General features: G+C 43.9%; 1 protein-coding gene and 2 long non-coding RNA genes across 9 annotated transcripts; 1 reads left to right on the top strand and 2 right to left on the bottom strand.

Annotated features, from left to right (window-relative positions):
- Positions 1–26564: 26564 nt before the first annotated feature.
- On the bottom strand, positions 26565–69572 carry LOC106044732 (uncharacterized). Of its 4 annotated transcripts, none has more exons than XR_010830064.1 (6): positions 69305–69572; positions 68940–69083; positions 59634–59719; positions 52527–53603; positions 50344–50483; positions 26565–28174 (listed from the first exon to the last, which is right to left on the bottom strand). It is a non-coding gene; the product is annotated as an uncharacterized lncRNA (long non-coding RNA). The 4 variants fall into 4 exon arrangements; XR_007169029.2 differs by lacking the exon at positions 26565–28174 and adding an exon at positions 49399–50197; XR_007169028.2 differs by lacking the exon at positions 26565–28174 and having other exon boundaries at positions 49399–50483; positions 52527–52662; positions 52748–53603.
- A 218-nt stretch (positions 69573–69790) lies between these two features.
- On the top strand, positions 69791–140756 carry SYNDIG1 (synapse differentiation inducing 1). Of its 4 annotated transcripts, XR_010830063.1 has the most exons (5): positions 69793–69980; positions 83036–83605; positions 95378–95515; positions 138874–139829; positions 140292–140402. XR_010830063.1 is itself a non-coding variant. In XM_066993531.1 (4 exons), the coding sequence occupies exons 2-4, from the start codon at positions 83126–83128 to the stop codon at positions 96295–96297; spliced, it is 711 nt and encodes a 236-aa protein (XP_066849632.1). In that variant the 5' UTR covers positions 69791–69980; positions 83036–83125; the 3' UTR covers positions 96298–130691. The 4 variants fall into 4 exon arrangements, 3 of the variants coding, with proteins under 3 accessions (XP_066849632.1, XP_066849631.1, XP_066849630.1); XM_066993531.1 differs by lacking the exons at positions 138874–139829; positions 140292–140402 and adding an exon at positions 96205–130691 and having other exon boundaries at positions 69791–69980; XM_066993530.1 differs by lacking the exons at positions 138874–139829; positions 140292–140402 and adding an exon at positions 96097–130691 and having other exon boundaries at positions 69791–69980.
- LOC136790335 (uncharacterized) lies at positions 131119–132919 on the bottom strand. The gene is made up of 3 exons (XR_010830065.1): positions 132559–132919; positions 131777–131877; positions 131119–131482 (listed from the first exon to the last, which is right to left on the bottom strand). It is a non-coding gene; the product is annotated as an uncharacterized lncRNA (long non-coding RNA).
- Positions 140757–144179: the final 3423 nt, after the last annotated feature.

The raw sequence follows: 144179 nt of genomic DNA, 5'->3' as shown, positions 1-144179 counted from the left end.
AGAAATGTGGTGTTGGACAGTCCTCAAACAGGAACTTAGAAGAGACTGGTCTGATGCTCAAGACACTTTTGTATCCTCATTACAGCTTTTTAAGCAAACATGAAGTTGCTGCTGATAATGTTTGCCTTGTTGTCAGCAGTGATGGAAAGGTAAAGGATGAAAAAGTCAGGGAAGGAATCTATGACAATCTGACTGAGATAAAGAAGGCATATTTGTAATGCACAGAAATATTATTTCTCCAGTGAAAAGTGACTTACGCCTTGCCATCAGAGGAGCTTCTGTCCTGGAAAGCCATGAGCCAGTTGAGGACGTGGTGTCAGAGTGGATCAGCAGCTGAAGAACTCACGGGACCAGGTTATGGTCTGTGAATTTTGTATATCTTAAATGCATGCAATTTCTGCTTTATTTTCTTTACATCGGTCTCTTAGAAGTTGTTTTTCCCCCGAAGCAGCCAATATCAGCCTTCGTCAGAGGCACTGGTGGTGTCAGCCAGCTGATGTTTCCATCACTTCAGGTAATTACAGTGAAGGAACAGCAAAATCAAGAGAGGTTTATTTTCTGCAGAAGTGCCTTCTCTAATGGGGACAGGGTTGCCTGTTAAAGGTTGAACTGATCTTTGCAGCAGTAGATTTTCTGCCTCCTACCCACCTGTACATTCTCATGGTATTTGAAGGAATTGAGCATTTTTGTGTCTTTCATATCATGCCTGCTTTGGACACAGCACTGGAAGAGTTTAAAGAGGAAAATGAAGGTGGCTGTTGACAGACACACAGATGTTTCCTTAAGAAAACATTAAAAATCAGCCCGTGTGTGTTATAAGGTTATGTTTTTGATATATACAGTAAAATATGAGACGGCTTTTGGTCTGATTGATTTTTTTTAGCCATGTTAATGAGATCTAGGCAGTAGTATGTGAAGCGATTAAAAATAATTAAGGTAATTATAAACCATGTAATTTGACAAGATTGCAACACTAGCATTTAAATGCTTGCCTGTTTATACTAGGATTTTAAAGTGGGGACAAGATTTACGTACAGGAAGCAGGGAGAGAGCATCATACAGGTGTCCTGGGAGGGATTAGAAGATAGATGGTCAAGGAGGCAGACATCCATGACACCATGGCAGGTCTATAGAGTATATCCCAGGGTGTACCTGGGAAGTATCTTTTGCCCAGATATCGATCGTAGAAGTAGATGTAGTTGAGCATCTGCTCATCGCCTGCCTCTGACATAGATGCCTTTGCAGATTTGTCTCTCATTATGGCTGGGAATTGTTCAAATGAAAACCACAAAGGCATTCTTATGCTGCCTGCAGCAGGCAAATGTTTTATGGCTTTACTTAGAGCTTTCAGAAAGTCACAGCCTGAAACACTGCTGGGGAGGCAGGGAGGGGCTGATGAAAAAAAATCAGCTTCCATCCAAGGTGATTTGTCTTGGTGCCAGTGGTTGTCCATACACTTCCCAAGGTACGGAGTCACAGCCATTGTCCTTTGGTCAAGCAGATCTCTGGGGAGCATTGGAAGTTTCCGTACTTGTTCTTCTGCTTTCTAAGGAATGGAAACACTCTGAGAAAAAGAGGGACCTTTAAAGAAAAAATATGGAAAATCAACCCCCCTGCTTCTCTGCTTGCCCAACCGTGGCATCTGAACAGTGGTAGAAATCTTGTGTTTTATGCTTCTTCCTGCCATCTCCTTGCTCTCCCCATGAGATGCTAGGAAGTGCAGAGTATTTCCCCTGCCTGTCCAACTCCTGGGGGTTTGCTTGTGGCTTACCCCAAGCTGCTGAGTTACAGTATGCCAGTGGCTGGTCTATGCACTGGCCCAAATCTCAGGGTAGGGCTGCATGTCTCAGGCAATTGCTTACATTCATCACTACACTCTACACCATCACATTTTCTCTATCTGAAAACAGCTAGCAATAAATCCTCAGGTCTACTGTTCCAGTTAATTTGTGCCTCTTTTTACTCCTCTGACATGTTTTCAAATGGAGGGGAATGGGACTGAGGTGGTGAGAAGACACGCAGGGATGCTGCCCTATAGATAAGTCCTTTGGCTGTAGCACGCTTTGACACCTCTTACTCTGCTATGGAAAACGGGAGAAAACAGCTCAGAAATTATGAACATCCACCACAGGGGTGGACAGCTGCCTGTGCAGAGCCTGTTTCCGTATTGAAGCTAGCCTTCTTCTCCTGATTAACCACACTGTGTTTTAGCCCTACCTGCAATCCACCTGCAGATACTTCCTCTGTGGCATCACCACAAAGTGGTGGGATAGAAATCCTCTCCATCAACACAGCTGTCAAAACGTTATTCATGAGGTTGTAAAGTGCAGCATTGTCTCCAACTCCATCCTAAGAAGAGGAAGCAAAATCTTTGTAGCTCCTCTTTCCATGGGTCTGGAGGCACAAGGAGGCTGTTGAGTCTGTCTTCGTTGCAGCTGTATTGGATGTCTGCGTCTAACGATGGTAGATGTGTCAGCCCTAGAGCAGTGGCAGGCCCTAAAAGAGAGAATATGGGCACCAGCCCATAGTCAGTGTGCTGGGGATTAACCAGGAAATGCATCAATGTTTTATTCTCATCACAAGCACCGATGATGCAGACGGCACAGCCCACTTGCTAAGAAAAAGACATGGAAAACTCCGGGCAGGTCTGAGCTCAGCAGCAACCTCTTTCCATTCAGCCCCAAATCCTATTACCTGGGTGCAGACTCTATGCAGGAGACAGCTGTGCAGAAGTTGTGGAGCACCCTGTGCTCCTTAAAAGGGTCAACAGCTCATTCTTATTGTCAAACTGCACGTGAGGGTAGACGTGCAAGTTGCAGACTGGGCTCACCGCCCCAGGATGCTCAGTGGTGTGCAGGCAGAATGAAACCTCACAAAGAAGCGGAGGAAGAGCCTGAGTAAAGAATATAAAACCAGAGCTGGCACGAGGCTTCAACCTTTCAGCTTTGAGCCCAACTAAGTCATCTTTGCCTGAAAGTCATCTCAGCAGCTGTTTCTACCAGCGGGCTAGCTGTGAAGGGCACTGCTTGTCAGCTGCCACCGCCATTTCCCCATTCTCTTTGCCTTAAGTGAGATCTGAATGTGGCAGGCAGCGTGGGGAAGGAAAAAAGAGCCTGGGTTATTTATTCCACACTTGCCAGTCCCATGGCTGAAGGCCCTCTCTGAGTAACAAGATTAGCAGTTTCAGGTCACTGCCACCGTCACGAGCATCTGCTCTGACTAATAGCGTAATGCTGCGGCCCTTTTAGCTCGGGGTTTGCTCGGGGCTGCAACACTTTTTGCATTCAGTCTGTTACGAGTCATATCGTTTGCAGCATCTGTCAGAAGAAATGATGCTGAGACATGCACCTAACCAGCCCGTGGGTCGGAGCACGTGAGATCTGCCACTGCCTCTCAGAGTCCCTTATGCACCCCTCCAGCAGCATGGGTGCTGGCATGCACCCAGGGGTGGACAGGCCAGGACGGCAGGGACACAAAAGGAAATGTGAATCTTGCTATTGGCTTTTGCCTGCCCTGCTTACTATTCCTCGCTCTGCTGGTATATCTCAGCCCAGCTCTGCACATTCCCTAGGGCTCCCTGGTCCCATGTACTGGGTGGGAGACCTCCACCGGGGCATTTCACACCCAGATTCCCAGAGAGTGCACCAGCAGTGAGCACTTGTTGGAAAGCTGTGTGTCTCTGCATTTCTTCCAGTCCTGTGTCACATTCTTTACTCTGGTAAGGTCAGGAACTGAACAGGCCTGACAGTGACAGGCTTAACGCTGACACATGACAGCGTTCGTGTCCTGCATGGCACACTGGTGACTGCACAAGCCATAAACAACTCCTACAAAAATCTGTTTATCTGAAGAATCAGGCTTGGTTACTGAGAGAGGCACCAGCTTTCCGAAATCTTGTGGGGGAGCTGGATTCCTCAGCTGGGATCACCTTTGCTGTCAGCTCTTTCCCCCACTCTCTCCCAGCCTCTAGGGAATGGTTGTGGCAGATGAAAGCTGGGCATCACACTTGAAAACAGAGTTCCTCAGGGTGAGGGCACCAGAGAGAAGAGGCAAGCAGAGATCATCGCTTCTTTCTCAGGTTATTTGTACAAATTCTTCTTGCAATAGCAAGCTGAAGGCCAAGCCAAGCCCATTTCTTGCTGTGTTTGCATCTCAAAGCAGATTGTTTCTGTATGGACTTTTGTCTTCATGTTGAAGATGTGAACTTCAAGCAATGTTTTTCCTGTGGCTGAGGAATACATAAGGCACCTCTCCCACTTGCCTTCTTTCCCAGATGGGCTTGTTAGCATCTAGCTACGGTTTCAGTGCTGCTGCAGCCTCTCAGGGACCTTGCTCTGGGTGATTTCCTACTTGCCTGGGTGTGATAACTTCAGGGACATCTACTGCTCCGTCACATGGTGTGTAAGCTGGTGGGGGATAGAGGCTCAGCTAAATGATGGCAATGCTCACAGCAACTAAATAATCTTATTTCATCAGGAAAGTATGTTTATCAGGCACCCAACTGAGATTTCCTGAAGAAGCCTGACATAAGAGAAGAGCTGAAAGCCCACTACCTGAAAATCAGGCCTTTGAAGTACCTCACATGCAAATCCCTAGACCACTATCTGCATTATAAAACATGCTGGAAAATCTTAGCCAAGAGCCTACTCCATAGGACCTCCTGCAGGAGCTAGGGCAGCCTTTGGCATCCTACAAAGAGCTAAAGAGTAGAAAGAGGATAACTTCAAACACCAGAGCTCCTGCCTGGTTGATTTCTCTACTTGTGGCAGTGAGAAATACTTGCTAAATTAATGGACCACGTACTTTCTTGTCCTGTGTGTTCAGTCTACCTTATTAATTATGGTTTCATTCATTTTCTGCATGACTCTTGCTGGTCACTAGATGTCACTAATAACGAATGGGAAAGAGGAGGATAAGTGGAACTTGGTGGGAAGGAAAATTGTTCCTGAAGATAGTCTCTGGGAGTGCCTTGGTCCAACCCTCTGTCAGCAACAGAGCGAGTGGCACTCAAGCACACACATAGCTTAAAGCAAAGCTTTAACTGGAGTTCAGAAGGTGTCTTGGTATGTGGTGGCATCAAATTATTCAGGTGTTTCAGTGAAGTGAGAGTCCTGGCCAGGATGCACTTCTAAAGGAGAGGTGTCATTGTTTGTCCATTTCTGTATACAGGAGTGTTATTGTCAAGAACAGAGAGCAGTGCAGGCCTTAGCTCTGATGTTTCAGTCTTTGTTGCCTGCCCTAAGCGCACACACACAAAACTGATCTGGAACCCAGGAACTCTTTGCAGCATTAAGAACAAGGCATCTGTGACCATGCTTTCCTGTCTTGCAGGCCACCAAACTAGACAGTTTGGCGTAATTGTCATTGCAAGAGCCTTCCCAAAGTGACAGGTTGTCGTATATCATATATCCATTTTTTTCCAGTGCATGGAAAAGTTTTTACTTATTTCCAGCCACTATAGGGAACATTAGACTTGCCCAGGTCAACATATAATGCTTATCAGCAGTTGCCAAGCCATTCCCTCAAAGTCTGCTCAGGAGTTCCTGCTGGCATGGGGACAGCATTCTGCCTGTGCTCCCAAGGAGACCAGCACAGTGCTACATCTCGTGAGGTCTCCTGAGGAGCAGGGAGTCATCGTGTGTGTGATTTTGGCACTGATTTACTCAGGCATGAGTCAGTATTGATTAGACGGACACTTTACAATGTACATGGTGCCCATGGCTTCTGGAGGAGCAGTCAGCAGACATCACATACTTCAAGGACTTTGGGGAACTTGCTACTTAGCATAAGTCTGTGCCTCCATGCCGATTTAATCCAATAAACACAGCTACCACCATGCCATTAGTCTGATGAACAGATACAGCCAAAGCTTTATATGCATTTAGCTCAGGAGTTGCTCCATTAAGAGGTGAAGGACATCCAGCTCTCCTCATACTTATGTCAACTACATTCAGCTCCATTGTATAGGATACTTCCTTTCAGCCCTAAGATGTTTCTTCACCAGGAATGGAGGTGGGTTGTTCCAGATAGTTAAAACGGAAGATAAATTTTTGGGGATGTAGTTAGCCAAGAATAACCTCAGGTTCACATTCCATGGTTAGATATTTACAGATTTTCATGAGCATATCCTCAGGTCTGCTCAGTTCCAGCCTGTTAGCTCAGTCCATTTGTTCTGGCTGTTTATGGGGACCTACGGACAGGCTGGACAAAACCATCCTTCACCCCAACCTGCCCAGCAACGTTCAAAATGTGTGAGAGCTTTCGAGCAAGAAGGAAGAAAAAGAAACTCTCCCACTCCCCCTCTCTCAGGGCAGCAAGAGGAACTCAAGCAATGCTATATGCACGAGGAAGAGGCAACAACTTCCTCTGATAAAAAAAAATAAAAAATAAATAAAGACAATATGAAGGGTTGAAAGATGAACCAGGGACTTTTAATTTGTAGACATGAGTACACTGCTTTTCTGCCAATCTTTCTTGCATTAGCTCTGCTACATCTAAAGTCTGGTAATCTAACCTCCACAGCCTTAGACAAGAAAATTTGTCTCTTTGTTCCTTTTTCATTTTTTCACCTAGTTTTCTTGGCTTCTCTGTTTCTTGGTAAAAATATTTGCCAGATATCAGAATTTTCAGCCTGTGATAAAATCCCAATATTTAAGAAGTCATTTTTATTTTAAATCAAATTTCAACATAAAATGCTCTTCTCTCTCCCTCCTCCAGAAATGTCTAATCTGAATAATCAAATTGGCTGGTCTTGACTACATCAAATCATTTTGTTTCAACAATACCTAAACACTCCATTTCCCTAAGGTACACACATTTTACTTATATAATAGCAAAGCATTATACCAGCAAATATTAAAGACATCACTGAAATATAATATTAAAATTAATATTTGATATTATCCTAAAAGTTCACGTGAAATTAATGAAAATGGATGAGTTGAAAGAGGAATTTATTTACTTTACCTTACTAGGGTGAGATGATTTAGTACTATGAAGAGAAACTTAGCAAGAGTTTTTTTCCAGTACTTTCTTTGTTTTAGTCATTTTATCAGGCCTTTCACATTTTTGACAAAATCAAACGCAAATGCTCTGAAGAAAAACTGTTACGCTGGAAAAGCTCCAAGCAATCTTCTTTTTAAAACCTTCCTCAAAGCTACCTCTTCTCCTGCCCTGAGGCATCTCCACTCTCTGCTACAGATGTTATTTGTACCACATCCAATGCCTGGTGTTAATCGAGGGCTACAGTGGGCCTTTGACCTCCCGGCTTTCCCGGGCCTCTGAATATTCCTAGGAGACATCATCCTACTTTGCCTTTCATCCACAGGCCAGAAGTAAACTCTCCTTCTTGACTGTTGCTGTCTTAGAGCAGAGGCCATGGACCGGGTTTCTGCTGGGTGACCATTGTGAGGAAGGCAGCAGCCATCAAGGGATGATGGTTTCCACCACCACCAGCCTCCCACCAGCTAAGGGTCTTGAAGACGTGGTGTTAGAGTGTCATGCTGTTCAGGACACCTATACCCACCCGACAGTGCAGGGACAGTCTGGAATTTCTTTTATCTCCAGACCACATCCTATTCTGGTCCACATGCCAGACCTTTGCAAACCAGGATACATTCACTCTGTATGAGAATTCCCATAACCTCCAGTGAGAAGAGGGATATTGAACTTCAGTAATTATGAAGCTACTTAACCAAAAAGCCACGACTCCAAAACATGCAAAGATACTCGCTAGGCTTCTCAATAATCCACGGGCTGGTAAGGGGCTGACAAGCAATGCATCATTTTTCCTACCCGGGATGAATTGATTCTGTCACCAGCAAACTAAATGCAATCAGGGTCTTGACTTGAATCATAAATCGTACTTAAGTCACAGTTAGCAGTAAAGTGAAATGAAGCAGACAAAAAAAAAAAGAAAAAAAAAAGAAAAAAAAGAAAAAAAATCTGGGGTAAGGATGGAACAGCAAATAATCTTTAATAAAAAGGGGAAATTTAAATATTTCATTTTAATATGTGGAATGCTTTCTAACTTTCAGAGCTCCATGCGGTTGGAAAGCAGAGAGCTGTAGCATGTTAATATGATATATCCTGTCATCCTGTATTTTTCCAATATAACCAGAGTCCCTGACCAAGTGATTATCAGGGTGTCTAAGTCCTGAGGGATCTCTTAGTCTGGCCTGATGAGAAAAACTCTTTCTTTCTTGGTAGACCAATATTCTGGGTAGAAAGTCATTGATACAAATGTCCTTACAAAAGAACTCCACATGGGAAGGAATCCACAGAGCGAGGAAACTACTGCATGGGGAGAGACGAACTGCACTGAGGCAGCAGTTCACCTTACAGGGGTCTTCTCCTGAAAACTGTGTCTAAAAAGAAGTGACCAGGGAGCTCATCCTGGAAATCTGTGCAGAGAAGGCGTAGAGCGTGGTAAAGATTCTCTTCCAAACTGGCAGCGATGTAGTCCTGCGGCAGGAGCTAGGCCTGTCTACACGCGACATGGAAATAATGAAGATGGTCTTTGCAAAGGATCAAAGGATGAGAAACACTAAAGGACAGGAGAACATGTTGGTAGAGAGAGAAGCACTCACCCAGGTGCACTGAAAAACTGTGTCAAGACCTTCTGAGCTAGGAACTGGAGCAGAAGTCATGGCGAGATGAGTTGGTTTGTTTTGAAATGAAAGCAGCCTTTATCTGAGATTCATCCTAGGGACAAAGGACCTATAGCATGAAACCATCCTCTGGCTAGAATTAACCAGAGGGAAAGCAAGAATGAAAAGTCCCACTTCAAGGCGGATTGGTTTTCATACATTTCTAGCTCCCAGAGCAGCCAGCAGAGCCAGCCCAGCAATCCAGCCCTCCTTCAGGGAGGTGGCACTGGTCTCGAGGCCATAGCACATCCTCTGCCAGGGACTAACTTCCACGCTGTGAACTCCTCTGTGAACATTTCAAATGGCTGGATTATAAACCCAATTTCTTAGGTGCTGAAGCAGCTCTGAATGGTTATGCTGACACTGAACTTGCACTTTATCCCATGGCAGAGACAGCACTGGTGCAGGCCTTCCTTGTGATTTGCAGCCCACTGAGCTCTTCCTGCACCAGCTGAGCTGGTGGTAGGAAGAGGGCACCTGGTAAGCAAGGACGTGCTGGGAAATCTCTGATAACAGGAGATGCCTGAAGTCAGGGGACTCAACCATGGTCCCTCCTGATTATATTCAGACGGGGCAATCTGGCGGCAGGCAAACACTTCAGCTGCCTGAAGACCTGATCGCTCCCCGAGAGATCACTTGCATGAGAAGGTGGCTGATAAACATAAGGAAGTTATGTCAATTAACAGAAGATGAGTGTTTGACCTAAAGGCTTTCATTTAATAAGATTTTTTTTTTAAGTTAAACATCTTATACCCAGACCTTGGAAGGAGACAAGACAGCTGAGATTTTCTGCAGGTGGTCAGGCATTCAGATTTTATCATCAGCTATCGAAAGGCTCTTGACTCACTTGATTTGTGCCAAGTTCAAACATTTTCCAGTTTAACTCTGCTCTCAGCAAAGACAATGTTTGGTTCTACCCCTGGTCTATTAGCATTCCTGTGGTGAGTATTTTAAGATTCGTAGAGACCAAACTCTTTCACTGCCAGAGAACAGCACCTCAAAAACATACCACACATCATGAGTGAAGGAAATGTGAGCAATCTTCTTCATCTAAGCTTTACAGAACAAAACAAAGAATGAAAAATATTGGTTTATTCCTCAAATGAGTTAGGAATAGAACTGATGATAAAGTTTGTGGCAGAACACATTTCTGTCAGAAAATCCTATTTCATTGAAATAGGCTACTTCTGAATGCATTAATTTCAAAAGAAGATTGTTTTTCAAACAAGGCTGGAACAAAAAATTTCTTTCTAAACCTTTTATCTCTGAGCCCTCCTGGAGCATGGCTGCAGGCCCATAGCTCTGGAGATGGTGCTTGTTCTGAAAGGAAGGAGGTAGAGTCTCATAAACCTGACAGTCTAGCTACAATGCCTGGAATGACATTGTCATGCACTCATTCCTTATACAACAGGTCCTTAATGAAGACTAATTGGAGGGGTAAAGGCAGTCAACTTGCATTCATCAAAACCACACCATGCCAGAACAAAGTGATGACGCTTCTTTGCCTGGGTAACCCACTTGAAGGGGAAGGAGGGAGCACTAGCAATGGCTTACTCTAATAAATAGGTTTATGAATTAGAGGAATGACTAAGAGACATGGCCCAGAGGAAGTTATAGAGACAAGGGGTGTCCTGTCCCACTGAGGGGGCAGAATTTGGTCAGGCTGGCCTCACTGAATCAGGGTCTGAGGTTCCCCAGGAAACATTCCTACAGATCCACTGTGTATGATGTACAGGGCAGGAGAGAATTCAGCAGCCAAAAAAATGAGAATATGGATATGACACTGAGAAACAGAAACACCGTGTGTTAGGATACCGAGGACAGACCGCTGGGTGTGGCGGATGCTCTGGCAAAAAGGGCAGAGCTGATTCAAACAGGTACTATCAGGAGTGCAGCCTGTAAGACATTACTGTTGGTCTGGTCACATTGGGTCTGGAAAGGGATTAAGTGTTGTGTCTCATTTTGAAGCTATGCTTCAAGAGTTATGCTCACCTGCTGGAAAACAAACAAACAAACTAACAAACAAACAAAACCACAGAGCAACAGAGCAGAAGAGCAAGAAGGAGGGGACTTCTATAACACCTGTGAGGAAAAATCTGATTATCCCAGGAAAGAAGAGACTGCGCAGAGACTTTCAGATTTTTATTAGATAAAAAGTGGTAGTAGAGAACAGACGCTGGTTAGTGCAAGGAGGAGAGAAACAGAAAATTCAGCTGAAACTTCTCATTTTTGCAAGCGCTTCTTGTGCTTTCTAGCAGTGTAACCAATCAATCTCAAAGAAGAGTTTCGATTCCACCAAAGCAAGCTATCACTTCCCACAGCGATGTACTTCTGGTTTTGTTCTAGTTCAGGTTTCTGATAGGAAGGTGTCAGAAATGCGTGATTTTCAGAGAGTCAGATTTCCTTGGCTCTGGGAGACTACGAGTTTGCCCTGGTCTGCCAGAAGTCACCAGGGCTCTGTAATGGACCACCCCACTCATGAATTAGGGTGGTGCTCTGACATACAAGGGTGGTCAGGATGCCTTGGAGGTCTCAGTTTCTGTGGAACTGTATGTTTATTGCATGAAGTAGTAAAATGCCCTTGAAGAGAAAGCTCACAGAGTGGCCAGTCTTTTCTCAAAGTCAGATGCAAACACATCTCACTGCAAAACACCGGTTTGAACTGTAATATGTCCGTGATGTTAGAGAAAGTAAACTATCTGAATTAACACAGTCTTGTTCTGCATTTCTCAATGTAATACTAATTAATTTTTATTTAAAAGATTTATTGGAAATTTCATGGCATGCTTTGGTGGAAAGAGGGCTTTGATATTCAGTTCCTAATATGTCTATGCCAAATCTCTTGTGTGAGCCTCAGAGCTACCATGACCTGGACCATCTGACAATTTCCCACAGTCAAAGGCAAATTTCCCCAAATACGTAACTGTGAGGGATAATTTTTCCACAGTGATGTTATATCAATTCCAGGTATTCAGAAGCATATCAGATTCTTGTTTCTGGCCCAATTTCCTTAAAATGTGCATCTAATGAATTGTCCACAGCTTCAATCTTCCCCAAAATTACTTTCTTCTGGGGGAGCCCAGAGCAGGGACTCAGCCTGCACTGGGACAGCTGCTTCATGATTTCGTTCTAGAACTTCTTCCATAGCAATTTCTTCCTCTGTTTTCCCAACTCAAGAGGTAGTAATACCCTAGTGAAGGGACCTTATGACCAATTCAGGGACACAAGTCGGAGTCCATTGATTTTTTTGAACTAGACCATTCTTATGTTGATCCACAACCCTGGGTCAAACCCAGGACAGGACTTTTCTTTCAGCCTCATATTTTCAGGAATTTACCTGTTCTGAGCTCAGTGTCCCTGCCATGTCTTGACTGGTGTGTTAGAACATGTTAGCTGGAAAAGACCAAGATGTTTAATGATCCAAAACCAGGGCTTGGCCAATTCTGGGTTTGATAACAAGTATAAGGAGAGCTCTTTAACAGATTTTAATTGGTTCAGCAGCATCCAACCCATTACACCAGATGCGATGGAATCCAGACTGCTGGGTTTCTTTCTGAAATGTGGTGATTTTATTTTGTGTGTGTGATTGAAAACATACTCCTCCTCAGAAATTGTAACGATGTAATTACTTTAAAGTTAGCAGTTAGAATATTTATCTTTGGATTCTAAGCCATATTGCTGGAAAAAAAAAAAAAAAAGCTGTGGTGGGCATATTAGCCTCTGTTTCTTTTCAGCTAAAATTAGTATTTCCCTCCAAGTTAAAACGCTTTATTTTCTGCCAGACATTATGTGTGATACATAGCCATGTAAATGAATAAAGAGCTACCTCCCTCCAACTTAGCTTTCCCCGCTGAGCCTGATAGTGAAATTTATTCTTCTTTGATATCCTCAATTAAAGTAAGTTAAGAACTGAGAGTATGACTTTAATTATTCTTTGGGCTGCGTGTATTTTCTTTGTGCTACAGCAGTGGCAAAGTACATGACAGTGTTTCATCTTGATCTCCAGAACCATGCCAGTGTACCAGGAACAGGGAAGAGGAATGAATCAAGGCTTGCTGGAACCAGCAAGGACATTCCCATGGGTGTCAGAAAGCTTTCATTCAGCTCCTTTCACAGCAGATTTTCTGAAAGAGCTGAGTTCCCCTTTAGGGTCCAGATTTGCAAAAAAAAAAAAGCTGAGCAGGTGGGAGGCTGCCTGGGAAAATCTGTTGGTAAATGCCAAGCAGAAGCGGCGGGGAGCTGAGCTCTCTGGAGGAGCTGGGAGGAGATTTCCTGAGGCACGCTCTCAGGGATCGGTTCCCACCTGCTCTCCCACCAAGCAGACTGCCAGGCTGTAATGGCCTCTGAGAGCTGCTCTGCTTTGGAGAATGGGTCTAGCAGAGATTTGTCTCCCCTCAGCTCTGCTGAAACGCTCCATTGCCAGCCTCACTTTATTAATCACTCCAGCTCTAAACCACACGAGGTCTGGAGTTACCTCGTGGCTCTACTGATGGCACCAAGAACACTCCTGACAAGCAGAACTTCTTCAGCACTCCCTCCAGCCTTGAGAGGAGCATCCCTGAAGCCAGGATGCGATGAACTCAGCACCATTCTTCAGGACACTGAAGCCAGCTTCAAGCTTTGCAGGGACCTGCTCATTTTTCTGGGGCTTGTGACTTACCTGTGCACCCCACAGCATCCCCTGACATTCAGTGAGGAGTTCCAAGAATGAGGCAGGAGATAACCTGTCCCCTCTGCATCCATACAAAATGGATATCCTGTGGCTCCTGCTCAGCAAAGCATGTGCCCAGTCCAGTCTCGGAGTCTGAGGCAGACACACACAAAGCTGCTTTCTCCCTTCCAGCAGGTCTTTTTTTTTTTTTTTTTTTTTTTTTCCTGTTTGTATGTTTTTCCATCTGCCAGCCATCTCTCGGGACAATGACCTTTATACCTGCCATACAGCTGCTGTTAGAGGTCACCTGCCTCACACAGCTCACCGGTGAGCACTGCTCTCCCAGGAGAAGGAAAAGGAGATTTACCTGGCTCTGTCCCTGCTTGCAGAAACAAGGTCTGAACCCACATTTCCCTGCTGTCAGCTCACGCAACCACTTCGTGGAGAAATACACTTCTGTGCCTGGAAGGCACTGCATTCCTTGACCTCCATCTGTAGGAATGGAAACTATGTGTGTGTAGGAGTCCAGCCCAACTCTGTAATTAGCAAAGCTATTAATAATTAGAGAACTTATTAGGGGCCAGAGGATAGAAAACCATATGTGCTGTTGCCAAAAAAAATCACCCCCTGTGAAAAAAAAAAATGCGATTTGCACAGCATTTTGAGAAAGACATGGCTGATCTGTCATAAATCATAGATTTCTTGGTCTGCAGCACCATCTTGGATCAGTTCAGTGAAAACCACAGCAATAAGACTGAACTGACACTCTCCTGGAAGAAATGCTGGGACTAACCCTACGTGCCAGGAGGAATCCCATACCAGTTACAGTTTAGGTTCTCCTTATTTCCCTTCTAGCTATGAAAACGTCAAGGTAGTCATATGTCTTAGACTTTTCAGACATGATATCTTGGAATATATTAAAAAAAAAAAAAAAAGGAAAAAATCTGGGATTGGCACCTGAATCTCCTGACTCCAGAAAATGATTATATAAGGAAAACAAAAACAATAACAAAACTGAAGAGCTCTGAAGCTGATAATCATAAGACAAGAGCCAGCAATAATATCAACGTTGCTGCCAGAGACAGCAGGCTAGTAGAAACTCAGCAGAGCAGGACTTGCCCTAGTGCCCTTCACTGGTCTTTCTTGCTGGCTCATTAAGTAGGACCCTCAGACACACACAAGAAAAGTCAAAACCAGTTTCCTCTCAGAAAGTCAGTTCAGCAAAATTATCCATCCACAAATAAGTGTCAAAACAAATCTTTCCACCTTGCCCAGCTTGTTCTGATAATGTCAAGTCAGTGCATCTCAATCCTCCTGATGGTTTTCTTTTAGTGACATAAGATGCTGCTTCACAACTTTTTTTGTTTCATTCCATTTTGGCTTTATGGAGAGATATTAGCATTCATTTTCATTTTAATGGACCTTGCCATTTGCAGCATTAATGTTTTGGCTTCAACATTTTTAAAGCCAAATGTGTGCTGACCCCTTCGCAGTAGGTATCTTTGGCAGTACTGGAAGTAAATGTCAACCAACATTATAACAAATGACATGTTTGTCTATCACTAGGTTAAGACTTTGGGAAAGAGGTGGGTTTTTTTTTTGTTTGTTTGTTTGTTTTTCAGTAAAATCTCAACTTTTTTGACTATTTGTTTTATTTTCGAACTAAAGCAGAGTTTGGGAGCACCAGAACCTGCAGCATGGTGTAAGATCTATTTTTTCTTCCCCTTCATTTGCAAATGCAGACAGATGTTAATGGCTTCGCTTTCAAAGGTCTTCATTTAATTAGCATGTTGATACTTGTTTAACAAGGCTTTCTGGCATGCACCTGTTCTGCTGTCCAAGACTTTCCTTTAACACCTTCAGCTTGATCAGTTCCTTGGCTCTCTGCTTGTCCCTGCTGGGCAAATTATTTTCTGCTTTCAGAGCAGAGAGGTAAATAGCACCATCATGGTGAAAAAATCAACGTTGAGGAGTGGCTTTTAGGGTGCTTTTAGGGCTAGGTCAGGACCAGCATGAGCAGGAATGTCCAGAATATGGGACCATGCAAGAAGCCATCTCGCAGCAGAGTGCTGGTCCCAGAGGCATGGTGTCTTCAGATGGGTAGGGTCACTGCCCCCACCAGCTCCCTGGGCCCACCCCTTTTATCTGGTCATCTGGCTCGGTTAATCATTCAGGTGAGAGCATCTTTCCGTCTTCCATTCCTTTTTTATTTCCCTTTATTTCCTTTTCTCAAGTCCTTCCCTCCTGCACAGGGTCACCTGTTAGGCATTGTAAGAAAGGCTCCCCATAAGTGAAGCTTCAGATGCAAAACCCTTCTGAATCACCAGTTAAGGAGATGCCAGCTAGCAAGTCCAGAAGCAAAGCTGCAATTTCACCTTTAGCCTTTTTAAGGCTCTGCATTGGAAAACATCTCCTGTCCTGGTGGACTACTTGAAAGAGACGATTTCAGGCTTTCTTAATTTGCAGCCATTAAAACTCTCCCAGGAGACCTTTGGTCCCATGTACGTATCATTTAAATGCATCTTCTGCTTACCTTTCCCCTGCCCTCATGAAAACCCCGCTCTCACATGGGGGATGCACAACCCTTACTGGGTATCTCTGTAAATAACCTCACTGGAGAAATATTTCTCAAAAAAATGAGGCCTACAGAGACACAGCCAAAAAGGAGAGGTCCATTTTTCAGAAGTGAGGCTCCTGGGAAGCAGAGGAAGTCAATGCCCGTATTTCAGGCAGGCTGAGACATTTGCTTCTGATAAGTACATGTGGGAAATATTAGATATCAATGCAAATTCTCTCCAGCAAGCAGCAATGTGGTCTTAATTAGCAAGATTTAACTCTGTAAAAAATGAAGAAATTTATCTTCCCTGCCCAGTGCTTGCTGCACCACTGGCTGTGATAAGTTGTCTGCTTTTTAAAGACTGTAGCAAATTAACTTCTTTATGTGAGCTCCTCTTGCAAAATGCCTGTTCTGACAGCAGTGAGTTGCTTCTTCCTCATGAGAGCTCTTGCTCTGCTCCTGCCAAGGGATGGGTGCAGAGGTACAAATGGGTAATTTTTTGCACTCTCTACACACTCAGAAAATAGTTTGAAAAGAAGAAGCTCTCAGAAAGCAAAACTGTCCTTTGCCAGACCACATCCCAGAGGAATGTGCTGAAAAGATAGCTTTGAGTGATCTGTGCACTTGGTCAGCCCATCTGTCTTCATCTCCTCCTACCTGTGGCTCCCTCCTGGCTGGTCATGCACAAGGTGGACCATTTCTCTTCCTTCTCTGACCTTTTGTGGTGGTGAGAGGTGCAGATGTAAATTCTGCAGTAGTCAACCAAGGTGCAAGGTATGAGGTGGGGAGAAGAGATACGTGTATCACATCCTTCCAGGAGGTGCAAATTTCCTCCTGTCTCCTTAAAAAGAGGGAAGTAGGGTAAGTAATTTACATTAAAACACGTCCCTGGGACTCTCAGCTTGGTGGGGACAGCTTTGGTGATGAATTGATTCATTATTTACTCCAGGATATAATGTAAATTACGGTGAAAGCTCCAGGGTTTCAAGCTATTGCATGTTCTTCCTTGGTGAGTGCTGTAGAGTTTCTCTCTGGAACAAGTCAGTGTTTGTCTTACACACTTGTTTTCTGCAGAGGTTAATGCAGAGTGCAGCTGACTTGGTAGCGCTGTTTTTGCTCCAGTGCTTTGGTAATACTTTTCTGAAGGTAAAATTTTAGATTAGTGAATATCTGAATATGTAAATTAGGAGATTTTAATTGAGAAACAATTTTCTCTTGTATTCACATAAGTAAATAATTTTTCCCATATGGGTTTGTATTCACGTACCAATATATTTCCCCCTGGAAAAATCCAGTACCGGGTTTATGAGGCATGTCCTTTTGCTAAGCAAGCTAATTTTTCTTAGTATTTAAACTTTTTTTTTTTTTAAATACCTACTTACAGTTTTCAGCCTTCTCTGTATGTTTATTTTAAGAAATCTCAAATGAACAAACTTGTGACATTCTCTACACTCATAACGAAAAGCACACAGTGAACTAAAAGCAAATGAGCTGGCAAAGGGGCTCTTGGTTTGTTTGTTTTTATTTAAAAAAACAAAACAAAACAAAACAACAATAAGATTGCTCAAAAAAGAGTTTTGGAAGAAAATTATTTATGAATTAAATTTAGCAGAAAATGTAGGAAAACTTTTTAAGTTGTGAAAACACATTAGTTCAATGGTATCATTTCAGCTCCATCAAATACTGATTGTCTCTGAATTGTGTTTGTGGCTTAGAGCTGTCAGTTAGGAAAATGAACAGAAAAGGAACAAGCTGGGCTGAAAAGCTGCTAAATAAGCCCCAAACCAGCTGAATCCTTCCATTTGAGATTGAGCAAAATGAATTCAGGATAAGCTTAATTATTTTGTGTATCTTTTATTTCAGTCACTAAGCTGAAGGTCTGTTATTCATCAAGGACAGCTTCTTTGTTTAATTAAGCATAAGAAATAAGTTTGTATACAAGTTAGTGGATTTCTGCCTTCTTGCAGTCTCCCGTTCTCTGCAGCTGGTTGCTGTTGGTATGTGTTGGAGCTGAACATCAGGAGCAAGCCACAGGAATACAGAAATTATAAAAATCAGGTCTGGGTAAAGAGCCTAGTGTCTGCCATTTCCTCCAGGAGGGATGAGCTCTGCCTCATCTGGAAGGACTTCTGCTGACAGTGCCGTGCACTATCACTGCAGGGCTGGCATTGCTGCTCGTGGAAGCACTTGGAGCCTCAAAACCCCCAAATCCAAAGCAGCGGTGTGCTGGATGCCTAGTTAGTGATGCGAAATGATGGGCACTGGCCTCACCATAACGTCTCTGCAACCATCCCCTAGCAATGCACAGGGGACTCAAAAGGGGGAAAAAAATACACCAGGAAGAAGTCATACAATGTGCCAGGCACACCCCGTGGGTTGTAATTTTGGGTGCTTCTCTTTTCTGCTGCCCAGATGCGGCACAGCAGTGCTTGCTGAATCCAGACTGGGGAACCAGAGGGCAGGTCTGCAGTATGCTACATGGCACCGTGCTGGGAGGTTCTGGGGTCACACAGAAAGCTTGGTGCTGGTCCCAGGAGCTGGAGGATGGGGTGACTGAGTCCCTAGTCTGAGCAGGGCTTTCCTTGCACAGATGTAACCCTCAGATACAAAGCCAGTAATCAATTTCTCAGCTTCTGGCCTCTGCTTTTTCTCTTTCAGATCTTTGTTTCAGTTTAATATTTATTCCATGTAAGACGCACGGAGTGGGGGACAGAAGTGACAGAAGGCTGTGCAGAGATTTGGAGATATGAGTCCCATTAACATTAATAACATTAATTACAGTGCAAAATAAATTCCCCTTGAAAATATATCCCATGAGGTCTAAAGCATAAATTTATCTGTTCAGGCCAAATAATTGCTCTCAAAACTACCTGTCAAGGAGAGAATTCTGTGAATGGAAGCTGAGGAAAAATGTATTTATCCTGGCCACGATGGGCACTTACTCCTGTAGAAAAGCTACTTGCCAAGGAGGGGCAAACAGACAGGAACTGCTCAAAACATTAACACCAGTAAAAGTGTTAGAAAGAAACTGGAAACATAAATGAGCTTTGGTTCTGTATAACACACCTGTTGGACCAAATAGGAATCTCAGCATAATGTCAGGCGATTAAGCAGTATGAGTCCCCAGGACATCTGTGACAGCAGCTGGAAATCAGTATAGAGTATGAAATGCTAATAAAAACTGAATTTCTGGACAGTATTGAATAACTGCTTATAACCTTTCTGCTACTGGGAAGGTGTGAGACCCCTTAGGAAATAGCAAGCTGTCCAAAACAAAATGATTTCGACTTCCACCAACTAGCGGCTGCTCTAAAGCTGGGAGAATGTGGATTTCTAATTTTTCCCCAAAGCTTCTATCTAAATCTTCAGTGGTTCAACTCAACACCTTCTCAGCCATAAAAACAGCTAATCTGGGTTGTTTCCTATTACATTCTTGGCATTAGTAACACCTCTCAGTGGCTTGTTTTACAGACTTCTTTGCAGGAGAGGGAATTAACTTTGTAGCTTTTATAAATTTGGGGCTATTCTGCTTTGGCTTTTATTGCCCTGTGACCAAACAGCCTGAAGTCAGGACAGGTTGTCTATGAAAAGTTCTCCTCAAATTCCAGAAAACAACCAGTAGCCAACTTTTCCAGTATCATGGAGCTGTCTCTAGCAAGTGTCAGTCCTACAGGCAGGAGAAGCATCTTTGTGCCAAACACCTGGGACAGGGCACGGTCGCGGGGCCTGGGGAGCAGATGCTCTGTTGCTTGGTAGAGCACTCTGGCACTGTTGCCAATAGCTGAGCCCTCCCTCCTGGCCACATCACTCCTTGGATCGCAGAAATACCACCAAGCTTGGCAGCTTCCAGTCTAGGTGTGAATCTGCCTTTTCTATATGAAGATGTATAGGCTTTTTAAAGGTTTTAAAAAAGAAACGAAAAAGAAAAAACCTTCTTCTCCTGAAAGAAGCTTGGCATCAGATGAAGTTGGTTTCCCTTGGCTCACACACAGAAGACAGCAAAGCTGAAGGTGAGAAATGAACTAGAGCTTGGGTGGAGTGGAGTGGGCAGGGAGAGCTCTTCCAAAGCTATTTTTACTGCTTTGGCACCCACCTTTCCATGGAGTGCCACTGCTGCAAGTGCAGTTTTCCACTCATCTTTCTTAGAGAAGGAGAGCCGCAGCACGAGGATGCTGTGTATTTGCAAAAGGGCTGGAAGAGCTCCTCACTCCAAAAATACTCAGGCAAGGTCCAGCTGAACAAGGGCCAGAGTAGCAAATCCTTTGGCAAGTGAGGCAACGGCTAGGGAAGTGTCACTTGGTAGTGTCATTGTTTTTTAAAGGATATTGTCTATTTTCTGGTCACCTGGTGGGATGGCTGTGGTTGAGGACCCTTACCTATCTCAGAAATGGATTACAACAGATCCTGCTCAATAGCACAGGAGGGTAAGTGGACAGGTGGATGAGCAAAGACATCCTAACCTCAAAGCTAATGCAGGTGTTTTATCCATGGAAACCACTGTCCTAAGCGTACCCCAAAAGCAGAGTGGAAGGGTTGATGGAATATGGATGGATGGAGACCATGAGATAGGGCACGGACAAACTCAATATATTACGTCATCCACAGCTGAGTGTGTTTAGTCCCAGAGAAGTAACTTTAATCTATGAGCCTAGACACCAGGTAACAATATATCTTTGGCTGGGCAGAGCAGAAGATCAGTGATTACCATGCTAGCAGTGAGGGTGATGACAAGTTCATGATGCAGACAGAGGCATGGTCTGTCAATGCCTGGGTTTCATCTTGCTGTTGAAATGGAAAGCAGCTGGATGTCTTCTACCCATCACTGGTTATCAGACCAACCCTTGGCTCTGCCGCATTGCTCTTATGCATGGTCTGGCATGCTGAAAGGTTACCTGGCAGCCTGCAGAAGATGAATGCGAAGGCTACAAGTACTGCTGTAGATCTGGGCTATGATTAAGGGTCGAAGAGACCACAAGTCCTAGAATCTTCACCACACCCTGTATCTCCCTTTACCTGGAACCAGCCATTTGTCACGGACTAGAAACAGACAGGAGGAAACCCAAGACCTTTCATACTGATGGAAATTTGATGTTCAGAATCTGGACCATCTATAAGTTGAGGTTGCTTACACCTCCATACATTGAAAGGGTGTCTGAGACAAGCTTTTTAGGAAGTTGTCAGCTGCTGGAGCACTCAGCGAATGAGATGTAGACATGCATGAGAGTCTTGGCTGAAGTCAAGTGAAAAACAAAAATAATCCAAAGTCTTTATAGAACAAGAATCTTTCATTCAAGTGCACTGTGTCACAAGGAAACCAGAAACATTTTTCTCTGGCTGGGTCTGCAGCCTTTGAATTCATTGGAAAGAGAGTGACTGCTGGCCCTTACATCCAGGTCAGAGTCTGTAATATAGCTGAATGCACACAATTCATTTTATTTCTAAAGGTGTTCACACTGAAGGAAAGCCTGTCTTCTCTCAACTAAAAGCTAATTCTAAAACCTAATTGCCTGTTGGTTTCTGTTGTTGTTGTTTTTGGTGGTGGTGGCGGCTTGTTTGTTTGTTTGTTTTTTTGCCTTAAGGCTAGACAAATTTTGCAAAAACATTGGAAACTTTCCTGTGGGATAAGCTGCTGACAGTTTAGAACTGTGGGAGCATTTAGCAAATTGAGCCTCAGTTTCCCTGCCCTTAAGTGCTTCATGCCTCGTGGGAGGTGCTATGGAATTAAAGTTGCATTGCCCTTTGTGTCAGCAGTTTACTGTGTCCAAGAAAAGATGCAGAGAAGTTCGGCTGTCTAGGAAACCTGAAGTGCTGTGACAAGAATGTACACAAATTAGTTTTTCTGACATAATTCTGAACGTGCGTGCTCTGTACTTTACTCCAGCTTCACCTGCTTAGCAACACTGACTAACAAAAGGTTTGGGTGATCTTTAAAACAAAGCTTTCGTATTGCTGTCCGTGGCACTGAAACCACAGAGATTGATTGCAGATGCAGCAAGCAGCTTTGACAGATGAATGTTCCAAGTGTAAACATTTGGAAAGTCAATAAAGTTAATAAATCTGTGCAGCGTGTGAGAAAAAATAGCTGAATAAAGGATTTTGGGGGTGTTGGGACTGGGCACTGCAGAATCCTGACAATTCTGGAAACAGCTATCATTATTATACATTGCATTTGATTGCTGTATTTCATCACCCAGACCCGTAGGCAAAGCACGATGTGCTGCAGTGTGCATCTAACTCCAACATGGGAAGGATGTGGGGCTTTTTTTTCGTTTATCTGCTGCTTGGTTTATCTAGCAGAGACTGCAAGGTTTTTGAATGGGATACTAGGTATCCAAATCCTGTTTTTAGGAGTGATCTGAAAACAAAGGTTTTGTAAATGTTTAAAGATGGAGGTAGATGTCTACTAATATCTAATGGGATTCCCAGAAGGATCAGATGTGGCAGTTGGTATCTAATCTATGAACTCCTTTTGGACACCTCAGGACAACTTTCCTGCATCTTGTAGTGTTCTCAATGATGCAAAAATCAGTGGTCAAGAACCTTAGTTAATTACTGTGGCAGGGAATATCAGGACTCCAAGTGCATTATAACACAGATACCGTTTCAACCAGGCCAGAGAGATGCTTTATTGACTATGGTCATAGTGAGAGAGCACCTGGGCAGCATCTCCCCCTCTGCTCCCCTGGTCTCTTCCAGGTGGGTGTAGACACCCCATTCACATTCAGTTTCAGGTGAAGAAAGGATGTGAGGAAACTCCTTTTCCTAGGATAAACTTCCTAGCCAGACCTCTCAAATCTCATTTTTTTAATTTATTTTTTTCCCCATCACAAGTCAAAATGGATTTGGCCAATAAAACTCTTTGGACCTGATGAAGAAGTTGCTCTATAAACCAGGTTGTCTACACAAAATGCAGGGAGTCACAAGTGTGCATTTACATTGCCAGGCCCTCACAGCCTTTCTCACGTGCAGAAGTGCTCAGCTTCATAAATATTCCCAACAAAGTCAGGGAAAGTGAAGTACTGTTGCCCTTGGTACCAGACTACATCCTAGAATTTTAATAATATTTATCCTCATGTGCATGTCAGAATGCATAGGATCCAATCTGGTGCTCCCGAAGTCACTGGAGTGAGGACAATTAACACTAAGCAGTCTCTGCAAAGAGCCTCGTAGGTCCAACATCATGTTCATAAAGTCTTCTGTGCCTCAAGGTCTGGGGATGGTGCCTTATAGTCATGGGTGAGACAGCCTTCAGTGAGATATGTACATACTCAGAGAAAAATAACAAAAGGTACAGAATTATCCTACTTTATTAGCTACTTGTACTAGTTTTTGGTTTCCTCGTTTCCCCCCTACCCCGCTGTGAGAAGTACATTAGTTTCCATAGAAACAGGATGTGCGGGATGGGTTCCTCTGTAATCCTCGAGTGGGATTCAGTCAGCAGAAGTTATTTGCTTCTTAGATATATTATTGTAAAAAAAAGTCACCTTCACTATAATCAATGGGCTTTATCTGAGAAAAATAAAAGCAAGCTGCTGCCTTGCTCATGAAAGAGTTTGTGTTTTCTATCACAGCTCAAAGAAGTGTTTACTCTTCCATTAAAACAAGATAGTGTGGCCATACGTGCTCACTAACCTCCTGGAGCAACCAGGAGCCAGTTTGGGCAGCTCTCACAGACAGGACGACTCCGTGAGGCTGAAAAACTCAGCAGAGCTTACGATGAAAGAGTCCCATTTCCCCAGAAGTCAGTGTGGGATGTTGCGGTGCCCAGCATGCCTGCGAGATTTCACCTCCCATCTCTTCCTACGGCTCTTCACTGATGCCTTTCTGAGTAGTTTGAGGCAATGCACTCTTTTTTCTTTTTATTAAATTACAAAACCACAACTGTACTGGAGTAAGCATCTTAAGAAAACAAACAAACAAAAAACACTATAACGTTCTAAGTCTTTGTGGTACATTTTCTGAAAAGAATTTTAAAATATGATCTTTGTCATATGCGGATGACCCTTGTCGAGAAAGGAGCTTTATATTTAATCTCTACATGGCCAAAGGACTGGGGCCAACAGCTAGTCTCCTAAATTCTTTGCAGACTCTTTTCAAAGCCATAAGGGACTATATAGTGAGTTAAAATAACAGTCTTGGTCAGTTTCTGCTGCAGTTTATGGAAAAGGGATATTCTAAGTAACTCACACTTCCTTTTCTTCCACCTCTAATTGCATTTTCTTAGATAATTGCCTTTAAAAATCATCAGCTAATTGCAGCGCACTGTGACATTCGCATGTGCAGACTTGAAGGCACCATTTCACACATTGCAATACCTATAAAGCACAAAGGATTGCACTAAACAAAGTTAATCATGTCATTCTGCCAATTATAGCCCACTTCAAAGGTAGGGACTCCAGCTTTCTGAGCAATGTCAAAAATACTTGCAGTGGTTAGATTCTTCACCAGTTATCAGTTACAACTATTTTCATATTTTTTGCTTGGAGCAGAAGTAAGCCTGGACTCTTAGCAGAAGGTCCACGTGTATGATAATAGGAAAGGAGAGGGGGGAAAAAATTAAAAATTAAGATTAATTCTGGTTTGTGACTCTACTCTACCTGGAGATCATGAGCTTGCCAACAGCCACCCAATAGCACTGCAAAAATATAAGCAGTTCTTGAGATGCAGTCTCTCCAGCTTTTGATTTTATTTTCTGAATTCCAATGTATCCATTCCCAACTTACAGTCAACCTCTTGGGGAATGACCCTGTTATATCAGGAAAGCTGCAGGCATAAGGAATTCCAGAAGGCAGCCAAATTATCCACTGGAGCTTGATGGTTTCTCTGCAAAAAGATGACTAGCTCTCACACGGGTCTGCATTCCCCACTGTCCCTCTGCTGCTGCCTCACATACAAGGACAGTCTCTAGCTACCTCCAGATTTCTGTCTAGCACCCACCCAGACTCAATAAACTAATCCAGCTATAAAAACTTCATGGTGTACTGCAGCCGTCCTACAACTGTCTTCAGCCATGGCTCCACAATGGCAGCAGCTCCCCCTCCATTAAGGGAATAAAGATCAAGCGTTGCCATCTGTGTTACTCAGAGTCCTGGCATGGGTGCCTCTCAGTGGTTTTTCTGTTTCTCCCCAGTGCTATGTCCAGATGCAAACTACTGCTCCTCTCTTAGGCAACCCACTATTTGGAAGTCTTAATTTCAGAATTTGCTTGTGTTTAAAACCTGCAGAGCATTTCTCTGTACATGAAGGTTGTAACATTGAGATGCTGGTGCTTTGATCTGCAGTGACTGCTGTCTGTTTAACTAGAAAGCAGCTGCAGATTGGAGACCTGTTCTGCACTTCCACCATCTCTGGACCTTGTTATGCATCTGCCAGGCTCCCTTGTTTGTCTGACAAACAGTTAGTCATGGCTCCAAGATGTGCAGATCACTCCTGCTGGTCACAGATCACCCTCCTGCCTGCAGGTTTACTCCATGACCCTTCAACCATCGTGCCTGGCTTTCCACAATGATTTCACTTGTAAAAGTTTTCTCTCTTGAATATCTACTCTAATTTCAAATCTAATCTGCTGCAAATTTGCCAGGACAGCGTATCCCCTTATAATATCATGACTTGGTAGAGCTCTGACAGGCATATTTATCCAGAAGGAGCATCTGATTCCCCGCCAAGTTAATGAGCACTTCCACTTTTGCCACAGCAGCATAATGAAAAGTACATATCCCACTGTTAAATGGTGTGAGATAGCACTATCCTGATAAGCAAATGCTACAGTGGTGTTTGGCTTTCCTCTGTAATACCATAGCTAATGACCCAGTTCTTTATGTGGCCAGACCGATATGGGAACATTTGTGACATCACCATTTTTATTTATCTGAAACTGGACTTAACACTGCACTTTGCCAAGGGATGTGCATTCCAGTGGCAGCTTTAAGATCAAGCACACCTTTTATTTTCTAAGACTGTTCCTGTTGGCTTGTGAATATCATGATTAAAGACCATGAATACCTTGTTCCAGTGTTTTATGAAAATCTTAACCTTCTATTTTACTGAGAAAACACTGTGCCAAGTTTCTCTTTCCAACTAAGTTATCTACTCTCATTTCCTGTTTAAGTGCAAGAGAAAAAAAAAAGACAAAAAAAAAAAAAGACAGTGTTTGCAGAGCTCTTAGATTTGCCTTTACTTTGTCTGTGCTGGAAGGACTTCAGTTATTCAGACCAGTTTCTTCACTGCAGAGCATCACCAGCAGTGCTGCTCCTTGGTGTAACAGGTCAGAGCATGATCACAAATGGCACTATCGTTAGACCTCACAGAAATTTTACACTCTGTTCACTGAGGTTGCCCCATTCATACCATTACCACTGCTTTTGTTGCCTCATGGTCAGTGTTTTTAACATGCCAGGTTGTGATTTTGCACATTTAATTGAACCAGTGCTGGTTTGCCTTTAGTTCCCATGTCATCTCCTTGAATATATTTCCCTTAAGGATGATCTTTCCTTTGTGAGGAATAATTAGAGGAATAATTTTCTTTTGAAGCAAATACCGCTTTCTGGCCCAGATCAAGAACTTTGAGCAGGAAATTGATGCTTGTGTTCTTCTGGAGAACTGATGACAGCTTTGGGCCATGTGTCTGGAAAAAAAAAAAAAAAGAAAGAAAAAAAAAGAAGATATATCTTAGTGTCAACAAATTCATGCCAGTTTTCCTCTTAAAGTAATGCCCAAGGTTCAATCTGAGAGACACTACTTGTATTACAGCTTGCATAAAGCTTGCTGTAGTTTGAACCAAGCTGTCTAACCTGCTCAGCTGGCAGGGTCTCCCTGCCCTGTCAGTTTTAAAGCACTATCAAAACCATTCTGCTTTCCAAGCTAGCACAACAGCTTGTTCACAGCACTTTGGTTTTTAATTTCAATCAAGATTTCTTGAAACTAATTAAAGCAAATGTAATTATCCGTGCTGCTCTTTGGATTGTCACTACTGATATTTTATTCTTTCTTGGTGAGCAATGAAACATAGCCTGAACTTTTCACTCCAGCAGTCTAGGCAATCCCCATTCTTATCTATTTGATCTACACAATTAATAACATTTCTTGTAATTTGATTAAAACAGAGGAGATTTGGGTGGTGTTTTGTCTTCTGTTGTGAGCATTGAAATCTGTTGCAGAAACATAGTGGCAGAAAGGTACTTTTTTCTGTATTAAAAAAAAAAATCGTTATTATGGCATAAAAGTTCCCCCAAATCCAGGTGAAAATTCCTAACTGTCTACCAGCAGTGTTTCTTGCACACAATTAAATCTTCTTTAGCTAATATACTTCAGGGCTTTTAAAGGTTAGATATAAAAAGATCTTCTGTCATTCTCTTCTAAACTGATTGCATTTCCTCAGTCAGGTAACAGAGAATTTGCTTTTTTTTTTTTTTTACTAAATCCCTATTTACTTTCATTACTTTCTGGCAGCTTTCCTGGAACAGTCAGCTGTAGCATCTACAGTAAGTTAATTTCTTGGATAGGTTAAATCACAGCAGCTCAGCCCTTTCTCCCACTAGTCTATTACATTCTGGGTACATTTTACTGTTAAATTCTTGCTATGGTCTAACAACCACAAAAGGCTTGTCTTAAACCAGTGTTGGCATGTCTTCCAGGAACAATATGTATTACAAAGTACATTTTCCATCTCTTAGAAAGTGAGCCCTATATCAGATGACAACACCCAAAGATTTCCTTCTATCACATCCCAAACTGCCACAGTTGTATTGGGGCACTCCTCTGGGCTCTCTCAGATGGGCTCCTGGGTTTTCTGAAGGCACTGAACACACCAAACCTCAGAAAAACTGTGTTTCAACCCTCAGACCATGTGCCCACCTCTGCCAGTTCTTTCTTCTGACTTTCTTAGGCAGAGAAAAAATAAGAGAAGTCAGACAGGGTCGGTGCACAGACCATCCTGCTAATGTTCCTTCTCCCAGCAGTAGTCAAAAGTAGGTGCTTAGGGAGGGTGAAGAACAGGACAAGCAGCTGTAATATTTCCTGCCAGCCTTCATTCATTTGCCAGCACTTCCTGAGCCATATATGCTTTCTGCAAGTTTACTTACCCTGAAAGGCAAATTACTAGACAATAATTACTAGAAGTGACAGGTTGGCCTTGTCTGGCCAGGTCTCCTCTTTCCATGCACTTGCTCAGCGTCTCCTCGAAACCATGCAAGCACATGGTTTCACAATGTCCTGCAGGCAGAGCTTCACTAACCAGTCACATGTTGGATGAGGCTCACATCCTTCTGCTCATTTTTCAGTCTGATTTCTTTTATTTTCATGTATTTCTTCTTTTCCAATCTGAAAATCAAGGGAAAATCTGACAATCCCCACTTACACTTTCAAGATCCACTAGACATCTGTTACTCTCCACTCTCATCCCCATGACGTCTTCTAGCCTGAAAAACACTGTGCTTCCTACTAATAATGACTGCAAATATTTATGTGAGAAAGGCTATACACTGACTGAGGAGGTCTGACATTGAGCTGAAACCACTGAGGTACATGCTGGAGTGGGCAGTCTCCTGCTGCCGGGAAGCTTGAGGCCAAATGGAAGTTGGCTATGGATCAATCACGACTTTTAAGAAACCTTTTTTAGCATGAGGGTCCCAAGACTATGGATGTCCAGCAGGTGCTGGACATCAACACTGGGGACCTGACTTCCATTTCATGGAGGAGTGAACTGGGGCTGTTGGGTCTTGGAGAGTAGGGTAAGGGTGCTCAGAGAAAGGGAGGGGCTGCCCTTCCCATGTTTAGGATGTTTACAGGAAGAATGGGAAGGTCTAGAGCTTTGTCTGAACTCTATCCTATCTGCCTTTTAGTCTTTTAGTGTCTGTCTTAGATCAAACAGGATGTTTTCTTCCCTAGTTTGTGCTTTAAGATTTGGGTTACACTACAAAGAACTTTATACCTGACACACAAAGCTTCAGGATCTCTGAGCCCTTTGCTTAACTCTACTCCACAACTCTCACTCAAGAAAGAAAGCCCTTTGTATCCTCTGGAGGAAAAAAAAATCTAAGAGAAACCTTCATATACTCTCAAATACTCTAAGCTGCTGCAGAGTGTGCATAGCTGAATCTGGAAAGCACAGGAGGAACATTATCTGAATTTCAAAGCAAAGCTACTTTGTTATCAATCTTCTGTCAAGAGCTGACAGAGTAGTTCAACATCCTTAAACCAGAAATAAACTTCTATTCTTCTGTGGCTGAAGAGGAAAGCTCAAAAGCAAGATTTCTGAAGGCTAAAATCCTACAAGACAAGAAGACAGACTCCACAGGTTCCCTCTGAAAAACAAAACAAAGAAATTTAAAAGAGCAACCAAACAACCCAAAACCACTCTCTCCCCAGACTAATGTGTTTTAGGCCAGTCCTACGAGGCTGGGGATCTGATATGTGATTTTGAAATGCCTGAGAATATTTTAAGAGACTTCTGTACCCAGCATAACACAGGATCATCAAGAGGAAGAAGTGCTGCAGAAGGATGAAGGGTCAGACCATAGGAAGGTGCAATCCCAGACCACAGTGAAAAAAAGGTCATCTGGTCAGTTCACAACCAAAACCAGTGCTTCACACAACTGGGTCTCCTCTAAGCATCTATCAGGGCAGAAGGTAACAAGGAGCACCTTGGGAAACCTTGCTCAACCTTTACTTCTTGCCTAGGTTATTCTCACCTAGAAATAAACAACGGGAAATGCTTACCCAAACCAATGTGGAGAAGGGGGGGTGAGACCTTCTGTGGCCTGTAACAGACAGGCCTAGGACAGAGCCAGCATATTGGTTCAAGAAGGAGAAGTCTGGTGATCAGAACTCCTGGCTTCTCTCCATAGACAGGGAGAGAATGCACACAATTACACTGCAATTACGTAGAAGGAATGTGTGGTAAATGATGAATCCTATTCCACAGGGTGGTAGAAGAAGAAACCAGAAATCCTGATGGCCAACAGGACAGGTCCTGTTCTGGCGGTCTCTAAGTCTGAGTTGAACGGCTCAAGGGGGATACAGTCAGGAAAGGAAGCTGCCCAGGGTCTCAAAGCAACCATAAATACATAGAATAATTTTGGTTAGAAGGAACTTATGTAGGTCTCTAGTCCAACCACAGCTCAAAGAAGGACCAATTTAGGTCAGGTTGTTCTGGGCCCTGTCCAGACAATTTCTGAGTATCTAAAACAATGGGGATCCTACTCATCCCTTTAGGGCCCTGCCCTAGTGTTTGACTACCCTTGCGGTGAAATATTTTTCCTCAAATCTAGTTAGATTTTCCAAAGATCCAGTTTGTATCTGCACACATCCTAGAAGAATTTGACTCCTTCTTCTCTGTAACTCCCAGTAGGCAGTGGCAGACAGCAACAAATCTGTCCCTGTGCCCAGCCCAGCTCCCTCAGCCTCTGTTCTGCAGCCCCTGACCTGACGGGCACCTCTGCTTTCCTCTGCACCTAAACCTCCCCTGGCACAACTTGAGGCCATTCCCTCTAGTCCTATAACTGGTGATCTGTGAGAAGAGGCCGACCCCCAGCTCCCCACACCTTCCTTTCAGGTAGTTGTAGAGAGCAATAAGGTCTGCCCTGAGCCTCCTCTTCTCCAGACTAAACAACCCCAGTTCCCTCAGCTGCTCCTCACAGGACTTGTGCTCCAGGCCCTTCACCAGCTTCGTAGCCCTGCTCTGGACACATTTCAGGGCTTCGATGCCCTTCTTGTAGTGAGGGGCCCAAAACTGAACACAGTACTCAAGGTGCAGCCTCACCAGAGCAGAGTACAGGGGGATGATCACCTCCCTGATCCTGCTGGCTACACTATTCCTGACACAAGCCAGGATGCCGTTGGCCTTCTTGGCCACCTGGGTACATTGAAAACAGCCTTATCCTCAGGGAGGTGTGACCTAAAAGCTCAGAGGAGCTGACTATAAGACACTGAAGTGGATAGAAATTCTCTAAGAAGCTTGTGATGAATCACCTAGCGCCTCTGAGTTAACAGCACTGCAAAGGATACCCTTCACCTGGGTTGCTTCTCACAGGTTGTGGCCAAAACCTGGTCTTCTCACATTCCTTAACTAATACACCCTCACATCCTGCTGTTGTCCCAGTGTAGGGTGACACAGTTCTTCATTGCTTTAGTCATGGGTGTCTTTCTTGGAAAAAAAAAAAAAAAGCACTCTCTCTGTTTTTTCTCAGGATGAGAGTGAGCTGCAAGTAGAGCCCTGGATTTAGGGAGGTGTAGAGCAACCTCCTCTGCACCCAGAACCCTAACATCCGTTCTTGCATTATAGAAATCTTGTGTAAGCCTCTGAGATTTTTCGTTCTGCAAATGAAGATAAAGCAATAGCCTTTTCTGCTGCCTGAATTCTGACAGCACATCTCTTCCAGTGGTCTGTCTTGTTCTCTCTACCAGCCCAGATTTCCAGGAATGAGACAACAGTGTAAAAATAGTGTTGACACACCAAAGCCTTTCTATCCCCTCCAACAGAAACATCTGAAACATCATTTCTTGCTATATCTGCTGGGCAGCTACTGCTTCTGGCAGCCTGAGAGATGTGAGGCTGCTGCAAATCCAGGTCCAGCCAGTGGCGAGGCTGAGCATCTATTCCACAGCATATGCATGTGTACAGCACACATATACATGTACGTATATGCACAGCTTATCACACGGAGATACTCAGCACTTGTGAAAGCACAAACAGCACCAACGGTCTGGCCTCATTCTGTTTGTCTCTCTGGCTGGTGAGGATGAGGATATTGGGGGAAATATATATGCATATTTGTTTATAGATATAGCGTGGAGCCCCAGGCAGTTTGGCATGGACATGCAGCCCATCCAGTAGCAAGTGCTGGATCCTCACTCTGCCCTAATGTTTCCTAATTAGCCCCTGGACCTCACAGTCTCTGCAGCATGTGCCCAGGACCCTTTGGACCATCCGATAGCTAGTTCCTTCTGCAGTCTCCTGCCAGGAGTAGGTATTTCTTAGGCTTCCCCTCCTGTCATTGCTCCTCTGTGCTCCTTTATGGGTGTGAAGGCACAAAGCTTTTTATCACATAACCTAACAATACCCACACAAGGTTGAATGTTTTGCCCATTCTTCCTAAACAAAAAGAACATCTGGTTCCTAGGCTATGTAGCCACAGGTGACTCAGATGCACTGGTTTCTCTTGGGGACCTTTTGATTCAGGATAAACCTCAATGACACATGCGAAGTAGTTAGACCCAGCAGATATCTTTTCTGGGCTGTGTCCGGAGCTACCATCTAACACTGTGCTTGGGAATGGAATGACTGCCAAAATCCCTGTATGAATTTGGTCAGCCTTGGGATGCTCTGATGACCCGTCTACAATGAACAGCAGAGAAGAGAAAACATCCTGAAGTCTCCTTGCTCCTGTTATTTTGTCCTTCAGCTACTTGACCACCTCCCTCTCAACTGTTGTCCTGTAGCTGAGCCTGTCTTTCTCTTCCTGAAAAGGCCAGAAAATAAGAGAAAGTGATCATTTACCTGAATTTCAATGCTTGTGTCACTTCTTGGACTGCAGCTGGGCTCATTGTTTAAATTTTGCCAAGTCTCTTCAAGTCCTGGTCTGCCGTTTCTGAAAGCTATCAAGGCTTTCTCTCTTTCCCTTTAGGATGAATATAAGGACTGAGCTTGTCAGAGAATATCAGGACTCCAAGTGCATTATAACACAAATACCATTTCAACCAGGCCAGAGAGATGCTTTATTGTCTATGGTCATAGTGAGAGGGCACCCGGGCATCATCTCCCTCTCTGCTCCTCTGTTCTCTGCCAGGTGGGTGCAGACACCCCACTCACATTCAGTTTCAGGTGAAGGAAAGAGGTGAGGAAACTCATTCTAATGTTAACAAAGGCAGGCATGCATTCCTGGGGAGAAAGGCCTCCAGACGGCTGTTTGTATATCAATACGGCCAAGCAGCACCCCTGCCTGTGAGAGAAGGCTCCTGAAGAGCCATGCAAACTGCCACATGATGATGGTGATGTGCAGGGCGGCTTTCTGCAGAGCCCGTAGGAGCAGCACACCCAGTTCCAGCTCAGCTCAGGAGTGGGGGCTGGAAACAGTCACTGACTGCTAGCTTTTTATTGAAAGGTACGTTCATTTTGTTAGGATAAGCTTCTTAGCCAGACCTCTCAATTCTTAAATATTAAATCTTTTTCCAGCACACAGTCCTCTGGGAAAAGTTATTAGATTTTTTTTTTCCCTAAGGAGAATTTGGCAGATGGCATAAAACCATTTCAGTGCCCACTTTCCCACCTGAGGAATTTCCTTCTGAGGATTTTCCTTTTGTGCTTTATGTCTCCCTGCCTCCTCACATCAGTAACAGGCCAGTCCCACATTGCCAGACAGGGCCTGATTCTGCTGAGCTCAACAAAATCCTCATCCAAGGACACATCAGCTTCTGGATTTTCCAGTCACATCCCCTCAATTATTCCTGTAGATTGCCTGGGAACAGGGATGGGGACCACCTCTCCATCCAGGCTGTGTGGACCCAAAGCCTATATCAAGGCCAGGGGACTTGTTGCAGATGTACAACCATGTGGCTCCTCTGTCCATGGAAATGCAGCAATTGGGAAGGCAACAGGCCAGCCAAGGACTTCTTTCACAGGAAGGGCCTCCTATCCTGTTGTTCACCACAGGGTCATAGGTGGTCACAGTTTTAAAGCAGGGGTCCTCAACACTGTGCATTTGTCTAGCATCCTCTTACCTGGACCTGCAAGAGACCCAGGGTGTGCAAGGAAGGATGGTGAGACTCCAAAACATCATCAGATTACATCTGTTTTCTGACACAGGACCCGAGTGATGGCGTCGTTCACATTATGGCATGTCTATTTCTCATTCCGGGAAGCACAGCAAACAAATTAATTGAATTTCACTGCACCACTGCCATGTAATAAACTCATCTGATTGTTAGTCTCTCTCATAAAGACCCAGTCCCTAGAGTCAAGATATGACAGAACTAATTCAAATTTGTTAACCAAATAATATGTTTCCAGCCTTTGACTAGGCAATCAGGCATGAAAACAAGGTTCCTCAGATGCCATGAATCCAGAGGAATCATGAAAGACCTCAGCTTTTCTATATTTATTATCTATTAATTTTATAACTCATGATTGGTTAAGTTAATCCTCACTGTTCAGGGGTCTGGTGTTATTATTGGGGTTACCTGCTTAGGGAAGCTTAGGAGGGCTCAATGCTTGTTTGGAAGGATCCCAAAAGAGACAGAAGCCAAGCTAAACAGTATACACTGACATCAAGACCTGTCCAAAGCTCTGAAGTAACCTGAAGGGCCTAGCGAAAAACAGAAGCTGCAATAGCTCATGTATCAAGAACCCCTGAATCAAGATGTCAGGAAATATCCCAGAAATCACTGTGCACTTCAGCTCCATGTTGCTCATTATTCTTCTTCCCAAAGGAGGTGCAGTCATATGTATGCACAATTGTAAAATGACAGGGAATTCCCCATCCAGAAAAAAAAAAGGAAAGGACATGAGGTCAAATTGCAGTTTCCACTGGTCTCCACAGATCCCACAGTCCTAGACCAAAATAAGGTTGATTTTTTTGGCCAAAAGTTTTCCATTACAATTGTTTTAAAAGGGTATAGATACTGTTTATGAAAACATAAAAGAGAAGAGAATGGGACAGGAGAAGAAAATCACAGCTCCTGGGAGGCATTGCTTTTGTCAGAGGCCTTTACCAAAAATATCATGCAGATTTATCCCCTTAAAAAAGAAGTACACATGCTATCTCAATAAAACATGCTAAACAGAAACTGCGCAACCAGCCCTGAAGGAATGCAAACAAAACCCAGCCTTTTGAGATTTCTGTGTCTGACAGAAAGCAGCAGCATCAAAACCCTCTCCCTCCATCCCAGATCCACTCTTTGCCATGTAATGTTTCTCCAGCTAAACAGCAATCTGAAAATAGCAGAGGTTACCGTGGGCAGCATGACCTAGGAGCCACGTCACGTGTTTACATCTCCTGTCCCTGGTAGGAAGCACAGAAAAAAATGTTTTGTGAAGACTGTATGGCCTTGGTTCCCTACAATGGTGCATAAGAGTTAAAGAGGAGAAAGGCTGGGGCCTGGCAAGAAAGCAATGTAAAATGAACACAAAATATGCCTATGCTTGCAAAGCACTCACAGCAGATGCTGAAGTCATTGTGGAATAAATATACTGTGAGCACTGGAGCCTGCTCCCCACACTGCCAGCAGTCTGGAGTGAGGAGGCAGGGAGGTAGGTTCAGGCAAGCTGGGACTGTGGCAGCAAGTTGGAACAAAAGGAAGGGCCAGAGAGTCTTTCCACAGCACCAAAGCAAGGAAGGGGTGAAGAGCAAGGTCTGCTCACATCTAGGCCTTCACTTAAATTTTCTGGTCCTTATTGCAAATGAGGTTCTGTTTTTTTAACCGCTCCCATGGAGGAAGGGTTGTTTCCAGGGGTCTTTGTGCCTGCTATCCAGATTTCCATCACCTCCTACCTCTCTAATCTCTCCACTGCCCTTTGTATGACTTCAGAGACACTTGCAAAGGACACATCCTGCTGTCCCAGCAGTATCAGTAAGGATATAGCCTTCAACACCTTGCAGGGGTGGCTGTGGTAGGAGGAAGGCAAGGATTTGGTTGGGCACCTCTGGGATATTCTGGATGTGGAGGAAGTGCAGCATGAAATAAAGCAACTGGTTTGGTAGGTAGAACAGAGTTTACCAGTGGACATAGGCAAATGGAGAGCTGAACATCAGCTGTTATCTGCACTCTCACACCCTGCTGCTTGCTCCAGCATAGCTCAGTAACCTGGGGCTTGGAGAGCTCACTACTGGGGTCTGCAAGCCATGTGCTTACCTCTGGGTTTAGTCTCCCCACTCACAATCACTCCAGGTGTTTTGTAGCACTGAGTCACAGTAGGGTAGCACAGAGGATGTACCACCATATAGCCCTATAATACAGCTACTACCCTTCCTGAGCCTGCATTGCAAACCAGAAGCCAGGCAAGAGATAGGCAGCAGGGACAGAAAAGAGAGACAAGCAGCATCTTGTTAATCCAGATTTGTAAGGACATGAGAGTTTAGAGCAGGAATTGTCCCTCTGCTTCTCTACTGGCCTTGGAGAGGGATAGGGTCAGAATCTGAAAATATCTGCTCACCCAGAGGGATCAGCAGAGAAACTGAAATTATTTAGCTAGCTGTCTAGGTGATAAAGGTCTGCAGAGATCAGTACTGCACTTGAAATTCTCTGTCAGCCCATCTGTGCCTCACTACAATGGAGACCTAGAGGGATCAGCAAAGAATTCAAAATTATGTTTATTCACACTTCAGCCCATTTACTTTTCCAGGTCTAAGAAAAAAAGCAGGCCAATAGAAACATGAAATACATCTCTCAAACTGGAATCAGACTGCTCTTGAGGGGTATAAAATGTTACAGACTGTCAGACCATCACTGCAGTCTTTGGACACTTCACAATTTACAAGTGTATAAATCCACAGCACACTGCTTCAACAATGTCTAGGATCACTATATCTTAAAAAATAAAAATATAACAATAATAATAAAAAAGACACATCCCTTCAACTGTCTAACGGTCTAAAGAGCCTTGTTTCTTGGGCTGCTCAACTGCAAAAAGAGCAGCTCACCTCCTTGGTGGAAGAGAGGGTAGGAGTCCAGGGTCACAGCCCTGACACAACGAACTGCCATGAGGCTGTAGTTTTCTTGGTGCCCCTCTGTGAGATAAGGGTTTAAAGGTGCTCATTGTCACCAAATTATTGACCAGGTGCCTTCTAACAGTAATCTGGCTGGCAGGTTTAAAGAACAGATTGGAAGATTTGCGAGTGTGCACAGGATGTGCTAACATCCACCTCCATCATTTAGTTGCCGGAGTTTCATTGCATTTCCAGAGTGGCAGGACATCTCTCTTCGAGAAGAGCTAAGGCGTATTGTAGTCACTCTCTATCAATCATGTCCAGAAAATAAAGCTGTGTTTTTTATCTTGCAAAGTACTTATTGATGCCTGTTTTCCACAATATCAGGGAAAACTGCACATTCCTGCACCTATAAGCATTAAAGATCAGATTGTTTGACAGTAACTAGGGAATTTGCTCTTCTAACAGGGTCCCGAGGTCATTGAAGTGTGTAAGGAGCCCCCAGTGATCTTTCATGCCAGCCAAAATGTTTTGTCTAGTCAGCACTGAAAACAAAAGCCCTGACGATATGCTGCTCTCCATGACAACTCCCTGTGCTCTCTCTGCTCTCCGTGAAAACGCATGGTTCTTATGGAGCCAGTCCCTAAAAATGTGAAATTATGCACACACAGGGATATTGCTGAGATCAGGGCCAGAAAACACTGCAGGGCTTTAAGGCAATTTCTTTCTTATTGGAGAAAACTCTGATTGTGAGAAATGGTCGAGCCCTGGGCAGCACAGAGCAGCTGTTTCAAGGCAAATTCAAATGCAATTTAAAAAGAATAGAAATAACTACAGTACGGTTCAGCTTTTGTAAGATTCACAGTAAATCAAATCTTTGACAGCAGACAGCTGCAACATCTATTGATCAATGTTTTGAGGAAAAAAAAAAGTCATGGCTGTATTGATTGGCCATTTATCATATGAAATACATTTTAAAGAAAGCAGAAGCGACAAGCATATCCTTAGTGCCTGGGTATGGGAAATGAGCACCAGTTTCTCCAATGACCCCCAGCTTGTGCTAGAGCAAGGATGGTACATGCAGGCAGCACGACTGCCAGCACAGCCAGAAGCCCCAACATCTGAGCAGAGCACTTCCATCCACACATCTGGAATTTAACATTTTGATCCTCTGCCCCCATCTCCAAGCACTTTCTGTCACTGTTTTTTTCCCCATTAAGGTTCATAATTTGATTTCTTCATAGGCTGCCCTGGTCCAGTCTCCCCAGCCCGTGTGTGCTGTGATGTGCTGCTCCAAGAGATTCACAGCTGCTTTTTTAGCAGAGGGAAAATGAGGGTGCAACCATGGCAAAGAGAACAGAAACACAGGGTGAATTACCAAGTAGGAACACATCAGTTATCAACAAAAGCATTGCAATTTTTCAGCTGCAATGTGATCAGTATTAAAATTTGCACAATTCTTTCATTCCCACCCTTCTTCCCAACTCCCAGATAGTATAACACCACTAAAACATTTAGGAGTGAGAGTAAGAAGTATGGAAAACAGCCTGGTGAATATAGACAAGTAACATTGTTGTTTTTGTTTAATTTCCATATGCCCCTGAGACCTAGAAACAAATGACTTTGGCCCCTGCCGTGGTCAGGCATGGTACAGACAAAAAAAGTAAATTACTCCTACGTCATGAAGCTGTTCCTAGCAGTATCCAGAAGCCCTGCCATAGTGGAAGGGTATGGTATCACATGCGTATTCAAATCCATTTACCAAAGTAATGAAGAAAGGACAAGCAATACTTGCCATTGACTTGGAATTCCCGCTCCTGCTCAGCTGGGAATAGAAGCACAATTAATCAAAGTGCTTAAATAAGTTTCTCTCTGCCTTAATCAGAGCTGTACAAATAAATCATTTTTCAGTTCAGTAGCTGAACCAAAATAATAATAATTGTAGGAATATTTTGAAGTTGCCTGAAATGAAACTTCAGGCTTTCTCAAATATTTTCAGTGAGCAGAAATATTTGATTTAATTGAAATGAGATGGTGACTCTTCACTTTAATTGCTCTTTATTTATTTTAAACACACAGAGCTAAATTTGTCCTTAAAAGGTTGTTTGGAAGGCAAAAATCAAAACAGATCTCTTAAAAGAGATATTCCTATGAACAACTTTGCTTGTTCAATTTCATCCACATTTTCAGGCTTAATCTTTTCGCCAAATTCGCACTTAATATGACCGCTCCAGACTGGCATCCCCTGACAGCTGTGGTCAAAACAACTGCCATTGAGCTGTGCATGATGTCTCCCTGAAACACTCTCACAAAGGTATTCCAGAACAATCTAAAAGCAGAAGTTGTGCTACGCAAGGGGTAAGAGATGTGAGAAGACAAATGAATTGTCTTGAAAAACGTGTTTGGAACTGTGGCATGTTTTTCCATCAGAAGACGTTCTCTACAAAGCCATCACCTTTATTGTTCGAACATAATGCAGAAACCACACCACAAAAATGCTTTCTCAAACTTCCTCAGTTTGTCCTCAGCTTATATTCACCGTGTTTGGAAAAACAAGTATTACCAGGGCCAAGAAAATCCCAGAGCAAGCCCCTCATTTGTCTGAAGCCAGCTCATGGCAATGGCCCTTGGAGCTACAGCCATAGATGTACTGGGAGATGCACCGGGTGTTCCCCTTGGGCTAGCATCAGTATTGTGAAAAGCAGCAATGGTTTTATGGTTTCATATCCAAGGTATTTGATCACATCTGAAAACGCTGGGTCATGTTTTGCTGCTATCTCTCATATCTCAGTCATTGGGACGGGTTGCCCAGGAAGGTGGGGGTGTTTAAGGAAAGGTTGGACTTGGTGCTGGGGGACGTGGTTTAGTGGGTGATATCGGTGGTAGGGTGATGGTTGGACCAGATGATCTTGGAGGTCTTTTCCAGCCTTAATGATTCTGTGATTCTCTGCATCCTCACAAAGAGCTGTAGACTCCCCAGGAAGTCCAGCTGTAGTGAGAGCTGCTGACGTGGGCTTAGAGGCTGGGAAACTTCACTGTTGCCATTCCTTTGACAAAAAAGGCTCCAACAGTCCCCTGGCATTCACTTGCCTGTGTAACCAGACCTATTTTTAGCAATTGCGAGGCCCAGATTCACACTATTTACACTTCCCAGCAGAGAGGGAGAGATCCTCCCAAGCAGGCTGGGAGGTCACTCAGACCCCAGCCTCCCCCTGCTGCTCACAGTCCCATCGCTGGTAAGAGACAAGAGGGATGCTCTGCATTTAATTTGTCTGTCTCAGAAAGTAGGTCCCTTAGTTGGAAGTTAAGGTGGATCCCCTGGTGGTAGTAATAATTTGCAGCTCAAATTGCCTGATTTTGGAAATGAGCCCATTTATGCACTGTTTGCAATGCAGGACCAACTCACAGTTTCCTGGGTGTCAGAGAAATCACCTTTACCAAAAGTCCACAGCTCAAATGTTGCACAGCAGCTGTGTATGCCAGAAAACCAGAAAAAGTTCCCAGTATGACTGTGAATCCAGCACACCTACTTTATACAGCAGTACTGACTTGCCTTAAGCACAGTACCTTTTATTAATGTGACTGATATATTCGGCTTGAAAGGAGCTGCTTTTTGGGCACACATACCTAAGCTGCAGCACTAAATACAAACTGAGAACAGTTGCTCAGAGTTTAATTTGATTAATTAACTTGGTGACACCTTGGGTGAGAAAAGGTACCTGGTATCCAGTGAGTGGAGGAGGGATGTTTTTAGCAGGAGGAGAGGTAAAAAAGTCATTCAGTCCTCTGGGAAGGAGAGAAAAAAGAGAGCAGCAGGTAATTTACTGCCTGTGGAACATGAAGCTGTTAGCTGAGAGGAGGGGATAAGAATTATAATGTGCCGTAAAACCAATATCTCTATAGAGCCCGTGATGTTTAGTGTCCAGAGTTATGCATTTCAGCTCCCCAGCTCATCTCATGCTGCTCCTATTTCAGCCATGAAGAAGGACCTGGGAGCTCTAAAGCTTGTCCCTTTTATCCACCTCTGTGAATTGCTCCCATAAAAAATATTACCTCTCCTGACAGATCTTGCCTCCAGCACTTCCTCGGAGCCCAGCTCCTCCCAGCACAGCACAGAGCTCAGGGCTTCCTTCTGCCTTGGCTCAGGCAGTGACCCAGCACTCTGTGAGCATAAAGTGCTTCCAGAGCAGGAGAGGGACCACCTTTCTCCTCCCTGCCCATGACCTGCTGGAGATGGTGAGCCATGAAGCAGGGCTGTAGAGATCCACCACCTACTGCTGTCTCTGTATGGGACCAAACCAAGGCTCTCCTGCAAAATTCAGCAGCTCGTCTTTGCAGAGAAAGGGCTGGCCCCATTGCTGCACAAGGGTAGCGTTTCTCTCTTGGAGGAGAGAAAAGCTGCAGTGAGGACGGGAACCACCTCCTGAGCGCACACAACAGAAGTGGGCTTCTCTTTGGATGGGGAAGGCTTTTCCCACCTACTTCCCACCATATGGCCCTGCGCTAGAGCCAAGAGCAGTGCTTACCCACCAGCAGCACAGCAGAAGGGGTCTGCCACAGCAGGGAAAACAGCATTCACATCCCTTCTCCTGCCTGCCCTTGGCCTCCTTCCAGCTTGCTGAGAGTGACTCACTTTCTGCCAGTTACTGGCAAAAATGATACAAAGTCAAGGCAGAAAATATCTTATATGAAGCAAATAGAACAGAGGGAGGGGGATGTTGGGGCCTTTTTTTTTTTTTTTTGGAGGATGAGTACGAGAGAGAAAAGGCTGCAGGTGAAGATGTGTGATGCTGATGGCAGGTAAAGCCATCAGTGCTTATTAAATGGCTGACAGGTGCAGAGGGTCTGCCTTCTTCTGCAGGTGTAGAACTTAGCACCAAGCTTGTGCTGACCTTGCAGTGCCTTGCCTGGATATTTCTGAGCTCTCTTTCTCCCAAGAACTTTCCTCAAAGAGAAAGGCTGCTTCCAGGACACTCAATATTGCCTTTCATTGTTCTGCTTTGGGGGAAGCTCTGCTGGATAACATCAGCTAACAAACAAAACTTTCATGAAGTTACCGTCCTCAGGAGTGCAAAACCCAGAAGTCAGCTCTCCAAAATTCAATTAGCTTAAAAACAGGGGTTTGGAAGACAGAACAAATGTTGGTATCTTCTCATTTTCCTTAGGGCTTTTATGTCAAACTGTTGCCTGCAGCCAAATGAGCTAGAAATGCAATGCCATAAAGGAATAAAACCCATGGCTCTTACTCAACCATATGACTCCTTGAACACAGACTAACAGGTAGGATATCATACAGTCACAGGAGCTAGCAACCCACAGAATCAAGGAGGCAGCAAAGTGCAAGGTGTTGTTTTTTTTCCAGTGGGGAAGGGGTTTCATCAAGTCAAAGGTGATGCATAAGGGCAGGGGCAGAGAGAGGTAATCTGTGTAGCAAGACCCCAAGAAATAGCCTACTGCTTCATCCTGCTCTGAAGGAAAATATAATCTGTCTGGACCATTCTAGGATAAGTTTGTTCTGCCATCTACAGTGAAGTGCTCTGGTGCCTTTTCTTCCAACGAACTTTAATGTCCCTAAACATTCTTTGACTGGCTTTAATACCCCTTGAAACAAACCAGGTCACTTTCTTCCAGTCTACCCTAGTAGTCATGGAGAAAAGTCACCACTACACCCCGAAAGAGCCGTAGGACTCTAGAGACCTTGATTCACCTTCCCATTTGCTGCTTCCAGGTGGAAGCATTGCCTCCCTTCCAACTTCAGGTGTGACGAGAACAATTCCACCACACACCTTTAGCAAAATGAAGATGTAAATAAATGAATTCTTATTTGTCATGAGTGTCCACCAATATCTATAGGGACACACTAGGCCTGATTGCCGTTCACATGAGGAGCTGTTTATGCTGCTGCAGTGAAAGGATTGTTATCTAGACTTTGTTGTAAATGCAAATTAGGCTCCTAATGTTGCTGCTGGAGAGAGGATTAAATTTATCACAAACAGTAGGTATATAATATTTTGTATTCCCCAAGCAAATCTTTCCACAGCAGAGAGAAAGATTAGAAATTGTGCCTGTAATCCAAATGGAAGCACTTTTTTCTTCATGTAAGCCAAGCTAGGGGAAAAAAAATAAAAATAAAGGACTCCTTTCCAAGTTTCCTGTATTTACAGATGATTTAGAGTTTCTTTTCTTTGGGAAAAGATGCTGGAACAAAACAAACAAACAAACAAACCAAACCTACTAAAATAATTATCAAGACTCCCAGTGGGCCCAGAGCCTTAGTTATTCATTTCATTGACAAATAATAATGCTGAATAAAGACTAAATGTAAGATGAAGTCAGTAAAATGTCCAACCAGTCTTGGTCCTGCGTTGAGGCAGGGAGGAGATATGCCAATGGTGTTCATATCAGTAGCCAAATAATTGCTCTTTCCTGAGAGCAAGGAGGGAGCCCACAGAGAAGCACTGGAAAGGCTGCAGTTGACTTTTTGAAGAGTAGCCACTGGCAAGACAGGGCTGTGCCATGTGGGATATTGTCAGATCTGAGGCAGTTTTGGGGCACTGAACTTATGCCTTCAGGCTGCACCCAAGCCTTGTTGTCTACCAAGGAAACCAGCTCTGCCTGGAGGATGGCTTCAGAAGCACCCTCAGTATGCACAACCAAAAATATTTAAAAGGAAACTGTGAATCCAGGAGAGTTAAGTTGGGGTGGCCTAGGTAATTCCTAATGGACAAGAGCCCTCTTCCTGTTTGTTGTCCTCTTACTTGCTTTAATGCACAACTTGTATTGAGCAGGGATATCTGTGTGCAGTATGAGGCCACCATGGATGGACATGGGAAGGTGCTGCCCAGCTCCGCGTCTCACCAGGCCCACAACCTGAGTGTATCTGTGCTCTCTGGTGGATCAAGGCTACATGCATGGTTTGGAAGGATATGTTTTCAGCCAGCTGCTCAACTTACAGGTTCAGTGATTAAGTCCAGCATGATCTTTCCCACATCTACAGCCCTTCCACAACTGTGCAGAGCTCACAGCTCAGCAGGGCTCCCTCCTCTCACTACGAAGCAAGTCAAAATAACTTGTTAGCAGTCCAATTGCATTCCACTGCTTATAATTTATTCATTCTGATTTCTGAACCAGACATAACAAATACACCCACCATTAGCTCTGAATACCCCCTCCTAGGATGTAAAGCACACTGTAATCAATAAATATGCAGAGCCTGTTGCCTCCACTGCCAGAGGCTGGTAAAACCCACAGTCACTTATCTTCAGTTCACTCAGTTCTCCTGCAGCTCACCCTGCTTCTTAAAGCAGCCAGGCAATTTAAAGAAAGGGGTGCAAGAAGGCTATGCAAAAGATGGTCTAAAACATATGTTTTTTGGCTTCATCTTGCTTGCACATATCAAAGACAAGTCAAACATAAACCAGTTGATGGTCAAGAGTGCAGACCACGCTCCAGATACCAGTCTGTGCTCCAGTTTTGGAAAGCTAGGCTCTATATTGAGGGCAATGGCTCAAAGAACATCTGGCCACTGCTCTAAGAAACCACCTGTAGTGTGAGCCTAGAGCAAAGGAAAGGTCCTCTTCAGTACACGTGGCTGTTATTGTATTGCAAAGAGCCACATGGCTCTTTCCATCCATGAGCTCAGGCAGTTTGCAAGCTTTGCAGTCAGAACTACTCTTACCATTTAGCTCTAAACGCTGGGAAAGAGCAGTCACACATGAAATACAATGAATGGGCAAAACCAGAAATCCAGCCCGCACCATTTATAACATACATAGTGATCACCAGCTGCAACGTAGTATCCCAAAGGAAATCCTTAGCTATGCTAATAGAAAGCAATTAGAAAACAAAGCAAAGCTCAGATAAATAACAAATAAAACAAGCAGAAAAAGGGAAATCCAACAGGGTAATTGCTGCTTTTGGAAAACTAGCACTGCAATTGCTTCTACACAGGGGTGTTTTCCACTCTGTTACTGGACTTATGCCCTGGGAAAGCTGAGCAGTTTAGCTGTTTTCACCCCTGTGTAGAGGAAAAAGTCAGAATCATGCCAAATTCCAGGAGCCCGGAGGACTGCCTGGGAAGCCTTGATCTGGGCTGGAACAACTGTCCTCCTGCCCAGCTTGTTTGCCTCTGTATAATTTAGTACTAAGTGTTAAACAGCTAAAGGTATTGAACAAAGCACTATTGTTTGCCATTGTGTAGTTAGAGTCTGAGAAATATGCTACCTGATTCATAAAGACTACACTCAGCTTCAGTTTAAGCTTCAACAGTCTTAAGAGTTGGATGAGCGCTAGAAACTAATTTATATCATCACTATAAGATGCACCTGGGTTTAGATGGGCTGCTTAATCTTCTGTTGTTCTTGCAGAAGCCAATTTGTGGCCAAGGCAAAAGCATTTATATCCAATCCAAAGGGCTTTTAAGCTTAAAGCTCAGGTCACTGGAGACATCTATATTTCTGCAGAGTTTCATTCATTTGTATCGTAGTTGTGTTTGCCTGTAAAAACTAAGGAAAAGAACAAACTCTGGAAGTGGGAGCTTTCAGAAGCACCAAAGCAGGTTTTGTTTTCAGAAAGAATTCAGTGCCTTTACAAATGTCTAGAGGAGAGCAAAGCAAGAAAAATGAAAACTGTGTTTCCAATCTTAAACGAACTTCGGAATTACAGATTCCCTGATCATTTTTATCCACCCACTCATTCACCCACTCCCCACGGAGTTTGGTACTTTGGTGCAAGAGTCCTCTGATGTGTCGGGAATGCCAGGTGACAGCTGAGCATTGCATTAGTATTCTGCAGTATCACCAAGCGAGTTGCTGGGATCTGAAGGGGAGTGAGAAAAGTTTTTAGCCTTTCAATAAGCAGCTAGTGTGTGCTACCACGTGCAGAACAAAGCTCAGCCACAGAGATTCATACAGTGATTAATTCATGCACAGACAATTCTGCTTCACACAGCTCCTTCGGCAGGGTATGCGAGGTGGGAGGCTCCCATATAAGTCAGCCCACGTATAATTATTAATGGTATTGTTAAAACTTTCGTGTTGTTGTCTGTCTGATGAAGACAGGTCATTCATGCAAGTACTAACAGCTCTCATTACTGACACTGTCATTTTGCTACAGTAGGAATAAAATGAATAGAAGGAGCCTCACACCCTCGAACCTCCTTCATCACAGGTTTTGCCCAAAGCTCTGTTTGGCACTTCAATGTCAGGAGGCGTTTGCTGTAATAAACTGGGGAGAGGTTTTCTCAATTGCTGCAATAAAGACTGCCTTCTGAGCCTTGATATTTTGTGCTCCCGAGAGCCCCTAGGGCTGCATCTTCACTGTAAGTAAACAGGGGCCTGGCCCAAAGGGCATGTGGCACCACACAGTCCCTGACCGTGCTGCTAAATTCTCTTTTCCTTCAAAATGGGATTGTATTCCTCATGCTGCCACTTGGAAATATGTCAAAGCCATGACTGAGGGGCAGTGTTAATGTTGGTGATTAGTGCACAGTGCTTGAGCCTCTGTTCTAGCCTAATTAGTTTAGATTTAACTAATGTTGCCATGCCATCATTATGGACTTTCCTCCCCAACTGGAAGAGGGGAGCCAGGACACATGTTCAGCCTTTATGTGTTCAAGCCCATTAATCTAGGTTCATGTCTATTAGTGACACAAACAGAATTAGCAAGGTGCTAGGCCTGCCCCCTGCTTGCAGCCTACCTGGGGAGAACGGACATGGAAATCAAGCAGGGTCTGCAGTGGGATCTCAACCATCAGCAGACCCTGAATCGGTGGAATTACAGTGTCAGGGTTTGAGCTAGCACTTGCTCAGCTAGGCAGGCTCCTAGAATGGCTAACACCTTGCCTTACAAAAGGTGAAGGCATGATTATTCTCTCCCCACATCTACATACTTTGTCATACCACTCTTCAATCTGAGGACCACAGTCCTGTTCCCTGAACACCCCCTCTCCTACCGTAACATTTGTACACACAGACTTTCAGACACATTTGTTATAAAATAAATGTACTGGGCAAATATGGTTCTCTATTTGCCCCATCTCTACTCTCCCATGAACATCAAATGCTGGCACTGTTGGAAGCAGGATACAGAGACTGATGTTTTGTATTGACCCCATACAGCTGGTTGTTCTCATGCTTCATGGAGGAGCAACCAGATAATGAATTTACTCACTCTGCTCCTTTCCTGCCTCTATACAGCCATCCCATCAGCCCATATGGGAACACACAGAAGTGGGCATGGGGAGTTCTGGGGGTACAGTGCTCAGTGCATGCCTTCAGCCCTAGAGTTGCTTCAGTAGAACTCCAAAACAATTTAAGAACTTTGGTCCAAATTGCTGAACAGTTATAGTATTAAAAAGCTGGTCAGTTTATCTCAGAAAGCCTGTCTCACCTTATGAGAGGGGATGGGAGGGTGGGGAAGATTGTCTTGCTGCAGTCATGAAAAGTTCCTTTTCTAGACAACCCTTGTTATAGTTACAGTACAGATAGTTTCCCTGCCAGGTCCCAAATAAGAGCATGTCTATTTGTACATATGTGTCTCTTCTCCACCAGGACATATGTATAGTGATAGTGGATATCATATACCAGACTGGACAGCTATTGACCTATTTCACTCTGACTATAGCAAAGTCACTTCTCCTCCACTGCCTCTGTTCAGTGTACTGAGGGCAGGGTTTTCCCTGGTATATCTGTAACACTCCCCATACCAATAAACCTCCATCTCATTTGGGGACTGAATTATTAGTGTCTGTCCACAGAGTACCAAAACCTGGACCCTGTAATGCAATGGTAATGAAAATGTTAATTAGGATTTCCTAACAAGGAAGAAGACAGACTCAAAAGAATTGAACATAAAAAGAAAATAACAAAGACTCTGTCAAAATGTACTATACTATTTTTAGCCTTTCCTTATTTTCCAGTGATGATAACATTGTGTTAATATAGTGTCTTCCATATATTAATCAATTAAGCCTTCTAGTACCAGCTTGGAACATTATCACCATTCTACATATGTGAAAAGCAGCTTCTTGGCCAGAGAATACCTCCCCAACTAGTTGGCCAGGGACAGAGCCCAGCTTTTGGAGACTCCACATCCTAAGGTTTCACCACCCTGGAGTCCTCCCCTTTCTTCATGATGATGCAAGACAATAAAAACAAATGGTGTTACTGCAGTATCCTCACAAAAGACTTACCTTTGGACAAAAGAACCTGGGGATCTTCATGAAGACCCCTCTCACTACTGGTCTCACATGCATGTCTTGTATGCTATCATTACAGCTCTCTAGCCTGCTTTCCTCACAGACTGTCTGTAGCTCTGTGTCTTTCCTCCTCCTGCTCCTAAAATGTGAAGACTTCCTTGTCCTGCTCTGTAAGTGGGCAATGTGTTGCAGAGGGAGGATGAGGCCAAGTTTTGGGAAGCATGGAGTACCAAAACCCTGCTGACAGATGGACCAGGATCTCCTGGTCTAGTGCCTGTCTCACTGGGAATCAGCCAGGGAGCTCTCACCTGCTCCTCTGTCCTCTAACCACCAAGCTTAGGAAACATGCACAACCTATATTTCATGTTTTATTGGTTAAGCTGTAGGCCTGTTGAAGCTGCTTTCACATCTGCCCTGGCTTCTACCCTGATGTTATGTTAAGACCTAAGGCCCAAAATCAGGTTCCTCTATGGCACAGTGACTCTTCTCTACTTCCACAGGATGGCTCAATACTGATGATCTCACAAATGAATTAAGCAGAAAGGAAACTATGTAATCAATCAGTATTAATGAGCACAGCCCAGTTGTTTACAAGCTATTTCTGTGTTTCAGCCACTGCCTTTGATCTCCAATGCAGATGAGTGCTGGCACTCTGTCAAAATGCAGACTATATCCTGTTCACTTGGGCTCAGCACTATGTCCCTGCGCTGACAGTGGATCAAGCAAAATGAGTGCATGACTTTTAACTTGCTGATTTATTGTGCAGCACTGGCCAGTGGTGGCTGGCTGGAAGTAAACACATTTCCAGTCTGAAGATCTGATCGCAAGAACAAAATGATGATAAAAAAAGGCAGTCCAGAAGGGCTATTTGGAAGGGGGATGGGGGACAACTACAGGCACAGGCAGAAAACTGTACAACTAGGAAACGAAGGCTAGGTTTCTCAAAAAGCCTGGAATCCATATGTTATTTTAGCACTTAATATGTGGCTGGATTCCCAAAAGGACGTAGGAAACTGCAGCAAGTGCTAGAGTTTTTTTTTTTTTTTCTAGTCTTGTGGGGATTCACCTGTTGTAGCTGAAATGTCGTCACTAAGGCTACCTGGAAAATGAGATGGAAGGAAAAGCTAATGCAAAACAGTCAACTTTGTCAGGAAAATGAAGGGCTGAACATATCCCCTTTGGAAGTGGCTTTCCAATGGATAAAAATTAATATTTTAAAGGGAGAGTAGGATACTCATAGGAATGATTTCAGAATTATTTTGAGCATCACTAGAGCTTTTCCTTTGTGTCAGGGATTGTCTGTGTTTGTACAATGCCTAAAGCTGCTTCTCTCTTCTGGCCCTAGCCATTATGGTAATAATGAGAATAACAACAGCAGCAGCCGTGCCGTGTATGTTAATGACCATGTACTCAAGCAAGAGCAGGCTACATATCGCTGGGAAAGATGGAGAGAAAAAAAATGGCAAAGTTAAGATATGACAGGATCATTTAATGATAACTTTGTAAACAATAGAGAACAGACAGGCTGAAACTTTGGTGAAGAAACATAATCCTGCTGGAGAGAGACATTAGAAAAAAAACAAATGATGTACCTAGTGAAGTGTAGTGGGCAAAAGAGAATGCCATGAGGAAAATTATATATATAAATACGTTTTAAAATTCTTAAGGAGAATGTGGAAAACCATAAATGACTTCTTAAACGAAGACTGGAGATTTGTTTTATTGCTACCACAAGAAACAGGCTGTGCTCATGAGATTTGTTAGGGCAAACATAATTGGCAGGGTGCGAGATACGTGAGCATGCTGTACTGACAAAGCTGATGTAATCGGGATGTTATAGAAAAAATAGAACCAGAAATAATAGAGGAGCTGTAGGACCACAAGTAAATTAAATGAAAATGAAAGCCAAAATGTCGGATAGAATGTTTTATTTGTCACTGTTCATGAGGTGTATATGGACCCCAGACAAAAGAAAGGTATTGATAAAAGGCAGGCTGGGCTTTTCTTTGCCTTTTGAAGAACCTGTTCCACGGGGCACATGAGATTGCAAGAAATGATTGGCAGCTTGAAACAATTTTAGCAGGTCCATAGAAATCCATAAAGGCGAGCCTGTAATGTCCTGGAACTTTGTGCTGGGAAGTCAAAACACTGCAAATAGAAGCACAAGACTGATAGACAGGGAAGACATCTGACGTTGAGGAAGGCAGTAGCACTCTTAAGTCATTGCAGTCTTGATGTAATTTAGCTGTGTTTTAGAAATTGTGTTTCCCCTGAAGCTCCGGGTGCTGAGGAGAAGGGAATTAGCCAGCAGCAGGAGACATCACAACAGCAGGATGATGCAAAGCAATTTCTTAATTAAGTTTTGGGTCTTCTTTCTAATGCTTAAACTTACCCTCTTCTCAAACTTCTCAAAACTAAGTGTCATTCAGTGTGCAGTGTTGCAGACAAAACAGTCTTCTCACTCTGGCTACCTCCCTGTTTTGAAAGGTTTCTTCTTTTACCAACCTATCAAAGATCGAGCCAAGAACTTGAAGAACTAATATATATGGGGGTCATCTCAGGCTGAAGAGGTCAAATTTCATCATTGGAAGGATGAGGCAGTGTATATTAGCTGCAAATTGGTACAGAATAGGGATGTAATAGGCTCTTACCAGTACAGGAGCAGGACAGCTGATGAAATCCCTGCTGAGAGTGGAAAGGCAGAGGGAACCAAGGGAGTAGAGCAGAGATGTGCAGTCTGATCCACTGTTCTCTGTATCCTCCCCCATAATAGACTGGGTTGATTCATCATCTTGGGAGGAAAAAAAAAATCCTCAGCAATAATTTATACTCTACTCACCACTCTCCCCAGATAGAGCAGAATGTTTAAAGTTGAGCTCACTGCCCTGCTCCCAGATCCTTGCACCCCATACCCAGGGCTGAAGCAGATGAAGTACACTAGTCCAGGCCATGGAGAATGAAGAGGTATCTACATACCACATTCTTATCTTCAGAGAAATATACTATTTATTGTAACTCTAAATTTGCATGGTGAGTGTTAAAAGCTGGTAGAAAAATTAGTGCCAGTAAGCATATATTGTAAAGCTTACATTTCCATGTTAGCTTCCAGTTGACATCGAATTTCCTTTGTTATTTTACAGACCACTTACTCAAGAGACCCTTCTACCACTCTTCACTTAATCACAGTCACCATCCTACACCATCCTATGTAATTCTGCATCACCTGAAGTCTTTACAATTCCCCCACTCATTTTCTTCCTCAGACCCCTTATGAATATGATGGGTAGCACAGGGGAATGAGGAAGAGAGGGGGGCATCTTCAGTAATCTCCTTGCCCTGTGAAAACAGAACCTTACTCCCTGCCTTTAGCTGTTTGTGAATCCACAATGTTTGATCCAATTTTTCTTTGTCAAGTTTTATGAGGGATCTTTGTGGAGGGACCTTGCCTACTACATTTTTTAAGAAACACAGACAGCATAAGACTCCCTGTTATCCAGAATCCTCCCAAGAACATTAACAGATTTGAGGACATGATGTTTTGTAGAATTTTCTGTGACATATCTCATTTGTTCTTGTGGCTACTACTTCCCCTCTGTAATATAGCAAACATATTTTGTCCCTTCCCTTCCTCTGGGGTGAAGCTGCAGTCATGCAGTCAGAGCACACTAGACTGAATGGCTGAGCATTTTTATTACCTTTAGAACTTGGGGTGGATGCCACCTGGTTCTGGTAATATCATAAATAAATAATAAAAATATCATAATAAAAAAATATGTTTTCAATGTGTTCAAAAATATCTGATGCTGGCCATTGAATTTGTCTCAGCTCTCTCTTTGGAAGGAAAAAATGGTTTGGGTTTTCTGATTGTCTCAGGTGACGTCAGCGACCATCTCAGCAGGGCTGATGGGGTCAGTTTATTCATGCAAGCCTCCTTTCAGCTAGGTCACCCCAGCAACATTCCTCCAGAGGGGTCATGTCGCTCAGCCGAGATAGCCCTGGGCTGTCTCCCTGTGACTCAGGCCAAGCAGGGGAATCAATCAGACACTGCAGCCCCTGCATGAGTGAGCTGCCACCATCAGGGACCTCAGAGGCTTGTTCCAGTTGGGTTCATCTGTCTTCCCATTCCATTAGTCATGTCAAGCATTCACCCCAGTCACTTGGGTATGTCAGTGGCCTACTGACGAGCAGGGCCAACTGCATGGCTGGCATTGCACACAGATCTTTTTTCTAAACCAGTAATAATTGTATAAAATGCAGATGACCTCTAAATACTTAATGAAAATAGTTACTATATAAAAATGTACAGGAGCTGTTCCCTAAGAAGCAGAAGGCCTCACCAGAACTTCCAGCCAGTAGAGTCCTATTATTTTAAATATTTATGGTTTTTTTTTTGACATAACTGCACTGAAAATATTATTGCTGAATATAGCATGTGTTGTTAAAAAAAAAGGACCAAAAATATTGAAAAAATATGGGAAGAGGAGTGGGGGGTGGGGGTAGTTTTAATTCCAAACAATGACTTTACTGCCTAATAAAAAGTTTCAACAGACATGTTTTGCCCAGCCTGGCTTCTCACACTGAGATAACTTAGAAAATACTGGCTGATGTGTGTAAGATTCCTTCCCAATGTTCCTTATTTAGAGTGTTGCTTCTTAACCATATGTATAATGGCATTCTCAAGAAGCTAACCCTTAATCTAATGATACAGTAGAGAAAGAAACTCTTCAGTGCTTAAAGAAAACAGGGCAGGGATGAAAGAAGGAATAACAGTTCTCACTCCTTTCCAGACCCTGAAGGGACCAATCTGGGTAAGGCACGATTCTTAAACAATTACCTCCTTTGCTTTGGTGACTGCTTCCACTTCTCCATCAGGTATCCTGATAGCAACACCAGTGGCAATGGCACTGTGCAGGAGGGAGTTTCTCTTGCTCTCCTGGGGACAGTAAGGCTGAACATGCACATCATCTGCACTGAATTCAAATAGAGAAAGGCTGAAAAGGCTAGCTAGCTAGCTACAGCATTCACAGGAGTTTCAGGGAGTTCACATCAACATACCTAGGTCACATCCAGATGTCAAGTCTTCCCATTGTACTCACAAGCCGTGTCTCAGTATACATAAGAAACAGAAGCCCGTTTTTGTTCCTAGGCATATTTACTCTCTCACCTTTTGTAAGAGATTTGGTGGCATACAGAGCTGAGGTTGATGTTTTGCTTAAACACAAAGTCAGCCCCAGCCTTTGTTGCTGAAATGAGCTAAAGAGAAAAGTGTAAGAAATCTCCTTATTTACTACTACATTTCTTGAACAAACCAACTCTCTCTTACCAGCAGGAAAGGAGTTGTCCCTTCCTCTTCTCCCTCAGAATAATGTTGTTAGGTTGCAATTTCCCAGTCAGACTCCCCTTAGAGATAACAGCCAATTACAAATGGAAAATGTGTCAGGGAACTTCTTACTTCAGCCGTTACACATGGCATAAATTAAAAACAATCCTTCACTGCCATCAGGAAGCATTCATTCTTTGATGTGACTGTCAACACACAGGCAGATTAATACTGGAAAACTGTAGATGAGCAGGTCAGCAGCAAGTCTTCTGTCTTTGGTAGCAGCAGTATTCTACCTACCACAAACATGACCTCCTGGACTTACAAACCTGAAAGAACTGCACAGACAGTGCGGTAGGCTGCAGGGACTAGGGAGGAACATGTTGTTTCCTCCTTGCAACCATGCAAAGGGATGAAGTCTCAGGACTGCACTGTCAACACCTTCATCTGGCCAGAGTACTTCAGTCTGGGTGCTGAGCAGAGCAAAAATCTGTTCCCCAAGACCTGGCTGAGGGACTCCACCATCCTTCACAGCTGAATGACTGGCATGTGCTGTTGAGTGGATGTTTGGTCCTTCATGTTAAGAATGGGCTGTGAAGACATAGAATAAAAAGCACATTATTTTCTGGAAGAGACGGTTTCTTCCCATCTCACAAAATACAGGTGCCGTTTGCAACTTGGCCATGTTTGCATCCTTTCTCATTGAAATGGAAGTCATCCTTTCTCATTTCTCAGTCTCCTCAGAGGTTACTTCTGAAAACCTGGCAAGACAACAACCTTATCATGGTTACATGGTTTTATTTCTCTCCTCCCTTTTTAATTAAAAAATATGTGTAAGCATTCTTGATAACTGAGCAAAATTTACTGCTAGTGGTGTGGTGTTGACAAAGGAGATTTGTTCCTCCTTCTCTAATTGTTTTGTTTGTTTGTTTGCTTGCTTGTTTTCAAAGCTGAGCAACACTGTGATCACACAAAGATTTGAAATATTCCTCTATCCATCCTAGGATGGATGTCTCCTCCATCCTAGGAGGAGTTCTGCAATGCTTTTTCCCACCCAGGAGTGGTCCTAGAGTCACCTGACATTTGAAAAAAATGTATATAAAAATCAACCAAGCACCAGCTCCCCAAACTGAAGAAATGTCTGAAAAGACATTGAGAGGTCACTAACATACACATAACACAGACTTCTCTTCCTTTCTCAAGCCAGTCTTTGAGGAGAAGGACAGCAGCCGAACACTTGGGACTTCATCACTGCACACGGCGGTGATTTACTGCTGAAGACAACGTGCATCACAGCACCATCCCAGCCTGGGCCATGGGGGCATGGAGGCATTGCTGGCTGGGGGGGGGGGGTGTCAAACGCTGCTGAAACTCCAATTTTAAGCACAGACCCTTAAAGCTTCCAGCAGCGCACAATGGGTTTACAAGGCACAGTGCCGCATTAGGAAAAAACATCTCTAATCTTATGTAACAAGTCCTGAGAGGCGTGTTGCCAAGTAAGCACAGTTTAAAATCAATCAGGCAATAGCACAAAACATTTAGCACTTGGCTGCAGAATTCCACTTGTTCCTGCTCAGCAGCTATCCTGGGACAAGCACAGGATCTGTGGGAAGGGTGAGGAAGAGCAAGCCACCACTTTGTCACAGCCTCCCGTCCTCAGCCAGGACTGTGTCAACCCCAGGGCCTCTGGACTCTCAGCCTTTACATCCAGCAGTGAGGACAAACCCACAGCCATACCAGACTGCTACAACTGCACACAGTGCTGCTCCTGTGCCCCCAAACACTTGCTGGGCTATAACCCCTTCTCGGGGAAACAAGTGGCACTTCTCTGGGCAGCACAACAAAAGCTTCTCCCATGTGCGCTGCAGTGTCTGGAAATCAGGGAAGGGAGACAGTGGGATGAAGCCACGAGCAGCTCTGGATTCAAGGCTGTGTTTGTTTTCTTTTTTAAAGCCTTTGTGTTACTGACCGCAGCAATGGTTTACTGAAGCTGTATAGCCCTAGGTTTTATCCTAGGTGTCATGCTTCACCACCAGAAGTATTTAGTCTCTCAGGGATACAAGCTCTGGGCACTATTTTGTGGCCATTGCTCCCACATTGCTGTCAGTGCCCCACTTTGTCATTTTGGAAGGCAGGATTATATCAAAGGAGCAGCCATGCTTCTTTCACCTAATTTAGTAGAGCACAGACTATTTTTAACCTCATTTCGTATTGCCTCATGCTTACACACTTACTCACTTTTGCACTCACTGTCATCCTAACACACATTTTTCTCAGAGAGATGATGGAAGCAAGTACAGCTTTCATAATGTAACTGAGGCTCATCCTGGACATCCCTGCCCTGAGCTGCTACCCAGGAGGTGGAATTTCTGGTCCATGTTTGCCCAGGTGTACAAACACTGGGCAACAGCTAGCAGAAGGAGTACCAACTGCACAGAGCATCTGCTCTCCTTCTGCATTTCTTGCACAGGTTTCTTGCCACTTGTTCCTGGCTCAGAAAGGTAGATCTGCCCTTGTGGAGACTGAAGACAGCTACCAAATTACTGTTTGATGGAAAAGGAACATGACCCTTTTATAACCACCAATGATAAATAAACAAAACTTGTATCTTTTATGGAACTTGTATTTTAAATACATCTTGAAGCAAATGTTGTTATAAATTCAGGTAGTCTGGGCTGCAGTGACCACTCCCTGGTTGAGCTTGTGATCTCGAGGAATATGGGCCTGGCAAAGAGCAAAGTTAGGACCCTTCTGAAGAATGAACTTTGAGCTATTTAAAGACCCAGTAGATGAGATCCCTTGGAACACTATCCTTAAGGACAAAGGAGCTGAACAGAGCTGGATGATTTTTAAGGTCCCTTCCAACCCAAGCCATTCTATGATTCTACAGTTCTGTGAAATTCCTGCTCACCTTGGGGGCACAGAGCATATAAGAACAATTCCTCTCAAGGAGTGTATACCAGCCCTTGTAGCTTATGTCATGGTATTCAAGAACACAATGCTATATCCTAATGTTAACTTCTGCAGATGAACTCACTAGTCTCCAAAAGCCCAGGAGACCGCTATGGTTGACCAGTGAATCAGAACAAAACCCCACGATGACAAAGACGGAGCTGAAATCAAGTTACCACAAAGACTATGAAGCAAATGCTACATGAGGCACTGCAGTTCCTACAAAAGGCTGTTTGATAACATTGGTTCATCATGTCTTCCAGCTGACTTGTAGGCAATGGCTACCCATGTTTTTTGGTGCCAGTGGCTCCATATCAGTCCATGGTCCAGATGGTTATCTTCACACTCGTGTTGAAGGGGCACCTGAAAATGGACTGTGTACATTTTGCAAGTGACAGATCTCCCTCACTGCAGAAGTGACTGAGATGTATCCACTAGTGGGAAAGGTTATGTTAAGAAAACTTGTTTTGTTGAACAACTGAGTGTGACTTTATTCGGCACAGCTACAAGCCTACGCTGTTGAATCAGCCACAGTCACACTTCGTGAGCTGCCTTGGAGAAGCAAGAGATCTGGCAAGATCCTAGAGGAGTAGAAGGAGGTGCTATGAGATCCCTGCCAGCAGCAAAGGTCTGCTCTCAGACTGCAGCAGCTGTCCTCCAATCACTGCTCTGTCTGCTCCCAGGAAAGCAATGTCCAGTTCCTCCTGGCCAAAATTCAGCTGCTGCTGACTCGTAAACATCACCAAGAGCAACCCACTTTTAGTGCTGGTTGATCAGCCATGGATGCTATGTCCTACAGCTATTGGCAGAGAGACTCTAGCAGCTCAGCTGTCCTTTATGAGCTGCCTTCACAGACAGGCAACCTGCCTTCGATTCTATAGAGCAGTAGTGCACAAGGCTGCAGAAGCTTAAATAACCTGCTGCATGTAATGTACAACATTCACACGGACACAACAGCAAGATCAAGAGATTTCCCTTTTCGTTCATCACCACAAGAAGAAGCCAGGCAGGGTGAATACTTGGGGATATTTTTACAGCAGTGTCCTGGGGCTTAGAAAAGGTATCAAGTAGCCCAAAATTGTCCATATAAGTATGATTTCGTAAAAGATGCAAACTATATAGGTTTCTCTGGTGAGTTGACACAGCATCTGAAATCCCCACTTGATTGCTTTGTGACCGCAGATGACTCATTTGGTCTCTTTCTTGAAGTCAGACCAAGGTTCAAATGTAGGTGTACAAGAAAAGTTTGTGCAGAACAAACAAGTAAACAGGAGACTCACTGAGATTCCATTTGGGAAATTACTTACATTAGGTGCAAGCAATGATTCCTGGGAAAATGTCTGACAGACAGGCTCTGAAGGATTGCCATGGCCACCCTCCAAGTGAAAGGTGTATAGAGCACACACTGCAGTGGGGCAGCACACACGGTGATCTATCAGCTGTTATCCTCCCAGTGTGATTATGTTTTGATTATTTCCAAGACATGGAAATGCCAGAGGAGCAGCTGGGTTAGGCTGGAGACACACCACAGAGGTTACTAAGAGTATCAGCTGGCTATAAAGCAGCATAACTCTGCTTCACACGGATTGCAAACCAGACAGGAAGACTTGAGGAATTTGAAGTGTTGATCCAGCTCGCATTTCTGGATGGTGCACACTTGTGTATGTCTAGCTCTGCTTTCACATCTCCGAAGCTCACCAGGAACATCAGCCCAAATAGACGTTCTAACCAGTGACTGAGGCTTTGTGGTTACCCTTCTCTATCTTGGTTATATCAAGCAGCTCACAATTTGTTTCCCCGAATTATTACATTTGAAACAAAACTATACTCAAGGGTTAACACGGAACAAGCTGCAGATCTCCAGTGTCCAAGTGAATTAAAGAAAACCATAATCCTGCTCTACCACTGCTGTCAATGGGGAAAGGGCTGTTCTTACCAGTAAGGAGTGCTAGTGAGTGATTTTTGGAGAACAGTCCAGTTGGTACTTGAGACACTTGGAAAACCCATGTTTGAAGAAGCCAAGGATTGAGATTCTCTAGCAGCAAAAGAGCGGTGGGAGGAGAAAGGCTCTCTCACACACACCACAGGCACACATTTCATCAAAGTGTGAACACTTCAGCATTTTTTACATCTGACTTTGGAGTGAAGTTTTTTCTTGACATTTTGGATGTTCACAGGAATGAAAGATAAGGATTTCCTCAGGATTTTTACAAGGTGCTTGAGTACCTTCTCACCCCACTTTTTTTAGTCAGACCCCAAACTGAGACAGTTTTGTTTCCAGTGCATCCCAGAGAATTATCCCACTGAAATTCCTCATGTGTCTCCTGAAGGACATGAAGTCATGATAATGATGGGAGATGAGGTGTTCAGGCAGAGAAGAGAGAAGGAGAAAAGATAAAGCCTTACTAAACTTACCTGTAGTTGCAGTCTGCATCCAAATCCTTTGGCACGCGAGGACAATGAGAATATAATCATATTTCTGTTTCTGTTGTATACATAAAGCCATTTTTTTCTTACAATTTATGCTTTAAAAAAAATCGTTATAGGATAGGGTCATAGACCATTGAATCATTAGGGTATTGCCTGAAGAAAATCAACCCAATCTGATCAGCCCTGCCAATTCACCCAATCTGAAGCTGTTCTACATGAAGAATGTATACTTCCTTGACTTGCTTGGAGGTATGTTGTAGGTGGAAATAGCAATAGCTTGAAAAGGTAGAAATAGCAGGTCCCAGGAAGTTTAGACTGGCCAGCTCTGAGGTTACAGCTGTGGTTGTACATACAAATTAGGATTCAGTAGCTCTATTTCGTCAACTGTCCTGAGCACACTGTGCTGATTTCCGCATTTTGTATGCTCAGCATAGTCTGCTGTAAGTAATTCTCTTGCTGATTAGTAGAAAATTTCCTTATGGGAGCCTGCTCTGCATTTCCCTGGAGTAAGGGAGATTTCTGGACTAAAAAAAAATTAACTCAGTGTTTGTATATTATTATGATTCATTATTTATGAAGCAATGGCAGCTATAAATCTCAAAGTTTAAAGTCTTCCTGCCTCCCTTCTGGTAAGCATTACACAGAAATGTAAAGAAGGGGAGTGCTATTGTCCCAGTGATTCCAGAAATTTATAGAACACGTAGATCATAAGAGATGGGTAAAGCTGCCAGACTAACTGCTTGCAAGCAAGACACATTTAATAGAGATAACTTATTTTGTGAAGAAGAGTCTGCGTTAATCAAGCAAAGCAAAATTTACAAGGCACCCATACAGATTTGTATAACATATTTGGTATTTTTTCAGAAACACAAGCAGAAGGAAGTAAAAGAAAAAGATTTCCAGTGATCTAGCTCCAAAGACCCAGATGCTGGAGTTCAGGAGTACTGCATTGTCCATCCAAAGCATCTTTAATTTGTCGGCTCCATAAATGTACGTAGAAGTTTCTATTTTGGAGCAGAAGTGTGTAAGGCAAATCCAGGGCATTTTTTTTTTCCTAGTACACTAAGGATCCATACAATTCTGCTGTTTTTATATAGGTCAAAATGCTTGGGGATGAATATCAAAACTGTCTAAGAGATCTGGGTACCAGCACTGCTCAGATCAATGGGAAATCTTGAATAAACATCTAAGGTATGGTATTTCTATAGCTTCCTTGTTTTAGTAAGAAAAAAACCCTACCTGGATTGCGTCTTTAAACTGAATGAATAGGTTGTTTTAATTTGCATCAATATCTCTTTGTACTCAGTATTCACTGTAGAAGAGCCCTGAAAGAAAGAAATATTATTAATCAGAAACTGTAATGTTTCTTCAAAAAATATCCCCAAACCTTGATCACCTCAGCTTTCTGTTAAAGGGAATGTAAAATGTTGGAACACCTGTACATTGCGGAGAGGGGTTCAATTTTCCTTTTAATAAAAAAAAAGTTCTCAAGGAAATCAAAAACTTGTTGAAAAGAAAAAAAAAAGCCTAATCTCAAACTATTTATGCTGAAAAGCAATTTTAATGGAAAATTTTATTTTACCATTTTTAATTAAGGGCCAGATGGTGCCTTTAAAACTCAGCCTTGAATAAAGAAGAGCATATAGCGCTCTGAAAATTCTACCTTAGAAATGCAAAAAGAGGTTTAAAAAATCATCTGTCGGCATTTTTTGTGCCCATACAGTAAGACAACGTATGCCTAGTACCTCTGCAAGTTAGGATGCCATGGAAACTTAAGAACAGCCACCTTAGATCAGACCAAAGGTTTGCCTTTCTCCAGTAATGTTAAAAAACAGATACTGAGGGAAAGCTGCAACATAGCAAATATGGTAGTACTTCTAAAACATATCCTTGCATCCAGCCCTCTGCAGCTCCAGGCTTTTCCAAACCAGATGTAATCTTTATCTATTCAATATCACTCACTGAACCTCTTCCATGGACCTAGCCAATCTCTTCCTGCACCTGTGTAAGCTGTCACATCCACAGCGTCTTTCAGAAAGATGCTCCACAGATCTGCAGTTTGTTGCATGGAGAACTCTTCCCTGTTTGTTTTTGGACCTTGGCACTTCTTATCCTCATTTGATGTCAGTTATGATAGTTGGAAATTGGCCTAATTATATATCAAAGCCTACCTTCTCTCACTCCTCTGTTGCTTTCGGAGCATAACTTTCCTGTAATCTACCTCTAGTTCCTCTTTTCTTCCATGTGTCTACCTACAGGCATCTTTTATTCCCTTCATACATAAGAAGGGAGGGCACAGTCCAACCTTTATATGATGTGTTTGTCACCAGGACACCTTCAATTTGAAAGGACTGTGCTCTCACTGCAGTCATCCACTTGGCTACTTCTGTCCATGGGCCAGACCTGCCATTTGGGGTCATGATTTGAAAGGTGATACGGATGCAGGTGGGGCTGTCTTGCTGTCATGGAGGTATGAGCACGTTGGGAGGCAGGCTGGAAGGCAGGCCGTAGCTAGAAGTCTTGAAAGGGAAGAATAGGGTAATGAACACTACATTGGCTCTTTTCCTGTACACATAACATAGCATTTCTGTCAAAACAGATCTGTGGATATTTCTGATGAGTTTGGTTATAAAGAGAATAAGATATAATCGCTACTAAGTGTGCCCATTTGGAAGAAATGAGTAGCGTTGTTATTAAATATTTAACCTTCCAACTTTAATTTGTTAAATGTGTTGGGAGGAGTTTTCAGCTTACTTGCAGTATGCTTTGGAAGCAGGTGCAGGTCAGTTGGGACTTTAGCCCCACTTACCTTTATTCTGGGGCTGAAGGGATGACATAGAGTGATGACTGTTTTGACTTCATTTTCAACTCTCCCTTTTTAGAAACAATGGCTTGGTTCCCCGACTGGTTGTAAATCCGTGTCTCTGCAGTGGAGCTATTCTGATTTACACCATATGAAGATCTAGCCTCTAGTTCAGAAGAAATGGGCTGCCAGTTTAATTACTTCATCCCAGGTACAGCATTAATAATATGAGAATAAATTTAATGCTGCTAAGTAACAGCAATACAGAGGATTTTGTCACATGCATGACAATTAATGTGTGGTGCATGGTATTTCTGCTTCTCCTGAGTTCACTTTTAAATGATGCTTGTTGTGATTTGAATTTCAAAGAGCACTTCTCCTAGTATTTCTCATTATTGATGGTGACTGTTCACAGGAGCAGCTCAGTGCTGCTTTGTTGGCTCATCACTTTTGATTCCATGCCCAGATGCTAAGGACAGAAGCGTGCAATTAATTTGGATGCACAGCCCCTCATTGATTTCAGTTGGGAGTTTTTCCTTGAACACCAAAGGCCTGATCTGTCCCTGACTACCTTTAAAATAGTATTTACATGGAAAATGTGTTCCTTTTCCATTATAGATCTCTTTTGTGAGCTCCACTTGCCCATAAGACCGTACAAAGCGATCAGCAGAGAGCCATAAGATATAGGTGATCCCCTCACTTTTGTGGGGACAAAATGATCTGATTTTGAGACACTGACAAGCAAGGTGAAAAGGATAAGCAGTTTGGGTTCCAGACCTCCTCTTATGAACAGAAAGAACAGGGGCCAAAAAGTTCACTTCTTTTTTTTTTTTGAACATTCCTCTTTTCCCTGGAATAAGAGGGGTCTCTGATGAACCAGACTTCCTGAGGAAGTCCCTTGTTCACATCCCAGCCCACCCACACTTGTCTTGAGCATCAAAGTACTGGCTAGCTTAGGACAATTGGAGTATACACACCTCAAAAATAGCTCCAAAGTCCAAGCAGGGTGCCAGCTGAGCTAGGCAGTGAGCTATGGCAATCTGAACACAGCATATGGGTTAGTCTCTACTAGTCTTTCTACACTGCACGGGGCAAGCAGAAATTTACAGGGTACCTCTGGGGTTTCTGTTAAGACATTTTCTTTGTGAACAATCTGTTCTTTCTTTTTAACAGTTACTCCAAGGCAGGAAAAACCCCTTCTCATATATAAAAGACAGGTAAGCACATGGAAATTAACGGCCAAGTTAAATTTATGTTCCCCCTGCATTTTAAGGTGGCATCAGATAACTCAATGAGCATTCCTGGCAAGTAGGTATTTATCAGCCAGATGGATTAATTCCTTTAGTGAATCTAGTGAAATGTTTGGGGGACCATTCTTTAAGGAGTACTCAAGCCATCTCTCCACATCTGCAACACTTACTAACCATAATGTCTGGTTATTTAGTCCTGCCTCCTCAAGTTTACCCTTCCACAAGTTTTCATATCAGTGTCACTCTTCTCCTCACTTGGCTCTACATATACCAGCTGAAATGCAATAGTTTCTCAGTTGGATTTGACCTGGGATGATGAAATCATGGTCCTGTCTCTCAGAAGCAAGAATCTACCTTGTAAAGGAATGGCCAGGTTCAGTGGATTGAGAGACCCGGGGAACTTCTCCTTCCCTGTCAACTACAGCTGAACTTGTTGGCCTCTAAGAGCTAGGAGATTTCTTCTATTTCAGTCTATTGGATGTGGTTGTTCCTGCTCCTGTTTGTGTATTCCAACAGTAACAAGGCCGAGTAACGTTTATCACATAGACATGAACTTCTGAGATGGTCTGATCCTGCTCCCCTCTTCAGCTGATCGTGATAGGAGTTAGCTAAACAGCTTTAAATACTCAGCCCATGCAAGAGCTAGCCCCAAATGTCCTGACATACACACATGTGGAAGACTGAGAACCATATCACGCTGGAAATACTCTGCAACAAAATTTAATAAGACAATAGGCTGTCCTATTGTCCTATTCTGGTGACCAGGCAGAGGGTACTGCTAGGTAAGAATACTGACCAGCCACTTGCTTATTCACGACAGGGCCCTTTTATTACCCCTTCTCTCCATTTTACCATCTTCGTACTTCTGCCACCCACACTGCAGAAACCCTTTCTTCACCCCAGTCTTCTCTCAGACCATCAGTCTATCATTAAACACTTTTTCACCTTTGTTCCCATTTTTGTTTCATCCTTGCCCGAAGTTGCTATTTTCTGATGTTATCATGGAGGCTCTCTTGGCCTCACCTTGTATTTCTGACCTGGTGACCTGGGCTCTGCTGTCTTTGCAAGACTCTGCTCCTCAAGATGTCCCCGGTGCTCCCTGTCAGTTATCTGCAAAGCACTTCTTTCTCTCATGTAATTCCCCCATGAACTGTGAAACCTGGTCATTTCTCACAGGGCTATCTGCTACTTCCAACAGCTTCTCACTCAGTCATTTCTCATGTTTCTTACCAACCCCAAAGCACGTTACAGGACAAGCAATGACTAGTTTAAATCTGCAGGTGAATGGAGAGTTTGGAAACCATGATGTTCTTTGTGCACATCTGCTGTTAAAATTTCTGAGCTGTAGGGTTTGATCCATGCCATATAGGCTTCAGTCATCAAGAAAAAGAATAATTAAATAAGTGTTTTAAATTAATTATTAAATTCAGGCATCCATAAATCACAGTTCCCAAGGTGGAAATCAGACCCAGAGGTTCAGCTCAGCTCCATAATGGCTCAGCTCCATAAAGCCACATCTCCAAAGAGGTATAGCTCTCCTGGATGTCCCTGATGAGTCCTTTGACTCTGTCTGGATGACAGGGGGCTTCTCCACAGGCCTGGACATCTCTTTTTAAGGGGCTGAACCAACACAGTGTGATATTCAGTATTTTATTTTATTTTATTTATTTTATTTTATTTTATTTTATTTTATATTTTATTTTATTTTATTTTGATGTCTACCTAGTTAGACATTAGAATGCTTTTATATATCTAGGTGCCAATCCTTCAGTGGGACTAGTTAAGTCCCCTCTTTTTCTGTCCCAACTACTTGAAGTATCAGATGTTTGGGGAAAGGACTGCCTCTTAACATGTTTATATACATGTCCTTACATATGGGGAGCCTGGGAAATACCATAAAATAAACAATAGGTCCATTTTTATGTCAGTCAGCTCCAAAGAAGTGTCTGACCTAAAATAAAGCAGTTGTGCTGCAGTTTCACGGTGGATAAAAAGGCATTTTAATGTGAGATGTTGAACTCAGAAGACCCCTAATCAAATCCAAGGGGAACATTTCTCATCTCAGATATCTTTCTGACTCTTTCTGAGGTTTGTAGCACCTAAATATTTTCACCAAAGACTGGTTCCTTCCTTTATGAAAATCAAAAGGTGGCCTTGGCATGTTTCCTGTCTGACAGATGGCCACATCTCAATTAGCACTAACCTATGCCTTTCCCGGCTATCTCAGAAGGCCAGCAATGCAAGAAGGCACAGAAATGGTACAATCCCCTCTCCCTCAGAGCCGTCCTTCCTGGTCAAGGAGCTGTCTTATGAACAGGGAAATGTTGGTGCCAGTGCTTGCTGTAAGGCTTTCTGGAAGAGCTCCAGAAAGTTCAAACATGAGAACTACTTGTAGTGGGACGAGGCACAGATGGCAAAATAAAAGCAGTGTGCTTTTTTATGAGCTTCTGAGTCTCTTAGCTCCTGGACATCTCAGAAACTAGGCCACTTTAGTTGAATTCATGTAGCTTGTCCAAGAGAAAAGGAGATAAAGACAAACTCTGCCAGAGATTTGTGTATGTGAAAGGATGGCCCTCTCTCAATCAAGCTAAAAGGTCTTCCTGAATTTAGTACCAGACACAAAGTCCTGCACCCTGTTTGCTTCATCTTCTTAGCAGACGGTATCCAACAGGCACATTTTCTTGGTGCAGGTTAGACAAAGATTGGTAGTGATTGTGGTTAGATTCTTCCTCTGTGGCAGAGAAGCGTGCATGTCCAGTCTTTAAAAGAGTAAAGAGGTCAAAGCAATGAAATATTTGATTTCCAGCTAGGTTACGTTGTTTACACAACCAAAAAAGAATTGAAATTTTACTTTTCTTATTGTCATAAAGACATAAGAAAAAAGAAAAATGTCCAACTTTTGCTAACCCAAGCTTCCACGTTTATTTTGGTTCCGGAACTACCATCAAACTATCCAACATAACCTTCAGCACCCACACACCTCAGCCATTTCAGCTTATCTTTTTTTCTTTCTCAGAAAGTTAAAAGCACTCTTGGCTACACCTCTGGGGTCTGATCCAATTAAATGGAAAGAGTCTTGTTGCCTTTGGCAGGAAGAGATTAAAGATTTTGGGCTACTTCCCAATTGCTTCATACCATCACTCTGAATTATAATCAGCAGAAATGTGGTTCGGACCCCACCAGAACTTATGGTGTCAGGATTTTGGAGAGGCAAAACCCTTACTGAGCAGGTCTGCAAGCCAAAGACCCTGCAAACTTCTAAGCAGTTTCCTACAGCCCAAACACATCCTCTAAATGATGAACAATTCTTGCAATCTTGTAAACTTTCTTTTTTCCCTTTTTTTTGTGGGGAAAAAACAACAACAACAAACAAACAAACAAAACAGTGAGAAGGAGCAGCACTTTATCCTCCCTTCCTTCTGTGGTGGTAGGTGGTGCTGCTGCGCTTCCCAGAGCCCAGGGATGCACTTGCAGGTCTTCGTCCTTCCACATCCCTACTCAGGGTCTGCAAAGGTGTACGCCACACAGGAGACCTTCAGAATTTTCTTGGACAGCAGTCCAACATTTCTCCCAACAGCTTCCATGAGTGTTTTAGCACATCAACAGATGTATCGTATAAAGATGCTTCACATCTACCACAAAATTTGCCCTCACATCCTACAACATTTGACATGTGGTTTCCAGATATGAACCCTCTCTTGCACCCACACTGGGATGCATCTGCAGGTTTTTTTGGCCAGGAGGCTTTTGGAGCATCTCTGTCTCCAAGGGGTCTCAGAGAGTGACTGCTGACAGTGGTGCAGAGCATCTGGAGGAGCAAAGACGAGGCACTTGATCAGGACTGTGTGGTGCTCCAGCCAGGGACTCCTGCTTTAAGTGGTGTTACTCAGGGTGCTTCCACTGATTCCACCGTATCTTCCCAGTTTCTCCCCACTCACAGCACTTACCAAGTAGCTCTGAAACTTGCTGGCACAATGCATTACAGAGGCATTGTTCATGTTCACCTGGTGTAAAAATGCTGGTGTTGAAAGCAATATTGTTAGACCTGATAAGAAACCCCCAGATCACAAAATATTGAGCTTCATTTCACCTCACTACAAGCCGCCCTCTTCTATAGGTCTTTGAAAACTCTTCTCCAAAAGTGGCAAGAGCAATGCAAGAGGCAGTGTCAAGCTGCAGGGTACCAAATGAACACTGAGAGCTCCAGATATCAAAATCAGGTTGGGCATAGTCACTAGCTTCCCAGCATCAGGAATAGGCCAATTTATTGCAAGCTTAGTGCAAATAGGGATATGCCATGATCAACACTTTTTAGAGTACCTGCAAACTCCTTCCTTAGTGATTTTGGGCAAGAGAAGATGTCGACAATACAATAGATGCTGAAGTATGTCCTGATCTGTAGCAGTAGTTACAACTAGTGTGGTTATTGAGTTGTGATTGCTCCAATAGTTGGTTCTGCTGCAAAACTCAAATAAAGCAAATTAGGCTTAATTTCCTCTTTGACACAGAGGCCTGTGGTTTTTCTGAACTGAATGAAGAACACACTTCTTTTGGTGCAGGAAGAATGGGAAAGGTGGAGGAATTGTGCTATGGAAAATGATGACCTCCCTGTCGTCACCAAACCTTGCCTTGATAACAGCATGAAAAAAACTTCATTTTGGAAGTGTCAGAACGAACCAAAAAAAATCAAAGGATGCAGTTTCCTGAAAGACAGAAAATTGGACTCAACAATCCCTTCTGTGCTCCATTCTGTGTAAACACAATTTTTTTTTCCTCCATGGAAAAATCTAACAAGCCTTTTTGGAAATCTTGCCACTTTTCCCCCAGTCACTATGAAACAGTATTTCACGAGGAATTCACCAGCCATCCAAGCCAGTTGATAGCTCCAATCAGTAGCAGTAACGCACGCTGATAAGAATTTGCACTGTAGCAGCTAGAAGGCATTTGGTTGCAAGCCAGCACCCCTACAGTTTTGTTCCTGTACAAGCAGAACAGAAAGACAGTCTTTTTCCTAAAAGTCTTACTCAGTTAAGGCATAATGAATGTGGCTTGCAGGATTCCTTTTACGAGAAAGGAAAGGTGAAAAGCACTTTGGAGAATCACGGTAATCAGAATTTGGGACTATTTTTTTTTCTATTTATTGCAAATTTATCCTCTTCCAGTGCCTATTACGATAAGAAAGAGACTCCTTTCACTAAAGCATAAAGCCTCCCTGAAGTCCAGAGGAAGTCAGGAATGAACAGGGGACCAGACTTTTAGATAGAGAGAAAAATCTTTTCGTGAGTACCACTAGGATATACTGAAAATGCAGTGAGGGTTTGGAAGGACACAAACCACTCCATGTTCTGGGCTGAGCCCTACCTGCCAAATAGAAGGGAGGTTCCTCATCTACCAGATGCTGATTTCTGCTAGCAATATGATATCAAATGGACAGTGAGCTTCTGAGCTTTCCGTATTTCAGGGAGAGCTGATGATGGAGCTGACACAGGGGAAGCCACGCCTGGCTTATCTCACATCATCTGTGCTGCGTCCAGGGCTGCAGCACAGAGCCAAGTTGCATCCAGGCTCTGAGACATCAGATCAGAGCTGTGCTCACCCCACACACTCACACCTGTGGGCACAAACCCGTCTTTAATATAGCTGCCAAAATCTCTGAGAGTGTGAATGGCTTGCCCAATGATACTTGCAGCAGAGCATGGAAGTAAAAGGAGGAGTGCCTGGTCCAGTGGCAATGCCACCTTGCCATAGCACAGCTCTTCCCATGCAGGTGGAGGAAGGTACTGCCTAACCTGGCCTCATACTTCAAGGAGATTTACATGTTTTTTTTAAACACTGGTGGAAATAATGTAAATGAGGGTGTCCCTTGTGTAAGACTGGATCCCAGATGTCACCACAATTTCAGCTACAGAGTTTTGTAGCACTGCCTGGAAAAGGTGTTCCAGGACCTCTTCTTTTTGGTTTCTATCAGGGAAACCAAGCTCTTCTGAAAGGGATATCTCCTGTGGGAAAGGATCACTTACTGCTGTTTTTGGAGGTATATTGAATCAAATCTATCAAACCACGAAGGCTACTTTTATGGAAAGTAAAATTAATAATAATAATAATCAGGAAAAATGTTTGGATGTTTCTGAACATTCAAATACTATTCTGATTTTTTTTGTTTGTTTTTGTTTTTCCAGAAGATACAAGGTTTTGAGTTTCTATCTCTTTTTTCTGGGATGAAAATGAAATATCCCGGGGGTTCCATTAGACTAAGAGGAAGGGAAAGTATTTGCTCACGTTGAAGAGTGAGCCCAAGGAGAACTAAAATATGGTGGAAGAGGGGGAAATGGGGTGGGAGGGATTTTCTGCTGAAAATCCCCAAGACAGGCGCAAGTTGTTTAGCTTGTATTTTAAATCTTGTACATCCTCCTTCAGCAAAGATTTGGCATAGGTTATTCTGAGAGTCTGAATAACAAGCAGTAGGCAAAAAGAGAGAGAAAACAGCCTTACCCCAAGCAGAGAGGTGGATACATCAAAAACGCACTGGGTATATAGGGCCTCGTGTCTCTCTCCCTGCGGCAGGAAAGGACAGCAGTGATCTAAACTGGGCATGTGATCTTCCAACAGCATTTTAAGCCATAGATGTTGAAGCATCTAGAAAAGTGGTGACAGAGAAGCTTTTAGGCAAATGACTTGGCTAGCAGGCCAGCTGGGGATGTGAAGAGGAATGAATGAACCCTGCTTTCCCATATTATTTATGGTTATTAGGAAAGCAGGGAACACCCCCTCAACGCTGCAGCAGGCAGCCCAGTGTGCTCGCCACGATACTAAAAAAGAAATAATAAAATCAAGCAAATAAATAAAGTTCTTCAGACCTGCTGGAGCCTTCCCCAGCTCCTCGGGGAGTTTGTGTGTCCATCTCGGGGCCCGCAGGTGCCCGTGCCCCTGGGGGAGCCGTGCTGGGGTGCCTCTGCGGCAGGGCAAGGAAGGTGCAGGGGGGTTGCCTGGTGGGAAGAGGGGCGCTGGGTGGGGAGCAGCAGAGCCCCCCTGGCTGGGAGGAAGGCCCCGGGAGGAGGAGGAGGAGGAGACGGGGGACAGACAGCGAAACGTTTTGCCTTTCCCCCCGGAGGGACACCCGGGGGGGGGGGGGGGGGGGGTTGCGATGCTGCTCCTGCAGCAGGAGCAAAGTTGGCCGCGCTGCCACGCAGGGCTGGTTCTCCTGCCTCCCTCCGCCTCCCTCCCTCCTCCTCCTCCTCCTCCTCCTTCTCCTCCACCTCCTCCTCCTCCTCCTCCCCGCGAGTTGAGCGCACAGTGCAGCCCGGCGGTGCAGGCGGCGCAGCCCCGCCGGCCGCTCGCCCTGCCCGGCCCCCGGCTCCCCCCCTCCCCGGTCCCCCTCCCCGGTCCCCCGGTGCCCCCCTCCGTTCCCCCCAGCCGCCGGGATGCTGCCGGGCTCCTCTCCCGGCCGCTGAGCCTCCGGCGGCCCGGGGAAGCCCGGAGCCCCTCCTGCAGCCCCCGGCGGGCGGATCGCGCTGCGGGTCACCTTGCAGGGAGGTGAGTGACCCCCCCCGGCTCCTCCGGGGAGCGATGCGCCGCATCCCCGCATCCCCAGCCCCCTGGGATTGGGGGGGGGGGGGGGGGGGAACGCCGAGAGAGGGCGGGGGGCACGGCGCTTCCCGCAGCCGCCGCGGCGGAGGGTCCCCGGGGGGAGCCCCGGGGTGAGGGGGATCCCACCGAGCCCGGGTGGCTGGGATCCTGCCCCCGGCAGGTAGCTGGGGGGGTCCCCCGGCCCGGTGCTGCCCCGGTGCCCCGCTGGAGAGCCGAAATCTGCACGCCCGGTCCGGCACGGAGCGCCTGGAGGGGGTCAGGGGAGGGATCGGGCTTTTCCCAGGGCCGTGGGAGCAGTGGCGAGTTTTCTGGAAGGGAAACTGTGCGTGGGATCCCCCTCTTTTCCCCTTCCCCAGGAGGAGCCCCCTCCTGCTCCCCGTGGCAGAGCATCTTCCCCTCCCCTGCGCCCCGGGATGGGGAGAGGGGGCGCGGGGTGCGCAGCCCCGGGGCACAGCCTGAGCCGGGGCAGGCTGCGGGAGGCTGGGCTGCTTGCGGCCCCAGCTGCCCTCCTGCCTCAGCACCCCGTTCCAGAGTCTCTGGGTTGAATTTCTTTTCCTTCCCACCCCTGTAGTTTGCGGACAGTGGCGGCTAAGTTGGAGAGAGGGATGGTTAGAGGCGAGGAGGCAGGAGCGATCCCTGCTGTGTAGTGGGGTGACCTTGGGTAAGTAACCCACGCCTGCTGCTTCCTTCTGGGGCAGGTACCCCTAAAGCATCCCACAAGGAATCAAGGAGGACCTTCCGGTAGGCACAGGCTGGCAAAAATGCTTTGAGACTTTTCTGGAACTGGTGGTGCAGAGGGCAAGCCTTCCTGGAACAGGGCTGGTAGCGCTCCTCAGTCCAAAATGCAGCGCAGGAGGAGAGGTGCAAGGGTCTGTCCAGGACCAGCAGTGGTGGTGGCTTTTTCTCCCCTAAAAACCATGGAGCTACCTAGTGGCAGGAGTTGCTCTGGAGAGCAATCTGTTGAACTGTGTCTTCAAAATAGGAGGGAAGGCTGCAGCCTCAGCATGTAATGAGAAGGACGCCAAAAATAAAGAAATCTAAACTTCCAGGGAGATTAAATATTCAAATCACAAATAATTAGATATTAATCCCTCATAAACAGGGCATTAACAACAATTAAAAGATGCTTTGATATTCTTAAACACAAGAAGATGAGTTAACTGGTATTTTCAGGGGGATTATTGTGTATTATAAAATGCAGCCAGAGCAGAGAATGCACTTTTCTACATTCATGTATTTAAATGACTTACTCTTAATTATAGTTAATGAGCTATCATCTTCAAAGAAGCTGCATTTAGTTGCTCTTCATATTAGTTTCAAATTACTTCGCTCCAAAGAATAAACCACTTTGCATTTTACTGGCCAAGGTGACATTTTATTGGCAGTTTGGTAACTACAGGTCGTGTCAGGGTGTATGTAAGATGAATGCATTTGTAAGAATTAAGTAGGTTTCCTCTTATTAAGTGGGCAAGCAGACATCTCACATCGCTGGTACCGTATGCTCTGGAATAAATCTCACATGCTCAGGGAGGCTCTTCGTTATACAAATGCAGATGTAATGCGGTACTGGTGTGCATGGGCACCACCACGACACATTTAACTTGATGAACACTGCTTGCAGTATTTAAAATGCCTTGGCTTCTAAGGATAGTATCAGAGAAGAAGTGCCAACATAATTGGGCAAGGTTTTTTGTCCGTGTCTCTACTATGAATTTGCATTTGTAGACATTTATAAGTCAGCTATAAATGCCTCTGTCCAGAAGAATTTGCAATACAGGTTGTTTGGTTAGTAGGATTGCAGATTACATATTGGGACTTCCAAATTTTGTTTTCTTCACTTTGGAGACTCAACTTTTTATAGGTCACTGTACAGCAGAATTGAGGAAAAAATGGAAAAGAATTGCAGACTAAAACGTGAGGAAAATGCTCTGCATGTTCAATGATTTTATTTTGACAAAACTGAATGAATAGTGTGTGTGTGTAAGTGTGTCAGTGTGTATCTGCTCATCTCTGAATACACATCCTCTGGCTATCAAAACAAACATTTCTGAATACTCTCTCTGGTAGAAGTTGGAAACTACTTTGAGCAATGAGATCACAGCAAAATGCTGCTCAGCAGATGTAAATGTCAGTAACCCCGAGGATTCAGGTGGAGCTGGACCAGCTTATACCACCTATGAATCTAGTGCAAAAGATTCAGAGCTTTGAGTTTAATGTCATAATATTGAACGAATGACGAATTTTGGTTATTTTCATTGCACCAGCAAAGACTGCATTTTAAAATAGTGGTGCAGTACATGAGAGGTGTGAGTCCATGAATGCCTTTAGCACTCCCAATTTTAAACATGGCATCGCTGCAAATGTGTATCTGTGTATCTGCATCTATATAAAACCCGAATGTGCAAAGTTCCCTCACATTAACCATCCACCCAAATCCATGCAGTAAATTATTTCTGTCACTGAGCTCTGAGACTCCAATTCACTGAGGCACAGGAAGAATGAACTGACTGTTCACACCAAGCTGCTGGAATTTGAGCAGATGTTTAATGGGGTTTATGTGGGTTTATGTGCTTTGAGTAGAGCTCAGACCCCTCAAAACTCCCTGGGGATAGGGAAAGTCTCTTAAGTCGCATTTGCAACTGGATAACTTTCTTGGAAGATAATCATGGGATAATCAAAGGGTTCAGCTCCTTGAGGGGTCCCCTGATCGTCCTAGGTCCCATGAGATATCCTGCCTGGCATCAGGTCGGGCAGGACAGCTGTGCTCAGCGTGCTCCTGCAAAACATCTCTCAGAGGAGCAGCCTGCTGCATGCAGTGCTCAGAGCGTGGTCCCCACCCCATTCACCCACCTTTCTGCTCCTATTCTTGTGTTTTCTGCAGCAAAATAATCTCCCTTCTCCCCACTGCATATGGCTTGCAGGATCACGGAGGCGATGTTGCGTGGAACTGCTGCCAGCTGAACGCCTGTGCCTCCCATACAGAAATTTCCTATTTTTATATGGGAAGGAGGAAGAGGAAAGTCAACGTAGGGCTTTTCTTCAAGCTCTTGCAATGTCCTGAGTGTAAAGGGCCCCATGTTTCATTTCAGCTCTGATTTCTTCAGGGATGGTTGAATATGGGGTTAAGAAAGGTCTGTAAAGGTCAATGTACACCCATTGATACTATTTTTCAGCATTTCCCTGCTTGTCCTATCTGCCTTCAGCTACCAGTCTTGCTATATCTAAATCACTTCTGTAAAGGTTTTGTCCCACAGCATATTTCAGGCTCTGCAATTCTTCTAGAGCCTGATGAAGCAAGCCTGATTTTATTGCCCCAGCAGTGGCTGCTTAATCTAATCATCCTCGCCCTGATGAACCAGCACTAGCAATTTTACAGTATCACAGAAGCATTTTGCTAACAAAGTGACTTACAACCCTGAAGTGCTTTCCTTGGGGCAGGAGAAGCGGACACCTTCATTTTGCACTGAGCCAACACCACCAGGCCGTTTTCCTGTTCAGTTCTCTCTTTATTTGTCATTCCTTCCTTAGGAAGATCTTAACTCCTAGCTTAGAGCATCACATATCTGGGTGTTTCTGTCTGTGCACCAGCCTGGTTACAGGGATTTTAGGTCAAAGAGAGGCACCAGACTCAGCCCACAAGCAGACCAAGAGGGCCAGGGGATACTATGATGCTGATATTCCTGCGTTCACGCACTCTCTGTTCATTTAAATGCTCTGCTGCATGCTGCAGGGGATCTTCGCTTTGCTGCAGGTTTCTGCAGGGCAGAGCATCAGGTATTTTATTCTAGGCTGGACAGTTTCAATTCTGTTGCAACACCAGGCACAACACTGAAATTAGGCAGAGAGATTTTTGCGGTAATTCACTTTTACACAGACCTTTAAATCTAGACTGACTCTCAGAAACCACCTAGACTCAGCGGTGCAGGAACCAAGAGGACGGAGGCATTGCATCTTTTCACCTGAGGATACGGCTTGTCTGTCAAGTAAATGATGACACACAGTGAAACAAGTAGTTAGCTGTGTGCAAGTTTTCACTCTTCAAAGCATGGATAGTGGTTAAATCCACAAGAACAATTGCTCTGGCCTCAAACTCGGCATGATAAGCGTGGGTCTAAGCTAAAGTTTTCCCCACAAGCTAGAGCAGCTCTCAGTCAGAGGTGAGGAGTGCTCTCCAGTGCATGCAGGAGAGTCATGGGACTTTGTCTGGATGAAGTTTTTCTCAGCGAGGGCACTCAGTACAATTAAGAATGCAATTATACACCCCAGAGAACAGCCGCATTCACTTGCTTTGAAAGCAAAACGCAGCACAATTTTCTGCTCCTGGAGTTGGCAAACAGATCCTTCAGCCTGACCACTCCGCTGAAGGTAGTGACCTGAGTTGTTTTATTGTGTGTAACTCTACTTACGGTCTCATGAAGGTCAGTTTTATGGGGCTGGACTTAATCGGGGAGTTTTGCAACACAGCTTTATGGGATGGCTGGAGGGAGAGGAAAAGTCAGCTTGGCCATCTGTTGGGAGAGGTAGGGCTTTTATAGCAGGAATCACTCCTCATGCCTCAGTCTCCCCAGTGTGAAGTAGTGGGGGGGGTGGCTCAGAGGGGTGTTGTGAGGCTTCATGCATTTGGGGTTGTCAGATGGTCCCGTTCTGCAGTACTGGGGATCTCTGAGTAGCAGTGCTGCAAAGGACCCAGCGATCAAGCTGGCACAAAGGCATCCTTTGCTCTGCAAGGTCCTGGATGGCCAGGCTCAGAGAGGAGGCTACAGATTTGCAACCAGGAGAGATGGAGGAGGTATGAGAGGAGCGTGCGCCAGGCATGTGCACAAGAGGCTCCACTCATGCGGAGGTGCAGAGTTAGGACAAGGTCCACTGGTTTTTACACGTTCACACTGAACTCGCCAGCCGCTTGGCCAAAGACTGATTCATAGCATTCATGCGTCCAGACGTGGTTAGGTAGCTGATAATAGCTTTCTGACACTGAGCTTTCCCCGATTACTTTGGTGAAATGAATTTCTTGCTTAAAGAGGCACAGAGCCTGATTTTTGACTGTTTTCACTTTGCAAAGTAATTGCCGTAAGTTGTGCAGATGGCAAGGTATTTTTATACTGGCGCCTTCCACAACAGAGAGGGTTATTTACATTACAGCCAGGTGTTGTTATTCAGGTCAGTTATTTATTAGCTGGAAAATGCAGTTCTGTCATCAAATGAAAAAAGTTGTGAATTTGGACTGAACTCAATAAATTGTTGAGGCTGTCAAAACCGGTCGGGAAGGAGGATGGCTAGAAAAGCCTGAATGTGTCATCTTTTATTGGAGACAACTTGAGGCAAATTGAACTAAAAGCAAGTTCATTCAATTAAAAATAAATAAATGAAACATTACAGTTAATTTTGGCTAATACAAGATGCTCCCATCTGCTCAAAAAAAAATATTTTCTTGCAGGGGGAACATTTTATATTTTAGGTCAACATGAGGTAATTCCACCTGTTTCCCCTCTGTTCTTTGGTTTAGCTGCTGAATCAAGCAATCAATTATTCAGGCAGACCTAATATGCATATTGTAATTGTTTCCACATTTAAATATACCTCTGGACAGGCAATCAAGAGACCTGGATTTTATTTCCAGCTCTGCTACTGTGTTTGACATGACCTTGGGCATCTCATTGCACCCTGACTCCCTCCTTTTTAGGGCAGGATAGGCCTGTGTCTCACAGTGGATTTGCTGCATATTGGTAATACTAAAATAGCATGGAGGTCTTTTTACTTCTACCGTTAGCAATTAAACATTTAGCTATCACTAATGCATGCATACCTAATTCCCCCAGTGTGAGTTAGTTGCATTGCTTTATGAAACTCCCTGTAGTTTACTTAATAGGTCAAAAGGAATTTCAGCTGTTGAAGTAGCAGCATTTTCTTAAAACAAAAACTATTATAATGAGCCCAGCTAGATCAAAAAGAAAAATACAGGTGGGAAAGGATTTTTTTTCCTTCCTTTCCTTAAATATTTTACTTTGAAATCAGCTCTCCAGATTCATGGTGATTTCTCTCAAACAAAAGGTCCATAAGTGCTGCTGTAATTTCTAGATGTTTGAAATACCTTAAACCATGATGAAGCCTATGCAGTATGCATAAAAAAACAAACAAACAAACAAAAAAACCACCCTCACCCCTGAAAGATTGCACTAGGAAACCTGTAGCCTCCAAACCTCTCCATGTGGTTTTTGTCAGGCTGCAGGTCTCACTATTTGCAGCTCTTCAAGATAGATTTCTACCCTCTCCTTTCTCTGTGCTGGCAGTGTGGGAACTAGCATCAAACCCAACAGAACTTTGTGGACTCCAGTAGTCATGAGGCAGCAGCAGTTTCTGGTGACAGAGGTCTGCAAGGTGTTGTTATCGTCCCTTCTGGCCATGCAGGCATTAGGTTTGGAGTCACTGAGGGGTTAGCAGGAAGGTGCAGGAGCAGTGGTGTCTTCTTGGGAGCAGGGGAAACAGGTGGGAATCTGCTAGGAACAGGGAGATTTGGATAATAAGGTAACTCAGGTTGAAGGAACCACAGGTAGTCTCTAATCTTACCTCTGTCTTAAAGCAGGGTCTTCTCTGGGTCACAAGTTTCTCAGATCTTCATCCAGCTGGGTCTTAAAAATCTCCAAGGATGGAGACTACAACCTCCATGGACAGCCTTTTCCCATGCTTGACTCCCTTCATGGTGAAAAGGTTGGTCCTTATATCCAGGAAAGACTAGTGCAGAGGAACACAAGCTCTTTGAGCCCTTCCTCCTAGCTGGATCAGAGGAGAATGGCAGGGGCATGGCCATAAGCCTTGGAAGCGGATGGGGATTCCAGCATCAGGATGTCTTGCCTTCCTCTGCAAGCTTTCCTGCCCACAAACCACGTATTTGAGCTGATGCTGTCTCTCCTGGCCAGGCAAGACCTTGAGGTTGTGGTTCTGCCCAGATAAATGTCTTTCTGATCTGGGGTCTGGAGCTTTTCTGCATTAGTCTTGTTTTCCAGAGGTAACTGAGCTGGTTGTTCACACAGACCTTTTGGTACCTGGTAGGGTGCTCCCAAAAGCTGAAACAACCTGAGGCTGTGTGAGAGCTGCATGGAGGGGAGAGCCCCATGGAGGCTGGAAGACAACAGCATCCACTGGGTTACAGAAGAAAGAAAGAGCTTTGGGATGGTGGGCACTATCAGAGTTGGCTGACACTCCTTGTCTGACAGAGCCTGGGGCACAGCTCTTCTCTCCTTACCCTCTCTGCAGCTTGTATTTTTCTGCCTCACACCCTTTGCTTAATTAGTTTGTCAGCCACTGTCATCAGAGGAGCCTGCAGAACAGCCAGCAGAGCACAGCCTTCACTGCAGCTACCGTAGCTGGGCTCTGCTGTGACACAAGTGATAGCTTAATAAACCACAGCTTTGCAGATGAGATATCCTGGCACAGGTTACAGCTTCTTATTAAAACAAGAAAGAAGGAGAGAGGGGAACAAAAAGAAAAAAGAAAAAAAGAAATGCAAGAAATTGAGAAAAAATGAAGGTTTAAATAATGAATAGCTCCACTTTTAGTGCCAGAGACCTGGGTAAAAATTTCTAATCCCCAAGGAAAAAAATAGATCGAAGTTTGATCTAGTATTTGTCAATAGCTTGAACTTGGTTTTCCCTTCTGGTTCCAGCCTCAAGTCTGAAAGTGCAGAATTATTTCTGGTTAGCCTGCGCACCAGTGAGTGATTTGTGGGAAGAAATTCAAACCGTGTGAAGACAAATGAAACCTGAATCAAACCAGTTAAATTAACTCTGCATCTTGGAGCAGATTGAACAGCTCTCTTATTTAAAGGGCTCTGATGAGTTTCATTTTCCTGTCAGCATCATTTTGAGGCCTCGCTGAGGTCCTACACAATGAGAGTGGCTCTCTTTTTGCTTTGAGTGTTGGCTCCCTGCGGAGAAGACATCCTCTGATTGCCTCAGGTTGTCTATCAGAGGATGTCTGCTCAGTCGCGCTGCCATCCGGGATCCTCCAGGCTGCAGCTTGGCCTGGAAATTGGGGCAGTCTTCATTTTAGCACCTGCCTGTGAGTTGTGAACATGTGAGCCTGGAGCAGGTCAGGCCAGGAAAAGCCCTTAATGAAAGGATGGTGACTGATCGGCCTCCCCTCCAAGGAGGCCCTGCAGGCAGAGTACAGGCTCTGAGCCTTTTGCCCCCAAGCATCATTCACAACCACGTGCCCTTGTCCCTTGCTCCTCCAGCTGAACCTGGAGGACTCACAACACTTTCTTCACTTACCTGAAGGTTAGTATTAAGTTGAAAGGGTCTCACTTGTGGATTGCAGGTGTATTGTTGCTCTACAGAGAGACTGCTTGCCTGACTGTCCTATGCACCTTGCATAACTGCAATTAATTTCTCCCAAGAAATATTGTCAGGTAGGTGAAATGAATTCCAGGCCATAAGTCTAATTCTCCTACCAACACCAGGATAACAGCAGGCAACAATGGCCTTGGAAGTGTGATTTAACTCTCTTCAGCCAATGGTTCAGGAGAGAAAAGCCCAGAAATGGTTCGCTTTTATCAGTGAAGACATGAGATTTCATTTGTGGCTGACAACACTTAATCCTGTTTTCTTATTGATAAAGAATCTCTGGGCACCTCAACAGTTTCTCAGTTTCCCCAGACAGCCATTGACCTTGTTTTGGCTGTGCATCAAAATGCACTGGCAATCAAGGTGTTATTGATTTAAACCTAATGGCCAGCCACTCAGGAATTTCACCTGGAAAAGAAAAATCAATGCCCCATTGTTATTAATTATTATTATTATTATTATTATCATTAGCTATTAAGGTAGTATAATGAAAAGGCACAAGAATCTCACCATTTCCTCACCTCTAAGCCACACACTTGCAGGGCTGAGACATTGGGTCAAGCTCTGGAAAGGTAGCCAGCCAGCTACGGATTGAAGTGACAGTTTTCCTTGACTGCATGCTGCCATCCACACCTCTCTTTGCTGACCTTCCCCGAGGCATATGCAAGCTGCACAGCTATGCAGGGCCCTGGAGAGAATGCCCTGAGCAATGCATTAGCCCTCTTACTGGAGCAGCTCTGTGTAGGAAGGATGTTTCCTGTCTTGTCCTTGCTTCATTTCAGATGTTTTCTTTCCATCCTCCCCAATCCCAAGTGGAAAGTGTCACTCAGAATCTGCAAGATTGGCTTACAAGACTGGTTTAGATGCGCAGCAGGTAGGCGCTGGCCAGATAAATGCTTAGATCCGTGGAAGGACTAAGCAAACACCACCTGCTCTGTCCTATCTACTAAACGAGGCAGGCCTGGATCCACCTTATCGTCCACAAGCTGAATGGTCCAACATCAACTGTGTCCAGGCCACTAAAGTCTCTTACTTACCCAAACAAGATGGTTCTGCCCTTCGTACCTCTCAGAAACATCCATGGCACTTATTTACTGCTGGTTGGGTATTGCCTGGGAGAGGGCACAGGCTGAAGCCGGGCTGTTGGGCGTGATAACACTTTGGTGGTGTGGGTGATGAGGGAGCATGTATCATAGCTGCCTTTAGGTCCTTGGGATAGTAGAGATATCAGCTGTAGAATCCCAAATATATCATAAGCAGTCCTGGTTCAGGACTTTACAAAATCATATCTGTTGGCACTCCACAGACTTTGGAGCCAAATTATCTTTTCCAGTGTTGTTGAGTCTTCATCTTCCTTTTAACAGCCAATTGGAAAGGCAGCTGGGAAAGCGATTGGAAAGGGAGCAAGGGGTGGCTCGGGACAGTCCTAAATCCTGACAACATCAACATCCTTTTGACTTCCTTAAGCGCTCCTGGGTCTCATGTCAGTTGGTCATGCCGAAGCATTTTTCCCTGTGGCCTCTCTTTATTTTTCTCCTCTTCTTCCTGAGGAGTGTGGAAAGGACCAAAGGATGGCTTTTGTTTCCAACGACTTTGGACCTTTGCCATGTAAGACAGCTTTAAGGAGGTGGGAGCGAACCTTCCTCATAATCCAACCCTTTCAAAATGACCTCTCAAAAATTACATGAGGAACATATATTAGTCTGCACACCAGACAGCCCTGGTGTCACTATTTGTGCAGAGCCTCATTTGCACGAATTCGAAGCAAGCATTTTCCATGAAGACAGTATAGCTGTCAATGAAATGCCTGGGGTGAGACCTGCATTTCCAGAGCCAAGCATTATCTGGATGATACACGAGTGTAGAGGCAACATGAAGGGAATCTGACAGTGCAGCTCAAAGGCATGAGATAAAGCTGCTTTAAAATGGCATTTTCCCAAGTGCTACTCAAACCAGACAAGACACATTTGTTGGAATGATGTGAGTGCACCAAGAAGCAAGACCTGGCCCACGCTTTGCTGCAGTCATTGATGCAGTGACCAAATTATTGACCCTTTCATTTGTTTCTCTGGGAGGGTATCTATTTGGTTTGTACATCTTCTTCCCATTCCTGCTACATCTGTGGCAGAATTGTAGAGTATTTCTGCTGACCATCTCTGTTTGCTTGGACTAATGCCAGAGCTAAGAATGCCTCTAAGACAGTTTGCAGTTTTGGGTGAAGTCTCTCTGACTTCAGTGGGGCCAACAGTTTATGTCACGTGTCAGGGAGCCTTGCACATTTTTCAGGCTGGCTCAGGGGGAACTGAGCAAAGCCTTGTGACAACTTACTCATTAATCGCCGAGTTTTTCTCAGCTCCTGCCTCTGGCGATGTGCTTTCCTTTTGTTTCTCTGGGAGGGGAGGGTGGAAGAAGGGGAATGATTACGTGCAAACAGTTAGAGAGATGACAGAAAGATCCCCTTAGCAAATGACCCCACCAAACCTGGGTAAAGCAGCAGGTATTCCCCAACTCAAATTGTGTCAGGGTCCCACTGTGCCTCTGGAGCCTAAACAATGAAATTGGGACTGCTCGGTAACCTACAGGAGACTGTGCATGTTGGCAGTGTTTATGGGACCATGATGCTTGCAGAGCAGTGGATGGAAGATGGTATTTCTGCAAGGACCAGTCCTAAGGCACGTGTGACATGTTGGCCTCCCCATCTACTCTCTTCTTGCTTCCTCCAAAAGCAGCTTCACCTTACACCACCATGTCCGTGTTGGCACAAGCTGTTACTCAGTGTCACCCTACTGTGAGTGGAAAGAGGGCACAGTCCTCTGTTCATTTAGCACAGACGTAGTTTCATATGGAAAGGAGTTTTCCTTGGAAAGGCAGAGTACCTGCTGTCAATCTTAGCTGCTGCAAAGGGATTTAGGTCTTTCCTTTGGTGAAACTGAGTCCAAGCTTCCAAACTAATTTGCAAATCGTTTCAATTTTGCCAGCATGTTCCCCAGGTTTGGGGCTGAGAGAAGCACAGCGTAAATTCCACAGCATCCCACCATCATATATTTTCACTTGTGCAGCTTTCCTGACAGCTCATTTAGAACAAATTCTGAACTATTTGCCAACTCATTAAAATGGGTTTTCTACATGTTAAAACAAGTGCTTTCTTGCACATTAAATGAGTTTCTTACTTCATTCCTAGTGTAAGAGCAGAAGACCAGCTCTTAGGGGTTTAAATATCTCTTGTAAGCCAAAAGGGAGACAGAAAATTTTTGAAGGCTAAAATTTTATAGAGGAAATACATTTAGTTTTTTCTAGCCATTGCTTTGTTAGAAGGTCTCTGATATAAAGGAGAAATAGAGAGAAAGCATCAAGTAAAAATAATACATGTGTATGTTTGTTTGCAATTCTTGTTTTCCTCCAAGCAGCACTTTGGGGACAGGTAGTCCTACCTTAACAATTTAACAAGTGTATTTGAACCTTAAAAAGTGTATTTGAAGGCAGAAACATTTCACGTGATTCCTGTGCAACATTTCATGTGATTCCTATGCTTGGGCCCAGAAACAAAATCCTGAGCTCATTGCTGCCGTGATGCGTACAACCATATTTCAAAAAGCTTATTCCTTTGGCTGCACCTGAGCAGAAGAGGTGTCCTGGTGAGAAAGTATTTGGTCCGGGGAAAAGTACTTTTAGCCTTCTGAGCTATCCCTTTGATTTCTTATACCTTTGTGCAAGCCACACAAAACAGAGCCAGGTTGGTGAGCTGATGAGACAGACAGCAATTGTTTTTCCTGTGCAAAAGGAGGTGACCAGGTCCTGGGGCTCAAGCAGTTGTGCCCCTGTTTGGTGAATCAGGATGGGGCTGCTCATGCTGAGCAGCCTCGTCACAGCCCTTTGATCTGTCACCATTGGACAGTCTCAGAGGCGTTGGAAGAAGTAGCACACCCAGAGCAGTGCTGGGGATTTGAGGTCCTGTCCAGAGGAGGTTTAATTCATCTGGGTCAGATCTGATCTCACCTTCAGGTGTTGTTTTTTTTCAGTCAATTTAAGGAGAGCTGTCTCCTTTTTGCTTCAGCTGTATTTTCAAAGGGTAGCAAAGCACTTGCCAAGGGTGAAAGGTAGCTGAAGAGACTGACAGCTGAGCACACCAGCTGCCTGCCCTTTGTAATTGCAGCTTTCCAAGAACTGAAAACGGTTCTTTTATCTTTTATCTTTGTTTAGTTTTGGTGTGTGTGTGTTTTTTTTTTTAAACCTCACTTCTCAGAGCCTTTAGAGGAAGGGCACATTATCTTCAGAATGACAGTGGCATGAATGACGGGTGGGGATGGAGGGGGCATCATTGCCCTTCTCTAACAGGGCCCACCATTCATCTGAGACATCTCAGGAAGTTCTCTATGACCACACACTATCATCTGCTCCTGTTCACCTCATGGCTTTTTTTGTTATTGGTGGTTTTATTTTGTTTTGTTTTGTTTTGTTTTTGTTGTTTTGTTTTATTTATTTTATTTTATTTTACTTATTGTCTTTCCAAGTGGAGATATATTTGAAAAGCTAGGTGCGTGCATACGTGAGGCTGTATTTCCTTCTGAGATAATACTAAAGACAAGCAAATTTGGGTGCCTTCATATGCCATTCACTGCTTATGTCCTCACTTTGGTATCTATTTCCTTTCTTCTTCAGGAAAATGGGGGTCACTGCCCCAGTGTGACCCATCTCTAAGGTACAACAAAACACAGACTGCCCGCCCCTCTCCCTCCGACACCTCCCAGTATGGATGGCTTGATTGAGCAAAACAGCGTGCTGATGCACAATAAGATCGCCGAAGCCGGGAAAAGGAACGGTTTAATTAACACAAGGAACTTGGTAGCAGAGAGCCGAGATGGTCTGGTCTCCGTCTACCCAACCCCGCAGTACCAGAGCCACCGAGCGGGGAGCCTTTCCTCTCCGAGCTGCCTGGAGAACGGCAGGAGCGACCCCGTGCAGCAGCTCCTGGATCCCAACATGCTGCAGCAGACGGTGGAGTCCCACTACCGGCCCAACATCATCCTCTACTCAGAGAACGTGCTGCGCTCGTGGGGCGAGAGCATCGGCTCGGAGTGCTGCGAAACCACCTTCATCGAGGACCGCTCCCCCACCAAGGACAGCCTGGAGTATCCGGACAGCAAGTTCATCGACCTCTCGGCAGATGACATCAAGATTCACACCCTCTCCTACGATGTGGAGGAGGAGGAGGATTTCCAGGAACTAGAGGTCAGATGTCACTCGGGATCTTTGGGGAAGGCTTGGGGGGGAGAACATAAAGGGCTTAAGTGCACAGCTTCTGAGTTCTGGTCTTCTTGGGATCAGATGTATTGCTCTCTCCTCCATCCAGGACAGTGAGCATTTGCTCATCTTTATTTGTTGGGTAAGGTCCCAACTCTGTGGATATTCCCAGTGAATGGGCTGATCACAAAGTGAAGAAGACCCATGTGCTTAAATGCAGGTAACGCTGGGGCCAGGAGCATCTGTCCACAGCTTGTCTTACTCAGCAGACCAACATCGTCTGATACTTTCTCCTGACTTGAGCTGGGTATAGAGCTGATAGTTTTGCTTACTGGCTCAAACAAGAAGCATGTCTCTTTGTGAAAACAAAACCAGAAGTCTCTGGGTTTCTAGCCACAATGAATCCCATGCGTTTGAAAAAGATTTTTTTCTGATGGAGCGAAACACTTCATTACACCCCAAATGTGATGTTTTCTTTCACTAGGTTCCTGTGCTTCATTGATTGCTCACATGAAAGTAATATAAATTTTGTTCTCCAAATGGGGTACTCTATGGAAATCAACTTCATTCTTTCTTAAATGATGCATTTTTAACTTTAGAAAATCTCTGGCTATTTGGCTGAAACCAGCTGCCCAAAGGTAGCGTAGATTTTTACTGGCCAGTGTATGTGGGAATGGAGGGTGTTCATGATGCTGCTAATTACAAAAGTTTTTCCACTATTGATCATAGGCTCCTAACCTAGCAAAGACCTTTTGGCAGTCTGGAGCAAAGGCATAGCTTCAACCTGAATGTCCAAGATGAGATCTAGAGATTATTTTCTCATGTTCTCTCTTGCAGGGTTTTTCTCCATTGAGACCTAACAAGTCCTAAAACTTCTATTTTCACCTCCTGTAATACCAGTGTCTCACCCTGCACAGGGGCAACTCAACAAGAGCCTGACTGTTTTATTCTCCTTTTTCTCTGTATTGCTAAGGTATAGAGAGAGAGGTGTTTTTCCTGGTGTGTGCCAGTAACGTAGTATTCAATACCTCCACAGGGAGACAAGAAGTTTCTCTCCGGGGCCCATGATGGTGCTAGCTCAAATCGCACCCTTCTGCAGCATTTCAAAGGGGCTGTGGGAAACCTCATTTTTTATAAAATCGTAATAAAAGGTCTAGATGCTGCCTTTTTGCCCTAGATTCTGTCATGCAGCAGTTGTGATGCAAGTGACTGCAGCAGGCAGTAATTGCCTAATGGTGTTATTGACACATCTGGCCTGACATTGAGGCAGAAAAAAATAAAAGACTACCTCCTGTCAATCCAAATCCAGCAAGGCTTTCTTTAGCTAGAATGGGCTAAAAAAAGACCAGGGAAATATGCAGAAAAACAACAACAACAACAAAATATTTTGTACCAAGAATATTTTGCCATTTCTTGGTGGGATTTTTAAGTGCCTTTGCAATGTAGGGCATTCTATCCATTGGCACCACAGGAGCCTGGATCAGCTTTGCAGAGAAAACACTCGTTGCCAGAAAATCACCTGTAAAACTGGAGATCTGGGGAAAAGCACTTCACCTTCCTCCTCCCAAGATCTCCAGGAGAGAAAGGAGAGAGTTTGTCTCCCCATGACTTTGCAAATGCTTGTAACATGCTGCAACAGTGTGTGCATCGTTTTCCCAGGGTTCTCCTTCCTGTCCTTCTGTGTTACTGTGCTCGTAAACAAAGAGGTGTAAGGATGCCCTTCCCTGGGCTTAATTAGTACAGAGGTTTGCTAGAGATATAGCTGCATGTGCTGAGACTCCAGGAAAAAAAAAAAAAGTATTTGAAGACAGCAGTCACCAAGTGGAGGAATGAACCATACTAGATCTTTAACTACGTAAAAAAAAAAATTGCCTATCTGTCCAAATGAGAAATACAGCATCTGAATCATGCAGCATGAGTCTGGCCCAGTAGAAAGCTTTTTTTTTTCCCCACCAGTTACTGACAAGAAGAAAATGCATTTTTAAATTACTAATACACCCAAAGTAGGGTGGAGAGGTTTAGTAGAAGGACTGGGAGCAAAAGTTAGGAGAACAGCAAGAGAGGATAATATAGGAGAGGTGCAAGCTTCTGCTTCCACACTGAGAGACTCAAAGAGATTTTTTTTCTCAAATTTTGTTTCCAGGATGAACGGCACATTTCTGAGTATCTTGCCACATTGACTGTCATGCCACAGCTCATGGAGGGATGGGAGATGCATAGCCTAAGAACAGATCAGAGTTTAGTTCTTCTAAGGCTTTTTTGTCTTTATACATCTGCTTTGGCACTTCCTTCTGGGGGAAAAAAATAGCATCAGCTACAACAAAACACTAACAACATTTCCCTTTTGTAAACTTTAGTAAAGAGGGAAGCTTCATGCAGAAGAGCTGTTGTCTTTTGGTCTCTTGGAGATGGGAGCTAACTCCTTGCCATGCATATCCCGGCAAGGAAAGTGGATTGTCAACACAGGCATCTCAGTAAAATGTCTTCTGGGAGACAGAACAACCCTGGGGTTGTGAGTTTTTTCCTTTCTGGCCTTGCTCACATCTCTCTGACACTGCCTGTGTTAGTGCAAAGCACCTGCCTCAGGGGTTTCAGGACTGGATATTTAGTTTCTTGGAAATGTGGAAAAATCTAACTCATCCTCTTGTAATGAGCCCCACCGTGTAATACTTAGCTGGAGTCTGTGGACACATGACAGGAACAGCTTTTATGCACCCTGCTGGTCAGTGTGTTCCTGCCAATGTTTTGTTTTTGAAGAGAGTCAGGCTTTTGACAAGCAGAAAGATTGTTGTTTTCTTGAAGAAAACTTTGCCACAGCTGAATGTACTGGGAAAAGCCAGCTGTTTTGACTGACAGCGATGTGGTTTCGGTTTGAAGAGCTGACCCAACAGGCTGCGGAGGTTGCTGCTCTGCTGCCTGTCATCCCCTTCAGGATGGGTTTCACCAGACCATCAATATCTTCAACAACTTGCCTACAAGGAGACATCTTCTTCCTTCTCCAGGTGCAGCGAATTTGAAAAATCCTGGGAGATATAGTGGAGGATCAGGAGATGTCCAAAGCAGGGGTGCTGGCATTCGCTGCAACAATGCAGCTGTATTTAACTTTGGCATTTCTTTACCAGAAGTGTGTCTCAGGTCCTGGCATAACATTATACGGAAATCACAATTTTCTGGAGGAAAAAACATCTCTGCAACAGCTCTCATTAGCATATCCAGCCCCACTTTGCTCCAGCAATTACCAGGCATGAAAGCAGAAGGCTGTGCATTCTGTCAAAGCTTTAAACTTCTCCTTTCTGTGCCCATCCCCGAAATCGAATGATTCCCTATTTAGGTATCTCTGGAACGCTTATAAATATCTTATGAGTTCTTTATGCCACAACTAATGGACAGACAACTTGTCAAATGTGGTGGCAGTGAAATATTACATGTGCTCCTAGCTGAAATACTCTCCTGTTAGAGTTCATGTGTAAATGCAGTGCCATCCAGAAACATCATTTGTCATATTACACTCCTGCTACTCTTCCTCCTAGCCCCTAGATAGATGGCTTATTTAGAGGAATCCAAGCTATTGATGGCAGAAAATTGAATTATTCATATGTGTCGCATAAAAGAATACATCTGAGTTCTCTCTTAAAACCTTTTTTCCCAGCGAAGTCTGACACAGTCTCTGCAAAGCGAAATAAATAGAATGTTCTGGGGAGTGAAAGAAGAAAAGAAATGTAATGCTTTCAAGCTAAAACTTCCTTTTTTTTTTTCTTTTCTCCCTGTGAATTGCTGGATGCTGCTGTGAAAACCCATCCCTTTGACATGAGCATAAAAGTGTAGAGACAGAAGGTGGATCCTAAACCATGTCCTGTTCCATCTAACTGCTCTGCACAGCATGCCCAAGCACCTCCCATCTCTGTGTCTTCTGCAATGTAAAGAGAAGGCCATGGAGGTGGTTTATGCAAGGGAACCCCCGACATGCATGTCTTCTCACAAAGCTGCCAGCTTGCAGGGTCTTGGACTATCCTGCATCATGATGAGAAGAGATGAGCTGTTGCGTCCTGAGCCTCCCCTGGGACCAGAAATCCAGAAAGTCTCCACCCCCTGGAGAAGAACCGTGGAAGGACTGCATGAAACTGAGTCTCAGAACAGTGGTAGATATGTTTCGGTGTAAATAAATGGAAACTAATATGTTTACAGAAAAGTAATCTAATCTATGTGGACTTGGTGCTGAGCTTCTAACTGTGAGCTGCAGCTCAGGAAAGAAACTGAGAAGAGATTACTTGTCAGTTCTCTGAAGTTTCAGAGCACCGTGTGCAGGTCAAGCCAATAAGACAAGAAAATTTTGGATGTCATAAAGAACACCACCGATGACAAGACAGGGCACCGGCAGCATTTTGCTGCTGTATAAAAGCTCACTGCAACCCACTATCTACATGGCATTTGTATTTGTGGTCCTCACTTCTTAATGACGTAGTGGAGATAGGAAAAGGTAACAAAAATGATCAAGAGGAAGCTGCAGCCTCCTTACAGAAAGCGATGAGAAATGTTGGGACTCTCCATTTTGTAGAGGAGAAAGCCGAGGGAGGTATGAGCCTCTTGGATGCACAAGATCATGAAGGTGAAGGACAAGGGGAATGCAGACCTGCTGCTCAGCAAACCTGCAGTAGTAGAAGCTGGGGAAACTTGAGAGAAACTTGAGAGAACTATTGAGAGATTGCCTTAACACAGATATCTTAAAATTGTTCTTCACATACGGGGCAGTGAACACTTGGTGAACTTGCTGTCATAGGAGGTAGTGGTGGAGGAACAGCAAGTTCAAAAAGGATTAGACTGATTTATGGAAAACGGATCCATAAAAAGCTATTAAAAGCAATTGGCACGGTTTTTCTTTCTAATATCTTGAACAACAGTTGTGGATGCTGGGAGAGCACAAGGGATGGGCTGCAAAGTGTCCAGGTTTATGTGAGCTCCCTGCACAGCAATGTCCTGCTGCTTCTGTCAGGGGCCGAGCACAGGGATCAACGGACCTGACCCCATAGGACACGCTTTATGCCTCCGTGTTCCTTCACAGGCACATTATTAACATGTTACACGAGAGATTACACTTCATTTGCATTTGATTTATTTTCTTCCCTTAGAGGAGAAGCCACTGGAGTCTGGAGATACTGAGCCCTGCCAAGGGATATTAACCTTTAATAGCCAGCCCTAGGTGAGGGGAGCATGGCTGGGAAGTCACGTCCAGCAGTCTCCAAGTGCCCTTCTATGAATCTTGCTTATGGCAGCCTGGTCCCAGAGCAATTCTCTTTCTCATCATCACTTCCCTGAGTTGCTGGACTGACACTGTACAGGCCTCCAGCCCCTAAGCAGCAGGAGCTGTGGGTGGGCCGCACGCTGTCACTAGCAGAAGGTGGGGATGGGGCACACATCCCTGAGGAGCGGAGCACTAAGAAAGCTGTGTCAGCTGCAAAGCAAAAAGGGGACAGCTGTGGAGGGTCACTTCCCCTCTAGCTTGAGCTGTGTAATGCTACTTTTTCAGTTAAAGTGCCACACATGTGCCTTCCCAGTGAACTCACTGGGGTTCTGGATGGAAGCCCCTGTCACTCACACAAAGATCAGGGATATTTACTTCATGGCTGTTATTACTGCTCTCAAAAAGGAGTGTGATTTAGGAGACTATGGCAGCTGGCCCGGTCCTGTATGGATTTGTTTATGGCTTTCTGCAGTAATCGCCTTCCAGAGGCAATGTGTTGAGTGTAAGTTAAAGATGAGCTACAGACAGACTGGCTGTAGGTGTCCAGAGAGCATCACAAGGTAGTTGAACAAAATTCAGGAGGAAGAATGGGCTTGGACATCTGCACCAAGGTTTGTTTTTGTTTTTTCTCCTGTAACATTTTGGCATTGTGAGGGGATTTATAAAAAGCTTTCTAAGTAAGGGGTGACACCTGCAAGCCCATTCTGGAAGGCTGGCTGCTTGACTGGCAAGGCATTTTAGACTGGGAGTTGAGGAAGCAAGAGGAATTTGCACCAACCAGGTGAGGGTTTGTGGACTACAGAACATTTAAATACCTTTAAAATTGAATGGGAGCAAGTGGAAAACTCAAAATGGTAAAAGTAAATGAAATAAACAGGCAAATAAATAAGTAAATAAATATTACACTGACATGCCAAAGAATCCTTGATGGCAACAGGCTTTAGAGACATCACCCATTAAGAAAGCATCAGCCAGATGATGCTCAGCGACAAGTGCATTGAGGAAGAACGGTGATAGACTACAGCCCTTGCTGGGAGAGCTACCTTCCAGCATGCTGCCTTCACCATCTGCTGCAGTGAGGTCAACACAGACTGCTTGCTGAAGAGCAAAGGGATGGAGAGCACTGGTCAGAATAGGGCCTCATGTTTAACCACATTACCAAACCAGGCATTGCGAGGAGGGAAACAGAGCACACATTATCTTACAGTTGCATCATGTTGGTCCTTGCCAAAGCCTGACCACAGGACCATCTGGATCTGAAGCAGAACACACATGTCCATACCAGAAATCAGTTTTGTATGCAGTCTGTGTGTTACTGAATCGGTTGCTTTGAAGGACAAAAAAAAAAAAAAAAAGAGTCATGCCAAAAGGGCTGTTTCCTGCAAGTCCATCAAAGATTGCAGGCAGCTGTGTTTCACAGCAGACCTCGTTGTCTGACTTCACCAATGTGACCAGCATTTAGCTGCTGGAAAGAACTACGTGACCATCAGGTCCAGCCTCCAGTATGTCACAGACAGCCCATGGCAGGCTGCCTGGAGAGCCTTTGTTTGCTCGTAATGTCTCGGCTGAGGTAAAGCACATAGCTTTTAGGGATAGCTAGCTTCAATTTAAAAAAGGTCTTTGTGTAATAGAAAATCCATTACAACTGCAGAAAAGTGTTCATCACCATCTCTGTTAAAAATCTGCACCTTGTGTCTGCTCTTCCTCTGTTCCGCTTTCAGTCACTGGGGTTTCTTATGATTTTCTGCCAAACAACAGAGCTGTCTGATCAGAAATTATCTACTCACAGAGGCACTTAGAGATTGTGATGAAATTGCATCTTAAAGCTATCTTACAAGTGAAGTTGGCCTTTTTACCTTCTTCCTGGGTGAAAGATTTCCTGCGGCATGATGCACATGGGTTTTTGATTCTGAATCTTTTTGAATTCTGAATCTTCTGAATCCTTTTGATTCTGAATGCCTTGCACTGTGCCGAGTGATTTCTGCTTCCAAATTTGACTGATTGATTGACTTCTGCTCCTAGTCATTTGGGGAATGCCAGAAGCACCCCCCTTGAATGTAGAACTCAAGGTTGAATGGGAATCAGATTGTCCAGCACCCAAATTCCAGCTCTGCAAAATCCCACAAACTCCGTGTCTGGGAAGTAGATACCTCCCTTCTCCCAACAAAGTTTATTTCTCCTACTCATCCTTCATTACATTCAGTTTCTGCAACAATCTGCTTTATGTCCTGCCCACATCACTTATGTCTAATGAAGTGTAGGGCTGCAGAGGTGTGCACCATTTAGAAATGTGGGCATAAGAGAGAGTCAAAGAGCTGGTGTGGGGGAGTCCCATCTGGAGGAAAGGGAAAGGGAAAGGGAAAGGGAAAGGGAAAGGGAAAGGGAAAGGGAAAGGGAAAGGGAAAGGGAAAGGGAAGGAAGGGAAAGGGAAGGGAAAGGGAAGGGAAGGGAAAGGAAAGGAAAGGAAAGGAAAGGAAAGGAAAGGAAAGGAAAGGAAAGGAAAGGAAAGGAAAGGAAAGGAAAGGAAAGGAAAGGAAAGGAAAGGAAAGGAAAGGAAAGGAAAGGAAAGGAAAGGAAAGGAAAGGAAAGGAAAGGAAAGGAAAGGAAAGGAAAGGAAAGGAAAGGAAAGGAAAGGAAAGGAAAGGAAAGGAGAAAAAGAGCTGCTTTCCTTCTTTGTCATTCTGTGTCATGCTGTGCTTTCTGCAGGATTTCATGCCCTGGGGAGATGTCCTCTGGGGCCTGTTCTGGCAACTCCAATATTGCCATCACTCTTGAAATCACCTCTTTCTCTTAACAGCCATGAAAATGCTTGTGGATAAACTGAAACTGGAGACTGCTTTATCCTGTGCTCTCTTTTCAGCTAAACTCCAAGCTTGTTGGCAAGGGACACACAGCAATAGTCAGTCAGGATGAGGAGGGTTGGTGTCATTGTAATAACTGTTTTTGCTACAAAGGATCCACTGAAAGCAGAAAGTCCCTACTGTGTGCTCAGCAACCTCAGAGATCATTTGTCATTTCTGCTACAGGGCTGTTTGCACAGGTATTTGTTCGTACAGCAGCATCTCGCATGGGCTGCAGAGAGCAGCGCATTTGGCAAGGGGAGTGACTGTGGACCTTGCAGAGATTACACATGCAAGCATAAAGATGTGTCTCCAAGACAAAGCCTGACTTCAAGTGGAAAGATGCTGCTTTCTGTAAATATTCTCTGCATGTCGTGGTTAAAAGTTGTTGCACCGTTACAATGTAAGTCGCTGGAACTGGTGGTCAGGTCTGAAAAGGAGTGAATCCCTCAAAATCCTGAAAAGACGGTCAGCTGTTGCTGCTGATGCTTGATGAGCCACGGTCATCCTGTCTCTTGTCACTTACTGCATTGCAGCTGCCTCAGGTTGTATTTTACTTTGTTTCCATCCCAAGGTTTTAGTAGCATCATGAAGACGGTGATGACTTTTGTTTGAGGAGCTTTGTTCAAAGAAGATAACTTGGTCATGTCTTTAGCACCTCAGTAATAAGCCTGGAGTTACTGGGAGTTGCCACAAGAGTAACAATTAGGGATCTCTTCGCTACTGATGAACAAAACATCACCTCAAGCAAGAAAGGAATGCTCTTTGCCAAGTATTTTTTTTCTTTTGGTTACACAAGTTTTAATTTCATTGCTTACTCTTTGGCTGTAGTATGTATTGGTGGTGGTACTGTAGCAAGGAAAAAAAAAATGATATTCAGATTGCTTATTCTCATCTAGACCAATATTAAGTAAAGAAAAGCTTGTCTGTGCAGTTTTGCTCACCACCCAAACTTTGAAAATTAGTTATTTTATTCTCTAGCTTCTGCAAGAGTTAAAAGCTTTCAGTCAGATTAGTGTGATTATGATGTAGTAAGTACTATGTAAGTTTATGAAGAGGCTGTTAAACATGAAAGGAGCAATGCTGTGGACAAGAATATTCCTGATTATGCAGGATTAGTCAGTTAACCCAAAGCGATTATAACTGGTGACAGAAATTCTGATCTCTCAGCAACTCTAGTATCCAGCACATCAGCACCAGTGTGCAGCCCTTGTGAAATCACGACCAAGTGAAGACAGTCAGCCAGATTGTCAAAAGCTTCCCCATGTTAAAAACGTTTCTGGATAGGAAAGATGTCTAGATAACCTCAGGCTTGTTGGTGGGGGGGCACATTATAAGAGAAAATTAGAACATTAGCCAGGAATGCTTGCTTGGAGGAAAAAGCATTTATCCAGAAGGGGCAAGAGATACGTTTTTTTACATTCTCTGATCAGAATTGTTGTCACCCTTGGTGAGTGACAGTAAGATCGTCTACTCCAATATAAATACTACAGGGACTTCACCCATCAAAGCAGCATTCACAGCACAAATCTACAGTTCAATTAGTACATTTCTATAGCAACTTCATCTTTCCCAACAAGAGTTTTTATGTTATCATAATTAAGAAAACTTCTGCTATTATACTCTTGCAATCTAACAGCCACATCTCAAGTTTGCATGGAAACTGTCTAACGTGTCATGATTTCACCACCCTGAGAATGCTTTCTAAAAAGCAGCAAAACTGATAATTTTATGGTTCATCATTTGATCAAAGTTATCTAGAGATTCTTAGCCACATTTCATCTTGATCTACAACAAAAGGCAATTTGAAATACCAGACAGGTAGTCTCCACAGATACAATATCAGCACACTACTCAGCCAACAACTGGGTAATCAAAAGCATTTTCCATTTTATCTTCCCTGTCATGAAATTCAGGTAAGGGCACTGTTTCAAGAGACAGTTTCAGCAATGATGTGGATTTTCTTCCTCCCCCTCCCTCCTTTTACTCTCGAAATGAAAGATTATTGATATTAAAAGTGACTTACACACCCTGTTCTGAAAATTGAAGCAGAAAGGTAAGTAACCAAGCTCAAAAGCTGTACAACAGCATCAACAGATGTCCTTTCAGAAGCAGGACTTTATTGAGTTTGGGCCAAATAGAGCTTTGTCATTTATGCTAGGTTATCAAGGCTCCCAAAACAGGCTGGGGTGTCCCACAGAGTTGTTTTGCACATGCAGGTGTTCCTGTGCACCACAGTCTCAGAGCATGGGGACATGTCCCTCCCACAGCCCAGGCCTCTCTGGTCTGTGGCCGGTGTTTGCTAGCAATTCCTCTGGAAGTGGTCTGTCCATCTTAGCAAGCAATGGGTCAGCTCACCTGTCTGGTTCCCAAATGAGTTGGTTCAGGAAGTAAATGCTTTATCTGATGCTAAGCCTTTCAAATATGATTAGGCTGCCTGTGTTTTCTGGGTCCTTCTTAATCATGGCTCACTAGTAGTCGGCTGTCATTTAGAAACTTACCTCTTTGCATATGATTTCATTTTCATCTTGGACACCTAGCAGTCTGTTCAGGAATTTCTAGGTTATAACTCACTGGTGGAAGAATATCAGTTTAGCACTCATTTTGGCTAAAAGGCCAGTCACAGGACCCATGCACAGGACAAGTTTCTAAATATGACATCTTTCAGTGTCTTTATTTCATTAAGTACTGCACAGCATTTCTCCTACAATCAGTAAAGAACAAGCAACCCCAGAAGATTTTTGAGAAGATTTTCAGCCACCTCATCTCAGACTGGAGGTGCTTCCAGGGTGACTTAAAAACTTTGTGGGACCCTTCTTGCACCAAAACTCTTACTCCAAATTCTGGAATAACCACAGCCTCAGTGCCTGTTGTTGCATGTGGACTCCCTGCATGTGAGGAAGAAGCAACCAGAGAGCAGGCTCTCTTCTATCTCTCTTCTATCCAAAATCTCTGATCATTTCTCATTTCTTGCCTTCTAGTTCACGGGAGAGTGGTGGAGGCTGTGAAATAAGGAGTGGGGAATCCCCTGGTATTAGTAAGGAGGACACCAGTGCTGTTCATGCAGTAGGAGAGAACAAGAGGACTGACTGTGGCACGGGGCTGGGGGTGCTTTCACCAAGCTTTCATGATGGCAGAGCAGATCCAATCCCAACCTACAACTTTCAGATATAACACCATACCTCTGAGCTGTGCTCCCACTTCACTCCTGTTTAATCTGGGGGTAGATGAAAGGGTTTCAGCCTCTCAGCCTCCCCTCAGGCTGCTGCTAAAGCAGGAGATTCATTCTTTTGTGACCACTTCTGGAGGGCAGGGAGGGGGATGTGCCATGGCCACAGTGTCCACTCCTACATGTCACCATCACGAGTGAACACTGCAGGAGGACATGCCAACTCCTGTGGTCCTGTCACTGTTGGGCCATAACAGAGCAGAATGGGTGCACAGACCCTGAAGAACAGGGTGCTAATGCCCCCAGAAGTGGCCCTGTGCATGGTAGGGAACCCAGGGTGGGACACCAGAAGCCTCCACCATGAGTGCTGGAGGCCTGTCTTCCAGGAAACGCCCTGGGGTGACTGGTGAGAGTTTTATGGGCAGATGATCACGGCCTTGGCCCATGGTGGAGGAGAAATAATGATATAACTAGCCAGCACTTCTACATTTCTCTCTCCCTTGCTATTCCAGAGCGATTACTCAAGTGACACCGAAAGCGAAGACAATTTCCTGATGATGCCACCAAGAGACCATCTCGGCCTCACTGTGTTCTCCATGCTCTGCTGTTTCTGGCCTCTGGGAATTGCTGCCTTTTACCTGTCTCATGAGGTAATGCTAAAGTATATCCTGCTAATTATTAATTTTGCATCCACAAAGTAGCTATTATCCCTCACTGGCAAGGAAAGTTCACCAAGACACGCATGTGGTCAAGACACCCTCTCAGGGTGGTGGGAGGTGGTTAAACAGAGTCGTGTGTATGCGTGAGACACTGTTCTCCACCTTGCTATGTCTCTGTGGTGGTAGTGGTAGTCTTGTGAGATATTTTAGTGAGCAACGGATAGACAAAATATACTAGGTTTTAATTGACAATGGTCAGGTTCCATTGACCAAAGTACAGCTAGGAATTTTCTCTGTATACAGATTTTGAGTGGAAAACACCCTTGCTATATTGAACATTCAGATTTCCCATTGGTTAAAATAATTTAGTGTTTCCTATGCTGATCATCTGGAAAAGAAAAACAGGAGTAGAAATTCATTTCTGTTCTACAGAAGCAGATTTGCTTTCCAGGAAAGTATTTCCTTTCCCACTGAAAAATTGCTCAGTCTGTTCTTTTTGTCCAATACTAATATAGAAGTAGTTTTTACCGGAAAAGCAATGGTGTTTTGGTTTTGTTTCCTTCCTGAGACAGGCTTGCTGTTTCCAGCCTGTGCCTAACAACCACCTAATGCCCCATCATTTGTTTCGACAAGTATGTCTTCAGAAGTGCCTGCAGAGTAATTATTGAGTTTCCCAGCAGGGCAGAAAATGTAACATGACAGAAAGTCACACTAGAAGTCTCATCAGTGACTGCAAGGAAACATTCGCTTGTATTTCTATCTGCTGGTGGTAGCAGTGCCTATTGGAAATACACTCTGTGCTCTGCAGCACCAAAATCATTCACCCTCTTGCCTGCCTTTCTTATCTGCCTGCTCTACACATCTACCAGCATGGCGTATTTGTCAAAACAGAGCGGGCACTTCAGATCTGAAGAATCCTGCCCTTTAATATCAAATAAAGAGACAAGGCATGACTGTTGGTTATTTATTTGTTTGTTTGTTTATTTTGTTTTGTTTTGTTTTAATTTAAATGGTCTATCATTGAACTTTAAAGCCTCTGAGACAATTAAAGTTTGTCCAGTGGAAAATAGTAAGTTTCCTTGTCTGAGTGCTATTGATTTCTCAAGTTTGGGTCAGGGGATTTGCCTGATGATGATGACAGCACAAAGTAAGGAATTGGGAGGAAGCCACAAGCACTTTGGTACTTGGACAAGGCAGGATTTTTCACCAAAGCTGCAGCAAAGGAAGGGTTCTGAGTATGACATCACTGGCACTGTATTTGCCCTGTGTTGGGGAAAACAGTGCATTCATTAATTTCCTGCAGTAGCATTCCTTTGGGAGGCTTGGGGACTGCTAGCTGGATTTATCCAAAGAGTGAAAGCCCAGTGCAGCTCAATAAATGCAAAACAAACAACATAATAAAGTACTAAAAAGCAGCTTGGCTGAGAAGCTAATGTGCTGAGAGCCAGAATACGAAGGACAAGACATCATAATAGCTGTGATCTGATCCCAGGGGCCTGCATGACCCTGTAAGACCCTGCTGCCTTGATACGAGCATAAGAAAGGTGGGAAAGCTCTTGTGAAGGCGGGGAAGAGAATGTATTCGGAAAAGGAGAGACTGCCTTTACATTATGTTTTGATGGCCTCTTCCCAAGGGGGTGTTAGGACCAGGGACTTGCTGGTTTGAGTCCTGGAGCTTCCCGTGTGGGTGACTGAAGCACAGTGAAGTGTTAATGGGATGTTTCTGAAACTACCGGGCTTAATGATGGATGAGGACAGTTCTTTTCATTTAATTTCCTCCTTTAAAAAACAAGGTGAGAGGGCTGATGAAATGAGGTAGCATTCAGAATGATCTTTTATATGTGAGGTAGTAAAACATTATGTCCTGTTAGCGTGCAGCTTCTATTTATGGAGATCTTTTAACTTGAACTCCTGAATAAAATTTGAGCTCCCTTGTTAACATGTAATGGCAGGCTAACATTCCCCATCCTTTGTCAAATGTCAGAACTGTACCTGAAGATCAAAACTTGGTACTTGCATTCCAACCCTTTTTGAAGTTTCAAAAGTCTCCTGGGTAGTTTGACAAAAAGGCCCAGTCTGGGAAAAATCTGTGGCACATAGGAACTGCAGAGGTGGAGGCTGCATTCTTTGTGCCAGGACTTGGCACCTGCGACAACCTTTTTTTTTTTTTTTAGTAAAACTGGGCTCCTTTAGATGTTCAATATATCAGCAGATCTAGGCCTGATTTGCTAAAGATACATTTGCACTGCAGCTCAATTAAAAGGGTTGAATCTCACAGCACCCAGCAGTACGTTTACGCTGCATATGTCTGTGTCACTGTGCAAAAGAATTGTACAAGGATCGGTGTTGTAAGGTTTCACAGATGCTCTGTATGAACGGAAAGATTAATTTTCCCCACGCTCCATAAATGCAACGTGCTTCCGCCAGGAGCTATTTCCGCTCTGTGTGGGACTGGAGGCTTTTGCCAACGTGCTGCTGACTTAAGGCTTCTTGAAAGCCATCTGCACTGAACGGTGCAGCTGTGCAGGGTCTGCCATGTGGTGGAAATGAAGATGTGCTTCGGGTCTGTCTGAGCCAGCAAGGAGGAGCACTGGGCTCAGAAATGCACACTACGAGAGCAAAAAGCTGTTCCTTGCTATCGGGATATCTGGTTTTCATGGGCAGGGCATTGCCTAATGATCTTCCTATCCCAACCAAAGCTGTGAGTCCCTGCTTTTCATCTTTCCAGTGCTGGGAGGGATGGTGAGATTGGGTGGGTGTCCCACAACCCCACTGGCACAGGTTGTCTGCCTGGTCACTCTGACATCCCATTAAATGGTTCCTGGGTTCCCTGGGCAATCCCAGCTAACCTGCAGCTAAAAGGGTAGGGGCTTTGTTCACGTGAGCCATGCAGGCAACCTCTCCAGAGACACGGCTTTAGGGTAACTGCTTAGGAGGGGTAACATTTCCTAGTACTCTGATTTTTCAGTTGACAGTGTATATTGGATAATTTTCTATTTTTCTACAAACTGACTGTGTGATTTTTTGGACAGCTTATAGCTGAGTCTAAAGGGTTCAATCATTTTTTTCATGTAGTTTGCAGGGAAACCTTTGCAGAGGAAAGTGTAAATATCGTATGCCTTTCATCAAAGTGTTTGATCAAAACAAACAAACAAAAAAACTCATTATGTTTTTTGTTTTTGTTTTCTTTTTGTTGTTGTTGTTGTTTTTGTTGTTTGTTTGTTTTTAAAATCTCCACCCTCTGGGGTTATGCAAGACCCTATTTATTTTTTATTTTTACAGAAGTTCTTAGATTTGTAGATTCTAGGTAATTCTGAAGCCTCATAAGTCAGAGAAAGAAACTTAAAAAATATTTTGGTCTTGCCAAGTTTACCATTAATCCTATCAGACAAGTTGTAAGGGCCTGTCAAGCTTAGTTGGGGCTGGTAATTCTGCAAGGCCTTTTTGTCTGGGACTTCTTTTTCTCCAAGTGTCTACTTTAAGGAAAGAGGGCAACACCTTGGCACAATTTTCTTTCCCATCTTTCAAAAGAAATACATGACCAGAAACTTAAGTCTGAGCTAGTGTGAATAAGCTTTCCTTTGTCTTTGCTCTGCTGTGGGATGTGAGCCATGGGGAGCGCATCACCCCTGGTACATCCCCACCAAAGCATTCAAGAGATTCCAGCTGGGCCAGAGCAGAAACAATAGCAGGTACAACACCTCCTCTATTAATTTTGGATTAATACAATAACAATAATAAAATAAATAAATAAATAAATAAATAAATAAAATTAAAATAACTCCATTCCACGGAGTCATCTGTGACCAGCAGGAAGGTTTTCCTAGCCTGCAGACAGCATAATCTCTTTGCATTCCCCTAAATCCTTCCTGCTGAACCTCCCTGTTTCTGTCAATGTAAATTTTCATTGGCTGCTCATTCCTTGATTCTCCCGCAAGCAGCAGGAGCCAGGTGTCCGCTGGCTTTCTCAGGCTGACAAATGCCAGGACAGGTTTAGTGGGATTTTCAGGAGGCATAGGCACGCACCTGAAAAATCCCACCGGACAATTTTCTGCATGCTTAGGTGCTTAAAGAGCCTCCAAACCCTGGCCCTGCCCTCCTCCTTGGCAGCACGTGTGGTCTGGCAGGCAGCAGACTGCAATCCAAGCACACGAGAGCAGTCGCTTCCCGTCTGCCATGGTTACTCCATGTGGCAATTAATTCCCTCGTGCAGTGATTGAGGGCTGCACGGCTCCGTAATTATTCCCACAATCCATGAACTGTTTGAATGGCACAGCTCAAAATATCATCGTTTGGATTGCCTTTGCAGAAAAGCAGGGACTTGTGCACTTTTCTCTTGCATTTGCTTTGGCACAAGGCATACACGATAAACCAGAAGAGCAGCTTGTCTTTCTTCGTGATAACTTCTGGGCCATTTGGTTACCTTCTATCCCATTTTCAGAGATAGTGGCTTTGAAAAAAACTTTATTTTGACATGTTACTGTGGTTGCCAGATAGAAGAGAGCGACAATGTCCGTGTCCCCGCTGGGAGGGAGAAGACAGTATGAACTTAATCAAAGACAGAGATTAGATGCTCAACACGCGTGAATGTATTTCACATTCTTTGTTTTTCTGCATCAAATTTTGACATGTAGCCACTGCTGAAAAGGACAGAAAAATAACATCCAGGTGTTATCTGTTGAATATTCATTAGAAATCCAGCTCCTAGACCCCACCTCAGCTAGAAAAATCATGAGACAGGACAACACTGTGACGCATCACACCACCAGACTTGCTTTGTGTGGGGCTGGAGCTCTCCCTTTCACAGCTGAGTCTCAAGTGTTTGGAGGATAACGCCCCAGGCCAGCAGAGCCCATGGGGCATGCAGCTGATGTGTGTGGCCAGGGCACAGAGGAGGCTGTATTCAACAGGGCATGTGTGCAGAAGGTCGCTGCTGGCTGCCTGGCTGTGCTCCTCCCTTTGCTCCCAGCAGGCAGATGGCAGATTTGCCGGGCAGAGGATGGTAGCGAATACTGAGCAGCACAACCTGTGCTAGAGTTAAATAACATGGCTGCTGTTCTCAGCCTAGGTACAGACGGAGGCTGGCTACCTGCTGAGATAGCCAGGAACATGTGGCACTGCATGAAAGAGTTGGGTCTCTTGTTCTTGGAAGCGCAGCTCTGAAATGGATGCCCCTGGCCCTGGAATTGGGACGTTTGGGTGACATCCCTTGGCTTTACAAAAAGGCTGTCACATGGTTCAGTACATTCAAGGTTTGCAACTTCTGCTCTTTTCAGAGGAGAGGAAAATCTAGTCCAGAGCAGAGAGGCAGAGAGTGTCTCGTGGCCCGTTGATTCCCAGGGGGCTGCCAGCATCCAGCTCTGCCCCAGACCATGATAGGTGCTCTGAAGGGGGTTCATTAACTACCCGCTCCTCTAATTCTCTGCTTTCCAGACTGGAGTTGGCTTCCAGCCAGTGGTGAGAGTGTGGGTAGACTTATGCTGATTTTTCACTTCGGGGTAGACATCTCCTGAGGAGAGAGATGTTTCTGCACACACAAAAAAAATGGTCATTTAGTGTTGTGTGTCAGCACTGCTGATTTCATTGGGCTGTGGGTGAAGTCTTGGGCCAGAGAACTTTATCAGTGTCTTGTATAATTTCCTCTTCATTCCTCTTTGTCCCTTTGATCTTGTGGTCACATTTCCAAGTCACGAACTACAATTACAAAAAAGAGATTAGATTAATGAATGGCCTGATCGTTTCAGCCCTTAAGCTAATTTTAAATTGGAAAGGTAGCTCACACGTAACGTTCCCAAGAGAGTTTAATTCATTATGGAGGTGTTTAATTACAAGGAAGTTTTGGGACAGAAGACACACCAACTTGAAATGCGTGAAGAGATTAGGGGTCTATTTATTAACAAGAACATCCTGCACAATGGCAAACTTTGTATGGGAATTGTTCATTGTCAGACTTTTATGCCTCACACATTATGCTGAGACAGCAGGAGCCAAGAGACGTATCAATAGAGTTCTGCTCCAAGGGTATAAAACATTATTCCCTCCTGGCATCCTCTTTTTGCCCTGCTGTTAATTTTTGTTGCTCATCTATTGGCTCATTATTTCACGGGCTTATGAGACAGTGAATATTGTTTCAGCACAGAATAATGCACCCGCAACAGGTTACTTGTGCTCCTGCCACTAAACCTGGTGTATCTGTGCTACCCACAAAATCAGAGGCATCTGGTGGAGGCATCTGAGGAGTAGGGTGATAGGTCAACAGTTGATTTGGTGGTTCAGGCACCCTGACATGTAAGCAATTTTCACAAAGTTTAAACAATATCTTAATTTTAGGCAGTGATGTTTTATTTTTTTTATGATTTTTTTAGCTTAGTAAGAGAGGATTTTTTTTTAAGCATGGACAGGAAATTAGAATTACAGTGAGGGGCTTTTGTTAGTAAACTGCTCAAGTCCCAGCTAAATACTTGTTTTTCACACTTGCAAATGTAGAGTGTCCAGAAAGAATTATATTCTAAGAGACAACACAGAGGTAGATATTCCCTGTCCAAGGGCAAGCAGAGGGAACATGATTTTGCATGCCTCCAGGAGAGTAGGGAGTTGTCCATGCTGCTGTGGAGTGGCAGTCAACCATCTCCCCCTGGAAGACAAAGCACCATCCTCCACCCCTGCAAAGCCCTGAGATATGAAACCTGATGCATTTATGGATGACATAATCTCTTCTGGGCACCTCAGAGAGGTTTTTGAAATGCCCTTGTGTAGCATTTGCCTCTTTATTTATTTATTTGTTGCAACCTCTGGTGCTGCTGGAGCCAAGAAGGAGCTCCCTCGCTGGTGTCAGCGGTCACAGCTCAATAAGTTAATGGTGCTGTGTCAGTCAGCTCCCACAGGGATTAGTGCTTCAGTGCCCTGCTTTTCCAAGTGAAGGAAAATGCAAAATTGTTACCAGCAGGCTCTCCAATGCTTTCTTTAAACAGTTTCTCTCTCAGACGTTTGCTATATTCATCATGAGGTGATAAGATGGGTAGTTTCTTGAAGACAGACTTGGCATGCTCTGAAGTCAGTCCTGTATTTGGGGTTGCAGCATCCCATGCTTGGAGGCTGGACAAGCCCTCCTGAGACTTCTGCACACACACTGCAGGGAGAAAATGTACCTAGGAAGGTGGCATGTCAGTCCTAGCTGCGACCACTCCTCCCATCCAAGTCCTAGCAGGGAGGTGTCATGCGTGATTGGAAAAAGTGGCAATGTGTTGGCACATTTCCATACTCAGATCTGGACTTCCCTTCATCCTAGTAGGTCCCCTGCTGAAAAAGGCATGAGAAAAGAAGAGATCCATTGCAGATCTGGGAATGGAGCACAGACCTGTTTCCCCCTCCTTGTTGGCCATCCCACTATCTGCTTGACAACTGTCAGCTGGCAAGAAAGCCAAAAAGCTTTAGATGCTGCTTCAAGGGCTGTAGCAGGAGCCCAGTGATGTGATGTACATCCTCACATCCAAGTGGTAAATTATGTCCTTTGAATTCTCCTGTGGCAAGAAGAGCGCTGTTTATATAATAGAACTTTCTTTCATCTCACACCGTGACAGTACCCTTTTCCAAAACAAAAACAAAAGAAAGAAGGCACACACATTTGAAGTTTAATATATGCAGAGGTAAAATGAATAGATGTTTTCAACAGCAAAGATTAAGGTTAACCTTTTATCAGTTTGCAGAATGTTCAAGTATTCTTTTTCTTCTTGGAGATCAACACTGTGTACTCAGGGCTACCTTCTAATCTTGGATATACAGCTCGCCATCTTTCAGTAGCTGTTTTGGTGAGTGCTACTGAATTACTACTTTGTTTGGATGCACAACAAAGTGAAATGATCACTTCTGATTATAATCTACATATCTCTTTCAAAGGAACTGCAGAAAAACTCTTTGAAGGGAAGATATGAATGTAATGATCTAGGCATCCAAAGATGCCTGCCAGACAACCGCAACTGGTCATTGATTTAACCAACTTCCCATCAGCAGAAAAGAAATAAAGTTTTTATATGGTTATTTTGTGATAAGCCAGAAGAACCAGCTGAAAAGGAAGGGATGAGGACCTATCAGCAGCTGTGTAGTTTGTATCGAAAACTGCATCCTGCCTTCCCACAACTAATGGCTATACTCTTCAGCCTAAAATACACACTGGATTATCTGTTGTATCAAAAACATCGAAACAGATGAGTCTCAGGACCCACTGCAAGGCAGAACCTGAGACAGGAATGTGGCTGTTTTATAAACTAATGTATTTGCTGAGATAGGAAGGGAGAAGGCTCTCTGTGGCTTCCATGTTTTCAGCTGTTGTGCCTGAGCAGCATGCATCACTGGTGGTTATGCTCTGAGGTTTTTCCTCTGGAGCAAATAGTTGCTATGACCATCCCAACAGTGATCCTATAGACTTTCCAACTGACTGCAAGGGTTTCTTCACGTGAAAGCTAAAATATAGAAAACTAATTGTGTTATGGGAGCCCACTAGGTCCCCCTAGTAGAGGGCAACATAGTAAAAAACAGGCTTCTGCTGCTAGTGGCGGTGTCCAGGGGGACCAACAAGACCAACAAGAAATAAACACATCCCATTAAATTAAATGGAGAGATTACATTTGGTTCCCATGATCCTGGGCAAAATACTGAGCCAAGCAGGAACAGCTTCCATGAGGCAGCCACTAGAAATTCAGGCTGCCTGAGGCATACAGATAGGTGTTCTCCGGCTTTGATAGTTCTTACATTGATCTATAAGCGCCTTGGCACTGCCTCTTACCAGTCCCTGTGGTCTCCTGCTTCCAGCCCTTGTTTCATTTGTGCCTAAAGTGGTTGAAATCTTTCACCGAGAAGTGAAAGATTAGTTCATTATCTAATATTATTGCATTGTTCGCAAACACTCTTTCCTAATCTAAACAACAGCATTTGCTGGATGCTTTGCCTCCAGCTGTACCCACAGAGGTAGGCAGGACATTAAAATGCACCTATCAAGGCACATGATCTTAATGTACTGTTGGTAATAAAACTAATGTAGTATTTTATGTGCTCAGGGGAAAAAACACCAACTTTTTCCTGTTGTGAAAATCTTTCTTTTCCCTTCCCCCATGCCAGTGTAGTATTAAAATGCATTCATTATGGGGAGTGATGAGTAATGAATTATGAATGACATTTCTACATCTTGACATTTATTGTATTATTTCTATGAAGTGTGAAAGATTCATGGTTGCTTGGGTGAATGGAAGTCCTTGCTTGTTCACAGAGGAACTCAGCTTCCTCCAAAAGAAGTGGAGAGACCAGGGATGAAAGAAGAGCGACCATGGCGCAGAGCAAGAGATGGAACTGACAGTCCCTGCTTCACCACATTCCTCATCCTGCCTTCCTTGGAGTGAATGCTTTGTTATTATGCAGTCCACAGGAAGGAATGAAACTCAGAACAGTTGTTATCCAAAATTCCCAGGCCCTAGTACATGGATGGCCAAAGGAGAATAAGCAGTGGTGTGATGCCATACACATACATAGACATACTCATGTAGTTCATGTCATGGCCTCTCTGAGCTGCTCTCCAGATATAAAAGGCACCAGGTAGTAATAGCACTTCCTTACTTTGCTCATAAACAAAGATACTTGCAAGCTGTTGTATGGTATGCAATTTCCTAGGTAGATTGTCTCCTGTTACGCTGTTACTGGCTCCTGCCCTTAAATCTTCATGTGGATACCAAAAGGACTCAATATCCAGCAGAATTAGGCTGCAACAATTTTCCTTTCCAGTCACTAACCATCTTCTCCCTGAAAAGAAAGGAGAGTTTCTGTTAGCATCCATCCCAGCATCACGAGGTATATCACCATGAGGGTCTTCTCCTTAAGGCTCCTATCTCTTGGATGAGGCACAGAAATGTGATGGTAGGAGTAGGAGAGGCCAAACCTTTTGTTTCCAGGGCTGTTCAGGAAACCATCCTGGAAGAGATTTCATTTTTTCTTTCTCAGTCATCTAATGGGGGATATCTGGAAGAAATCACATTCCCCCTCAAAAGTTGGTGAAGAATTCCCTGTCCATGGTTCAGAGCCTCACAGCTGCTCCCAGCACTTCCCTTCCCTTGTGTCGATAATGACAGACAGCAAATTCAAAATCTTCCTAGGTGTGATATCCCAGGAGATGGGATTTTGTGTCCCCAGACACGTGGGCCTTTGGACTAAAATAGTAATCATCCCAGCCTAGGATTTCTGGATTTCATTCTAGACAGCACACTCAATAAATAATTTTGCTGAATGTGTCCTCATTCCTTGACCTTGTAGCACAGATGGCATTGTTCTTAGCAGGTTTCTACAGCCTACAACTAATTAAGCAATTAATTAGGAGCTTGCACTTACACAGGAGCTATTGTAAAGCAATAACTTAAGTGACCTTATGGGACCTTCCTACAGCATTGATCCAAAGACTCTCCAAATTGTCTTTGCTAAGGTTTCACTGCGTCTGCTTAGTCTTAATTTGAACCACAGCTGTGACAGATTGGATTGACCCTGAGCGTTGCTGGGTGCTTCCTGATATGCCTTGAGGATGTCTCATCTGCATTTGGAAGCTTTCCTTTAATGAAACTCACGAAGATCATCTTGGCATGTGGCATGCAGTGGCTATTCCTAAACTGTGGTGGAAACAAATTTTTTGTTTCCCAGGGCTTTCAGAATTCCCATGATTTTAATGGATGTTTACATCGCATGGGGATAGTTTCTTATTCTTACCCTATCTCACTTTATTCTGTCAACACTTTAGCAATTTTCCCCTCACAAACCTTGTTTCAAGCCTTTAGGTATTCTGATTCTAATTGTGTCAAAGAAATTATGCCTAATGACTCTCTCCCCCATTTTTAATAACTTTTGTGTTGTATAATAGCAACAAACCCATAATACAAATGTGTATGTCTGCTGATTGGAAAACAGATCATCTTGGAAGTTTTCAGTGCATGTAAGCACTCTGACTGAAAGAAGAATAAGAAGCATTTGTTGATATTCACTTTTTTTATTAACAGCTAGAAATTTCAGGTATTTCAGGGCATTGGATCCAGCCTGGGGAATAGGTAATATTGTTTGTCTGTTTTTTGCTCATGAACTGCAAGTGGAGTTTTGTTTTCTCCACACATTTCTTATTCAGGTGAAATATTGAAAATGGAGAAGAAGGAAGCGGCATTTAAGCGAAAATGAAGGTAATATCAAAGAGCAACTTTTCACTGTAGCTTGGGTTGAAACAAAGAGTGTCTCAGTTCAGGGTTCCTGTATTTCTGTGCGAACATCAGACCCAGATCATCCCTTGCTCCATACACACTACCTCTAAATGGGGCAGCACATTGGCTCTGCTTCATTGAGGGAATTGAGGACTCAAGAGCAGAAAGACGTTCATCATGGAAAGGTAACAGTAGCATTCCTGCTTCTCCTGATGATGCAGCTCCCTGTGGGTGATGCCTGTCTCTAGCAGCCTTTGCATCCATAACCACCAGGCACACACAATACCCACTATTTGGGCAGATCACACTGCCAGTGCACTGGGAAAGAACAGGGAGCTGAGTAAACTTCTGCAAAGTCCATCCTCACTGGAGGTTCCTCCCCTCATCAAGCAGTTTTGTCAATATGCCGAGAAGGGTCATTGCTCGACCTGTTGGCAGGAGCAAGCTGTGGTAGGAATACTGCAATAGCAGCACTCGCTTGCCCTTGGAAGTACCTGTCCTGGATTTATATGGTGATTCAGTCCTTAATGCATTCATAGTGGCAGAGGTTTCTGTTGCATTTCTCTTATCTGTCATTATGTGAAGCAGCAGCAAGTATGTTTGAAGGCTGCCTGTGTCTCTGCTAGATTTGGCATGGAGGGTTTTTTTGGTACAAAAAAGAGGGTGAGCCTGAGTCTTGCTTCCTCTTTATTTGCAGAGAGTACAAAAGGAGGGGAATCTGCATGGTGCCTGTTGGAAGGCACCATGACCAAGATGCTCTGGCCATTGCACAGACTCTCTCCTCCTGCCTTTCCAGCCGTGCAGTCAGCCTCTGCACACCTTGGTGTTGATCTCTCTGCCCCTTGGGCCCAGTGCTCCTTTAGCCAGAAATTTCCCATTTACCATGTCCCAGGATGAATGAATGAGCCAATCTTCAAAACCTATTAGGGATTAATTACAAGCAGAAATTATACTGTTTTAATTAATGCAGCACACTTCAGGCAGCCCATCCCTGTAACACAGGCTTGGTATCAATACCCTTTATACCAGGAAATATCTTCTCAAATATGCAAGAAAGTATAGGAAGGAGTCATCTGTCCAGCAGAAAGCACACTCTGTTACACGTAGCTTGAAAGACAAAGCAGCTTCCTGCTGGGTGCAGTCGTACCACCACTGTCTGTAGGTTGAACTTAGGTTCCCTGTGTGTTGTCCTGGACGTTGCTGGGGTGACGGGTGAGAATCACATAAATTACAGTGCTTGAAGAGCTGAAACGGGGACACCAGAGTGTGGCTGTGTCAGAGGAGAGATAAATCTGCCTTTCATGACATATTGTACACAGGAAGGTGTTTTTCTCAAAGGAAGTGAACAGAGCAACCCCGTGGAGCTGAGCAGCCCCACGAGGAGCAGACACGCAGGGAACATCAATGGAAGTGTGCTGAGATTGGGGCTTGCCCTTTAGTGCCAGGAAATTTCCTTCTCGTCTTTAAAACCCAGAGAGTCACAAGAACATGGATTGCATTGGAAGCCAGTGGGATTCAGGCTGCTGTTATTTATCAGCATTGAAAAAGCAGTCATATTCATTAGCTTCTTCTCAGACAGAAAGTTTCAAAAGCAAAACCTCTGAGGGTGAGCGATTTTTGTCCTCCATGGTCACTTGGGACTTTGGAGAGGTATCCTGAGGAAGGAGGGAGGAAAGAGCCTGCCAGTGGTGTGGTGTTTAGTGGGGAAGGTTTATGCACAACAAAGGCAATTGAGGCCTTCAACCTGGTTCCAAAAGTCCAAGGTAGTTCTTCCAAAAGCTGGGTGGAGGAAGAAAGAGTGGTACAGGCCAGGCTTACAGGACTTGAGAAATGCTTGCTTCCCATAGAGGCTTGGCCCTGTCCAGACCAGGGTGCTGCTAGCCTACTGTCCTGGCTCCAGCAGCAAGCCAAAGGAGATGTCCAAGGAAGACCTTAAGGCTAAAAAAAAAAACTTTTTTATTTACTTTTTCTTAAACCTAAGTCATATATATGATGTTTCTTACCAGATGGCAAATTGGTTGTTTTCCACATGGAGAGTTTGCAGGATATGGAAAACCAGCTCGGCAGCCACTGTCAGACAGGTCTGCTGGTTCAGTTGAGTGGCTGTGCTCAGCCACATCATCCCAGGACACTTTCAGTCTGCGGGATGGGAAATGCTTTTCCAAAGAGTCGTGTGGTGTCTTCTTGAGCTCACAGGGAGAAGAAGGACCTGAATGAGGGTAATGGACCTGAACCAGGGCAATGGGATTGATTTTCCTCTTGCAAGGTCAGCCAGCTGATGCTGTGCCATAGCATCTTCCCGAGGAGCAAGAACTTTCCTGCTTACGCCACTGCCCACATACAGGGGTACCCATTACAGTCAAAAGTGAGAATTCTATCTTTAGATGTTTAAAATGCTGCTCTTTGGCAAGAAACAAAGAAAATATTTAGAATTTTTTTTTAAAAAAAGGGTCAAGATCTGAACATCTCTCAACGTTGCAGATCATACCTGAACCAGGGAGCTTCTGTTTTGCTTTTGAAATGGGATATGTGTGAAGATTACGTTGACTAGCTGTTTGCCACAACATGATTTTGGGGAAATAGCTGCTCCCCCTCATTTTGGGAAGTCAGCCAAACCTGAACAATATTACAGTGATCCATGTCACAGTGAAACCTGGAGCAGAGATACTTGTATATTCACTGTTTTGTTACAAAGCCCTGATATTATAGCAAAACTTTTTTTTCCCTTGTACCAGCTCCCTTGCTGATTTGAGGCTTTAATGTTTTTGTGACCACAAAGGAAACAGCATGTTTGAAAATGATTTGATAAGGCCAAAATAATTTACCTCCTACCAAGTGTGACATATTTCGGCAATTGCTAATTAAGCTGAGAGATTGCTGTCATAGCTCAGCGCAAAGGAAAATCACAACCTCTGTGAAATCTCTTTGGCAGAACATGCATCATCTGCTATCTCCACTATGAGCACAGGGTGGTGACAGTATTATCAGCATAAAATCACCCTTCCAGTATGTTCAATATCTCTACCAACCTATACCTCCCCAACCCGAAGCGTTCATCATATGTGGCTGCACTTATTAGCGAAGCAAATAAGATCATTGTTCCTAGCAACTGCACAGTGAGGATTAAGGATAAAATGTAGAAATGACACTATTTGTAAACCCTGTTCAGGTCTGTCTGGGGCATCCAGTTAGGGGATACCAAGGCTTCCATTTTAAGGTGACCAGATGGAGCAGAGTATTATAGTAATCTCAGTACTGATAATAACCTCAAACGAATGTCATAAGCATAGGTAAATCTCAGGGTAAAACTACGATAGGCAATGTAACACCAGTTTTTCATACATTGCCATTCATCCTGTGAAAATCATTTCTCAGTGATGTTCTTTGCTCAGAGGTGTCAGGGAGCAGCAAAATGAGGGTTGTTCTACAAGAGAAGGGAAGCTAGTAGCTGGGGGTGACAATCAGGCAGAGCAGTGTCCTCATCATCGCAAGGAACAGTCCCACAAGACTTGACTGCAGAGCCCATTGCTGCACTGAAAGCCTTGACAACAGCTACCTGCATCTCCACCTTTGCAGAAACTGGAGCATGAGGAGCATATTTGAGCATGAGGTCTCTTGGAGGTGTAGATCACTGTCCCCTGAGATCTGGGAAGGTGTTCCTGTGTGGGGATAGTTTAGACAAGGTGAGCTGTAATGTCTGGATTTCTACAAAATGACACATAAGACCTGAAACCTCCTTGGCCATAAATAGTTCAGAAGAGATATTCAGCAGTAGGAGCAAATGCCATCCACTCCTTGAAAAAAAAAAATAAGAAAAAATACCTGCTTGCTATATTGCTATTTTGGCAAGTCCTCATACTTCATCGTGGTCACAGAGGTAGATTAATTTTTATTTTTTTTTTGTAGAGTTTGCTGTCTAGTATCTGGATTTTATTTTCAGCCTGTGCTCTTGAAGCCCTGAAAACAAACTGCTCTTTCAGCTTGAGTGGGAGAGTTTGTGGTCAAAAACATGGACGAGGTTGGAGCAAGCAATGCAACAACCAAGTGACTGCTGGAAGGGTCTGAAGGGCATTGGTGTGGATGGAGCAAAGCAGCAAGGACAAAGGGAAACTTCTCTAAGCTGGAAAAGGAAAATCTGGTCATGTGTGAGGAAGGGATTTCTGTCCATATTGATTAGGAAGGTCTGCAGCATAGGGATGGCAAAGAACGTAGGCAAGATGCAATGTTTAAGTAAGACATTTCTAGGGTTGGTTTTACACCCCTGGAGTTACAGAAACAAATACCTACTTATATGTAGCAATCCCTATTTATTCTCTGTACCATGTGCATAACAGGACCAGGGAGTCTCAATCTTGGGAGACAAGCAGAAAAGAGAAATCAAAGCTGCAGCCCTGATGTGATCTGGGAAGCTCTTTTCTCGCTGCCAACATTTTAATCACTCTGAAATGGGCAAGTCAACTCATGCAACTTGTGCTTGCATCAGGAGGCTCTGTCCCCTCTCTCCTTATGTAAAGTCTCAGGGGTTGCTGAGCTGTCAGGATTGAAGAGGTAGGCTTTCAGGAGGCTGTGAATTACTCTCCAGTACCCCTGTACTGTCACAGCAAGCATCACAGATGAAACTGCAGCCCATAGCTGGTTACGCTCTGCTGTTGCTGTGTCTTTTTCTCAAACCCCTTGTTGTAGCCAGGCATCGCTTTGACCAACATCAGAGCACAGGAGAAGACAAGCAGTGCCCCTCCTTCCTTCAGTCTGGCAAGTTGTGATCCTCCTTTTCTGCAGCAAAGAGCTGGAGCAGGGATAGGAGGTGTCAGGAGGGAGCGGGCTGTATTGGGGCAAAGGGCTCCTGTGCTCCGAGGCAGGGGGGAGTGGAGAGAGGCATGTGTGAATGAGCCCCTATCTGCATAAGGCTCATGAATGACGTAGTGTCCTTGAAGCAGTTCAGGACCCTTCGTGGGTGAATGCCACTTCATGTGACATTATGTGTCACTGAGAATGTCATTGTGCGTCGAAGTCCTCTGAGGAAAACCCGCAATTCTCACCTTAAAATGAAGTCGGCTACGTGAAGCAGTGCTCTGAAAGGCACAAACAGCAATGCCAAGAGGATTTCACCAGGGCGTTTTAGCCAGCCCAGCAGGACAGGATGTTCAACTGAGCAGCCAGAACAAAAAATGCTGCTAAAGGCTGCAGTTAAATATTTCAGTTGCTGTTTGGATGTACGTACAGCTGAGACATTGCTGATTCGTTTGTGATGCCTGAAATTCTATTACTTCTTCAAAAGCCAAATTGCTCTGCTGTGCGTATACAAGAGAAAGCCTCCTGCTTTTCCCTAGTGAATTGATTTAGGAGAGAAGGGAAACATATTTTGGAAAAAAGCAAGTTAAAGATTTTTTGTTAATGATAAGTGGCTGAGAGTAATTTGGTTTATTGCTAATTTCAAAGAAAGGAAACAGAACCATGATGTCATGTCTTTTAGCTCCATTCAAACATTTCATCTCCCCTTTCTTTCTGACTGAAATGACTCATAAAATCATAGACATTAGGCATGGCAAAGACCTTTAAGTTCATCTTGCCCATCTGTCTGCCACCACCAGGTTGTTATTTAGAATGGTAAACAAGAAAACCATGTTAGAGACAGACACAATGTTCTCTCAAAGAATGGGAAGGAGTAAGATATTCCTCAGTCATTTGTGTGTATCACCCTAGGTCTGAGAGCAAGGAGCATGAAGTCAATGCCAATCTCCATGAGGCATCAAATGAGACTGAAGCAGACCTTACCTTTTCAGCCTGAGAGCCTTTCCAAAGATAAAGAGCCTGTTCCCACTCCTACCCATTTTTCCCTCTGTGTATTCTTGCTTAAATCACTTCCCACAACTGCTTTGTCACGAGTCTCTTTTGGTGACTTAATTTGGATTTAATGGTTTAATTTTCAGATCTACTGGTTTTCACGAACTACTGGTGGAACTCATTGGGAACAATAATATGTCCTAGAGCACCCCTGGTGAGAGACACCTCAGGCTGAGCAGTCAAAAATATGGGTGCTAGAGGGAAAGGTGACTTGCTGGAAATCCAGAAAGGCAGGCCTTGAAACAAAAGGTGGCAGAGGAGAACTGGTCTGTTGCTGCATCTTTGTGGAGGGCCTGGCGTGGCTGGATCCAGTTCCCTTCAGAGGAGGCTGAAGGACGCTCGTCAAAACCCTGTCCTTCACTGCCTGCCTGTGAGGCTGGGACCATCTTTTGGAAATATAGGGTTGTGGCATACCAGCTCACTTCTGGGGCTACTAAATGCAGTGCAACCAACTAATACCTTTATTAGTCAGCAGGTGCATTGTGCCAGGCTGAAGACAAAGTTATCTGAGCTTACCCCAGGCTCTCCCAGCTTGGCAGAGCGGCCTGGCAAGGCAGGGTCCCCCCAGGGGTGCGCTGACCTCTCTGATGAGCTGTCTGTCATGGGGATCTCCGTCAGAGCTCGCTGCCTGTGAGCCCCTGTGAGGAAGGATCATTAACTCGCAGCCTGCCCGCCTGTGGAAAAGGGTATCTGTCTACCTAGCAGTGAAGGATAGCCAAATCAACGCCCAGTCAGACTCCATTAGCACGGCCCTCAGGAGGCAAATGCCTCTTAACATGAAATTACGTGCCACTGATCATTTCACCAGCAAGGGCTCCCGATTGTTTCACAAACCAGTTTTCCTCTAGTGAAGCTTCTTCAAATGGCATCTTTCACAGCGAGTGAACCTGCCTCCTCAGAGGCGAGCGTGAAGGCAAAAGCTGTCTGTGGGCAGATTCCCTGCAGCTGCTGCAAGAGGCACAAGCATCCCCAGTACCAGAAATGGGCTGAAAGCCAATTTAGGGCCCCCCAAAACCCAAGACTGGGTTACCATGACCTACCAGTCAAGATTAACGCTTGTCTTGACCCTTCCTGTGTTTATCTTCTAGAATTTCTTAAGTGTCCTTATGTTGGGAAGGTCTGTGCCCAGAGATTCTCTGGCCCCTTCCTCCAGCTGTGCACCATTCTCAGAAAGCCCCTTTCACTCTATCCCTCTCAAATCCCCTCAACTGCAAGGAAATTTCCAAGCAGTAACAAAATAACTTAATAGACATTATATGAACATTTGAGGTTCCTGCTCTCCAGGGCTTAGCTCTGCCTCTAGCTCCTAGATACCTCCAGCAGGATACAACAGAGCAGCTTTGGGTAATAACTTAGCAGAGCTTTGATTACACAGCCCCTGTTGATCAGCTTTCATGCCAGCACCTCTCCAACAAAAGGAGCTGCTGGCCCCTTAGCCAGGCTGGTTGAGCTGGGGGGTGCAACCCAAGCAAGGAAAAAATGTTTTCTGTTATCTCAGCCAGCAAAGACATGCCTGTGAAGGCAATAATGAGCCCCTGTTGGCTTTGACAGTGCTGATGATGCCGATGTTGGATCACCATGAGGGAACATTACATGGCTTTATATTTGTGATTTACATAGATTGCATTGTAGAGGTTTACAGTCTAATATATGCATTTGGTGCTCTGTTGGGAGCAGTAAAGAAGAAAATCACGTAATAAAGAGCCTTCTGGTCCTGACATAAAGTTCAGTATAATACGTATTATTATCTCTGCCTGTGCCAGCCCTCCCTTCTTGCTATTGCCTACATTTTCAGTGTGTGGCAGTGTTACCAGCTCCTGAATGCCAGCTAAGCCTGCTTGCTGCTGGAGAGCAGAGCAGAGCAAAAGTCTGGAGAGGAGGTCTCCAGGGAAAAATGAAGGAGTGGTCTCCAAGTATGTGAAAGGCAGATGCAGACTAGGAGGGAGTAAACTCTTCTCCATGTCCACTCCAGGACAGTTAAAAAGCTCAGCCCTAGATTGCAGTGAGGTGAGTCTGGATTAGACTTTAGGAAAATCTTTCTAGTAGCTAAAAATAGGGAAAAGCTATATTACCTTACCTTGGTAAGGAATGGAGAACAGGTGAGATGAACCCTCAGGAATAGTTTTGTAACATTTATAGGCAGAGCTCGAGGTTTCAAAAAGATCACCACTGGTTTTGCTAAAACCCTCTCTTGATGCCAGTTTGATATACACTGGAACTGATCTATTGCCATGCCTCTGCCCTGTGCTCTGTAATTTCAGTGTACTTCAGGAAAAAAAATAAAAGGCATACCAATGTGTAATTGCACACAACAGCAATCTCTCTCAGTCTTGAATTAGTTTACTGGCTACCCGATAACTGATGTGTTTGCAGCCTTTTCTGAACTAGCCCATTTACAGATCTTAGTGGGCTACTACTTTCTCTTTTGCCAGGGTTGCCATTCAATTTAGCAAGCATAATGGCAGCACTCTTTTAAGCCACAGAGGCAGGTGGATGGGACTGAAAAGTAGTTAATTTTTTTCGAGGACCAGGGTAGAGTTTGCAGTAAAGACCTGGTGCCTTCCTCTTCCCACCAGTAGGTTCTCCATCAACTTGAGAAAAAAATAATTTTCCATCCTAAGAACTCTTTCCAGACTCCAAAAATTCAGCTTGGGTTGAAATTCTGGTCCTGAATTTTCAATGCTTTTCATAAAGAGAAGGGAAATAGGTAGGTCAAATGACCAAAAGACAATTTGCAAACCTGGAGACCCAAATCTTTCCAAGTGTCATTCTCCATTTGTCACAAAAATAAACAAATAAATAAATAAATAATTAAATAAGTCAATTTAAAAATCAGGTTTTGGATTTCATTTAATACTATGATACAAAAAAAATAAAAAGTTGAGCTCACAGAATGTTTGGATTTCAGCTAATTCTCAGTCTAAACGTAGAGGTTTTTGCCAGCATTCTGCTCAGAGAACAGGCAAATTTTCCACATTTGCTTCACTGCAGCAGAGCCTGACTCCTCACAGGCCACTGAAAATGAAACTCATGTCCTGCTCACAGCTTTCTGCAGCCCAGGACACACTAGGCACTCTGCTCTCAGCTGGAGCTTCTTAATACACAGTGGGGATAAGTAATAATACAGACAGACAGCAAAATTAATTTCCTTTGTTCTTCAAAGCTTGAGCTGTGTTTAAAGTGGAGAGTGTTCCCTAAAAAACTGCTGGACTCCTAAATTAGGAATGTTACATAGGAAAGTGGGAGTGATTGCAATCTGATGCAGAAAAGGTACCATAATGATATGAAATTATTTCTGCTTACTTCCTCTGTACTCTGTTTCTGAGGGATGGGACAGATTAAGCTGCTGGGGTGGTTCCTTCTGAATTGTTCTTGTTATTAGTGAGCTGTTCTTCGTGCTGTCTGCACAGCCAGGCTTTGTTCAATTCCCTGGCTGTTGGGCATCATGTTCATCTCTGCAGGACAGTCTGTGTTTCACTTCTTTGAAGAAAGCTTTTATGTCCTTTGGTTGGTGAAGGTAATCTCACCAAACTGACAGAAGAGCTCTAGCACGTTTGTAACTTGCTCGGATTTGCTTGGTCTGATATCATATGAGAGCTGTGTATGATGCACTATCTTGGCAACTTTCCTAGATGGTGAGCTAACTGGTTTTGCAGGATTGCTGACTTCAACACTGTGTATTTTGAGGCTAGCATTTACTTATTTGGTGCTTTATTATATTAACCCCCTATACTCTGAAAATAAAAGATTGGTTTGGGTAAAGCAGGAGGAAAAGTGCTTGGTCATGAGGGTTTCTTAATGTTCGGTAAACCCATACTGCATGACTAAGAATAGTTATCAGTTCGTACCAGCAGGCTGTGTTGATATATTTATGGCCATCAAAAAGGGTTTGAAAGCTAGTCTAAAAGCAGAGCTTTTTTTTTTTTTTTTTTAAAATCTCCCTGCAAAAAAGAAAAGAGTTCAAAAAGAACAAGAAAAAATTTTAGTGAGAATGCAATAGGCAAAGCAAAACAACAAAAAACCCAGGTTTTCAGCTAAAAGACTATGTTTCCATACAGAAATAACATCCTGCCTTATATTCCTGCTCTTCAGTTGGCAGGACCCGATGGAGGAGCATCCCAGGGCTCCCTGGCCATGGGGCATCGTGGTGAAGAGGCAGTCCCAGTAGGGACTCACACTGGACCTCAGAAGAGATGGAGACTTAGGGCAGGCAAACTGCAGCTCCCTTGGAGCAGCACTGCAGTAGAGTATCGGAACTGAAGTGTTTTCCATTTTTATGGCACTTTTTTACACTTTCCTAGAAAAATCTTCACAGAGAACTGTTCTATCAAATTTCATATACAGGCAAACAAACATAAAACACTTTCAGGGAAAATTCCCAGCCAGACCCTGCTGTTTACTTCTGTAAATCTAGGCTTCTGTTTTTCAAGTTTACTGGTAAAGAAAAGTCTATGACGAATTCCCCTTTGGGACCTGTATTTTAGGCAGTTGGGGCTATATATCTATACCAGCTGACAACTATTTCCTTCAATGTAACTTACCCACTTACAACTGGAGGACTTTTACTGCATGCTCTGCTAGCAGTCACAGCTATTTCCATCACCCTCTTTTGCAAATTCTGCATTCTGCACATCCCCCTTTTGACGTGCGCCTCCTCTTCAGCCAGATCTTGCAAGCAAACAGCTGCTTTTGCAGCACCCTGATCTGGAACATTGCTTCAAATTACAGAAGGCAGATACGTTTATTAATATTTAAGATCTGTCAGTGACTATTTTAGCCAGGCTGATGTTTCTGCTGAGATCTTCACAGCAAAAAAAGAAATGAACAAAACAAATAAAGGGACTTGAGATCTTGAAGCCACTTCTGCCACATAGTAGCCTTCCAAGCAGCCTTCCTTGAAGACAGAGGCACTGCTAAGGGGAAAAAGCATGTTGTCCTTACCCTGCCCTTCTACATTCCTAGGTCATCTGTTGTTTCCCACTACTGGAGACCAAGTATAGGAAGTCTTGTCTCTCTTGGTGCGTCTGCTTTTCCTGTTATACAAGCTTGTAGTTTTTTTCTCGTTAAGAGTTCTTGAGGGGAGAGCAGTAGGGCTGATGGAGTAAGCAGAGACATTTAGCTTTTTGACATCTCAAAGAGTGGTCTCTCCTCCAAGCCTGGCACCGGTAGAGAAGAGATTTCCAAGGATTCATATGAATGCATGTGAAATAAGAGCACTGCATTCGGTTCTTACACGGGCTCTTGGGTACCAAAAAAGCAGTCTGAACACAACCTGGGGTCTGTTTCATAAGACGCAACTATAGAATCAAACTTTCAGGAGGTGTCCTGGCCCTGGGCCACCTCAGGTCTTCGCTGCAGATGGCACTTCTCTGTTGTACCAACCAGAGGTCTGGGGTGGTTGCTGAAGGGGAACAGTCGGGAGAACAGCCGGGAGAAAGAGTGAAGTTTGCCATGGTTGGTGCACCTACCAGCTCTGCCTCAGATTACCGATGGGAAGGATTGTTTGAGGCAAGACCCCCAGCAGTGAGGTCTTGTTGTCTTTGCAGCCATCTCAGGGAAAGCTTAGGGAAAGAACAGGCGCAGACACCAGGAGGTAGCTGAGATCAGGCTGCTGATGGCTGTGTGGCTTCCCCGCACAAGCGGGTTGCTAAGTTCCCCGCACAGCCCTGCGAGTGTGTCATTCTCTGTGTGGGCAGGTGTAAAAAAACTGTTTCAGAAAGTTTCGAAGGAAGCTTAACGACAGTGAGCAGAGCTGCAGCTCCATGCGGATAGCCCAGGCCCATTTGCAAAACACGAATGCCACCCCCGCGCAGCACAGAGATCAGCTGACAAAGGCAGGAAAGCTGTAATTTTTTCCCTAAAAACAAGAATTATCCTCATCAAAACTTCACCCAAAGGCTTTTGATTTTTTTTCCAATGATGGCATCTGATTTACAGTGATTTTATTTACATCAGCTATTAAATATATGTGTCCAAATGTGCATAGGCTTGCATGCACCTAAGATGTCCTCTTGCAATTAATTCAAGCAAGAGTTGAGTGTGCTCCAGCCTCAAGAACTGAGTAAAGGAAGAGTTCAGGGAAGGTACCCGTGCTTAAAGCAGTGAAGCGGTAGGATATTTTTGGATATAGCATGCAAATGACAATAAATCTCAAAATCCAGAGAAGTAAAGGGGCACCAAAGAGAGCTGCTTGCATTCTCCTGCTATTTATTATGTGTGCCTAATTGCAGCAAAGTTCTTTTTTTTTTTTTTCAGTCTCTTGTCATTACAGTGCTATGTTTCATAAATTGGTATCTGTCTATTTGTCTCTCCTCTCACTTTCTCTCTCCTTCACTAAAATTTTAACTGGCATAGGCAATTAGCTGCCTCTGGCCTCTCTGCATTTGACATTGTTCCACTCCCAGATAAACAACTACATGTAAATTGAAAATATCAGTGCTGTCTTAATCTTCTGTTTCTGAAGGTGTAAGTGACCTCTGGAATGACTGGTATAAATGCACGCCTGGTCATCAGGGAACATCCTTGGCTTTTCTTGCTCAGTGGCTCTTCTCCTCCTAGAGACTCAGCTCAGTTGTCCCAGAGGAGTGGAGTAAGCAGCACAAGACAAACAAGTTAGTGGGAAGTCTGTCAGCCAGATTTCCAGCCTCTCTTTTCCCCTCCTTACTTACAAGGTATGATACCCAGGTTTGGCACATGGAGAGAGATAAACACAAATCTGCTCAGGCACTAGCAATTAAGAGATCTCAGCCTGAAAGATTATTCACACTGTCACAAACAGGCTGCTCTTCACTCAACCACCTCTCCACTTCAGAGACAGTTAGGTATCCCTACACAGGAGAAAAAGTTTCATATGTCTGTAGGCAACAGGTTTTAAACATCATTGGGTTCAAGCTCATGATCCAATGCAATATCTACTACCCATATACCATATTAGCTTGTTTACCTAACTTCAGAACTTCTGCTAATAGAATATGACTGCTTTTCCACATCAGGATATCAACCTTGATTTCTTGGCTACACATCCCTGAATTTCCTTGGAAGACCTTCACACAGTTTTGTTTTGCAGGGATATGTTCTAGATGCTCAGAATGGCTCCACATGGGTAGATGTGTTCCTGAAGCATGGCTTTGTAACCATCATACAGCCCTACTCCTGAAAACTGATGAAAAGCCTGACTTCCTGAGAGAGGAGGACAGTGTGCATCTTCCAAAAATGCCACTTAATTTATATTCTTCAGCAAACTTGTGGCATCTGATATATATATTAAATACAACAAAAGCTGTCAGATTGTGTACACTTAGACCCTAGGGAACTGTTTCTTGCTTGCTCACCTGTGCTTCTGTAGTATGTAAAGGAAAGTACATACTGTGCTCGGGCCCTTTACAAGCTGGAAAAGAGCTTGCTTGTAATTAATAAGACAACTAGAATAATGAAAAAAAATAGCAACAGTTGCAACTTAATACCCTTTTCAAGAAGGAAACGCATTATTAATGAACTGTACTATTAAAGCTATCACCCAATGTTCAGAGTGACACTGGTTTTATACTGGTGATATATCTGTCATTCGTCTACTCACTTCAACACTGGCATTGCCTTCAGAGCAATCTAAACTGTTGCTTCTTTCCACAGAGACATTGTTTGTTTCAATGTAATGCAATTAAGAACAAAAAAAACAAGACCCTTAATTAAGATGCAGACCTGGGAATGTTCCTAAATTTACTCCAGTGTGTAGCTGGTCTGAATTCGATACTCTGTGACAAGCAGTTATTTCACCACTTGAAGCCAAGCACTGGCTAAAAATCTCTTATACTTAGAAACCACAACTATACAAATGCACTTATTTTGTAAAACATGGCAAAAAGGGATAAAATAAATTATTGAAATCCCAGCCACTCACCATAACTTGAATTATGAGTCTTTTCTCTTCTTTAATAACGCTGCTTTAAAAACTCTTATTTCTATGCAGTAAGTGGTCTGCCTGCCAAAGCAGAAGAAATTGTGTTAGTTTTCATCCAGCCACTTTCTCGCCACCAGACTGGTGACTTAGTAGCAGTCATTTAATAAAACACATAAACAACTTCTGATTTTGCAAATACTCCTTTATATATATAAGCATTGCCATGCACTAGTGGCCATATTTTGGCTGCTCAATATGTTTTTTTTAAAAAATTATTGCGTAGATGTTTTTTCCAAATCCATCCCCATACTCCAAAATGTGGAAAATGATGGTTTGCCACTCGTATTTAGGATGGCAGCACTGAGAGGGTAGCTTCTTCTTATAGCTTAGCTTAACTTAAATCACATTAGAAGCACATAGACTTGCACTGATGCAGAATATGAATATGGATGTTTTATTTAAGGTCAAGAGTAGCAAATTTCAGTGCACATTGTTTGGAAATTAGTGTCTATAATTGTCTCACTAAGCCCAGTTCACCTCTCATCCGTTATTAAACCATGCTGGATGAGCTAGTGGTCTGCATTCACAGCCCAAACAAACCATGCGTTGCACCTATGTGGGTTGTGGGATCTGGAGAACCCACAGGGCTTACTTCCAAATATGAAATTCCTCCTGCCCTTGGAAGTTCAGGCATCAACTCCATCCTGGCTTTCTTGCAGCAAAATTAATTTGATGGCTGTTAATAGGAAGTGCTCCAAGGAGAGAGAATCTCTTTGTTCTGCAGAGTGTCTAGTGCATGAAGGACAGGGATGGCAGTGGGGACCAAGGGCCGCAAAGGTCACTACCTCTTAGTTTTACACATGCCTTCATAACCTTATCTGCTTGAATGTCAATAATTTCAGCAGTGTTCACATCCAGTGTTCTCTAGCTATTACACTCCCTTTAAAAATATGTATTTGTTTTCTAAGTGCTAATTGGACCCTGTAGCATATAGTCTAATTAGATGCATCTCAGCTTTTATGCTTTGCTGTAGGCATCACTCCACCTTGCTTCCCATCATTGGCAGTACCACATACATGTCCCACCTGATCCTGGACACCGCAGAGGAAGTGCTCACTGTGACTGAGCAGAGACTTCCTTCTGAACGAGACTTGCTTAGTTTTCTGCTAAAAAATCCCTGTGATATCTGGGTTATGGTTTTCAGCTGGCATCTGATTTGCTTCGAAGGGTCACGTGCCTTTCTTTGCACAGACCTAGTGTGACCCACAGCGTATCGAACACCTCACACTGCGTCTGCCTAGCGATTTGTCAGGTTTCTCCAAAGATGTGAAGCACCATCAGAAGGTACTTGTCTTTCTGTGACTGCAGGGGAGTTTAGGAAAGCTGGGTATACCTGGCCCTGTAACGACCTTCCCCTCTTCACTGAGCAGTTCCTTTCCACACTGAAGGCTTAAGTGTCTTTTCTCCATTTTTGTATTTAAGTCCCTTCTACCTTCAGGTAGTCAATGCACAAAGTATGGCTGTTCTCACTGGCTGTTGGACATCATTTTCTTGCTAGAAATAGGTCAGCTAAGTAATGGCCAAAAATGTTTCACCTAGATGAATACGCCATTCCAGCCCAGGGGTATCCATGTAAATGTGTCAGGTCCCCCCACCCCAGGCCCCCTTATTCCTTCAACACCTCTGCTCATTTCACAAGTCATTGAAAACCTCAGATTTTTTATTATCATATTGTATGAATATCTTTGTGACATGAAGAGGCTGACATCCTGTTGCAATAACCTTTTCAGCAAAGCTCAGTTAAGGCTCAGCTTCGCACTGCCCTTGCTACCATGACAAGAAAGCACTTCTTTAGCAGAAAGGAGGAAACTGAGGGTGAGCCCTGCTCTCATCTGTAATTGAATTAGTCAGTGTGCCTCTCCTGTTGCTGAAGTAGGAAATCCAGTGTCAGAAAGGAGCAGCTGAAATGAAGAATGAAGAAATTAGTATTAGAGCTGAAGACCAAAAGTATTCTCATCAGCATATACACCCAGACGGTAGGAAGTCAGGCATGGACAGCTTCAAGAGGATTATCATTTCCTTTGTACACTCTGCCAGCCACAGCAGGATTAAATAATGATTTTTCCAGACTGAAGCTGGGAGAAATTAACATAGCTGGCCCCAAAATGTGCACCAACCTACAAAGAAATTCATACTAGGGAGCCTGTTCAAAGTTCCTCAAACCACTGAGGAGTGTCCCATCCATTTCATCTGGCTTCAGATCAGACTCCAGAAAAGCCAGGACAGCAAAGGCTCTCTTTGGGAGAAAACCTTAGCTCAAGACTCCAGTTGGGGCAGACCTCACAAGCCCCATTGCTGTCAAGTATTGAGGAACAATTGTCTCTCAAAGGCCACAAGATGATGATGTAAATTCACACCCCTCCATTCAGCTTGTGTGCAGGACCACAATGTCACAGGGATGCCAGATGCCGCTGCATGAAAGTCAGGGAGACAACGCTATGGTGGATGTAAATAAGCCTTGCTCCACTCAGACAAGCACAGATCCCTGTTTTTACCCTCCCGATATCATTTCTGCAATATTGAAACCCTTAGGCACCAAAAAGAGAGACATGGTAAAAGCAAAGAACTGATTGAGAAAATATGTCCTTGCATTAGCATTCAAATGTTTCAGAAGGCCAGTGTTTTCCTCTGGAAATAATGGGATGATCTTCAAAAGCAAAGGGATTCTGAAAACAGAGAGAAAGGTAACCTCAAATTGCTGGACGAATCCCTTTCATTACGCTGCTTTCTGTGGGCAAGGTCCAGAACCTTTGTTCTCTCTCATATGAAGTTAAAGAGAAGCCAAGATGATTTTTAAAGAGCACTGAGGTGACTCAGCCTAATTACTCCAGCAGCAGCAATGGCAAGTGCAACATGCTTGAGATTCCTGTTGTGACCTTGTGCCTTGCTCCAAGCCACATGCTTTCAGATAATAAAATAGTAAAAACCCTTCTTCTCCCTGGTAAAAGGGCTCATTTGAAAGGGGACTCATTCCAGTCTAGTGACAGCACTGCTTCCATTTTCAGCCCTGACATGTTTTTCTTTCCATGGAGCCATCGCACTTCACACACAGCCTCCACAGCATCCTCCCCTGCCCGGGGCTCTGCCACATTGCCTAACAATGAGTTGCAGGAGGGAGATTTCAAACTGCAGTCCTTCCCATGAAGGGAAGCAGCACTGTGGAGAGGAAGGGACCACATCCAGCCCGCTCTGGAATCCAGCACCGACCCTAGTGGTGTGCGCACCACTTGTCACCTGTCCTACTGCCCAAGGCTGCCAAAATCTCAGACAGTTGTGGCTGTTCCACACTACCTACCAGAGCTATCAGGAAACCTTCTGCCTTCCAAATCTCCCACTTCCTGGCATTCCGGTTCCTCCCCATCATCCCACATGTCTATGGACACTTGAAGTCCCTCCCTGTGCCCAGTAGCATCCTGTGGGACGTATATGCTCACATCCCCTGAAAGGGTTGCTTTAAGTGGATATTTCACTCAACTGCTTTTCACCCTCCAGCATGAGGACACCACAGATCATGTCTAAATCTGTCTCAGCTGGAGGTTTGAAATGTCACAGAGACATTTGCTGAGGGAGTCGAGGACAAAGTCATGCAGCACCCACCTCCATCAGGAGCTGTGCCCCACGACAGCAACTTCCCATCTCTGAAAGTTTTGTTTACTGTGCCGCTGTTTGGATGAAGAACCATGAGGTAACTTCACCGAGCAAGAATAGCTCTACCTATCATTATATGAGAAAGACATCTTTCCTCAGTCAGCAGACAGCTTTTATGTAGTGGGAGATAGAAATATAAGCAAAAGTGCAATATATCTTACCCTGTACTCTGAGTGGTTTTGCTACCATGAGAACCTCATCTCTGAATTGAAAGGGAACAAAGGCTCAGATAACACTCTGCAATAACATTTGTATCCTGTTCTGAAGAGGATTAGAGCCTGGCCTTGTGCTGTTTTCTGGTGGAGAAAAAAAGTGTGGGCGATTAACTTAGTGTCATTAGGATGCTCTTGGTACCATCTGTATCTTTTTCACTGCCACCAGCACTTGCCCAGGACAAGAATCCCCACTGTGCTACAAATCAAAGCTAACACCTTGGAAATGGTAAGAAAAATGCATGAGCCTTTCCTCAACATTTTACATCTTAGAAAAAGTGAGAGAGACACGGAGAGGGAGCAGAGGCCAGAGGGGGAGCGCTGGTCACTACAGCAGACAGCTGCTTTAGACCTCTGGCTGCATAATGGTCATGAAGTCATTTAGCACTGATCAAATGATGGAAACGGTTGTTCATGAATATTTTATTGGAATATTTTCACAAAGTATGCATTTCAGTCAAGAAGCATGTGTTTGCCCAGTGCTGCATAAAGATGAAAGGGAGAGAGGGAGGGAGGAAGAGGATAGGAGAGGGGAGAGAGTGAGCCCTGAAATAATTATCAAATCCCTCCCCACATGAATGGCTTCCTGCTGAAATCCTCTGATGGATAAATGCAATAGAGATATCAGACTGGGATAGTTTTTGTGCCTCACTAGCACAGCTCCACTTCTGTAGCTTCACTCTGGCACTGTAAGTTTAAGTGTTCACCCAGTTCATGCCTCTGCATCCAGACCTTCGTCCTGTTCACTTGCTACCACCTGTGGACATTCCCCCATCCTCTCTCACACCCTTTCATGTAAAGCTGCTGCTGTGTGAATGAGATGGGGCTGTTGCTCCTCATCTCCCCTCTTGGGATACATGTTGCTTGGGCTGCCTGATCCCCAGGCACATTGCTTCTCAGCCTGCAGTGAAGGCTGCTAACTCATGCTCTCCTTCTCGTGAGCTGGGACGGGCAAAGGGCACCGACCGCTGTGCTGTCAGCAGCCCAGCCGACGGATGGTGGCTCAAGCCATAGCATGGCATGCTTGTCTCTACCACAAAAAGTGGCACCCTGTATTTGACAAGAGTGAAGGGTTTCCAGCTGGGTTTGGCTGGAAAAGGAGAGGCAATCTTATAGCACTCCTCTGCCTGCCTGGATGTAGTACAGAAGTCCTGGGCATGAGATGGACAAGTTAAAGGTGTCTACAGGTGAGAGAGACTTGCTTCTCCGTAGTGGCTGTCATCCTGCCAGATGCCCAGGGGAGCACAGTCTCCTCCTAGTACCTCACAGGGGAGGGATTGAAGAGCAAGAGGCAAAACCCTTTCATATCAAAGGGAATCTGTTCCGACTTCCGAGGCTTGCATTTCACAGAACGAGTCCCTTCTTCAGCGGGCATCCTGCTGAGCCTTTTATCGCTCATCACAGGCAGAGTGTGGCACATGTGCTGCGTCCCCCCGCAGTGAGAGTATCAGTGCGTCCCCTGCCGCTCCCGTTCGGCACAGGACATGTAGACAGGGATGCTCACAACCCTCCTGCTGCCAAGGTCCTGGCACAGACAGCGACTGCTGTTCTGGGTGGATTTTCATATTCCATTACTTTTGGCAGACACGGCAATGCCAATTAAAAGGCGAGCGGTGAGATATTGCTGTATGCACACAGCAAGTAGAAGGAGAGGGAAAGAGAGGAGAAGCAGACATCACCTAGTTCTTTGTACTCCCTGGAATAATTTGATATTTAAAAAAAAAACTTTGCCAGGCTGTTGATGACCCCTCAGAGCCACTAAGAGAGATCCTTATTAGCAATCTGTGCCCTCCCTGTTAGACAATCAGGAGTTCTGTTTGTATGCTAATAGGTTTCCACCGAGGAAGAGCCCTACCCCTGTGGAGCAGTTTGTTAAAGGGAGAGGAGACCTTTGGGATGGCCTTTTCCTTCCACCAATTATCATCAAAGCAACAAATCTTCTGACTGTGGGCTCCATGAATAAAAAATATAATGGTCCCAGCACGCCAGTGTAAGAATTGCTGCAACTCTGCTCCTTCATACTCCTTTCTCTTAGCGTGGCAATAGAAGCCTGCAGCAAGAAAACAATATCATGAGGTGTTTATTGTAGATGTTAATAAGATGCTGGAGGAAGATAGAGTACCAAAGCTAGAGAATCCTTGGAGATACCTGTCTCAAGCCAATTTGCTTTCTTCCTATGGGCAGGAATAAGAGCTGACTCAGACATAGTGAAAGCACATTAGCAAGATGTTCTTGCCGTCGTGGAGGTGAAAAAAAGTAGCTCTGTGCTGCAAGACCCACATGAGTCCCATGTTTATTGTCAGTCTTTTGTTAAGGCACTGAAGTTGTGGGATCTTGCTGGTCTTTCTGTGATGCCAGCAGCCAAACTGGTTTGGGAGAGGCTGGTACAAGTGCTTGGTGACTCACCCCTTAGCAGCAGATTTTCTGGAGAGCTCCCCTGATCCTTTGTCTTTCTGCCCTGCTCACCATGCAGCAGAAGGATGAGCAAAGACTCTCCAGCTTTCTCCATCTGCTGATGGGCTCCATCCAGCTGCCCACCCCTGGGCAGATAGTGCTGCTGCTTGGATGTCTTTTACACACCCACAGCCCAGCTTCTTTCCCACTGAAACTCTTGGCATAAGAACACAATGTACGACACCATCTGCCCTTCACACAGCTCGCATCCACGTAAGAGGATGGACATAATGCCCACAGAATGCAAGGACAGGGTTGCTGTCCTTGAAAGAAGAAAGAGAGGGTGAACCAGGAACACAGAGGCAACAAGAGGAACAGAAATGAGCAACAGGAGATCAAAAAGGACGAAGTCTATAGGGGAAGAGAAGGGCTGAGATAAAGCCCTTTCACAGGCCCCACACATGCAATCCACTGTACCACTGAAGCACAGGATTGCCTGCCTGGGTGTACTGCTGTTGTAGGAGCGAGGACTTTTGTATACAAGAGATTAGGAGCTAGTTTCTCTGTTGGCATCACAATGCTGCAATGTGTTCTTGCTAGAGAACATGGAGTTCTTGTCTTACAGACGCTGAGTCACAGGAAAGACAGAGCAGTCATTTCAGGGTGTTGACAGCTTAATACAAGGTTAGGCCTTCTATTTCCATGCCAACAGCATGGTGACAAATACAAATGAATTGTTCCAGGTCAGCTGATGAACTTTCCCCACAGTGAAAAATGAGATCGTGTTGAGTCTTCCTCTAACAAGTGTGGAGCTGAGTCAAGATATGAGCATGCTCTCCAGTTTCTTCAGCCTGTGCAGAGGTGTTGCTGGCATTAGTAGATGCTCGTGGGATGGATAGGGTAGGATGCCTGTCTTACAGCACTTTTTTTTTCTCCTTATTCATTTTTCCCCTTCTAACGGTGGTTTGGGGGGCTAGGCATGAAGGATAGAGATCACCTTCTTTGTATTACAGTGATCATATCACCTAAGTTCCCTTGCAGTTCCCAGGTCTCCCCCACAATATGGGCTGCCAAGCCAGGAATAATATGCTTATTACTACCCTGCTAGGTGTTCCCCAAGGTGGCAGAGGCAGCTTCAGGTCTGCATCCAGAAGCAGACATAAAATATCCCATAGGCCCAGACCATCTCTTCTGAGGGACACTACTCCACAGGAGTTTGCTCACTTGAGGCCACCCCAGCCCCAACGAGAGTAGAAACTTCCTCAAAAAGAGTCAATTTTCTGAAGAAGCAACACACGTTAGTACATATTTGTGTGTAACACATTTTTTGATACTGTTTTCTGCCCTTGATCAAAAAGAAATGTCACATTTCCTGCTCGGTTCCTTTCCTTTATCTCTTTTTAATCTTAAATGCAATTTGAGTTGTTCCAAAATTATTAATTCTCCCATGCCGGTTACCAACTCAAAAATTCCTGGTAGAAATAAGAACGGAAATCAGAGCTGAAAGCTTACCTACTACCAGTAATTCACAGTGCTTTTTGAAGACTTTAATCAAGAGTAAGCAGATTTTTTGCTCAAAAAGTGGTGACTTTGGCTCTGAACCTAAATAGGTGCAATTTTTATGTCAGTAAAAACAATGTTTTTAATTAAATAGATATAGGAGTAGAATATTAGCTTAATGGATTAACTCAACATGTCACCCTTCATTATAAACCTGCAATGCTGAACTCTCCTGAGAACAGACGAAAGTTCTGGGCCAAACCAAGGGCCCACCCAACCCGATAACCCGTCCCCACTGGTGTCATAAACAGATAGGAAGACAGGGCTTTAAGAACAGCGCAAGCATGTGCTTCCATATTGCTTTCACAATGTTGTTCCCAAATAATATCCACAATACATGAATTACTAAAATCTCAGTGATGAAACAAGTTCTAATACAATATCCCCTTTGAAACTGTACCTTGAAAGAAAACACTTTGCTGCTGAGTTCAAAAGGAAAAATAAATACAGTTTCAGATCTTTGGTGTCAGATGTAGCAGTATACAAGGATGACAGAGTCCTTTACGCTCAACAGGAATTATATACTGGATCATTCTGTTCACTATCTCATGCAGAAAACCATCAGTGTTAATATAAGATGCAGCTCAAAAGCCGGTGAGTGGACCTAGTCCCCTCTGGTTATTTATTATACAAGCAGAATGAGAAGGATGTTGTCTGTGACCTCTGTTGCCTTATTTTTAAAATATGCTGTTTGCTGAATAGCTAGATTAGAGGTAGAGATCCCCCAAACACCTTGTTCCAGTTCATTACTCAGTCTTACAAGGAAAGTCTCTTTGCTCTCCTGGAATGAGCTGTTCTGCACCAGGCATTACATAGGTGTGAGATGGGGAGCAGGCCTGTCTGAGAATGAGTGTGTGAGAATAACTGATTCTCCAAATCCTGGGAGGTTTCAAAAAAGTATTACCACATAGTAATAATAATAACAACAACAAGAGGAAAGAAAAAAGGGAAAAAAGGGAAAAAAAAAAAACATAAAAGAAAAAGAGTGTGAGGTTAATCTGAAGTGATCTTCAAAAAATTCATGGAATCAGGTATGGGGAAAAAAAATGTGTATGCAATTAAATGAAGTGTTTTATTTGACTAAATTAAGACATTTTGTTTTAAGTAATGGGGTTAGGTTAATCATTCCCATCAGAAGAAAAAGATAACTAATCTTTTTTATTTTTATTTTTTGTTAATAAAAGTAAGACACCTAAGTACTGCCAGAAAGAGTTCATTTTTGTCCAGAGCCATTTATATATCTGTCACTGCTTACAAGAGATCCTGGACATCTGAGACACCTGAAACAAGTACCTAAACATAAAGACTTTTGTGACACCCTGCTGGGTTTGCTACTGTCATGTGGGCTTGCAGCCAAAGTGAGAAGACAGGAAAGAGATGACTATTACACTAGGGAGCTGCTGCTCATGTCTAGGAATGGTGGAGGATAGAAAGAGAAGGAACTGAAATTTGGGTCTTGCTTTTTACTCAAACACAAGTTGCTGGGCTCTGCAGGGTTGTGTCTGGCACTTCCTACTTCACCTTGGGAAAGTGGGCCATCAGCAGTTTGCAGGCATTGAATTTATGGCTCGGTGCAATTTAGCTATCTTACAGATTTATCTTGTGCAAGGGAATTCCCTGTGCAGTCAATAACAAGTTAAGGCTAGGCATTTCTTTGCTGGTAAGATATAGATGTAACCACTAGCAAAACTAGCAGGTTGTGTTAATTTTTGTGGCCTTTGTCTGCCTGCCTGTCCATCAGCCCTTACTGAGAGCTTTTCCATCCATTGGCCACTTGTGCCGTAAGGTAAGCAGAGTAGCAGAGCTGACCTGACGGTAAAGAATTTTTTCCTAATGTCCAGTCTGATGACAAGATCCATTCAGTATTGAGATAAGCTGAGGGGAAGGCGGGTGATACTCAGCCCATTCCTCGTGCTGGGCGCCAGTCAAGCTGCACGAACACTCGAGCTAGGGGGTGTTCCAGACAAGGTGAGGGGCCGGGATGCATTCAGGGCTTCCAGCTGTGCCAGATGCACTCTTTTAGAAGATTAGATACTAGTGATATTAGTATCAGTAATAGTATCACTAGTATCACTAGATATTAGCATATCAGTGATATGGGTGATATTAGTATCATACCCCGAGTTACTTCAGAGTCACTTTCCTCTGTGGGCTCCTAAACAAAGCTCCTTGCCTCTTTTCAAAACCAAAGTCCTTAACAGGAAGGAGCGGGCCTTATTCATACTGTGGACATCAGCTTATTGCAGAGCTGGCTGATACAGAGAGCTCTAGCAGCGTAAACTGATTTGCTTCTTAAAGCAATACAATAAAACCAGCGAATACTCTGTGTAGACATTCTGAAGCCTTTTCAATTTAGTTAGATTTCTTTCTGGTTGATGTTGAAGTAAAAGAACTTAAGCGTCATCAGGATACCTTTCAGGAGCCTGGGTTTGCTGCAGCTTCCACAGCAACATTGGATCAACAGGAATCCTTCCAGTGCCTCCAAAGGACTGTGAACCTGGCCTATTGGCATCGACAGAGAACTTGCAGATTGGTCTCCTTCCTGCCCACATGGAAATTAAAGGCAAACCCTTGATTCTTTGTTCAGATTGAACTCTAAAAGGGGTATATCCCCACTGAAGTTATTCTCCTTGAGAGAGTGCTGCAGGATTACTTGCTCTTAATTACTTGCAGTCTGCCTCCTGTTATACAGCAAATCCATTACAATTTCTGACATACTGTAAAAGAGATAGCATGTTAAATCACACATAGCCTGTGACTCTCCTTGCCCTCAGGACTTTTTCTGTTTGATCAAATATGCTGAAAACCCAGGAAGAGCTGTCTCCAAGTGCTTTTCAGACAAATGTGCTCCTTGAAGGAAGAGGATTACATTACCTCACATTCACTGTTGGAAGAGAGTCCACAGAGTCCACAGAGCCTGGTATCTTCTTACTCTGCTAGTTAAGCTATCAAATGACAGAAAGTTTCTCAGAAATAGCTTGGGCTGGGTCTCCTGCCACCACAGCGATCAGAGAGCAGAGGTTGATCAGAGGAATCGCAGACTTTTCAGACTGGTCAGTCAAACAGTACCCCAGCAGCAATCCTTGTAACAATTCCATGTAACCCCATGAACTGGGAAGCCAACCTAGGAAAAAAAAACAGCAAACAAACAAACAAAAAAAAACTGTCTCAAGAAAACCAGTCTCTCCCAACAACAGATCAGAAAAAGCTACTCTGAATGTCCTCAGCACATGAAATTGGGAGTAGATAAACAACAGGATAACGTAGATACACCTGGAGTAATCGAGGATGCTCGTGATACAAAGCTGAAAAAAAATACTGGTATCAACAAACAAGAGTGTTTCTTCAAGAGTTCTTAATTTTACCTCAAAAAATCATTAACAAAATTTCCTATTAGATAGGAGATTTTATAACTTACCTAAAATCCAGAGATTTTTTTTCAGCTCAAATCAGGGCAGCTGCAGATGAGACAATGAGAGTTCGGAACTGGAGGAAGTCATTCTCTGTACAAACCTCTTCCTGTCAAGAGAAGAAATCATCCCAGAGGCACTTTCAAACCTGCAGAGGCTCTTTCCCTGTTCTTGTCCCCTGTCAGGTGTGGCTCAGGGTGCCCAAGGCAGGAGTCCCATGACATCCTTGCCCCACCATCCTTTTCTTGTCTGCTCTCAGGGTGGGAGGTGGGGGCAAAATGGCCTGCTCGTACACCCCAAGGCACAGCAAACTGAGCCAAAATGAGGAGCCCCGGCTTGGTGCTGGGGATTGGTGCCATCATTCCACATGAGACGTACACTCAAGGCTTGGTGTTGGGTCATGTGGCCATCCTCATGGACAGAAAAGGTCCCAAAACTGAGGTCTGAGATCCACGACTACCCAGGCTGGGACCACACATTGCACTTTGATAAAAGTGGAGTTGGAGAGTCATGGGGCAGAAGGGTTGGATGCAGACAGAGGGAATTTACTCCACACCAACCCTATAGAAGAAGATAGTGGTAGAAAGATGTGAATGCAGATCTTTCCAAATTCAGGAGATGGTTGTAAATAGCTTATATATAAGCTATTATATATAATATATATGAAGGCTAATAGCCTTCATATAAAGAAGAAACAAACTACCAGTTAAATGGGGGGGGCGGGGGGTGAGGCAGAGATCATTAGGTTAGAATTGGTCATTAATAATTATTTGATAAACATAAGTGGTACCTGGGTAGCTGCATCCAACCTCCAGGCACAAATCCATGTGAGCTGCGTGGGCACACGTCTGTCAGCATGTGTAAACTAGGCTTCACCACGTCACCTTTCCCAAATTTTCTTCTCCCTTTTCATCACAAAATGGCAAAGTCTGTTTGAGGGCTAGAGAAAAACTGGAGAGGGTGAGATCTTCTTTACCATAAACATCTGAGGTTTCAAATTCCTTTATCTGCCAGGAAAACAAAATTGCCCTCATATTGCAGGCTGAGGTCTCATCCTCTCAAGTGCAATCAAATGAACTGCTGTTGCTGTGGAGCTCATCTAAAAACATCTCTCTGCATTCTGCTCACTCAGGCCTTTTACGCCTGCTGTTCTCATTATTATTCTCTTGTTTTTCCAACTGTCAAAATCTCACTCGGACATTTATAGTTTTATCTGCACTTGAATATACAATCAAACGCCACAGGCAGCACCAGCCGGGGGCTGAATCACGTCCTAGCCTACGTCATATTTTCAAATTCCAACAGAAAACATTGATACTGAAATGATCTAATGGCTCAAACCCAGATGTTATGAAAGTTGATCATGCAGAAGAGGCAGACTCATGCTGGTCTCCATTTACACCCTCTCCTCCCTATTCACACACTGTTTTCCTGAGCCTTTCTTGAGCTTCCAGGAATAAATCTCGTTCCCAGTACATCCCCTTCCATGAAAACAGCATCAGTTAATTTAAGGATAGTAGAAATTATTTTTCTTGTTCTCACTTGCCCCTTTGTCATTCAGGAGCTTGGTGTAATTTTGTTCAGACTGGAAGTTCCTGTACTGTTACAGGGCAAAGAAGGTGATGCTCACCCAAAAAGAATTGCCACTTCAAGGGCTGGCTGGAGTAAGATTTGGTTAAACTGCATATGAATGTGAAGGGCAATATAAGAGGTGACTCCAGACACAAGATGGTTACCTGCCTGCCTTTTGTGACGCACCTGCATTGCACAGAGATACGCTCTGGCCACTGAAAGCACAAATGTGTTTACTAGAATGAGGAATCGCTAGAGAAAGAAGTCCTCAGAGAATAAGTTTTCATACCAGCTTTTGTTTTGCCACTTGGAGGTGCAGCAGAGCACTTCAGACATATGGAAGAACCTGGAGCAGAGCAACAGCAGCAGCTGCTTATAGCAGCTTATCCCCTCTCCAGATCTCAAGGAAGTTCTGTTGACGTCCCCGTATCATCTTTTTGGCATTGCTCCCAACTGCTAGTGGTATCTCAGCACTGCCCTACATGTAACGTGGCCCTCATAAGCTATCCCAACTGGATCTCAGTGCTACCAGACAGCAGAGCAGGTTATGGCCATGATCTTACACTTTTTAAAATTTAAATGCTCAGGGTAGCATTTAGAAGAGGGTTGATCCATCTCTGAAGGAAAGATAACAGTCCCAAGTTATCTAGTCTCTACGTATCAACACCGGAGAATGGACAGAAATCTCTTGAAGATGACCCAACTAATTTGTTTTAGACACTGCTGTCAAAAGGCTGGATTAGACTGAGCTGGACACCTGCCTTTGAAGAGGAAATGAAACTTCAGCATCACGAGAAATTAAGTCCAGCACTGAGACTTGGAGGTTTGCATATCTGTTTAGGAGTGTCTGCATTTCAGATGACACCTTCTTCCCTCTGTTTCCACGGTAAAGTCCAGGCAGGGAATGGCCACTTGAGACTTGTGTTCATTTCCTGGGCCAACCTCACAGCAGAACTGATGGAAACCTCCAGAAGAGCCTTTTAGTTTCTACTGGGCTGATGTTTCTGTTATGTTGTGGGCATAAAGGAATTTGCAAATGCCTGACAGAGTGCAGGACCATCTGTCATTTATTTTTCACCATTTCTGCCTGTGGAGCTGTCTGATGGGACTTGAATAGCCCTTCTGTTGCCAGAGAACTCTCCTTAAGCCTGAAAACTTCCCTGCCACATCCCAACCCATATGCCTGGTGCCTGCCAGCCCCATGCTCTTCCTTGCTGAGTGGCACCTCCCTTCTGTCATTCATGGTCCAAAGGAAAATCCTGACCAGCCTTTTCCCATCTGTATCTTGGGGAAAGTCTCTGAGGTCCTTTTCTTGTTCTTAGTGAAAGTAAGCAGTACAAACCCGAAGATGGGAGATATCATTGCCCAGAAATTCAAGATCAGCAGAAGTACAAGATGGACAAGCCAAAAACAGTGGCCAGGGCTTTTGCCTACAAGAAAGACGGAAGAAGAGATGGGAGCAGGAGCAGTTTCTGTATGAGTTACTCCTTTCGTGGCCTTTTTTTTGCACAACACTTGAAGATATAAGACTTGGTCTGGCTAGTGACTGCATGTAACCTGTGCATCCCTGCTCCCTGCTGGCCATTTCTCCCCACAAGGTGAAAAGAGATCCTCCTGCCACCTGACCAAGCAGGTGTGGATTTCCTCTTCTCCTGCTGCACAGGGCCATTCCTGCTGTCTAGCCTCAAGGAGTTGGAGCAGGATTAATAATTGTGATCAATGTGTTTCTTGTTTCCAGACACAGCATACCACAAGGTATTTTGTGAGTATGATATATGAGTCAGTGTGGGATACAGTAGAATGTTTTGGCCTTGCATCTGTACAGGTACAGTATTCATCTTCCCTCAGCCCGTAAAACATGCAGCCTGGAGACATGATGAATATGTTTTGCTGAAGCTCAAGTGGGAACTCCAGGGAAGTTCCTTGAAAGTGTTTCTAAACAAGACATTAATTTTGTTAGTTAAACAAAGAAAGAAAAACTTTCAGGCCTTCTTAGCCCTTCTACAAACCCCCACTCCCCACCCTGCCCCTTTCCTGGGTTGCTTCCAAAGCCTCTAGAAGGCAGGATTGAGTGAGGGCTGGTTGAGTACCTCAACCTTCATGGCAGCCTGTGTCAGTAGCTGACAAGTCACTGGTCATACCTGGACATCCAGAGGATAAAACCCAAAGCAAAACCAAGAGGCGGGGTTCGTCCCAGGATACGAACCCTTTGCAAGGAAGGTATCTCATCTTCTGGCTGTGCAGCGAGGGAACCTGGTGCTGATGTGATGAATTTTCCCCCACTCATAATTCATCTTGTGTCTTGCACTCATCCCCTGCTCTGTTTATCAAACCTGTTGGTCCCACTGCTGCCCAAAGACTGTATTAAATTGCTTCATCAATCATCTGGCTGCCAGACACAGTCTTGCTAAGGAAGGGAAGAAGCAAATGGATAGAAACGCCATAAAACTCCACACATTATATAATTCTGATTAAGAAAATTGCTTATTTCTGCACTCACTTTTAAGCCCATTAGAATAGCTGTTTTGTATTCCTTACTAGCTAAATTAAGGTACTTATCTTGAAGATGATTTAGTGAATCAAAGCCTTTGTTACTATGGCATTTAGATCTTCATTCTTGTACCAGTCCTTGCTGCATTACCTTCCAGAGTCAAGTATGATGGGCCAGTTAATAACAGCTAAGTATTCAGCCCAGTAATACTAATAGCTGGAGCTTTATTTTTCAGTGGAAGGAAAAAATGAAAGAAAACATTGCATTATCTGCTTTAGTGAGATCAGAGCTGTGTCTGCCAAAAGCAGCTCACAGAAATCCATTTCCAAACTGGGTATGAATGGCTGGACAAACACTGCCTTTGTACTATTTGACACATCAGCCCAAGGGCCCTCATGGTCAACATTACCCAATTTCCACCTCTAATGAGCAAAACACGTGGGTGGATGCAGGGATTTCTCATCTTAGGCAAGGTTTCTGAGTAAACTGCGGTGCCCGTGGACATCCAGGGGTGCACGGAGCATGTCCATCACAGGTACTGTGGGCACCCAAGATGGGGATCTTTAGTGAAAGTGGAAACAGCATCAGCCTAATGCATCCTGCCTTGCACAATCTGCAGACTGGCTGAGTTCCTTAAAGGAGTTTTTAACCAAAATTTCATGGTGTTTTTTTTTTTTCCTTATTCAATTCAATATTTTTACCCAACACAAAGTGTTTTGTTTTGTTTTGTTTTGTTTTATTTTTAACTTAGATAAAATGGATCTTTTCTGCAGTTTTAACCACAGTTGCATTATGAAAACATTAATCATTTGACCCAAAAATATGTATCAGAATGGGAGGTTGAATTTGTTTTGGTGCCTGAGGTCCCAGTGCTGTGGTGGACTGCAGATATCAAGAAGTGTTGATATCACAAGTGCAGATATCACAGTGTTATTTCTCTGTGTCATGAATAAAATGGGCTAGGCCATAAGCTGGTGTATAGCTACCGAAATCAAGGGACTTTCTCAAAGTACACAGAAATATCAAAGATCCCTGTTTAAAAATAAATAAATAAATAAATAAATAAATAAAGTTCAAGAAAAACTGCTTATTAGTTGCCAGATGCTAACCTAATAAAATTGGCCATAATTGTATTTTGTGTAATAACCATTTTCCAGAACCATCTAGCTTAAACCTGCAGAAAGGCTACAATTTGCATATGGTGACATAGGAGGGTAATGGGATGGTTTTTCTAATTAGAAAATAGCAGCAAAATTTTTCTTTGTCATAAGTAGGCACTTTCAGACTATTTTTACACTAGTGGAGGATGTTTTTTGTGTTGGTGATTTCTCCAGTTCAGTGGAAACCTTTTTGAATGGACTAAAGGAAGAACATGAAATTGTCCTTCCGATGTGCCCTTACTAATATTCTCTACATCCGTAATTATAGGTAAATGTATTATATGTTTTGCTAAATCACAAAACACACATTAGTTTAAAAGAAAAAAAATATATAAAACACAACACTTGCAATAGGCAATTTGTTGGAAAGTAAAATTTCTGTGAAAGTGCGGGCCTGTTCCACAAGTAAAATCATGCTATATTGTAATGACAGAAGCTGTAAAATTCAGTAACTCTATGGCAACATACAGTTAATACAAAACATCTGTTTTTGGCTGGGTTGAATATTTTAACAAAAAGCTGGTTTTTCATCATAGGTGCAATTCACAAAGGTCAGGACTGTCCTCAAAGAGCTCACCAAGGGGAAAACAAACAAACAAACAAAAAGAACTCTTATTTGTGAGCAGATTTGTCACCAGTTTGAAGATCCTATCAGAAGAAAAAAAAAAAAAAGGCTATTAGTGCTCAACAAATCAGTCTTCTGAATACCTTTGGATTGCTCAACACATCATTTTGGGTAGATCCTCAGGTTTTATTGAATCCAATGAAGACATAGTGTCAGGTTTTCAGATTATTTGACATTTTGGCTAATGGCTTCTTTTCCCTTGGAGTTTTGGGCTATTTTTAAGTGAAAAAATGCTGCTGCTTTGAAGCTTTACAAAGTTTCATTTAAAAGAGGTCAGCCCAAAATGTTGTAGAATTTTTCATAATATAACGTGACATTTCAGAAATGTCAAATTGAAATGTTCCAACAATTTCCAACTTTTCCTCCATTTTGGGTGTTGAAACTGTTTAACTCTGTTTATCCAAAGGCACAAACATCTTCAGTGCTGCAAATTTACGTTTAAGCCTAATAAATTCTACCTAACTTCAGTTATTAGGAGCCTTTCTGTTCAAAGCTTTTATTAACTATCTGAGGAATACCAAGTGCTTGGAGAAAATCTTTGAGGAGAGCTGAATGACCACCTATTCCTACAGCTTTCTCTGCTTTCATTGCCAAGACTTTCAAGCAACCTTATTAGAAGCGTCCACGACTCCCAAAGCCCCTAGCACTTTTTCCAGAAAGGGTTCTGCTTCTGAGTGTCTAGAGATTCCGGGCAAGAAGCTCATAAAATCATTAATAACTCTGGTGAGGAATCTGGCTGGACATCCTTTGCAAAGTGAGTAGGATGCCTTCCCCATCTGAACTATAGGACACCATGCTAAGTGTAAACCTGAGAGTTGTTTATATGTTGCTGTTTGGTCATTTTCCTCCTGCCTGCAGCCTGGTCCACCTCTCCTTTAATATGCATTGTTTGACATTGTTTCTGCCTGAAACATTTATTAGGCATTATGCTTAAAAAATGAGTTTGATGAATGAGAAGAGACGGTTCTCCTAATAAAGTCATTGACAAAAAGGCCAGGAGCCTTTTTGTCAGCTTGGAATCTTGTCATTTGTCCGCTGTAAATCACTCTGAGCAGCAAGATAGTAAAAATGATAGAAAATGGAGCAAAAAGTGTCTAGAAAGTTAGATGATACTGAAGCAGAAAGTGTCCCAGCAAAATGAGCGTTTGTGGAGAAATACAATTAAAGCATTAAGAATTCCTCACTCATTGTAACAAGGGAACAAAAACTGTCCAGACCTTATGGAGCTCATATGCTTTTAAAAGACCTTTCTTGTAGGTGACGGATCTGTTACTGCCTCCTGGGTGACCCTGCTGCTATCACACCACCGTCTATTGAAAGACCCCCTCCTTTCATCATGCTGCAAGATTGAAACCCGCTGAAAAGTCATTAGGAAGTCCTGTCAATGAGTAGATCAGTCCTGTCCAGTTCTGGCTTTCCTGCTTTGAGCAGGGATTATGCTTTTGTCTTGGGTCTTGGACTCAAAGGCATTGGGAAGGAGGGTGTTAGAAGAACTGATATCTGCATACTTCTGTAACTCCAGGTGTAGCTTTCTGCAGAGGCCATCCTGTTGATGTTAGTGTGACTGTGGCATCATCACAGAAGACAGTCCCAAACCGGGTGCATTTCTGCTTTCTGTGTTTGATATTTCAGCTGTACTAAAAAGCAGTAAATTTGTGAGGTTCACTGTACTCAAGCCTAAATGTCTGGCATGTAACTTCAGGAACTCCAGCTGGTCAGGTTGAATTCAAGGCACCTGCTAGGGTAATCAAACCTACATAGAACATGTGATGCCATTACCAGGGTTTTGGATCAGTCTTGTAAGCTACTGGATACCAGAGCGAGAGAAATCAAAGCCACTTTAACACCATCAAAATGGAAACTCCTCCTCCAGATGACACATCCAGCTGAATGCACCAAGAGGGAAGGCCATGGCTCCAACACCAATGGCCCCACTTCAGAATTGCACTGAAGCTTGCTCATTGTCACTGTGGTAATCAAGCAGAGTGTCCTGCTTGTGTGCATAAGCGTTCAGCTGAATCAAGTGTCTACCAGCTCTGGTTTCTTAAGTATTTGTATCCTGTACTAAAGCTCAGACCTAAGGTGAATGCAAGGTAACTGGTGGTGGCTGGCCTCTCTGTGGAGGTGATTGTGCACCAGTCATCCCACCTAGTCACTGTGCTCAAAAGTTCTGCACCGGGAAGGAAAAATCTACCCCCCTTGCCTTTGTCCAGGTAAGAACATTTTGGCTGACTTGGAAAAAAGTTTGGTTCCAAGTAGCACTTTTAAATGGCTTTTTCCTTGTTACCTTTCCCAGCCAGGTTGGAATCCACCCATCTTTCTGAAACAGGATTCTAGCTGTTTCTGAAGGGGACATAGGAGACTCTTGGCTTGCAGCCTATCTGCCCACATTCTCAGGAGGGGCTGAGCCATCTCAGGAATCATTGTGACACATAGTATTAAATCCTACGATATGTTTAAGCTTAAAGGCATTTAAAAATACTGCTTGAGATGCCTTTGGTTCCATCATCATCCCAATCGTATGAGTAATCTAATTGAACTAAAAAAGTATCTGATTTCCAACCAGTTTACAGTCATATCCCCAAGCATGTTTCAGCTAAGAAATGAGCATCTTGTCTTCATTTTCAGATGAAACAAATAAATATATTGCATTTTTGTTATTGTGTATCTTGCAGACAAATAAAGCTGTAGCCAAGGGGGACTTCCACCATGCAAGCTCCAGCTCTCGGCGAGCACTCTTCCTGGCTGTGCTGTCCATCACAATCGGAACTGGCATCTATGTTGGGGTGGCCGTGGCTCTTATTGCCTATCTGTCCAAAAACAATCACTTATGAGCCTCAGGAAAGGGGGAGAACCAGCCACCCAGCACCTGCACTGCAGAACTCCACAGCAGATCAGACTGCATGGTTTTTCAAAAAGATCAAGAGACAAACAAACACCTTCTGGGGGCAGGTACAGGCTAAGATGGGCTTGTGCATTACTGTAGGGTGGGAAGGTGGCTGTGATGGGGCTAGTTCCACCGTTTGTGATGCACAAGTCTTGCTTCTCTTCATGAACCCCTGTGGAAGGAAGGAAGGAAGGAAGGAAGGAAGGAAGGAAGGAAGGAAGGAAGGAAGGAAGGAAGGAAGGAAGGAAGGAAGGAAGGAAGGAAGGAAGGAAGGAAGGAAGGAAGGAAGGAAGGAAGGAAGGAAGGAAGGAAGGAAGGAAGGAAGGAAGGAAGGAAGGAAGGAAGGAAGGAAGGAAGGAAGGAAGGAAGGAAGGAAGGAAGGAAGGAAGGAAGGAAGGAAGGAAGGAAGGAAGGAAGGAAGGAAGGAAGGAAGAAAGGAGAAAAAAGAAAAAAGAAGAAAAAAGAAAAGAAAAGAGAAAAGAAAAGAGAAAAGAAAAGAAAAGAAAAGAAAAGAAAAGAAAAGAAAAGAAAAGAAAAGAAAAGAAAAGAAAAGAAAAGAAAAGAAAAGAAAAGAAAAGAAAAGAAAAGAAAAGAAAAGAAAAGAAAAGAAAAGAAAAGAAAAGAAAAGAAAAGAAAAGAAAAGAAAAGAAAAGAGAAAAGAAAAGAAAAGAAAAGGAAAAAGAAAAAGAAAAGAGAAAAGAAAAATTGGGGGAGGTGTGGAGAGGAGTGTTTTGCCTTTGCCTTCTTTGCAATACGGTGTTTACAAGAAGCTGGCAAACAGAGATGTTCTCTGAATACCTTCTTGGTGACCTGAACTTTGCAGCCAGCATGAGCTTGTGCTTAGTTTGCTTGTTAAGCACGGCACTGAGATCTGGAAAAGTATGGACAGTGGCTGGTTCTCTGAAAGAGCAATATAACAACAGGAGGAAGAATGTTTTCTTTCTTTTTTTTTTTCCTTCTCTCTCTCTTTTTCTTTTTTTTTTTTTTTTAAATGCAGAACTCATTTGCCTAAGAGTGAGGCAGAGAATGGTATTTCCTACTCTTCTCGTGTTGGTAGGTTTCCTGGAAGGAAAAAAGAAAATAATAATAAAAAATATTTTTCTTTCCTTTCTTTGTTTTTTTGGATTAAAATGTGACCCACAGGCCCATTCGATACAGAACAGCTGAGGTTACTGCATGACTTGGCTCCGCAGACTGAGTGTGAGGTCGAAGTAGCATGGGATCCATTGTAAAATGAATTTCTCCATCCAGTCACACCGTGATAACAACACATTCCTGTGGCATATTGCTCGCCAGGGTTGCTCCACCCTACTGTGGAGACATGCATAGCAGCAAATGCAAGAAACCTGGGGGAAAAATGCAAACTGAAATACTAACCATTTTTAAATTACAAAACATGGAAAAGCATGGGAATTAACCAGGGGAAGGAATGCTTCATACATTTCTGAGGTGTTGCTCATACACAGAGCATCGAAGGGGATCACTCAGATTACAAGCTGACAGGTCCTCCATGGACCAGGGACACAATATAGCAATGGAGAGAAAAGCATGTCCCTTGATAAGTGATGTAATGGTATATTGTAAGGGAATTGAGCATTATCCTTACTTCACTGACTAGTTTACTTATTTATTATTTTATTCTTTACTCCTTCCCCGCAGTCACCCTTTTTTTTTTGTTTTCTTACAAATGTACCATTTCACTAAGGATTTATGTGTATAGATATATATATATGTATCTACATACACATATGCATATATCTATACAGAAACTGATCAAGACAGTAAATATTTTATTATTCACTGCCTCCTGTTTTACCAACACCATTTCTTCACCCAAAGACCTTTTTGCCAACCTCTGTATTTTGTGTCTGCTTTGCTCTGGGACATTTTTTTTCCTTCTGTTTTGGGGTTGACATTATTTTAGTTTTGGCTTGACTTTTTTTTTTTTTAGGGAGGAGGAGAACAAACACATTCAAAACTATTTTTCTGCTGGTTATAAAGTTTATTAAAATACATGGTATACAGCTGCTTTTGCTCTGTGTGACATTTTCTTTGGATGGATGTGAAGTATTAGACTGAGTGAAACTTGCCACAGCACCAGTGTGTGTTCACCTACCTGGAAAAATACCCATATGGACTATCCCATACAGTATCTGGACCCAAAAGCCTATTGCATTCACTGGCGGTTTTTCTTTGGCATTGATTTTTTGGGCTTCAAATCAAACTTGGAGAACAGCAACGTTCTTCTATTCATCTTCATCAGTTCTCAGCTGCTAAAGCCCAGTAAATGCAGGGTTTTGGCCAGGTTTTGCTACTAAGGCAAAGTCAATTCTGTGGCTCTTCTTCCCCTTCAATTCTTTTTTTCTAGCAACTGCCATGGAGAGGGCCTTCACTTTGAAGGCAGGCATTAAAGAGTGAGCAAGTTGGCGTCTCCATTCTGGATTTTCACCAATAGGCAGTTTCAGGGTTTGGATAGGTGATGGGCAAGGACACAATTTGCAGCCTCCTTACTCTTCCAGCAGGATGCACAGGGTTTCCAGCTATGGTCCAAAGCAGTGCATCATGGCTTTAAAAACCAAGCTGGCATGTGTGTTGCAGTCCTCACCTCATGCACCTGGAGATCAGGTGGCTGGGACCACTGTGGTTCAAAATTTGTCACATTTCAAACTGTTCCTGGTCATGAAGAGTGGGAAGTCTCCTTCTTGGTTGTTTTTAAGGGTATAGTGAAGTGTTGCTGGATCTAGACAACTACAGGGTTATGTACACTAGGCCTGGGCCTATGTCAGACATATTCATGGAGTAACATCTTGTCTGAATGAAAACTCTGGCTGAGGCTAGGAAAGCCCTTATCTAACAAACCAAGACAAGAACTGGAAACACTGATTATTTATTTAACTTAAATGAAGAGATTTCAATCTGGGCCTCTTCCCATTTGGTTTTCATCTAAAATAAGCACGAATACTTGGGGCGTGTGTGTGGGTGTATGCATGTGTGTGCCAATATGGGACATACCACCTTCAGCTGCATTCCAGCCTGTACTGCCTCAGCTGTCTCCTCAGAGCAGCCCTTCAGGATCTCACATGCTTCAGTACACGGGCTGGTCTTGTGCATTTAAGTGTGGGTATCTCCCTTTGTCTCGTGCTCCTCAGCCTCCCAGCCAAGGTCTCATACTATTATGAGGAAGAATCATCGAATCATCTAGGTTGGAATTTCTTCTGTCCAGTCTCTAGCAGGCTGTGAGGAGCTGATACAGCATTTCAGCTGCTGTGGTCCCCTTTCCAGACAGGAAATACACAACACTGGCTCCCAAAATGCTGCCTACAGCACCTCACTGCACCTGACAGGAGGCAGCTGTAAATGATCACTCCCTGTTGTGGAGACAGACTTCAGGATCTATCTCTGCTTTAACTGTGCACCTGAAAGAAATATTCTTGACTGCTTGTGGTGTGTCCTGGCCCAGCAGCCCCAGACCAACACGTCTATGGGACACTGGCAGAGGGGCTTGTTCCTCCTTGCACAGCTGGAGGAGCAGAGTGGGTGACCCTACAAAGACATGGGGTTTCACAAGACGTCAGTGCACACACACACACAAGGAACATCAAACGCTTTCAGGTTTGCGTGCATGTGCATATTCTTTGAATTGTGAAAGAGAGGCTCACCCCAATTTTTGTTGTGC

Source organism: Anser cygnoides, chromosome 3 (assembly GCF_040182565.1).
Source record: "Anser cygnoides isolate HZ-2024a breed goose chromosome 3, Taihu_goose_T2T_genome, whole genome shotgun sequence".
NCBI lineage: Eukaryota > Metazoa > Chordata > Aves > Anseriformes > Anatidae > Anser > Anser cygnoides.
This window is presented reverse-complemented; position numbering and strand designations above follow the sequence as displayed.

Coding starts and splice junctions, on each gene's coding strand:
- SYNDIG1 (XM_066993529.1), top strand. CDS start 83,126: ATGGATGGCTTGATTGAGCAAAACAGCGTGCTGATGCACAATAAGATC. Junction 83,606..95,377: donor AGGATTTCCAGGAACTAGAG/GTCAGATGTCAC, acceptor TTGCTATTCCAG/AGCGATTACTCAAGTGACAC. Junction 95,516..140,291: donor CCTTTTACCTGTCTCATGAG/GTAATGCTAAAG, acceptor TGTATCTTGCAG/ACAAATAAAGCTGTAGCCAA.